This window comes from Mobula hypostoma, chromosome 11 (assembly GCF_963921235.1).
Source record: "Mobula hypostoma chromosome 11, sMobHyp1.1, whole genome shotgun sequence".
In the NCBI taxonomy this organism is placed as follows: domain Eukaryota; kingdom Metazoa; phylum Chordata; class Chondrichthyes; order Myliobatiformes; family Myliobatidae; genus Mobula; species Mobula hypostoma.
The window spans coordinates 42,291,147-42,401,691 of NC_086107.1; the positions used below are offsets into that span (position 1 = coordinate 42,291,147).

The following is a 110,545-nucleotide window of genomic DNA, read 5'->3' on the forward strand; positions in this document are numbered from 1 at the left end:
TGATCTGACCTATTTGAGACTCCAAATCCAGAGCAGCGTAGTTGCTTCTGCCACTGCCCTCTGAAATGACCGAACAAACATTCAGTTAAAAGGAAATTAGTGACATACAAAAAATGCTGGCCCAGTCAACAACGTCCTCATTCAGCAAATGAAAAAGTAATCCTATCAAAGCCATTGATATTTTCAGCAAAGGAAACATAATTGGAATATCTCCAGGTTAATGAGTTGTTCTATACGATTACAACCTGAAAATGCTTCTGAAAGTTTTTCTCTTTAAAAAGGAGCAAAGGGAGGGAATATTAAAATACCAAGCACCTGCAAGGCTGAAATAATTGAATATGTATGTATAAAATAATGACAGGGTTCTGCTCCATGACTTTGGAACTCAAATTCCAGTTAAAAGAGAAACTGATCTTCAGACAAAGTGAAAAGATTAATTGCTAAGATGTTTATTCTATTTCTTTTCATAAATTGCTATTGAAACTTAAATAGTATGCTTTTTGTTTAGTTATATAATCACATCTGAGCTGTCCTCTTATAGACTGACTAATTTCTTATTTTTGATGTACTTTTAAAAATGAAAAGACTTGCACAAATTGATCAAAAGACTTTTTAGATGAGGTTATCTGCAAACAAAGGACTTATAGAACAATTTTTTACAGATACTTCCAATTTATGAAGTTACATTTAATTATTATTAAATTTCTAACTAGACTAAAATTGTTATGTTTTTCCTACTATCACACCGCCATCGACATTGAGAAACTTTAAATTTCAGCCAAAAATCTCAATGGAACTGGAAATGCTGCTGAGCACAGGGCAAATGCAAGAATTTTAAGTTATGGTCATCAAAATATCTACAACTGAGATTCATCTAAATTTTCTGCACGTAAAATGGCGATTCATCTTAATAACCAATTATTGCTTTTCTGGTTGTGCACAAAGAAGGGGACTGAAGGGCAAGCATGTGAATTTAAATGTGCACACTTTGGGAGGGGCATATTAAGGACATATTACACAAATATGTGCTTCTAGATTATTTTGGCATTTGGAGTGGATTGTTGCATGCCTTATCTGCTCCCTTTTTCCTGCACACATGGCTGACAGGACAGGGCAGATATTGTTAAGAAGTACGCCAGTGAGTAGACTGATAATTAGGTCTGAACAACGAATACATCAACACAGGGTGTAAATTATCATTTTATGGTGCAGTTGTGGAAGAGTTGATACTGGTTTGATTCTGACACACTTTTTGAGTGAGCTAAACAAACACAAGTTCTACAAATCAGGTAAAAGCTCTGCCCTTGTTTTTTTATTATAATGTGTTGCATCATTTATATAACATGTAAAAAAAAGTTAACTCCTTAATATTTGAGATTACTATACATTTCAAAGTAACCTCAGTTACACCATTTATCCTTAATACACTGTGCAGATGGCACTGCTGTCAGAAGGTAGTTCGAGATTCAATAAATATCCATTGTATTGATTGTGGGAGGTGGGGGGGAGGGGGGGGGAAGAGGGAGGAAAAAAGCACTTTCAAACTGGATTGTTACATCTTGGCCAGAGGCAAGTTTTCATAAGTAATATGGGCATGAACAACTTTCCATCTTTTGGTAACCATATTCTTCACAACAAATACTCATGTAAAATATCTCAACTCCCAACACCAGATGAACAATGAACACATTGAGAATTTATCTTTATTATAATGGATAAACTTTAGTGTAAAACAAGAGATGTCTGCAACAAGACAAAGAAGACAATATGAAAGGATTCTACAGTCTTTTGAATTGTATAATAGAAGTTTCATTTTATGGAAAGGTCAACAAATCACAAGCTCTCTTCAGCATATTCAGCATCTATGATCTTGTATTAGATAAACTTGTAGATATTGATGGATTAAACTAACATTAATTTAAGCACACTGGTGTTTGAAAAAATTGCTATGCTTTTACTTTCTTCTGTGACAGGTTGATCTTATCACCCAAACTGAGAGCCATTCCCTGCAAGATAAATATGAACATAGTAAATTGGAAATAGTTTACTAGGTACAGATATATCAGAGTTTCATTTTAAACCTAAATGTAGCTTATGTTTTTTTAGTTACGAGAATCATACACAGGACTTTATTTTACAATTTACCTGACTCTTTGCTCGAATGCGTATGTGACCAGTCACGGGAGCATCAGGTCCAAGATGAACCGGACTTTCTATGCTAACATTTGCGAGTGCATCTTCTCCAAATATGGATCGTGCATAGAGGTTGGCAGCCATAAAACCACAGTAACCAGAAAGTGCCTGAAATTAGAAAAAATATTACAGTATCAAGCAATTAAATGTATCTAAAAAACACTCTAATGCAAGGATAATCCCTGGTCAGAAGAATAGGTTGATATGTAATTATGAAGTCTACCAAATATCCAGGAAAATTGGAGAATAAAATGGTTATAAGTAAATGTAATTTATTAAAAATACAGTATGAGATTTACACCCAAGTGGATTTCTAAACAATGCCTTTTAAATTCCAAAACGTATCAGAAAGAATCCTTAAGAAAAAATATTCCATACCAGTGCTTCCTTCATCAAATAAAGATTCCTCACTGCCATATCTGATAGAGTCCTTGACAATTAGTCCTGTTGCCTGTATAACTTCACTTCTTCAGCCTCTCCACGCCAGAATGATATTAAGATTCTCAACCTCATTTTCTGCTGCAGTCTCCATATTCACCACATTTCTGGCACCTTCACCATGAACAGATAAATTCTCCTCTCTGGACATCACTCTAACAACACTGTTCACTTTGCAAACCCAAACTCATTCCACAAGCCAAATTCCTTTGCAGGCAATGGCAATTTTTCTATCTATTATGTATAGCTCCAAAATATTACAGATGGAAGAGCAATTAATGATTTCTTCTTTTAGATTAGTGGAATGTATTCAATGTGGTCTCTAGCACATTTTGGCAACTTCACTGAAGACAGAAAAAAAAAAGCATTTATGTTACCTAACTTGCAAATTTAAAAAAAGAGTGGGATGCCTCTAGCCAAACTATTCCAGAAAAGTTGCACCACCAGCAGAAAGCCAGCTATGTAGATAATCATCCAGGTACATCCTGTTTACAAGATAATTACGGTTTAGTCCACTTATACCAATAGCAATACAACAATGACATTTACTGTTAATTGCTATTAAAATTCACTTGGGTGTCAATGCCTAGTTTGGGTTTAACCAGAACCAGGCAGTTTCAGATCGCAACAGCTTTGGTCCAAACATTCCAGAGATGTGATTACAGTTGATAAAGTTGAAGCCAAGGGGCAGAATAAAACTATTTGAGTGGCTAGAGCTATACTCTGCACAAGCCCTTGCACATCGCTACAGACATTTCTCTAAGGAGTGTTTTAAACCCAGCGACCTCCAGGTGCTGCATTAATGATATTTCTTCCATCATAAGGTTAGAAGTGGGGATGTTTATTGATTGTTGCACAATGTTTAATTACACTTGCAACTGCAAAGAATGTAACCGCATAGTTTTCACATTCAATGGCATTACATTCACCAAGTAGGTCATCTTCCCTATCCTTGAAGTTACAACTGACGAGAAACTTTGGAAAAGAGTACACTTGATGTTTCAGTCCGAGACCCTTCGGCAGGACTGACAGGGTCTTGGCCCGAAATATCAGCTGCGCTCTTTTCCATAGATGCTGCCTGGCCTGCTGAGTTCCTCCAGCATTTTGAGTGTTTTGCTTGGATTTCCAGCATCTGCAGGTTTTCTCTTGTTTGTGATGAGAAACTTGATTGGTCCAGGCATATAAATACCATGGCAACAACAGATCAGAAGTTGGGTATCTGTGGCGAGTATCTCAACTCCTGACACTTTAAGGTTTTCCCATCATTTACAAGACTGAGCCAAATGCAGAATGGAATACTCTCCACTTGGATGAGTGCATGTCCAGTGGTTCTCAAGAAGCTCAACACCACCTACACCAGCTATTCAACTTCAATAGCACCCCAGTGCCTATCTTAAGCATTCACTCACCCATTGCCAGTATAAAATGCATTGCAGTTATGTGACAACATCTCCCATGCCCACAACTTTATCATCAAGAAAGACAAAGCCTGTAGCTACATGGAAATACCAAGAGCTGCAGGCTTCCCTGCAAGTTGCACACCAGACTGACTCAGGAATACATCACTGGTCCTTCGTTATCACGGGACACAAATCTTCTAACACCCTGCCCGAAAGCATTCACAATGACAACTGTACCTCTGCAAGATGACTTCACAAGATTGCGATATGTTCAATAAATGTCCCTGACAACAATACCCAGATCTATAAAAATGAACTATCACAGACTTTTTTTTACTTAAGACAGGATGCCTTTTGGTTTAATCTTAATAACTTCTTCCCCTCTTCTCCCCCTCTGCCATCTGATTTCTAAATAGACATTAAACTCGTAACACTATCTCACTTTTTTATTTACTTTTTGCATTTTTAAATTATTTAATATGCATTAAATATACCTACTATTTAACTATTAAATATTAACTATTTAATATGCATAAATATACCTACTGTAATTTTTGTAAAAAATTTTCTATATTTATCATGTATTGCATAGTACTGCTGCTGCTGTTAATAAATTTCATGACATATGCTGGTGATATTAAACCTGATTCAAAATCATGTATATTGTAACTAATTTGGAAGCCTGATAAAGCAGCATGCAAAGCATCCCACTGCTCCCTACGCAACTCCCTTGTCCATTCGTCCCCCCCATCCCTCCCCATTGATCTCCCTCCTGGCACTTATCCGTGTACGCGAAACAAGTGCTACACATGCCCTTACACTTCCTCCCTTACCACCATTCAGGGCCCCAAACAGTCCTTCCAGGTGAGGCGACACTTCACCTGTGAGTCGACTGGGGTGATATACTGCGTCTGGTGCTCCCGATGTGGCCTTTTATATATTGGCGAGACCCGACGCAGACTGGGAGACCACTTTGCTGAACACCTACGCTCTGTCCGCCAGAGAAAGCAGGATCTCCCAGTGGCCACACATTTTAATTCCACATCTCATTCCCATTCTGACATGTCTATCCACGGCCTCGTCTACGGTAAAGATGAAGCCACACTCAGGTTGGAGGAATAACACCTTATATTCTGTCTGGGTAGCCTCCAACTTGATGGCATGAACATCGACTTCTCTAACTTCCGTTAATGCCCCACCTCCCCCTCGTACCCCATCTGTTACTTATTTTTATACACACATTCTTTCTCTCATTCTCCTTTTTCTCCCTCTGTCCCTCTGAATATACCCCTTGCCCATCCTCTGGGTTCCCCCCCTGTCTTTCTTCCCGGACCTCCGGTCCCATGATCCTCTCGTATTCTCTTTTGCCTATCACCTGTCCAGCTCTTGGCTTCATCCCTCCCCCTCCTGTCTTCTCCTATCATTTTGGATCTCCCCCTCCCCCTCCAACTTTCAAATCCCTTACTCACTCTTCCTTCCGTTAGTTCTGACGAAGGGTCTCAGCCTGAAACGTCGACTGCACCTCTTCCTAGAGATGCTGCCTGGCCTGCTGCGTTCACCAGCAACTTTTATGTCCACTGCATTTAAAATTGCTATCTCTTTGGTTCTTCATCTAAGGATTTAGATTCTCAATCTTAATTGCAGAGCTAAGTTATCCTGTACTAAGTAGCTCTACTCAGGTCTTTTGAAATGCCCATATTATATATATTAATTCCTAATTTTAACAGCTGTATAAAAGCACGAGCAGACCAGTGTTGTGGGGTTTGTATCAACCTGCTGTCATCCACAGTTACCCAACCATATAAAATAGGGGTGGGGGGGGGGGGAATGACTGTTGCAAATGACTACCAAGCACTTTCACAGCCCATATTTTAATTTATCCCTGATTCGATTGGCTCTATTCTAAACATATTCCCTACTTGTAAACACGTAATCAAGTGCTACTCATCAAAATATACAAGATGTTCAGTTTTAAGAATAAAATTATGCAAAATATATTTCAAGCTGATCTTTCCAAAATGAAATGGACTTAACACTGCCAATCACAGAAATTCACTTCACGAATCTCATAGCCATCACCCTCTCACTCACGTTTAGCAGAACCTGAATAACTGCCACTGTAACCAGTCAACACCAGCCCACCGCTCCCAACAATGACACCAGCCCAGTTATGTGCTGACAAACATCAACTAACCGTTTCTATTTCCTGCTTACTTGTGCATGTTCACATATTGCTAAAATAACAAGTCACAAACTCACTCACACAAAACGTGAAATTGTTAAATTGGACTGTAACTGTCACAGGATAAAATGCAGTGATGTTACTGATGTCAGAAAAAGATATTACACTTTTTACTAAAGCCAAAGCTGAAGGTCCATCAAATTTACAATTGGTTCAAAAACAACCTCAAATCTAGTCAGCATGTGTTTCCTTATCAAATCCACTGGGTGGCAGTGCAATACAATGCTCAGATTAAATATACACACGCACTCAATGGCCACTTTACTAGGTACACCTGTACACTTGTTTACTAATACAAATATCTAATCATCCAATCATATAGCAGTAACTCAATGCATAAAAGCATGCAGACATGGTCAAGAAGTTCAGTTGTTGCTCAGACCAAACATCAGAATGGGGAAATAATGTGATCTAAATGACTTTGACCACAGAACAATTGTTGGTGCCAGATGAGGTGGTTTGAGTATCTCAGAAATTGCTTATCCCCTGGGATTTTCACACACAACAGTCTCTGGAATTTACAGAGAATGATGCAAAAAACAAGAAATTTCAAGTGAGTGGCAGTTCTGTGGGTGAATACACCCTGTTAATGAGAGAGGTCAGAGGAGAATGACCAATCTGAATGGCGACTTGGATCCGCTCCAATTTGCCTACCAAAGCAAAAGATCTACAGCAAATGCCATCTCATTGACTCTTCACACAACTCTGGAACATCTGGACAGCAAAGGTGCATACATCAGGAGGCTCTTTATCAATTACAGCTTGACATTTAACAATATCATCCCCTCAAAACTAATCAGTGAACTCCCAGACCTGGGCCTCAATACCCACTTGAGCAAATGGATCCTGGATTTCCTCACTTGTGGACCCCATCATTTCGGATTGGCAAAAACATCTCCTTCACAATATCCATCAGCGCAGGAGCACTGCAGGGATGTGTACTTAACCCCTGCTCTACTCGCTTTACACCTATGATTGTGTGGCTAAGTACAGCTCCAACACTGTATACAAGTTTGCTGATGACACCACTGTTGTGGGCTGTATCAAAGGGGATGATGAATCAGCATACAGGAGGGAGATTGAAAATTTGGCTGAGTGGTGTAATAACAACAACCTCTCACTCAATGTCAATAAGACCAAGGAACTGATTGTGGACTTCAGGAGAGGGAAACTAGAGGTCCATGAGCCAACAGTTATGTCCTCTCAACCATCAGGCTCTTGAACAAAAGGGGATAGGTACACTCATTTAAGGACTCTTATATTGTTATTTCATGCTCCTTATTTATTGTTATTTATTTATATCTGCATTTGCAGTTTGTTTACAGTTTATAGTTCCTGATGTTTACAGTTACTGTTCTATAGATTTGCTAAGTATGCCTGCAGAAAAAGAATCTCAGGGTTGTATGTGGTGATACTCTGATAATAAATTTTACTTTGAACTTCGAGACTGGTTTGAGCTGACAGGAAAGCAACAGTAACTCAAATAACCACGTATTACAACAGTAGTGTGCAGAAGAGCATCTCTGATCGCACAACACATTGAACCTTGAAGTGAATGACTCCAACAGCAGAAGACCACAAACATACACTTAGTGGCCACTTTATTAGGTAAATGGATTTTCAAAACCGTCCATCATAACACCATTAGTTCCATCACCCAACCACCCTCAAAAATGGCAAAAAAAATTAATGCCTTTTAATTTCATTCCACAGATCTTGGTATCTAATTATTAAATTCAGTTCCCAAGTAAAGTTCCTTGGAATCCCACTGGTAAAGAGTCTCCTCATATTTTCCCTGGGTGCAGAAGGAAAAGAAATTACGTGCTAGAGGGATACTTTTCAATTGTCCACCCAACTCTCTCATAGCTCATCGAGTTTGCTCTGCCATTCCAACATGGCTGATTTATTATTTCCTCTCAAACATATTCTACTGCTTCTCCCCATAATCTTTAACACCCTTACTAATCAAAAGCATATAAATCTTGGCTTTAAATACACCCAATGACTTAGCTTCCACAGCCATTTGTGGTAATCAATACCATGGATTCAAAGTGCGAAGCAAATTTATTAGCAAAGTACATATATGTCATCATACACAACCCCGAGATTCATTTTCTTGCGGGCATACGCAATAAATCCATAATAGAATAATAACGTTAATAGAATCTTGAGGACATGCCTATCCCAGCACGCAAAGTCAGCTCTGGTGAACTGAACGGTTGAGATCTACAATGAGATCCAACGGCCAGAAGGGTGGTACAGCAATGCTCTGTGGAGAGCAAGGTGCTTTACGAGGCAACAGAAGACATCATGGTCATCCATTGCAACCAAGGAAGACCCCAGTTGTGAAGCTTTATTGTACCACTGAACTTGGACTTCTGAGGTCACGAGACTGGAACTACCCCAGTGCAACAGCTTTTCCGCTTTTAGAAAACTCTCCCACACAGATATCCTGTCAACGTCGGACATGAAGGACAACCACCAGAATCAAAGAAAGACTGCGTCGGCTTGGGCGTTCAACCAGTGGGCAAAAGACAACAAACTGTGCATATACAAAAAGAACGAAAGAATAAATAAGTAAATAACCAATAGATATCGGGAACATGAGATGAAGTGACCTTGAACGTGAGTCCACAGATTTGGGAACATTTCAGTGATGGAGTGCAATTTTCCCTTTTGGTTCAAGAGCCTGATGGTTGAGGATATTAACTATTCCTGAACCTGGTGGTGTGAGTCCTGAGGTACTTTCTTCCTGATGGCAGCGGTGTGAAGAGAGCATGGACTGGGTGGTGAAAGTCCCTGACGACGGATGCTGCTTTCTTGTGACAACGCTCTGTGTAAATGCACTCAATGGCAGGGAGGCCTATACTCGCAATGGACTGAGCCATATCCACTACTTTTTGTAAGATTTTCCATTCAAGGACATTGGTGTTTCCATACCTGGTTGTGATGCAGCCAGTCAATATACTCTCCACCACACATCTATTCCAGTTCATCAAAGTTTTAGATGTCATGCTAAATCTTCGTAGACTCCAAAGGAAATAGAGGCGCTGCTGTGCTTTCTTCGTAATTGCACTTATGTGCTGGGCTCAGGACAGGTCGCCCAAAACAGTAACACCAAGAAATTTAAAGTTGCTGACTTTCTTCACCTCTGATCCTCCAGTGAGGACTGGCTCATGGACCTCTGGTTTCCTCCTCCTGAAGTCAATGATCAGCTCCTTGGTTTTGCTGACATTGAGTAAGAGGTTGTTGTTGTGACAAGACTCGGCCAGATTTTCAACCTCCCTCCTATATGCTGATTCATCACCACCCTTTATCAGCTTATGACAGTGATATTGCCAGCAAACTTGAATACGGCACTGCAATTGTCCTTAACCATACAGAGTAAAGCGAGTACAGCAAGGGCTTAGCACACAGCCTTGTTGTGTACTTGTGCTGATGGAGAATGTGCAGGAAATGTTGCCAATCCATACTGACTGGGGGCTGCAAGTGGGATAATCGAGGGTCCAATTGCACAAGGAGGTATTGAGTTCAAGGTCTTGAAGCTTACTGATTATTTTTGAGGGGATGATGGTATTGAATGTCAAGCTGTAGTCCATAAAGAGCATCCTGATGTGTACATCTTTGCTGTTCAGACGTTCCAGGGTTGAGTGAAGAGCCAGTCAGGTGCCATTTGTTGTGGACCTCTTGCACACAGGTAGGAAAATTGGAGTGGATCCAAGTTGCTTCTCATGTAGGAGTTGATGTGTCATCAACCACCTCTCAAAACACTTTGTAACTATGTTGTCTACTGCTACCGGACAATAGTCATTGAGACAGGTTACAATGTTCATCTTGAGCACTGGTATAATTAAAGCATGTTTGAACCAGGTGGGTCTTTCAGACTACCGAAGTGAGAGGTTAAGATCTCAATGAACGCTCCAGCCAGTTGATCAGCTCAGGTCTTCAGTACTTGGCCAGTTATCCCATCTGGGCAGGATGTTTTTCAGGGGTTTGCCCTCCTAAAGGCTGCTCACACGTCAGAGAGACATTGGGGACTGTGGGAAATCATGATGCTTGCTCCATGTTTTGACAATCAAAGTAGGCATAGAAGGCATTGAGCTCATCTGGAAGCAAAGCCCTGTTGTTGCCCATGTTGCTTGATTTTACTTTATAAGAAGTGGTAACATTCAAGGCCTGCCACAACTGTCCTTCATTGATTCAAGTTTAGTCTGGAAATGCCACTTCACCTGTGAGATAGCTTTCCAGAGATCGTACCTGGACCTCTTGTAACTTTCTCAGTCACCAGATTTGAATTCCTCTAACCTGGCCCTCAACAGATTGTGGATCTCACGGCTCATCTGGGGCTTGAGTTGGGATATACTCTGAATGATTTTGTGGGGATACCCTCATCCACAACTGTTTTAATAAAGTCTCTGACAACTATGGTGTATTCATTCAGATTTATAGTTGAGGGCTTGAATACGGCCCAGTCCACTGATTTGAAGCAATCGCATAGCCGCCCTTTTGCCTCCCACTGACCACCTCTTTGTTGTCCTAATCTCTGGAACTTTCCTCTTTAGCCTCTGCCAGTATGCAGATAGAAAGACAGCCAAGTGATCAGATTTCCCAAAATGCAGTTTGGGCATGGAACGGTGGGCATTCCTTATCCTGGCCTAACAGTGGTCTAGCGTGTTGGGACCTCTGGTGCTACAGGTTATATGCTGATGGAAATTGGGCAGATATTGTTTCAAACAAATCTGGTTAATGTCCCTGACTATAATGTGAAATGCACCTGGATGGAGTGTTTCTTGTTTGGAGACAGCATCATGCAGCATCTCAAACGCCTATTTGTAGTCAGCCGCAGATAGTAGGTAAACTCCAATGAGAATTACGGATGAGAACTCTCTAGTTAAATGGAATGGAGGCATTTTATCTTTCTGTCTTCAAGGCTGGGGAGCATAAGTTCGACAATACCGCCACATTGGAGCACCAATAAGAGTTTATCATGATACACACAACTCCACCTTTTGTTTTTCCCGAATCAGCAGCTCGGTCCATCCTGTGAATTGAGAAGCCTTCAGGTCTGATCACCGTACTGTATCTTGTATGCTGGGAGTAAGCCAGGTCTCAGCTGAACATAAAGCACTGCAAACTTTCATTTCCCTTTGATACAGCAATCTTGCCCTCGGGTCCTTCATTTTGTTCTCCAGCAACTACACATTTGAAAAGGGGGTCTCATTCCTCTGTGTTTCAGCCTGGCTTGCAGGTACCCCCCCACCCTCACTCCTAGCCACAGTGATGAACCTTTGTCTGGTTAAAGGGTACCATATCTGCTCGCTTGAGAGTAAAGTCCACAGAATTTTTCTGAAGATCTTGAAATCTGTAGTTCATTAAGTTGATTTAAAAGTACATTAGCCTGCAGAAGGTCACTGTGGTTCACCAGCACCATCTTGCATCTCATCACCAGCTCTGACTAAAGATATTCCTTCTCATCTCTGTTCTAAAGGGATGTCTTTTTATTCTGATACTGTGCTCTTTGGTCCTGGACCCCACACTACTGGAATCATCCTCTCCACACCCACTCTATCCATGCCTTCCAATATATCGTATATTTCAATGAGATCAACAAATCTTTGATCTAGTGACCAACTTCCCCAATTGTCCAATCACCTTCCTTCCAGCCTTCAGAGTGAAATTATTCCCCATCTTTCATTTCCACCTCTAATGGTTGCATTTATGTGGATTGGTAGATGGGTGGCACGGTAGCAAAGTTGTTCAATTCTGGGTTCAATTCCACAGCTGTCTGTAAGGGGTTTGTGCGTTCTCCCCGTAACTGCATGAGTTTCCTCCAGGTGTTCCTGCTTCCTGCCACATTCCAAAGACATGCGGGTTAATCGGTCACATGAGTGGAATTAGGCAGTGTGGGATCTTTGTGCCAGGAAGGCCTGTTACCGTGTTATATCTCGAAAATACCAAATTTGGACCAGCATGAAGTGAATATTGCGTTTAGGCTTTGTATATGAGAAATGGGACCAATTGCAATGAATTGGCCTAGATAATGCAGGCTAATTCTGGAAGTCCCAAACTGAGTCAATGACAATCACTCATTTGATTACATAGATAGAAATGTCCATATGGCTTTGATCCAGGTTGAGCATTACGGTACCAAGATTTCCCAACATATAAATATTGCAGGATTGGACCAAAGAGATTACTTAAAGAAGAATGCACCAGGCAGACAGACAGTTCCTCTACAAAAGCAGAGCACCACTGTAAGTTTCTACAATGAAGCATTCCACCAACACTAGAACAATTATTAAATACAACTCTTTTGGTGGTACCAATTAATATCATATGTTTGGGTTAGTCTCTGTATCTGGATTGGCTAAATAAAAATGAGGCAACCCAACCAGCAAAATTTTCGTCTGTTGTAACACATACAGTAAATAGAACAAATAACATTGCTTATCCAGGGGAAGTTCTTGATACCAGAATAACTGCCTTCCAACAAAAGAATATGAAATGAATCCTGACTTAATGAACATGAACAAAAAACATGTTGACTGAAAGAATTAGACATGCAAATTACAGAATTCAATTTCACTGTAACCAAGAAACAATATGCTCACTGTTATTCACAGCTTGACCTTTGAAGTAACATACATAAAAATTGTTGGTGAACGCAGCAGGCCAGGCAGTATCTATAGGAAGAGGTCTGACGAAGGGTCTCGGCCCGAAACGTCGACTGTACCTCTTCCTATTGATGCTGCCTGGCCTGCTGCGTTCACCAGCAATTTTTATGTGTGTTGCTTGAAATTCCAGCATCTGCAGATTTCCTTGTGTTGATCTTTGAAGTGTTCCTTTAGTGTTTTAATATGTTGTGCCTCAGATGACCATCCTGAATGCAGTATTCAAGAGCCAGGATGTTGAGAAAACTATAAAGTCCAATTAAAAGTTAATTCATGTCTACTGCTCTACTCATCAAGTTTAATCTTATTCATGCTGAAATTTGAAACAAAACTCTGTTAGGGGAAACACAAGAGATTCTGCAGATGCTGGAAATCCAAAGCAACACACACAAAATGCTGGAGGAACTCAGCAGGCCAGGCAGCATCTATGGAAATGAAAAAACAGTAGACATTCTGGGCCGTGAGCCTTCATCAGGACTGGAAAGGAATAAGAAGATGGGGGCACGGGAGGAGGAATGAAGTAAGAAGCTGGGAGTTGATAGGTGGAAAACATAAAGAGCTGAAGAAGGTATCTGATAGGAAAAGAGAATGGACCATGGGGGAAAGGGGGGGAGGGGCTCTAGGGAGAAGTGATAGACAGGTGGGGAGACGAGTTGAGGGAATTGAAGAGGAGACTGGGGAGGGGACATAATTACTAGAGAATGGAGGAGCAACAATTCATATTCCATCTGGATAGCCTCCAACCTCACAGTGGGTTCATTGTGGTAGAAGAGGAGGTCATGAACAATCTGTTGGAATGGGAATGGAGATTGGAATTAAAACGGTTCACCACCAGGAAATGCTACTTTTTGCAGATGGAGCGCCAGATATAGATGCACAGGTGAAGTGTTGTCTCACCCGGAAGGATTGTTTGCGGCCCTCAATGGAGGTAAACAGGCAGGTGCAGCACTTTGGCTGCCTGCAGGGACAAGTGCAGGAGGGAGGTTATTGGGGAGGGACAATGGACAAGGGAATCACAGAGGGAGTGATCCCTGTGGAAAGTGGAAATTGGATAGGGTGAAAGGAGGTAAAGATGCATTTGGCAGTAGCAGACATCCCACCTCTCCCTGAAGTTCCAGGAGTCTCCCGCATATTAATAGTGGCTCCCTGATGCCCGCAAATTATATACAATGTCCCGGAAATTGAATTTCTTGAGAGCCAGCGTGAGAGAACGCGCAAGAGAGCGAGCGGAAGAGCAAGAAAGCAAGCGCAAGAGAGAGTGAGAGCAAGAAAGCAAGCACGAGAGCGTGCAAGTGAGAGCAACCACAAGAGCGAGAAAGCGCGAGTGAGAGTGACCACGAGAGACAGCGCATGTGAGAGTGAGAAAGCAAGCGCGAGGGAGAGCACTAGCAGCGAGAGCAAGAGCGAGAAAGCAAGCGCAAGAGAGCGCGCGCACGCGAGTGAGAAAGCAAGCGCAAGAGAGAGAGTGCCAGCAAGCAAGCGCAAGCAGCGAGAGCAAGTGCGAGAAAGCAAGCGTTGAGAGCGAGAGAGAGAACGAGAGCAAGCGCGAGTGAGAGCGACCACGAGCGAGAGAGCGCGCGCGATAGAGAGAGGGCGAGAGCAAGAGCGAGAGAGTTCCAAAAAAAGTCAGACTGGTAGTGTTCCAAAAAAAATTAAAACGTACGTCACCCAGACTATCCTAAAGTGTACCTCTGCCTAATAGGGGTCAAAAATAATGACAGTGTTGCTCGCTGCACTGTTTGCAACAGTGACTTTTCTATTGCCCGTGGTGGGTTAAGACTGTACAAGACATGTTGAGGTGAGTTTAACAGGTGTCATTCGTTCATTAGCATAGCTAATGTTATTTAAACTAGCTGGCTAGCTGCTAAGGCGCTACTCTATTGCAGACATCCCACCTCTCCCGGAAGTCTCCCGCAAATTGATGGTGCTCCCTCCCTGAAATCAGATTTTGCAGGTGGGATGTCTGTGGTAGGGATCCTGTTGAAGATGGTGGAAGATGCTGGATGAGGAGGGTCATAGGGTGGCAAGTGAGGACAAGAGGAATTTTATCTGTTAGGGCAGCCAGAAGATGATGTGAGGGCAGATGCTTGTGAAATGGAGGAGATGCAGGTGGGGGCAGTATCAATGGTGGTGAAAGGGAAACACTTTTCTTTGAAGGAGGAGGACACCTTTGATGTCCTGGAAAAGAAAGCCACATTCTGGGAACAAGTAAGAGAAAATCTGTAGATACTGGAAATCAAAGCAACACACACAAAATGCTGAAGGAACTCAGTAGGACAGGCAGCATCTATGGAAAAGAGTAAACAGTCGATGTTTCGGCCGAAACCCTTCATTAGGACAGATCCGCCAGGGACAAAGGAACTGAGAAAAGGGAAATTTTTACAGGAGACAGTTCAACCCACTGTGTTCCTCCAGCATTCAGTTTGTTTTTCCAATATTTATTAGCTTTGTTAATTCCTGTTAAGGATAGGTGATTAAACTATTTACGAATTTAGCTACTTTCTTGACTTGAAAGCCTTTGTACTTCATGTGTTGCTTAATTTTTCCTTCCTTCTGAAGAATTTCACACCCTCCATTTTGATAAAATAACCTTTCACCATTGCTTTTTACCTTCCTTCACAACCAGTTTTATTATTACTTCAGCAATTTTGCTAACACTTTATCAAAACTCTCTTGAAAATGCAATGCCTAATTTATGAAGTATAAATATTAAAACAAGAAAATTCAAATCAGATATTTGCTCAAATTAACAGAATTGTGCTCATGAATCAACTGCAATGAACTGGTAAAATTGGGCATGGACAGATAAAAATACTGCATGGCAAAACGAACAAGGAAGAACTCTGACTTTCTAAAAAGCAAAAAAACAAATCACACTACAGTTGCAACTCAAACATCTATGTAGTACGTACCTTCTCTGGAGTCAAACACTTCATGTTGGTAGATTTAAGAATGTGCTGCAAATATTCATTTAGGTCAGTAATGTTCGTATTAACTGTAACCTTGAAACAAAAAAACAAAAATTAGGGATCATCCACTCAGTTATCCAAGAAAAGTCATTTTAACCTATGCAAGTTAAAGTACACGGAGTCCACGGAAGTAAGGCAAAGCAGTATCGAGTTCACGGACCCTATACAGATTACAGAGGAGAAGTTTGCTGTCTTGAGGCAAATTAGGGTAGATAAATCCTAAAGGCCTGACAAGGTGTTCCTTCAGAACCTGTGGGAGGCAAGTGCAGAAATTGCAGGCATACTAGCAGAGATATTTAAATCATCCATAGCAAAAGGTGAGGTACCGAAGGATTGGAGGATAGCTAATGTTGTTCTGCTGGTTAAGAAATACTCCAAAAATAAACCACCAATGAGCCTGACATCAGAAGTGGGAAAGTTATTGGATGGAATTCTTAGGGACCGGATATATGAGTATTTAGATAGACATGGACTGATTAGGGCTAGTCAGCATGGCTTTGTGCATGTTAGGTCATGTCTAACCAATCTTATAAGTTTTTTGAGGAAGTTATCAGGAAAGTTGACGAAGGCAAGGCAGTGGATGTTATCTACATGGATTTCAGCAAGGACTTTGACAATGCCCGCATGGGAGATTGGTCAAGAAGTTTCAGTCATTCGGCATTTAAAATGAGGTAGGAAAATGGATTAGATATTGGCTTTGTGGGAGAAGCCAGAGAGCAGTAGTAGGTGGTTAGTTCTCTGACTGGAGGCCTGTGACTAGTGTGTGCATAGGATTGGTGCTGGGTCCATTCTTGTTTGTCATCTACAGCAATGATCTGGATGATAATGTGGTTAATTAGATCAGCAATAGTGAGGTTATAGTGGACAATGAGGAAGACTATCAGAACTTATAGCAGGATCTCAACCAGCTAGAAAAATGGGCTGAAAAATGGCAGATCGAATTTAATGCAGACAAGTGCGAGATGTTGCACTTCAGTAGGACCAACCAGGGTAGGTCTTACACAGTGAACGGTAGGGCAATGATGAGTGCTGTACAACAAAGGGAACTGGAAACATAGGTCCATAATTCATTGAAAGTACCGTCACAGGTAGATAGGGTCATTAAGAAAGCTTCTGGCACATTGGCCTTGATAAATCAAAGTACTGAATACAGGAGATGAGATGGTATGTTTAAATTGTATAAGACGTTGGTGGGGCCTGATTTGGAGTATGGTGTGCAGTTTTGGTCACCCACCTACAGGAAAGATGTAAATAAGTTTGAAATAGTACAGAGAAAATTTACAAGGATGTTGCCAAGAATGGAGGTCCTGAGTTATAAAGAAAAATTGAATAGTTTAGGACTTTATTTCTTAGAATGTAGAAGATTGAGGAAAGATTTCATTGAAGTATACAGAATTATGAGGGGTATAGATAGGGCAAGCAGGCTTTTTCCACTAAGGTTGGGTGGGACTACAACTAAAGATTATAGGTGAAGGGTGAAAAGTAAAAAGTTTAAGGGGAACATGAGAGGAAACGTCTTCACTCAGAGGGTTGAGAGAGTGGTGCAATGCGAGCTTGCTTTCAACGTTTAAGAGAAGCTTGAATAGGTACATGAATGGTAGGGGTACGGAGAGCAATGGTCCAGTACAGGTCGATGGGAGTAAGGAGTAGTACAGCATGGACAAGATGGGCTAAAGGGCCTGTTTCTATACTGTACTTTTCTGTGCCTATGTCTCAATGTTTCCTTACCTTGTTTTCCCATTCAAATTCTGCCCACATCTGACGAAACTCGGCATCGGAGCACAATGCAGGCTGAATATAGTCCATGATGTCAATGTGAATGTCACTCAGTACTACACAATTTCGGTCACTTGCTGCCCCAGATATATCATAAACTGGAAGCACAGATAACAAACAGAATTCAGTCAAGTAGCTCAATTCTTGAAATGGAAAAAAAATATTTCCTATCGGCATCATAGAGTAAAGGGGCCTACTATGAAGCACCAATTTCAATACAGGTGTCGCCCGCTTTTCGAACGTTCGCGTTACGAAACCTGTTACGTAAGACCTACATTAGTACCCTGTTTTCGCTAACAGGTGTTTTCACTGTTATAAAAAAATCAGCGCATGAAAAAAATCAGCGTGTGATAAAAGGCAGCGCACGCCCCGAGCAGCCACTCTCCCCGGGATTCAGAACTGCAATCTCGCAGGCATTGCTTAAACACGTGCCTGTGAGCAGCCGTTTGCAAGATGAGTTCTGAGGTACTGGAAAAGCCTGAAAGAGCTCGTAAGGGTGTTACACTTAGCATAAAACTAGACATAATTAAGCGTTTTGATCGTGGTGAACTAAGTAAGGACAACGTGACTTTGGCTTGTGGAAGCTGACCAAGATGATGTTGAAGAGGTTTTGGCATCCCATGACCAAGAGCTGATAGATGAAGAGCTGATGCAATTGGAAGAGGAAAGGATAACAATCGAAACCAAATGCAGTAGCGAACTGAACGTGAAGCAACTGCGTGAGATTTTCGCTGCAATGATAAAGTACGACTTTAATTTTGAAAGGGTACGTAGGTTTTGGGGATATTTGCAAGATGGTTTGAGTGCTTACAAAGAAGTGTATGATAGAAAGATATGCGAGGCTCAGCAGTCAAGCAAGCCTTCCACATCAGCCACAGCAGACGACGAACCTCGAGCTTCGACATCTAGGTGGGCAGTCATAGGAGGAGATGAGCTGCCTGCCCTAATGGAAACAGATGACACCCCAGTGTCCCACCACCCCAACCCGCAGGCCGTGGACAGATACTGATTTGCGGAGAATGCAGCGGTAGCTGGGAGGCACACAGCACATCTTTAAGAAAAAAGCCGAAATAAACCTGCTAATTAATTAGGTGCCACCTGACACATAAAGGTCAGCCCAGATCAGAGGCGATGCAGTCGGCAATCGCTTCTGATCTGGGCCGACAATTACGTGTCAGGCGGCACCTAATTAATTAGCATGTTTATTTCGGCTTTTTTCTTAAAGATGTGCTGTGTGCTTTCCGGCTACCGCTGCATGCTTCGCGAATCAGTATCGGTTGCTGCCCGGAGGGTGGGGACCACTGCACCACCCCAGCCTGCAACAACTCAGTCTAACATACCATCATCAATGTGCTCTGCGCTGTCTTCCCAATTCCGGTAAGTGATACTACACTGTACATACATTATTTCTACTTTATATAGGCTGTGCATTTTTACGTGTTATTTGGTATGATTTGGCAGCTTCACAGCTGAAAGGTTACTGGAGAGAGTGTTTTTGCCAACAGCGCTTGCTTGAGATTTTCTGCTGAGAGCGCTTGCATGAGATTTTCGCTTCGGAGAACTGTGCCGGCTATGATTGCGGAAAAGTAATTCTACTTTATATAGGCTGTGTATTTATCATATCATTCCTGCTTTTACTATATGTTAGTTATTTTAGGTGTTATATGTTATTTGGCATGATTTGGTAGGTTATTTTTGGGTCTGCGAACGCTCACAAAATTTTCCCATATAAATAAATGGTAATTGCTTCTTCGCTTTACGACATTTTGGCTTACGAACGGTTTCACAGGAACACTCTACCTTCGGATGGCGGGGGAAACCTGTACATGGTTATCAGCTCTCTGCAGATCAAACCTTACTGACAAACTAGGGGCATTTCACAGTAGCTTCTTAACATGCTAAACCATTCTTCTTAGGCATGTGGGGGGAAACTTGTGAATCCTCCTTGTGGACTGCGTTAATTACTGATGGACCACAAGCTGATGTCAACAGTGACCTGACATTGTCCGTCACCAAATGCAAAAAGCTGTCTCCTTTGATCACAATTTGAATCTCTCAATTCTTTTCCAAGTACTAAAATAAGTGTTAAAGGGAATCTAACAAATCATCTGTCAACAAGACAGGAAGCAAAAAATGCACTGTTATTTCCCAGTACATTTCTTCAGATAATAACACACTAATTGTTCCGATTAAAGAAAAATCCTTCTCACCTATATTACCAAAAATGATGCCATTTTCTGTTGAAGCTACTTTGACATTCGCCTTGATATTAGCAAAATCGTGAGGAGCAAGGGTCAGGGGTGAAGGCTTCTCGACAAGCTTAAGATCACCTAGCAAAAAAAAACAAGCAGAATCCATATCACAAACACAAGAAATTCCGCAGCTGCTGGAAATCCAGAGCAGCTCAAAATGCTAGAGGAACTCATCAGAGCAGACATCTATGGAAATGAGTACAGTGCCTATAAAAGGTATTCACCCTCTTGAAAGTTTTCATGTTTTATTGTTTTTGCAACATTGAATCACAGTGGCTTTAATTTGGCTTTTTTTTTTGGACACTGATCAACAGAAAAAAAAGACTCCTTTGTGTCAAAGTGAAAACAGATCTCTACAAAGTGATCTAAATTAATTACAAATATAAAGCATAAAATAATGATTGCATAAATATTCACCCCCTTTAATATGACACACCAAATCACCATGGGTACAGCCAGTTGGTTTTAGAATTAGTTAAATGGAGATCTATTTTTGGAGACCTGTGTGTAGTCAAGGTGTTTCAATTGATTGTAGTAAAAATACACCTGAGTCTGGAAGGTTCAACTGCTGGTGAGTCAATATCCTGGCAAAAACTACACCATGAAGACAAAAGAACACTCCAAGCAACTCTGTGAAAAGGTTATTGAAAAGCACAAGTCAGGAGATAGATACAAGAAAGTTTCCAAATCACTGAATATCCTTTGGAATACAATCATCAAGAAATGGAAAGAATATAGCACAGCTGTAAATCTGCCTAGAGCAGGTCATCCTCAAAAACTGAGTGACCGTGCAAGAAGGGGACAAGTGAGGGAGGCCACCAAGAGACCTATGACCACTCTGAGAGTTACAAGTTTAGTGGCTGAGATGGGAGAGACTGCACGTACAACAACTGTTGCCTGGGTGCTTCACCAGTCGCAGCTTTACTGGAGAATGGCAAAGAGAAAGCCACTGTTGAAAATTACGTACATGAAATCTCTGCTACAGTTTGCCAGAACGCTTGTGGGAGACTCTGAAGTCAGCTGGAAAAATGTTCTATGGTCTGATGAAACCAAAATGAGCTTCTTGGCCACCAGACCAATGCCAAGTTTGGTGTAAGCCAAACACTGCACAGCAAAGACACACCATCCTTACCGTGAAGCATGGTTTTGGCTGCATCATGCTGTAGGGATGCTTCACTACAGCAGGTCCTGAAAGGCTTGTGAAGGTAGAGGGAAAATAAATGCAACAAAATACAGGGAAATCCTGGAGGAAAACCTGGTGCAGTTTGCAAGAGAACTGTGACTTGGGAGATTTCTTTTCCAGCAAGACAATGACCCCAAGAACAACGCCAAAGCTGCACTTAAAAGCAACAAAGTTAATACCCTGGAGTGGACAAATCAGAGTCCAGACCGCAATCCAAATGAGAATGTGTGGCTGGACTTGAAAAGGGCTGTTCACTCATGATCCCCATGCAAGCTGACAGAGCTTGAGCCGTTTTGTAAAGAAGAATGGGGAATAACTACAGCATCCAGATGTGCAAAGCTGATAGAGACCTATCCAAACAGACTCAAGACTATAATTGCTGCCAAAGGTGCATCTACTAAATACTGACATTAAGGGGGTGAATACTCGGTGCAATCAATTATTTTGTGGTTTATATTTGTAATTTAGATCACTTTGTACAGATCTGTTTTCACTTTAAACAAAAGTCTTTTTCTGTTGATCAATGTCACAAAAGCCAAATTAAATCCACTGTGATTCAATATTGTAAAACAATAAAACATGAAAACTTCCGGGGGGGGGCGGTGAATACTTTTTATAAGCATTGTAAACAGTCAATGTTTTGAACTGAAATCCTTCATCAAGTCTTGAAAGCGGAAGATGCTACAACAGAAAGGTAGGGTAAGGAAAAGGAGGACAAGCTAGGCGATAGGTGAATCCAACTGGATGAGGAAGGTAGGATTGAAGTAAGAAGCTGGGAGGTGATACGTGGAAAAAGAAAAGGGCTGGAGAAGAAGAAATCTGATAGGATAGGAGAGTGGACCATGAAAGAAAAGGAAGGAGGGCACCAGGAGCAGGTAATGTAAAGGTGAGGAGAAGAAACCTGAATGGGGAATAAAAGAGGGAATGGGAAAGGGAAAATAAACCACCTGAAGTTGGAGAAATCGATATTCATGCCATCAGGTTGGAGGTCACCTAGTTGGAATATGAGGTGTTGCTCCCCCACCCTGAGAGTGGCCTCATCATGCAAAAGAGGAAGCTATGGAACAACATGTTGGAACAGGAATGGGGACAGGAATTAAAATGTTGGCCACCAGGAAATACCGCTTTTTGCAGACTGAGTGCAGGTGCTTGACAAATTTCCGTCGGGTCTCACCAATGGAAAAGAGGCCACATCGGGAGCACCAGATACAGTAGGCGACCAACAGATTTGCAGGTGAAATGTTGCCTCACCTAAGTGCTGTTTATATCCATATCTCTACCAATTGTCTTTCTTTCTAAGGCTGTCGTTCATGCAGCAGAGTATCTAAGAAAGTTAGGTTACAAACTGCTTTTCAAACCAAAATAAAAACTTGCGTAAATGTTAAAACCTACCCAATGTAGCTAGCTCCAGAGTGCAGTTCTGAAGTGTGTCACTTGTTTGATTGACCACAAGTACATCAAGTACAATGTCATACTGATTAACATGTACGTATGCTTCTGCGTATACCGGATCCGAGAAACCAGTCAACTGTGTAACCTATAAATTAAAAATAATTAACCCAGTATTCCTTTAGGGTTGGAAACACTCAGTGAGCACTCAAGAAAGTTAATTGCTCAGTTAAATTTGGTTGGATGCTTAAATCCAGTTGTGTGCAGTGTCAAAACAAAGAGGTCACAGGCAGTTACGTAAGCAACTCAACATTATGACTGTTGTCCAAATATAAGGCCTCTCTTGACACAAATTTTTACAGATTATTTATGTGATGGCATAATGTCTATAAATGAAAAGGAAAATCTAAATTTAATGTAAGAAGTGACAAGAACAGTATCACTTGCTATTAATTTGTGCATATATGTCACACAAACTTCAGGCAATTCAGAGTACAAGAACAAAATAGAATTTCAAGATTCAGCACTCCATCAGTAACTCAAAAATGTCACGACAACGCATCACCAACTGCACAAGTTGATACGTTTAGGGCATTGTCAGAAAATTACATTAAATATTCCCTCAATATTACTAACTACATCACAAAGCATCTGCAGAGACATAGTTGTGACTGATGATTGCATTTATGTATTTCATCTTCTTGTTCTGTTCTAACATCTCAGTAAATACAAATTACATTCCTTAATGTTTTTAATTGAAAACAAGATTTTTATACCTTTTCCCCCAACACAACCTAAATTTATATTTCTTTCTAGAAGTTATATGAGATTGTATTCAACAACTAAAATGTTTCCTTCTCAGTCCTTGTATTGCACCACAGTAAGTCGTCCAGGCAACTCCAACTGCAGATTTGATTGCAGTTTCGAGCACAAACGACAATATAGGTTCAGGTGTACTGGTGCACTACCAGCTGCGGGCTTCCCTCCAAAGGGCACGCAATCCGACTTTTGACTCTTCTGCTGTTCCATTATTGCTGTTGGGTCTAAATCCTACAACCCCCTTCCCAACAAGACTGTGGGAGTATCTTCACCTGAAGAACTGCAGCAGTTTAAGTTGGTGCCACAGCAGAGCATTGGTCTTACCAGCGATGGATAAATAAATAAATGGGGCCAGGCATAACCTCTTGCAAGGACAACAGGCATCTTCTAGTTAAAAATAATCAATCAAGCATTTTCATTGTACCTTACTGAGCTTGGAGGCCAGGGGGTCAGAAGCTTCTTTTCGTTGTGTGTTACCCATTGCAGCTAATAAGCTGAGCTGAAACTGATCTTCTTTAGAAGTCATTTCATTCTTGGCCATCAGCTGCACGAAGGAAATGGGATCATCTGCCTGCACAATTACATTTCTCTTTTCTGACTGTTTCTAATTGGCGCAAAAGAAAAAGGAAGGAAATCATCAGAAGACATTTAAATATACTTCATCAGTAGTGAAGTTATCCACAGCATCAAGTTCCAACACACAAGATACCCTCCTAGTCAACTGGATTCAGTCTGAAAATTAAGAGTTTAATAACTATAACTATGAATATATTAATAATAACCTGCTCTTACCACCTTTTGTTGCACTGAAACATCTCAGAGCACTTGACCAGGAACATTTCATTTTTTAAATGCTAATTTCCACTACGGATCAGCATGTTTCAATTTAGATGCAAGTTCTTTTTTCAGAACTCTACAGGAAAAGCAATGTAATTTGAATTTTAGCTTTTAATTTACATTTAGAGTTTTAAGATTAACATCAATTTACTAGCATGTATATTTTCCCTGCAAGGGATCACCACATTATGGAGGGGTTGTACCGCTCCATATACGGCTACTTTCACAATTTTCTGTAACACAAAGTCACATTTTCTGCATATGGGTCAATAAATGCAAGTTGAAAATAATCTTGTATAAATTTAATATAAATTCTGTAAGAGCAAAATCTATTCTGCATCTCAAATTTCTAAGTAGTGACTTGTGATTTCTGAAAGAGTGAATTTCTGTAATTTAAAGAGCGTAATGGAGGGGTTCCTAATAAAAACAGAACTCTTAGAGAATAGTGACCTAAATCAATAGCACTGTACTTTCTTTCATTTCAAAATCACTCAAGTGATTAAGCAGAAGAAAATCCAGAAATGTTATGAATCCTCCGTGAAAACTTTACCTTCTGAGAAAGTTTCTCTTCCTCCAGTTTGGCTGACAGCATTTGAGAGAGTGATTTTCTGCATTCTTTATTGAAAATATCACTCATCAGTGGGGAACACTCTGCAAGAACTTTGAGGCAGAGCGAGATGCGGTCCACATCGTCATCAGTGATTGGTTTCTTTGGGAGTGATGATTTACCGAGGTGCAAAATGGTAGCCATAATGAGCATAGACTCTGCAACAAAGCTCTTAAAAAAAGATGAAAATTATTTAAGACTCAAGAAACAGAAGTAGGAACAGGCCATATCATTCAATATCATGGCTAAATTTCTACATCGGCTACACCTTCTTGATCTATTTTCACATTTCTCTATGCCCATGGTAGCCAATTATTTGTCAATTTCACCTGAATATACTTCACCAAGCATCCACAATCCTTTGTGGTAAGTAAATTTCAGTGAAGCAATCTTTCATTCCTCATTTTCAAATGGTCAACCATTAGTTCTCAGCTCTTCACCTTATGCAAACATTTCAAGCCCTCTGAAGAATTGAAGTCCTAATGTAATTACCTTTTCCCTTTCAAAATCCACAAATTGTTGGCTCATTCATCTCGATGTCTTTTCACTGCAGCCTACTATTGCTTGGTATCCATCAGATGAATCTTTGCTGCACCCATCTCAAAGTACTAAAACCAAACTTTGTACTCCAGGTCCAGTGTCACCATAACTCCATATAAATGAAATCAGATTTTCTGGGACTGGAACCTCAAACACCACTTGATGTTCAAAGATAGCTAAATACGTCAAATATTCTTCCAGTCAAGCTGAAGATACATGCTAAAGAAAAGATCTATTCAGTTGAAGCAATCTACTCTAGCGCAGTAAACAGGTGAGTTACCCAACAACGTGGAAAATAAGCCAGGTAAATTCTATCCATAATAACGCAGTACAAACCCAATGTTACTCATTACAGTCTCATAAGTCTAATTTTAATGATCAGAAAAATACTTCAGCAGTCTTGACATCATTGATAAACACCATTAAGCACCACCTTAGCAACTACCTACTTCTCAATGCTCAGTTTGGGTGTTAGTATGGCCACTGATCTACAGGCCATATTACAGCTTCACTCCTCAAATCTATTGGTGAAATTACAGTGAATGCAGCACCAGTTCTTTTTTCCAATATGTCTGCTTTATCCACTGCTACTTTGTTCATTCACTTTCTCCACCCTTCTTCCAGAACTTTGAAACTGCATACTTCAAATACGAATCCCTGCAGATGTCTAATGTTTACCAAAAACCTGACAATTAACACATATTTTGCTGATAATATTCAACACAGATAAATATCTTTTAACATCGTGGCTTTTAAAAAAAAGTTTTTCAGGTTTAAATACTTGCAGCTTATAGAGACAGTGGAAATTAGTTTCCCATTTTCTGTTGAATTTTCAAAAGAATCCTGATTATTACTTACATTTTGCTTCTTTTTATCTTGCACAAGTGCCATATAACGTAAAGCTATCTTGGTCAATGTAGTTGCAAGGGCACCAGCCACGAAGAAATCCCCATCCAGCAGGAATCCACGTAGAGGTGGTCTTAAAAAATTCATACATATTTATTTAAAATTAATGTATCCCAATAAATAAAGAATAATGTGGAAGTAATCATTTATTACGGCATATAGCAATGCCCAATTAAATAAAAAACAAATACTTCAGAACTAAATATTTACTGCTCTTCCACGTAAGATAGCATGAAAACATATTAAAAGACTAAAATGTACATGCAGACTAACATTAAAAAAATGAAGATGAGTCCATTGAATAAATGTATGCAATATAAGCCATTCAGTTGGGAAAAAAAATACATAAAAGCAACTTCGTTTGACCAATAATTCCTCAATGCTTAAGAATATACTTGTTCCCAAATTGCCAAGATGAAGATCTTTATGTAAACAGTATGTTTGAAACCCTGGATCAATCAGTAAAATTATGCAAACACAATCAAGTCCTTACATGTTTTCAAATGAATTGTACATTGTTATTTCCATCTTCAGTACCTCCTCCACCAAGAAATTTAATTCACTGTGCTCAATAAATAAATTTAGATATTCTGCACTGTTTCAAAATTAGTATGGGAGGAAGAGTGACCTTTGAATCCAAAAGCAAAACTTCCACAAATGTGACAGATAAACTGCAGAATACAGATGCTCATATTTCTAGATTGTCTGGATCCAAATCTTCAAATTACTATTTTAATGGATGGGAGGCTGCCAGTGTCCGATTCAATTTCTGAAATGAGTATTTAACTTTGTCCTTTTAATATGATGGCAGTTATACACATCTTAGAAAATATTTAATTTTACCTGTCTTCATCCTTTTTGGAAGGCCTTGCACTAAGAGCACTCTGAGTTGCATAGGTTCCCATCTCCGTCACAAGTTTTTGTGTGGGAACCACTTGAATGTCATCGTCCATTTTCAGCTCACCAGCTTCCTTCTTTATCTCAGAATCAACAATTGGAATCTAAAGCAGTCAGAAAAATACAAATAAATTGGTTTATGGTATCAAGTGCCGATATGTATTTGCATGATACTTCTATAAAGCATTTCTGCATAATGTTTGTTTTTAAAGAAAGGAAATCACAATTAGAATCACATTTTCAGTTTAACTGAAAAAAAATTCCTTCAAGATTCTTCAGAATCAGGTTTATTATCACTGGCATGAGTTATGAAATTTGTTAACCTAGCAGCAACAGTACAATGTAATAAATGATAATATAGAAAGAAAAAAAGAGTGAATCCATTACTCTGTGTGTGTGTGTGTGTGTGTGTGTGTGTGTGTGTGAGTGTGTGTGTGTGTATGTATAACATGCCCCACTTCTCATTTTAATGGGTAATGGGGGTAGTTAATAATGGACGTCCTGTGCAGTAGCCGCCATCTCTCCCCATACCAGACAGTGATGCAGCCTGTCAAAATGCTCTCCACCATATATCTATAGAAGTTTCCAAGTGTTTTAGTTGACAAACCAAATCCCTTCAAACATCTAATGAAATATAGCCGCTGGCTTGCCTTCTTTTTAGCTGCATTGATATGTTGGGACCAGGTTAAATCTTCAGAGATCTTCACACCCAGGAACTTGAAATTGCTCACTCTCTCTACTTCTGATCCCTCTATGAGGATTGGTTTGGTTCCCTCGTCTTACCCTTTCTGAAGTCCACAATCAGCTCTTTCATCTTACTGACATTGAGTGCAAGGTTGTTACTCTGACACCCCTCTCATCTCCATCTGAGATTCTATCAACAATGGTTGTATCATCAGCAAATTTATAAATGGTACTTAAGCCATACCTAGCCACACAATCATGGGTATACAAAGTAAGCACACACCCGAGGTGCACCAGCGTTTATCATCTGCAAGGAGGAGATATTATCACCAATCCGCATGGATTGTGGTCTTCCAGTTAGGAAGTCGAGGATCCAATTGCAGAGGCCCAGGCTTTGCAGCTTATCATTAGGATTGTGGGAATGATGGTGTTAAAAACTGAGCTACAGTCAACAAACAGCATCCTGACATAGGTGTTTGTATGTCCAGGTGATCTAAGGCCATGTGAAAAGCCACTGAGGATGCGTCTGCCAGAGACATCAGGTGACTTTGTTCAATGCTGTCTTCTCCCTTGCACACAAGAATAAAATTGCTATCTGAATTAACAATTATGAATACAAATAGCTTTTTGCAACATTATAGTTTCAGATGCTTCTGTTGATTTTTGTTTGTTTTCATTTCTGACCAGTTACTACTTAATTCAAAGATTGGGCTTAGTTCAGGAAGTCAGTTCTACAATGAATTTAGATTTTACCAGTAGAAGGGAAAATCGTGAATGCCTTGTATTCTTTTTGTGAATGTCTTGGTACCTTCCTTATAACGGGACTGGAGCATGGCATTCCAGATAAGAGAGAAAGCATTGAGTTTTCCCCACATACCTCACCTAATGATCGACGAACTTCAGTCATTACACTCTGAATGTCCTCCTTAGAGCTGCAATATTCACCCAAAATCCAAAGAGCTCCCCTGTATATCCTGCAGCAAAAACAAAGAAAAATCCAATGAAAAATCAAAACTGAAATAAAGATGCTGGAAAAATGATATAAAAAACATTGGAAACACTTAGCAGTTCAGTCAGCACATGGAATAACAGACAGAACTAAGATTTAAGGCCAGTTGGAACCAGATATAAGATAAACTGAGAACTACAAAACGGTGCTTCTCTTTCTGGTATGTCTAATCAACTTCTGGGATGTTTACTTTGTTATGAATGTTCTTTTCCAACAACAAAATCAGGAGGATACTTCCAGATTTAAAATATCAGTTGCTGAACAGTGGACTGAACCAAATTTAGTTACTCAGTCAAAAATTAACTGAAATCAGAGCGCACTTGGCACAACAATGGATCATGAAAAGATCAAAAGGCCTGAAAATGACTTCAGAGTCTCTTCTTCACAGAAAAATTCAAAGTTTATTTGAACTTGTTCATTGGTTACAGTAATTGTCAGTTTCTGCTTTTTATGTCCAATTTTTTAAACAAGTGAATTTGCTGTGGATTATAATCATTTCATTCGCTTGCTAAGGAATGTTTGTGAAGATTAAAGAAAAGCAATCTGGTTCTTAACTCCACAAGAGACAACAGATACTGCAAACTAGAGGAACAATCTGCTGGAGGAACTCACTTGACTTGCTAAATTTCTCCAGCAGAATGTTTATTGCTACAATGCCTGTGTTACTGGATCTACATTTCACACTCCACTTGTAATATCCACATCACAACCATCCAAAACAAACTTCTTTGAAACCTGAATGAAGAGCATTACACAAAAGCAAATATACAGTATGTCCTCTCAACAAATAATTTTGGACAAATTAAGACAGGATTTTCAACTAAGCATCCAAATGGCAATTGAACACGATTCATCTACAACTAAAAGTTTTGTTTAAAACAAGTTAAATCACACAATCAAATAATTAATTCAAGTCTGGTCTTACAAGAAGTACTTGAGGTGTAAACTAAAAGTTACACCTTTGCTCAGCCATAGTTTAAGCAGCTCACAAATAAATACTGTATGAATACAAGTTAAATTTTACAAAATTGAGCAAAATAACATTTTATTTCACAGATAGCTTCTAATGCAAGAACAACTTTACTTACTTGACAGATTTGATGGCATGGAATACCTCCAACATTTTCTCCACAATAACTGGACGAAGGCCTTCAAATCTCTGAATGGCTTCTCGCACAAACTCAAGAACATCAGCAGCAGCTGCCTCATTGGTATCACTAAGGAATTCCATCAGCTACGGTAAAATCAAGTTGGGAAAGTACATATTATCAGAGCAGCAAAATAAATTACTCTGCAACTTCCTGGTGCATCATTTAATATAGCTTGAAACATCCATTAGTTGTGAGGGTGTTAAAACAGAGAGCATCGTTTTGTGAGATATTTGTATCATCAGTAGGATGTTGACATATTCCCTTTGTCTTTCAGTTCTTTGCACCTGAACAGCAGAACCCAAAAGGGTCAGGAACATTCAAGATCTACAACCGAAACAACATTACTTGATTACACCCATCAATATAGTTTGAAACTCTTTAGTTTGTAGCCAATATATTGAAACAGAAGATGATATTTTCCCAGAATTTTTAATTATTGTAACAAAATGTGAAATATGTACTTGCACAGACCCTACGATGATCCTTACCTAAAAAAATTGTAAAACTGCTGCTTCTTGTTAAACAACTTCACAGTAGGAATGCCTCCATATAAATACATGTACTATGTGAAGTGCACTTGAGCTAAAATTCTGTTCTCATACTATCTACTCTCTAAAGCGACTGAACACAATTCTTGGATGGTGTTCGGAGAGCAGATCTTGGTGTGATGGTGTAGAAGCAATTTTGGACTTAAGAAGACAAAGGCAATTATGAGCTACACCCTGTCCTTGACATAGACCCAACTGATCACACAGCATAATGGACAGAGAATAAACTTAGGCTTGCCTTTGAGGCTTACAAGCAATGTCCTTGCCTCCAAACATTCCGTGGCCAAGTCCAACTGAGAACACAAGTACAACTGAACACTTTTGGCCAGAGTAATATAAGTTACTAAGGGTATCCTGCAGAAGAGATTTTTAGGAAATGAATAACTTATGCTCACATACCACTGGGATAACATTTCCAGCCATGTCAGGAAAACGGACACTGCATGAATGTAACGTCCTGACTAGAAGCTGTCGGTATTTGTCGGTGTCTTCATGTTCTGACACATTATTTGTTTTGATGACTTCCTTCTTTAGAACTATGACAAGCTGCAGAGAACAAACATGCACTGAATTTGTCAAAAATGAATCTTTGACATTTGAAGTTGACAATAAGTGAAATGACTCAAAAGTTCAAAGTTTGTACCTCTTCAACGTTACGAGAAGAAACTAAATCTAGCGCCAGCTGCAGTGTTTTCTTGCGTACCTCCAGGTCTGTGGAGGTCAGAACTCGCAGGACATCCATCACCAGATCCTGAAAAGATTTTTTTTAAACTTACTCAATTAGCATGGGAAATGAAATTACTTTATCTTAGTTTTAAAATTTCCATGAATAGATCAATTGGGAAACAATTTCATAACAATAAGTTCATTGACATTGGTTTGTTATGAATTGTTCACAGTATTTGAAGCAATAAAGAAGCATAATGGTCTCAATTCAGCCGAAGCACTAGGCTTATTACCTGCAGCACCCTCTCATGTGTGGGATGCTCTCGTAGTTCAATCAAGCGATCAAGAACTATCAGTTTCACATTGTTGTCACTCTCTTTGATAATCAAATCAATGTAGCACTGAGCAGCAGCCTAGAAAAAGGTATACCAAATTCACAATAAATTATAAAATGTCAAAAAGAATTTTCCTCAGAACTGTCAACCACGCAAGCATTTTTATCACACTGGCAGAAAATTGAGAGGCGAAGGATGAAAAAAAATTGTTTGGAATTTTGTATTGGAGATTGGGAAGAGTTAACTGCCTGGTTGTCTCTCCAATAAACAGAAAAATGCATTTTGGCTTGCATACAACAATCTATTCTTCGTAATAGAATGTGAAAATACACTATATTTTTAAAAATAAGACCAATCCATTCTGTGAATAATGATTGGAGAAATTTAAGTTCAACTTTTACAAATGCAGCCAGAATTTAAAAGCCTTCCTTGAAATGCTTTCTTTATAGACATGCACAAGGCCACTTCTTCACCTCTACATTTCAGAGTAAAATAGCATATTTTGGAAGAAAATCTGATTCATTCAACATAGATTAACATGATACTTTCTTTAGTTGACACCTATACTTTCAATCATTTTGCCAAAGCTTTTATGACTTTTCAGTGAATGTACCATAAAATTCAGTACCTTGATAGCAGTTGGGGCACTTGAGAGGGTAACTAAAGTACCAGCAGCTTCGTACTTCACTGCAGGGCTTGAGGACTGGAGTAAGTTGTAGATGCAGCGAATGAAACGGGCTCTCTCTGTGGGATTGGCATGGCATACCTAAAACAGCAATAACAATTTAACTTTTATGTACTGAACACTGCAGCTCGGCCTTTATTGAGGAAAGCCTGTTATCCATACCCTGCATGCACTCCCCCAAATGGACTCAGCTAATCCTGATAGCCCACAAGTTAATGGACAAGCCCTGGGTGGTTCACAGGTTTCAAACCTGGATAACTTTCCTAGGTTACATTCCTTTGTCGTGGAGATATTTTGAAAGCATTAAAATCAAGCAAAGCACTTTAAATTTTTTCAATTTAAGAGTTCACCAAAACATTAAACAAACAGGCTAACTGATTTAAATGGTGATCACTAGTGAGAGGACAAAGCTAAATCTTACTCTTAAGTAACGGGACAGGACAAGTTACCGAGGTAACAGTGGGGGAGCACTTTGGGATATGTGACCGGGGTTCAAATTATTTTAAACTAGTTATGGAAGGGGACAGAAATGAGCCACAGGTTCAAGTGCTAAATTGGGACAAGACAATTTTTGATGGTATGAGGCAGGAACTTGCAAAGGTGAATCTAAAACTTTTTAAAAGTGAGATAATGAGCGCTCAAGATTTGCATATTCCTGTTAGAGTGAAGGGCAACATCGGCAAGAATAGAAAAACCTAGATAATGAGAAATACTGAACTCCTGGCCAGGAAAAAGGAGACAGCATGAGTCAGGTACAGGCAATTGTGATCAAGAGAACCTCTGGACTATAGAGGATGCAACAGTGTACTGAAGAAAGATATCATAAGGCAAAATGAGCCACAAGATAATTTTGGCAATGATCGAGGAAAATCCAAATCAGATTTTACGCAATTTAAGGAAAAGAGAAATCAGAGAGGATATGGTCCATCAAAAACCAAAGAGGACTATTTTCTGTGGAGCCCCAGGAGATGGGCAAGATCATTCATGAATATTTATCCTTAATGAATACTTCTCCTGTTTTTACCATGAAGAAAGACATGAAGACTTCAGCACTAGAAAAATTCAAAGGGGAAATTTTGAGGATAGCCTATACTACAGTAGAGCTGCTGCTAGATAATTTAAAAGACATAAAGGTACACTAACCTCCAGGGCCTGACTGGGAGGTGGCTTGATAAGAAATTACGGGAGCCCTAGCTGAGATATTCGCATCATCATTAGATATGGGTGAGGAGAGCAAATGTGATGCCATTATCTAAGAAGGATGGTAAGGAAAAACACGGGATCTACAGACCAGCAAGTCTGATATCCGTGGTAGGAAAGATACTGGAGAGGAATCTTGAGGGGTCAGATATAAATACACCCGATGAATAGGGCCTGTCAGCATGGCTTCACATTTTACAAACGTGATTGAATTTTTTGGTGATGTGACCAAGAAAGTCAATGAGGGCAGGCACATGACGTGGTTTCTATGGATGTCAGTAAGACCTTAAATAAGTTTCCACAGGGTAGGCTGCTCTAGAAGGTTAGATTGCATGGAATCTCGGGAGAGCTGGCTTATCCAATACACAGTTAGCTTTATGGCAGAAAGTAGGCGGTAATGGAGGAAGGTTGTTCCTCGGACTGAAAGCCCAGGGACTAGTGGTATGTCTCAGAGGTCAGTGCTGGGCCCATTATTGTTTGTCAACTATATCAATGATTTGGATAAGAATATACAAGGCATGGTAAATAAATTTGCAGGTGACACTATGTTGTACAGTGGACAATGAAGGTGGTTATCAAAACTTACTGGAGTATGTTGATCAGCTAAGTGGGCAAAAGACTGGCAAATGGAGTTGAATTTGGGTAAGTTTGAGATGTTGCAATTTGGAAGTTCAAATCTGAATGGATTTCACTGTGAACAACAGAGCCCTGGGGAGTGTTACAGAACAGTGGGACCTTGAAATATAATTATATTATTCCCAGGAAGTGGAGTCACAGGTAAACAGGGTGGTGGGTAGTAAAGGCAGCATTGGGAACACTGACTTTCATGAGTCAGGGCACTGAGTATAACAGTTGGGAGATCATAGTGTAGTTGTACAGGGTATTGGTAAGGTTACACTTGGAACACTGCATTTAGATTTGGTCACCCTGCTATAAGAAAAGTGCTATTAAACTGGAAAGAGTGTAGAAATGATTCACAAGAATATTGCTGGAACTGAAGGGAGTGAATGACATGGACAAGCTAGAAATTTATTCCTTAGAGCACAGTAAACTGAGAGATGATTTTACAGAGGTATATTAAATCATGAGAGGCATAGTTAGGGTGAATACACTCAATCTTTATTCCAGGTTTGTTGAATGAAGAACTAGAATACATAGATTTGAGGTGAGAGATGAAAGATTTAAAATGAACTTGAGGAGGGACACACACACACACACTCACACTTTTGTGGAATGAACTGCCAGAGAAAGTGGTTAAGGCCGCTACAATAACAACTTACAACAATTTTAAAGTAATAGTTGTATAGGTAAAAGGACTGGAAAAATTTAGAAGGTTAAAGGGCCAAACACTGGCAAGTACAACTAGTTTGGATGGGGATGGGGTACCTTGCTCAGCAAAAACTGGTGTGCCAAAAGGTCTGTTTCCATACTGTGTGACTCTACAGACTCCAAGCGAGCAGTCATAAATCTGCCAGTAAAACTCAACAAGCAAGATAGGAACCTCTGCATTTGCACTCAACTCCCAAAACTTGCCAGCATTCCTGAGAGACTGAACAGTTGTCACTCCCTTTTATTTCAAGGACGATTTGTTTGCATATTCTTCAATTCCAAGCAAAAATAAGTCAGATTTTCCTTATTCATACAATGTTTGATTATTTACCTTGTAAATCAACTCAACTATAACCAGTTGCAGAATGTCTCCAAAAGTATGAACCTGATCAATGCAAGTACTCAGGTAATCCAGAGCTCGGTCCTAAGAAAACATTACAAAATTATATTAAAAATTATTTATAGAATTCCAGTAGCTAAATCTAGATCTGATAACACTACAGCAATGGCTTGCAGATTCCTTACACATAAAACAAATGTTTTTTGAATTTGTCTGTTAAATATTCAAAATCTCTATTTCTTGCAATTTTATAACACATTCACTATCTTTGTATCGAAAAAATATGACTAAATGCAGTTTCAGAGCAAGGTATCCAAATTAAATGTTAAAATATCAAAAATTTTCATGTTTAGATGCACCTTGCCCCATAAATATACATCACCATTTAATCACATTCCTAACCATTTAGCAATATTCTTTCCCAGCTCGGGGAATCCGGGTTCAGAGTTCAATTCTGGCACCATTTGTAGGGAGTCTCTATATGCTCTCCCTGTGGAGTATGTGGGTGCTCCCCACGTGCTCTGGTTTCCTCCCACAGTCCAAAGACGTCCTGGGTAGGTTAAATGGTTATGGTAAATTGTCCCATGATTAGGTTAGGGTTAATTGGGATTGTCGAAATTGCTGGGACGGCGTGGCTTTGAAGGGCCAGAAGGGCCTACTCCACGCTGTGTCACTAAATAAAATAAAACTAACTGTGTACATATGGAGCTTTCACTGACTTAATAATTTTTGACCATAATTTGTCAAAGACACAAATATTTCACCTGATCAGCATGGATAAGCATCATGAAAGCATTCCGTTTACAACTGGCATCTTTTTCATTCACCAAGAAATCATGAATCAACTCAGGAGCGTCAGGAATAAGGTTTTCAAAGTTCCTGCAAGAAAAAAAACAAAATGACATCCAACTTTGAAATGCTATGAAAACCTAGCTTTTACCTTTCCAATTTCTTTTCCCACAAAAAATTACATGTGAGCCAACATTTTGTGAAACTTGCTTAACTAAAAAAAATGAAATGAACTGATCCCACAAGGAAAAAAAAAGTTCCCAATTTTGTAAACTATCCTGGTGAATCTTTTCTACACCTTCTCTAGCTTTATCACTTTATCACTTTAGCTCCGAACCACACACGTTCTAAGTGAAATGTGCCTCAAATCTTGTATTCAATGCCCCAACCAATGAAAGCAATCACGCTCATCACCTTGTCTGTCTATCTCATTGCTCTCAGGGAACTTATGTACATGTATCCCTAAGCCTCTGTGTTTCTCAATACTCTCCAGAGCCCTGCCGTTCACTGTACATCCCTGCCCTGGTTTAACTTATCAAAATGCACTCTTGATTTAAATTCCCTCAGCCATTCCTTTCACCACTTTTGCAAGCGATCTTGATCCTGTGGTAACCGTAGACAACCTTCACTGTCCACCACACCGCAAATATGACAATCATGCCGCATTAATTCTCAGCTAGATCATTAATATATACTCAGTGGCCCCTTTACTAGGTACCTCCTGTATCTGTTCAGGAGGTTCGTGGTCTTTTGCTGTTGTAGCCCATCCACCTCAAGGTTCAACATGTTGTACATTCAGTGATGTCCTTCTGCACACCACTGTTGTAACACGCAGTTATTGGAGTTACAGTGCCTATAGAAAGTATTCATCCCCCTTGGAAGCTTTCATGTTGTATTGTTTTACAACATTGAATCAGTGGATTTAATTTGGCTTTTTTGATTCTGATCAACAGAAAAGGCTCTTTTGTACCAAAGTGAAAACAAAAATAAACCAAAAAATAATTACGTAAGTATTTGCCCCTTCAAGTTAATATTTAGTAGATGCATCTTTGGCAACTACTACAGCTAGTCTTGAGTCTGTATGGATAGGTCTCTAACAGCTTTCCACATCTGGACATTGCAATATTCCCTTTTCTTCTTTACAGAATTGCTCAAGCTCTGTAAGATTGCATGGGGATCGTGAGTGAACAGCCCTTCGCAAGTCCAGCCACAAATTGTACCAATTGGATTAAGATCTGGACTCTGACTTAGCCATTCCAGGAAATTAACTTTGTTGTTTTTAAGCCATTCCTTAATAAAAACATTAAGCTTTGGCTTTATGTTTGGGTCATTGTCTTGCTAGAAAACAAATCTCCAAACCTTCTACAAGTTCTCTTGCAGACTGCATCAGGGTTTCCTCCAGGTTTCCCCTGTATTTTGCTGCATTCATTTTGCCCTCTACCTTCACAAACGTTGCAGGACCTGCAGCAGTGAAACATCCCCACAGCATGATGCAGCCACCATCATGCTTCACAGTGGGAAAGGTGTGTTTTTGATGATGTGCAGTGTTTGGCTTACTTCTGATGGCCAAAAGCTCAATTTTGGTTTCATCAGACCATAGAAATTTCTTCCAGCTGACTTCAGTCTCCCACATGCCTTCTGGCAAACTCTAGCCGAGATTTCATGTGAGATTTTTTTTCAACAGTGGCTTTCTCTTTGCCACTCTCCCATAAAGCTGTGACTGGTGAAGCACCCGGACCACAGTTGTTGTATGCAGTCTCTCCCGTCGCAGCCACTGAAGCTTGTAACTCCACCAGAGTTGTCATAGATTTGTTGGTGGCCTCCTTCCCACTCTTCTTGCACGATCTCTCAGTTTTTGAGGACGGCCTGGTCTACGCAGATTTACAGCTGTGTCATATTCCTGCCGAAGGATTTCGGCCCAAAACCTTGACTGTACTTTCTTCCATAGATGCTGTCTGGCCTACTGAGTTCCTCCAGCATTTTGTGTGTGTTGCCCATATTCTTTCCATTTCCTGATGATTGATTTAACTGTACTCCAAGGAACATTTAGCAACTTGGAAATTTTCTTGTATCCATCTCCTGACTTCTGCTTTTCAATAATCTTTTTGTGGAGTTGCTTGGCGTGTTCTTTTGTTTTTATGGTACAGTTTTTGCCAGGATACCGACTCATCAGCATTTGGACCTTCCAGATACAGGTGTGTTTTTACTACAATCAATTGAAACACGGGTCTCCAAAAATAGATCTCCATTTAAATAATTATGAACAACTGGCTGCACCAGCGATGATTTGGTGTGTCAAATTAAAGGAGGTGAATACTTATGTAAAACGATGAAACATGAAAACTTCCAAGGGGGTGAATACTTTTTATAGGCACTGCACTGTCCTCTTCCTGTCAACTTGAAGCAATCAAGCCATTCTCCTTTGACCTCTCTTATTAACAAGGCATTTTCGCCTACAGAACCATGGCTCGCTGGATGTTTTTTGTTTCTCTGTAAATTGTAGAGGCTGTTTTGCATGCAAACCATAGGAGATCAGCAGTTTCGGTCACTTACATCACATTTCTTTCCCATTCTGATGTTTGGTATGAACAGCAACTGAATCTGCTGACCATGTCTGCATGCTTTTATGTACTGAGTTGCTGCCGCAGCATTGGCTAATTAGATACAGTGGATTCCAGTTTATTGGGCCACGAGTTACTCGAGGCAGCCACTTATTTGGGTCAACTCTTAAAGAACAAAAAATAATTGAGAAAATAGTCAGGATTACATTCACTTACTTGGAAAACCGTGCCACTTAATTGGGACAGGAGACTTTTGCTGAACAGTTTCTAATTAGTGTCGGATGTTGGACACTACACCATGCGAAGAGCGAACATTTTTAAATAACATCAGTTGCGTGTGCCTGTATTACCCAAGTGGGCTGAAAGATGCTGATTCAAAAAGCAGAGATCTTTGAGATAATTTTGACTTTAAAAATTTCCAGACCCTTGACAAGATGCCACGAAAAAGATTTGACACTAGCCGAGAAAATACCGTACTAGATCAAATTAAAAGCCATCTGCCTGCCACCGCTCATCATCAATTGGCAGAGGTAACTGGAGTGCTACAATTGCCAATAGCACGCCTGATATATCAACAAGATAAACTGTGAGAAGAATGGGCATTATACGAGGGAAAACAGAGAACATCCCAAAAACGAGAGCGTGAAAGTAAGGATCTAGATGTTGAAGAGGACCTTAATCAATGGTTTCCCATTGAAACTGGATAAGGTGTGTGTGTTACTGGACTGATTTAAAATCTGAGGAGCTATCTAAGACAGGGGTACCCAACCTTTTTTGCACCGCGGACCGGCCGACCAGGGGCAGGGGGGGGACGTGGGGGTGGTGTTCAAGTAGGCTTGCCAACTTTCTCACTCCCAAATAAGGGACAAAAGTAGCAGTCAAATACCGGACACTTGTGTTTACCCCAAGAAAGACTACCATGACCATGAAGCCTTGCACAGTTACCTGTGTGCGCATGCGTGTACGTGCCGATTTTTTTTCTACAAATCAGTTTTGGCTTAATCTTCCCAATTCTGTTAAGTGAAACTACACTGTACATACATTATTTCTACTTTATATAGGCTGTGTATTTATCATATCATTCCTGCTTTTACTATATGTTAGTGTTATTTTAGGTTTTATGTGTTATTTGGTATGATTTGGTAGGTTATTTCAAGTTCAACCGTTTTCTAGCACTTCAAGCCGCCGTGCTCAGCAATTCCCCAATTTAACCTTACCCGAATCACAGGGCAATTTAAAATCACCAATTAACCTGCCAACCAATACGGTCTTTGAACTGTGGGACGAGGAAACCTATGCAGTCATAAGGAGAACATACGAACTCCTTACAGTCAGCAATGGAAATTGTTTATTTACCCATCAATCAAAAGAACACGACAACGTACACCAGATGAATTCCTCCGTCGATAACTTTTCAGAACTAAAACACAGTTCTAAAATACTGCAGTTTTGCTAGCGTTCTATTTTTTGTGTATTTCATTTAAACACATAATTTGCTACGCTGTCAGATGGCAATTTGTCTTTTTTGTTTTACTTTTCCATGAAACTTCAGCTAATTGGGGAAGCCACTTAATTGGTCCAGATGTGTCCCAATTAACTGGAATCCATGTATTTGCATAACGAGAAAGTGTACAAGTGATTCTAATAAAGTAGCCACTGAGTGTAAATTGATGATAAACAGCAGAGGACCCAGCACTAACACCTGCAGCACACCACGTGTCATAGGTCTTCAGTCCAGAAAAACAACCCTGCTAAAAAAAAAACGTACTACCCTCTAACTCTGTCCACCAAGCCAACTTTGTATTCTATTAGTTTACCCTGGATATTATGTCATCTACCTTTCTGGTACAGCCTACCACAGGGAACTTCATCAAAGGCCTTGGTCTATAAATAAATTGAATTTCAACACATCCTAATGAATAGTTTAAGCTAACTAACCAGCAAATTTAATACACCAGTACCTTCTATTTCACTATGCGTTGTAAATATACACTGTGATATATATAACCAGAAGAAAAAATTCTCCGTTTATCAAATCACAAGAAATCGTAAATTAAGACAAGGTAGCACAACTTTAGCCGAAGTTGTTCAAGAAACCCGATAACCAAATCCTGACCAAAGTGACATCACATGCGCAAACGCAAACACGAGGAATTCTGCAGATGCTGGAAAGTCAAGCAACACACATCAAAGTTGCTGGTGAACGCAGCAGGCCAGGCAGCATCTCTAGGAAGAGGTACAGTCGATGTTTCGGGCCGAGACCCTTCGCCAGGACTAACTGAAGGAACAGCTAGTAAGAGATTTGAAAGCAGAGGGGGGAGGGGGAGATCCAAAATGATAGGAGAAGACAGGAGGGGGAGGGATAGAGCCAGGAGCCGGACAGGTGATTAGCAAAGGGAATATGAGAGGATCATGGGACAGGAGGCCCAGGGAGGAAAAGGGGGAGGGGGGAAAAAAACCCAGAGGATGGGCAAGGGGTATAGTGAGAGGGACAGAGGGAGAAAAAGGAGAGAGAGAGAGAAAGGATGTGTGTATATAAATAATGGATGGGGTACGAGGGGGAGGTGGGGCATTAGCGGAAGTTAGAGAAGTCAATGTTCATGCCATCAGGTTGGAGGCTACCCAGACGGAATCCCCCCTCCCCCTTGTCTTTCTTCCCGGACCTCCTGTCCCATGATTCTCTCATATCCCTTTTGCCAATCACCTGTCCAGCTCTTGGCTCCATCCCTCCCCCTCCTGTCTTCTCCTATCATTTCAGATCTCCCCCTCCCCCTTCCGCTTTCAAATCTCTTACTAGCTCTTCCTTCAGTTAGTCCTGACGAAGGGTCTCGGCCCGAAACGTCGACTGTACCTCTTCCTAGAGATGCTGCCTGGCCTGCTGCGTTCACCAGCAACTTTGATGTGTGTCACATGCACAAACAATCAGATCCTCAGTTCAACAGCTGTCACCAAATTGCCTCTCCTCATGCTGTATTATTTTACCTGTATATGGTGTAGATGGCCAACACAGCATTTCTGCGTACATAACTGTGTCGATGGTCCAGGCAGGCACGTATGGCTGGCATCAGTGGCTCTAAAAGCTCTGGTTCTTTCAATTTGCACAAAAATCGCAGAGTGGACCCTCGAATAAACTCATTTGGGTGTTGAAGGTCCTAATGAATTTTAAACAACATCTTATTAGTACTACTATTAGACGCTCAATAACATTGGCACTTATTCAGTAAATAGAGCTATGGGGTCTTTAGCTTCCACAAAGCTATTATTTGTCACCCAAGGTGAGTAAATCAGCATAAAAGAATAAGAAACTTCAAACAAAAATTACATTCTGAACAAATCAATACTCACTTAAAGCCATCCCACATCCCAAGTCAAATTAATTGCTATGACAAATTTCTGCTAATCGCTTACCTTCAAAGAAAAATTTTGTTTTAAAGAATTTTTTTAAGCAACAGGAAACATACAAGTTTTATTTTATTTTTAAGAAAAGCGATTAAGAGACATTACAACACATTCTAAATCATAACCACTCATTGCTTAACAAGCTCCCCATTTTGATTTGAGTCTGGATTTCTTAGTTGTTCAATGTGAGTGGGTGTTGCTACCTAGGACTGATTACTGTTGATGGAATTTCTCTTTAATCGTATCATTAGAGATTAAAATTAGATGGATCAGCTATTGGCTAAAAACTTCTACAATCTAATTTTTGAATGTGTTTCCAGAACTGCCATCTTTCTACCCTTGAAAATGACAAATAACATTTTCAATGTGCAATTTTAAAATCAGATCAAAAACAAATTCAAAGATTTCAAGAAACTAACAAATATACTATTTCAAGTATTTTACAAATATCATTACCAAAGACCTGTTCACCAAGTGTCCACAACAAAGAACTTTCATGAAAACTGCAGATCCTGGCAAATACTATTTTCTGATGAAATGCTGTTTTAGTCCAAAATTTCAAACTGATCTTTTAATAAATCTTCCATTTCAAAATTCAGTCTTTGTTATTTTAAAGCAAACTAAAAGAAAACAATATTTTAGCAACAACATTCACTAATGCTACTATTTCAGCAACTCATTTTGAATTGTTAGATAACAAGAATAATCTGGAAACAAAACTCCACCCAAATAAAATTAATCACATTCCTTCAAACTCTTCCATTTTCAAACGTGCTTTTGAAAGATCAAAGATGACAGTTGTTTTCCCACATAGTGCAAAGGAAAGGTCTTGCAACAGCTGCCAAACTATTTTAATGCATTCTCACCTTTTTCTAATATTTCTTAGAGATGAAGTTTTAATGAAAAAAACAACTTATGATACAGTAAAACTGGTGCCTTTGACAGTATACTATTCAAATTTGTATATTTCAATTGTTACACTGAAAACAGAAACATTCATTTACCTTTCTGTAGGCATCACACACAAGTATCATCTCCTGCAACAACTTGCCATCGGCAGTGGTCTTAGGAACAATCTCCCAAAAGACAAGCAGCAGTTTTTTGATTGTGTGATCTTGTAATGGTAACACAAACCGAATGATTGTCATGAGGAGCCCTGGGAGTTTCTCGCCATTCAAAATCATGATGATCACTTTCTTCAAGGCATCAGTTTTAGTCTTCACATCTCCCTTTTCTAGGTTGGTGGGACAAGTGATAGAAAAGATGTAGGGTTAGGTTAAATAAAAAGCCTGAAAGACTATTTAGTTTCATAAATCTCTGCAATGTAGGTGACCATTCACTTCATCATGCCTGTACCACATCTTCCAAAGAACTTTGCATATACTGCTTCCTATGTTCCCACAGTAGATCTCCATTTTTCACAAAGTGCTTTTCCATTCAATCAGCACATTCTAGCTCATAACAATTCACTGTTCCAAGTATCTACCCATATTGATTCTGGTCCAAATTCACCGCCCATCTCTAACTAACCCAATTAAAGAAGCAAGTATTTTTGTTGGACAGTTAAAATCCAATGGTTGTGGTCGCATACAGGCTACATATGGTAAACATGGGAGCTGTCTTTACCAAGTAAGATGGATTTTATGACAATGCTGTCTGTAATCCATTATCAGGTTCTTAATTTCAGACTAATTTAATTAACTGAATTTAAAATTCTCGAGGCAACAAGCTGATATTTAAACTACCTTGACTTGGATATGTAAAAGTAACTTACCCATTAAACAATCATAAATCTACTATAAAATTCAAAGTCTGTATACAGCTCGATAATTTTGGTGAACTAAACAACAGGTTATGCTCAGTTCTTCTGTAAGTCAAGATCCCAATAAACTAAGCTTCAGACTTAGAAACAGAAGAAACATAGAAAACCTACAGCACAATACAGGTCCACAATGCTATGCCAAACATGTAGTTACTTTAGAAATTACCTAGGGTTAGCCATAGCCCTCTATTTTTCTAAGCTCCATGTACCTATCCAGGACTCTCTTAAAAGACTCTATCGTATCCACCTCCACCACCGTCACCGGCCTTCCATGAAAATCCAGTTATGCAAGATACCAAGACATCATACAAGCTAGACATAAACTTAATCCCAGGCATTAGCAAATCAAGTACTTTAATACACCTTGAATTAATATGAACTTATCCTGAGTCACAGTGAAGCACAAGACTGCTCAGTCATCCCAGAAACTCATATGGTTCATTCATGTTATTTGGGTAAAGAAATTTGCTATCACTCCGCTCTGACTTTTATCTGATTCCACACCACAAATATGGTTGCCACAACATCAACACTAAATGAATTAATAAATACAATTTAAACTGTTGAAATTGACACTGCCATAAAATATAAGCTTGATTTAATATGCAAAATACTGATTTCCAGCTGCCCCACATGATGAATAAATATATACAGCTGAACTACTTATATTTTTCTTGCTGTACTCACCAGAAAGATTTCCAGGATCCTTTTGTTTGTACAATTAGAATATTTGCCTTAAATAAATATTTCATAAATTTTAGAATACCCAGATGGTCCCTTTATCCAACCACCAATTCATTATAGTAATAAGGTCTTTCAACTTCTGAAGTTGAATTTCTTATTACTGCCTAATTCTGGTGGTTGGAGAAAGGGGAATTTCCTGGTTTGGCATCACCTATAGATCAATATAAAAACAGAATCCACTTTCCTACCACCTATTAGAAGGCTTTCTAGTCAGAATGGAGCATTTGCTTGTTTCTCTTATGGAAAAGATCCAAGAAAATAGGTGCTTCTACCATTGCTGATAATACTAAGCAAATACTTACCCAAGTCTACTTTCAGATTAATTTCATTTGGAGGCTCAGAGTCCAATGAGACATTGATGAGTGTATAGCAGACATTTTCTGCAGCTGTCATGTTGGTAGCGTTTGGAAACTATCCCAAAAATGTAGGCAATCTATGGATGGAAAATAAACAAATACTATTAACCAGTTCTCAGAGAACAGATAAAAACAAGTCCATAAACTCACTACCTCAGTAAAACTTCTTCAATCCAGCACAGTTAGAATTTTAGTAGTGCCAGACCAGTAGATTTCCCAGACATTATTATTTTAATGGTGCATCACATATTTAATTCACTTTTTTAAAAAATTGTTACACAGTCAAATGATATATTTTCCAGTCAATCCCAAGTTTAAGGGAAGAACAGGAAACAGAACCAGAAACATTTTATAGGAGTGCAGCAAAAAAAAACAAGCAAGTTTAAAGACAGCACAGAAAATAGAATCCTGATGATTGGGGAGTGTGGGATACAGGGCCCCAGTGAGGGTTTCAGATGTCAGCTGGGGAATAATAGGCAACCAATGGTGCCTTTTATGCTGAATAAAATAGGAGAGCTGTTGAAGAATGGCAAGATCATCCATGTTTAAGTCTGAGGAAAACAAAGAGAAATATAATGCAATGGTCACAAATCACTCGGTTTTTACACCTTACAATTGAACTCCACCAGTTCAATGAGATTAGGCACATTTTAGAACAAAGACAAAGACAAAAATTGAACACGACGAAAGAGAGATGCTCATTTAAATACTCTGTGAAACAGAGGCCAAAACCATTCCAAATTCTGCCTGGTTGAGAAACTTTAGCAAGATGGAGAATTCCACAGTATGCCAATTATACTCTTTTCCAGAGATGCTACCTGGCCTTGCTCGGAGTTCCAGCATCTGCAGATTTTCTCGTTTGTGACCAAAGACATACAGGTTAGTAGGTTAATTGGTCACACAGGTATAATTCGTGATAGGTGCTCACTGGGCCAGAAGGGCTTGTTACTTGAAATAAAATAAATAAATTTCCCAACACAACCTATCAAATGTGATCTGTCGCATAGCAAGCAAGGTTCACTGGACACCACAAGAGCATACATTAAAGGAATGCTCAATGTATGCCCAGTAATAACTGGCAAATGTTACAAATCCAAAGGATCTGCAAATGGTAAGTGAACTTTGTGGTGCCACGAGAGCCTTAACATTCATTTTAAAGAGGCCCAGTTCAGCGTTTCAGATGAAAAACATTCCCAACAAGGTAACATGCATTGGGTTTGAACCCGCACCCTTTCATTTACTGTAGATAATTCATAATGTAGCATTCAAAGTTACAAAGCTTCTGGATTTCTGAGCATGAGGTTCTAGAAAAAATTACTGCTTTTGAAGTTTATATGTTTCTTTCTGTGGATAAATGCAGCTGCTCAACAGTATTATGAAAAAAAAGGCATAAACACCTATATATATATTTATTTGTGATTGGAGCTGAACAATGACAGCAGCATGCTGAAAAGTCTATGCCATGAAATTTAGACTTTCCCCATACATACTTAAATCCCTCATCTGAAGCATTTACGTTATTCTGCAGTTATAATTTATAAAAAGCTATCTATTCCAACACAAAAATTCCCCACTATCAAACAGCCTGAACTTTCTCCAGTTCTGCAGCATTACAAGCAGAAATAAGGTCATTTGTATTGATTCTGCATTTTCTAATTTCCATTCCCTCCAGTTTCCTCATGCTTACAATGGAAGTTTGAATGATTCATTAGCAGTGACCAGCTAATAACTATGTCCCTTTTATCATTCTCCTTTGTACTACTAACAGAAAGATGAATACAAAATAGATTAACATTTAAGCACATCTTGGAGGTGATGGGTAGATGGTGGCGCAACGCAGCTCGTAATGGCCACTCCGGTGGTGATGTCTGTTATTTGTCAAGTAGGGTGCCGTGCACAATCCTGATTTGATGGAGACGGACGTGAGAGCACGGAGGAACATCTGGTGAAACTTCTGAAATGCCTGCTTCACTGCTGCTGTTACTGTGTCGTCCAGAATCTCCAGAGAAGGCCCCAGGTCCTTGGCTTTGCTTATTGCTCGGTGGCCGGGGCAGGGTCAAAGCGCTCGGCAGAGGTTGGTGCTCGGAGAGGCTGTGTCGGAGGCTCGAAGTTTTCGGACGGACTCAGAGTCGGCTGCGGTCGGGTGCTTCCAATGGTGCTGCATCGGCGAGTTGGCGGCGCTTGGAGGTTCATGGCGCGGAGAGTTCCTCCCTTCTGCCACCTGCGTGAGATGATGAGTCTATCGGGACTTTGAGACTTTATTTTTACGGTGCCCATGGTCTGCTCTTTATCAAATTACGGTATTGCTTTGCACTGTTGTAACTATATGTTATAATTATGTGGGTTTGTCCGTTTTAGTCTTGGTTTGTCCTGTGTTTTCTTGTGATATTATTCTGGAGGAAAGTTGTATCATTTTTTAATGCATGCATTTCTAAATGACAATAAACGAAAACTGAAACAGAACTGAACTGATATCCTGACTGCACAGAAACATCAAATTCCTGAAGAATTATGAAACTCATTAAATTCTCATAATTTCTCAAACATGCTGAACAAAAACTCAATGGGGGGGGTGGGGTAAGAGCCAAGCAAAATTTGAAATGGGAATTGAAAAAAATATTATCTAGGTCAGTAATTATTCTCCGTGATAAAAGATTCCAATGAAAGTCTTAAAGTATTTCTCTTGCTAAATGCTGCCTGATCTGCTATGCATATGTTGCAAAATTTCTCCCCCACCCTTCTTCATCTAATCAATACTAAAACCAAATTTTAAAAATGAAATCTATCGTCATCTTCAGAACCTTTGACCAAGCTCTATTTCGAATCACATCCCATAAAAGTGATATAATCTTGTACGTACAACTATTTCACTCCAATTTGATCTATAACATGCACTGATCTAGCATTTACAACTGTTGAAACAGAAGTAATGTGAACAAGCTCAAATCAGCTAAATGGGATTTTAACATGACACAAATTATGTATCATAACACTCTGCCACAAAGCCATCAAGCAGAAACTTTTGAGCAACATTCAAGTCACAATACATTTTAGACAACCATAGTTGCTACTTCCTTGAATCCCTGCAGTTCTTCTGGTAATGTTGGGTAGAGCGCTCCAAAATTTGAAGGCAAATACAAAGAAGCACCAGAGGAGATTTTCTCAGTCAGGGTGAAGTGTGGCTTGGAGGGGAACCTGCAAGTGATGGTATCTCTGTGTAGCCACTGCTCATGCCTAGGTGGAAAGAGGTTCTGGAGTGTGGGAATAACTGCAGTGAATCTTGCAGATGGCATGCACAACAGCCATAATTCACTGGTTGGAAAACAACTTAATATTTTGAATAACACATATAAAATGCCGGAGAAACATCGGCTGTTTATTTCTCGCCGTAGTTGCTGCCTGATCTGCTGAATTCCTCCAGAATTTTGTGTTTACTGCTCCAGATTTCCATCTTCTGCAGAATCCCATATTTCCCGTAATATTTTTGACTTCTACTGAGTACCAATCAAATAGGCTGCTTTATTCTAGACAGTGTCGAGTTCCTTTGTTCATGCTGCACTCATCCAGGCAAATGAAACATATTCTATGATACAGCTAGGCTGTGCTTTGGAAATGGTGTCAGGATAATACACAATTCTCCCGCTGATGGAGTTGTAACCCCTGGTACGCTCCTGTAGTGTTTGTGTATGGCTGGTCGACCTAAGCTTCTGGTCATTGGTCATCCCCAAATACTGATGGTAGGTGACTGGACAATGTAAAGCCATCAAGTCTCAAGAGGAGCTGGCTACGTTCCCTGTTCTGAAGATGGCCACTAACTGGCAATTTTGAATTTGTTACTGTTACTTTCTAGTTACCAGCCAATGCCAGAATGCTGCTTAGGTCTTGCTGCATGCGGGCAACAGCTAGGTCATTTTTGGAAAAAAACTGCAAATGTAATCAATAATTGTGCAAACATCCACCTCTGACCTTGTGATGAGAGGAAGATCACTGATGAAGCAACTGAAGATGGATGGCCTAGGACATTGCAGATAGAACTGCAATAATGTACTGGGGTTGATAGACCTGCAATAATCACAACTATTGACTCTAGTCATTGGAATTCTTTCTCTGTTGAGCTGAGTTTTACCAGGGTGCCCTGATGCCACACATGGTAAAAAAAAAAGATGGATTATTTTAAATTAAAGAAAGGGTATTTTAAAGTTAAGGTGTCATTTGATCCAATGGAATTCAGCAAGCACAAGATTAATGATTTAACAGGACATGCTGCGAGCCACAATATGGCAGAAGAGTGTTGTATCAGCTCAAGTTAATGCTGAGTACAAGTCAAGAAGTTAAACGGGACCATCACAATTACAATCTATCCAGTGGTAACCGGGGTACAGGGAATGGCTTTATAGAAATGCAAGTGGACAAGTTTGATAATTAAGTTGAGGATTTCAAAACTCATTTTGGGGTCAGAAACAATAAAATCTAATTTAGCCTTGGAAATGTTAGGGAGCAGATTGGCAAGGTTGAAATACAAGAGATTCTACTGATGCTGGAAATCCAGAGCAACACACACAAAATGCTGGAGGAATGCAGCACAATTAATTTGTTCTTCCCAATAGTTACAACATATCCTCAACTCAACATCCAGTTCAGACCAACAGGTCTCCGCTCTATAGTCATATGCCTCACTAATGCTCCCTTTAACACATTTTCACCCTATATCCTGGTAAGGGGTATATCCTGGTAGGGGGTAAGTCACTCACCCCCTAACTTCTGAACATCTCACATCATTTCCAAGAAATACAAGGTATTAAGTAAAAGACTCATCAACATGGCAAAATTGGGGCAGCTCTAACAGCATTCAAGAAACTCAATGTAATTCTGAAAAAGGTGATTAGCTTGACTGGAACCTATCAGCTATTCAATCGACCATCAACATATTGCGGCTATAGCAACCCACCACGGTCACTTCAATAGCACCTCTTCCCCATGAACACAACCAACTGAAATGGTCAAAACTGCAACCTGCTGGTCATAAATAGGACAGAAAGGGATCAAACTCAAGCAGTGTTTAATGGATTTAGAAAGGAAGGTCAGACAGATAAATAAAGAACAAAATGAATTCAGGACAAAGGCAAGGGCACTCATGAAAAGAAAACTGGTTCCAATGAACTCAAGGAAAGGTTCAAAGTTAAAAGTACATTTATTATCAATGCATGTATACATTACACAACCTCAAGATTCGTCTTCTTCCAGGCAGCCACAAAACAAGAAAACCGAAAGAACCCATAAAAAGGTACTGACAAATACCCAATGTGCAGAAAGAGAAAACAAAAATGATTCATGTGAACAATAAAAGTAAGCAAATAGCATTTAGAACGAAAGTGAGTCCAGAGACATGATGCCTGGAGCATTCAGAGCAGGACAACAGCATCAGCCTCAGTTCAGCACGTAGCGCAAAAAACATCGCAGAGCCCACAGACACCAAGTCCGGAGCATGCCAAAGCCTCAGCGCAACGAGGAGCAGAGTAAACACTGCAGAGCAGCAACCAGAACCGGCCCAACCCTCATCCCCGGTCCCGACACCCTGCCTTTTCAATCCATCTGGCCAAATTATCCAATCACCGGGTCGTTCCTCGCTCTAGAACCCAGGCCCTATCGCTTTGATATACTCTGGGCCTGGATCACGTCTCGGCCCTTAGCCAACCTTTCTGAATCAGCCTGGCACTTAGATCAATCAAAAAGTGTTATTAATAAAGTATTTAGCTGTATTTCTTGTTTTAACTGCCAGTATGTTGTCGGTCGCCTTCAGCAACACCATCTTAAACCAGAGGGACAAGAAACAGATGAATTCAGATACAAATCCTTGGTACAAAAAATTTATTAATTCATAACATCAGTTCACAGCATACAAGCAAAATAAAGCATATTAGACAATGCATTTAAATACACAGTGGGAAATGCAAAACAAATCCAAAATTTGTCTATATGCGACACAATATTAAAACAGCCATTAGCCATTTGTTGTAACTATGGGGGAAAAAATCTGCAGATTCTGGAAATCCAAGCAACACATGCAAAATGCTGGAGGAACTCAGCAGGCCAGGTAGCATCTGCGGAAAAAGGTACAGTCGACATTTCGGGCGGAATCCCTTCGCAAGACTCATTATTGATTAGCCACTTGTGGCTCATCTCATGGACTTCAGCACAACCTTGATGAAATACAGAAGTCTAGAATGACTTGGGTGTCAGATGCCAAGCCATTGTCAGCACATCTGATCCCACTCCAGCACTGGACGTGCTATTAAGCCTGCTGTTAGATGATTAACACACTAGAGAGATGGGCCCAAGTCACTCTGTGACAGATTATTTACATTTGTGCCAAGATTTGTCAACAAATTAAAATATCCTGAACATTTCAATGTGGTCATCATTTCCATGAAGGAGATCATGCAGTTCTGTTTGAATCATTTTACTTCATTTATGCTAATTTGCTAAATCTCAATCTATTATTTTAATACTTGAATAGTTTTAGAACATAGAATAGTACAGCACAGTACAGACCCTTCGGCCCACAATGTTGTGCCGACCCTCAAACTCTGCCTCCCATATAAGCCCCCACCTTAGATTCCTCCATATACCTGTCTAGTAGTCTCTTAAACTTCACTAGTGTATCTGCCTCCACCACTGACTCAGGCAGTGCATTCCACGCACCAACCACTCTCTGAGTAAAAAACCTTCCTCTAATATCCCCCTTGAACTTCCCACCCCTTACCTTAAAGCCATGTCCTCTTGTATTGAACAGTGGTGCCCTGGGGAAGAGGTGCTGGCTATCCACTCTATCTATTCCTCTTATTATCTTGTACACCTCTATCATGTCTCCTCTCATCCTCCTTCTCTCCAAAGAGTAAAGCCCTAGCTCCCTTAATCTCTGATCATAATGCATACTTTCTAAACCAGGCAGCATCCTGGTAAATCTCCTCTGTACCCTTTCCAATGCTTCCACATCCTTCCTAATCTCTTACATCACAGAGCCCTGGAGTACAGCAAGCTGTCACAAATCAGTGGGAAATATCAACAGATCTACAACTGGAGCCTCAGCAGCACACTGCACAAGGATCACAGTATTTGCCTCTTGCAGGTAACTTTGCCTTTCAGAGAATCATGATTTGATTCTTTATACCCAGGAAAGCTGAGTGCAGAACTGGTAAAAAACATAGAGAAGTCTGGGCAGTAAACTGGGTTAAGTATGATCTGATCCACATACACAGTGAACAGAGCTTAAGTGGAAAAGTCCCTGCGTCTCCTTCAGCTCAGTAATAAATTTGTCCAACTAGTGCAAAGGAGAACGGAAAATAATGAAGAACAAAAAGAAACAAGAAAAAACAAGCCAGAGACATAATCAAAATTGCAATGGTTGGATTTGATCATAACTTGAATCACCAAGCCACAAAGGAGTTATCCAGTGAAAAGAATCATTGATGCTAACCAATTTTATTATGGCAAACACAGAACATTTAGAAGTAAACTAAAGAAATATTAAAAAACAGATCTGCGACTCAACAAAAACAAGTCTTCAGCAGAACGAATTCTACCCCCCCCCCCATATAAATAAGAACTCATGGCCTCCTTTGAAGAAAACGGCACTTTCACTAAATGAACGATAGGCTGGCAAACTACCTTCAAGTTTTAAGTTTGCTAGAAGTGTTCTTCTATTCCACGATTCATCTCTGACAGCAGCTTGGGGTCGCCAATTTAATGCTTGCTACTTCTTAGGGCAAGGGACGATGGTTTACAACACAAAATTTACTAGGTCTGCAAAGCCACATAAAAGCAATAACAAATAAAGATCTTCGGGTGTGGGTGGGGCTTATTTACTCCGGTCAACAACTCCTCCCTATAACAACACAGAAGAACCCTAGACCCTTTAATGTGCACCCCAGCTCCGGAGAGCACCTTTAACACCGAGAGTAGGCCGCGGCTCCGAAAGCTCCACCCGCCACTTTGGGTCAGGCTCGCAGACGCCAACAGCCACTGCCGCTGAGGTGCGCAGGGACAACCACCGGAGGCCGCGCGATTACTGCACCTACTGTCAAGACGAGGGAGGAGGACAGAGTCACTCGGAACCGGTCTCCCGATCGTCCGCGACTGGTACTCAATCCCCCGCCGTGTCCGGACCCACTTGCCACCTCCTCCGGCTGACGTGGAACTGCTACCTCAACAAGGACGGCGGCCGAGCAGACGCACGAACGCAACGCGTTGTTACCGGCCACGTCGCAGTTCGTTCTTCAAGAACTTCCTCAGAACCGACAGGAGTGTCAATCACTGCAATTCGAAAATTACACAACCTTAATGGTGTAACTTTTAAAACTCAGATGCATATTGATTCACTTTTTCGGATTATTTCTGTCATTCAATGCAGTAGTGATAGGGGATTCGATCGAGGAGCAGGGAGGAGTTTCTATCAAAGTGTAAGAGACGCTCGGGTGTATGTTGTCCTCCAGGTACCAGGGTCAAAGATTGGAATCACAGCATTCTGAAGGGGGAGGGTGAACAGCCGGAAGTCGTGCCACAGTATTGGTACCAGCAACGTGGATAGGAAAAGGGATGAGGTCCTGAAAAGAGAATATAAAGAGTTAGGTTGAAAGCTGAAAAGCAGGACCTCCAGAGTAGTAAACTCTGGTTTACTGCCTGTGCCAGTTGCCAATGAGGGTAAAAATGGGATGATTTGGAAGATGAATGTGTGGCTGAGGAACTGACGCGGGGGGAAGGTTTCAGATTTGTGGATTATTGTGATCTCCTCTGAGGGAGGTATGACCTATAACAAAAAAGGACGGATTACTCTTGAACTCGGTGGGGGGGAGGGGCAATATCCCTCCTGGCAGGTTTGCTAAAGCTGTTGGGGAAGGGTTTAAACTAATCTGGTAGTGGGGTAGGAGCTGGAGTTAAAAGGCTGAGGAAGGGGCAGTTGGTATACAAGTAAGTGCAGTGTGTAATGAGACCGTGAGGGAGGGCAGGCAGATGATATGGCAAAATTGGAGTCAGTGAGATGAGTTGAAGTGTATCATAGGAGCAGAATCAACAAGTGTGATAATACAGGACTGAAGGTGTTATATTTGAATGCACACAGTTTACAGAATGAAGTAGATGATCCTGTAGCACCATTAGAGAATGGCAGGTGTGCTGTTGTGGGCATCACTGAGTCATGTCTTTAAAAAAAAGACCATAGTTGGGAGCTGAACACCTTGTATTGAAAAACAGGCAGATGGGGTTGGGTGGCTCTGTTAGTAAAAAATGAAATGAAATCCTTAAGATCCTATATCACATAGGATCGGAAGGTGTATAATCTTTGTGGGTAGAGTTAAGAAACTGCAAGGATAAAAAGACCTTGATGGGAATTTTGTACAAGCCTCTAAACGGTAGCCAGGATCTGGGGTACAACTTACAATGGGAGATAGTAAAGGCACATAAAAAGGGCAATGTTATGATAGTCATTGCAGATTTCAACTACCAGGTAGCTTGGGAAAATCCGGCTGGTGCTGGATCCCAAGAGAGAGAATTTGTAGAATGTCAGCAAGATGGTTTTTTAGAGCAGTTTGAGGTTGAGCCCACTAGGGAAAAGGCAATTCTGGAGTGCAATGAACCAAATTTGATTAGGGAGCTTAAGGTAAAGGGACCGTTAGGAGTCAATGATCAGAATATGATAGAATTCACTTTGTTTGAAAGGGAGGAGCTGAAATGAGATATATCTGTATTGCAGTGGAATCAAGGAAATTACAGAGACATGAGAGTGGAGTGGGACAAGGTTGATTGGAGGGGGATACTAGCAAGGATGGTGGTAGAGCATCAATGGCTGGAGTTTCTGGGAGCAATTCAGAAACCAGAGGATGATGCATTCTAAAGAAGATCTGGTATTCTAAAGAGAGGAAGAGGCAACTGTGGCTGACAAAGTCAAAGACAGCATAAAAGCAAGAGAGAGGGCATATAATCGAGGCACAACTGCGCAAGCACATAGATGTCAGTGAATTAGACCAACAGGAAGGATTTAAAAGAAGCCAGTTTTTTATTAGAGTCTTTGGAGTACAACGGCACTGAAACTGGCCCTTCAGCCCTTCTAGTCAATGCTGAACTGTTTTTTGTTATCAATGCCTATTTTCATCTGTGTGAGTATGCGGCCAAGTGGTTAAGGCATTGGACTAGCGACCTGAAGGTCGTGAGTTCGAGCCCCAGCTGAGGCAACGTGTGTTGTGTCCTTGAGCAAGGTATTTAATCACACATTGCTCTGCGACGACACCGGTGCCAAGCTGTATGGGTCCTAATGCCCTTCCCTTAGACAACATTGGTGTCATGGAGAGGGGAGACTTGCAGCATGGGCAACTGCTGGTCTTCCATACAACCTTGCGCCCTGGAGAGTGAAGACTTTCCAGGTGCAGATCCATGGTCTCGCAAGACTAATGGATGCCTTTACTTTCACCATCTGCACTGTAGCCTTCATACACCTCCCATCCATGTCCTCACACAAATTCCTCTTTAGTGTCGAATTCGAACCCACATCCACCACTTCCGCTGGCAGCTCTTTCCATACTCTGACCAAGTTCTGAGTGAAGAATTCCCCTTCAGGTTCCCCTAAAATATTTCACCTTTCACTCTTAATTGTCCAATGGGGAGAATGAAGACAGGGAGGAGAGGGAAGGCAATAAGGGGAGGGGGTTGCCGAGTGAGGAGAGGGAAACAGAGGGTGTGTTTATACTTACTATCTTTCAAAAAAAAGTAATTGTTTGAACGTACTTGCTGCAAACTGGAATGCGTGTCTGGAATATCTGTACATTCTCTACCAAATTGTTGATAGAGATGACAGATAGCAATGTTAAAAGTTAAAAGTAAATTTTATTAGAGTACATATATGTCACCACATATAACCCTGAGATTTTTCCTCAGAGGTTTGATGAGGTACGACTGTGCAAGCGCGTGGACATCAGCGAGTTAGACTGGCAGGAAGGATTTAAAAGAAGTCAGCTTTATAGAGCGGGTGATAGAGTAGAGGGAGACAGAGTAGGAGGGCTTTGGTTCAATGGGGCTTTGGCGATAACGGGTCGAGGCGAAGTAAGCTACTTGTGAGGAATAGGAAGTATGTCTGTGAGGCCGGTGTTCTGTACTGGGTGACAGATGTGTCAAGCTGAAGCTCCTTAGGGACTGTGTTAGGGAACTGGAGATGCAGCTCGATGACCATCGTCTGGTTGGGGAGAGTGAGGAGGTGATAGAGAGAAGCTATAGGCAAGTAGTCACACCTGGGCCTCGAGAGACAGATAAGTGCGTAACAGTCAGAAGAGGGAAGGCAAGAGTCGGATATTAGAGAGTGCCCCTGTGGCTGACCCCCTTAACAATAAGTACTCCTGTTTGAGTACTGTTGAGGGGGTCGACCTACCTGGGGGAGCAACAGTGGCCGTGCCTCTGGCATTTTGGAGATAATGATCACAATTCTATCTCCTTTACCACAGCATTGGAGAGAGATAGGAACAGACAAGTTAGGAAAGCGTTTAATTGGAGTAAGGGGAAATATGAAGCAATCAGGCAGGAACTTGGAAGTATAAATTAGGAACAGATGTTCTCAGAAATATATGGCAGAAATGTGGCAAATGTTCAGGGGATATTTGTGTGACATTCTGCATAGTACATTCCAATGAGACGGAAAGGGTGGTAGGGTACAGAAACCGTGGTGTACAAAGGCTGTGAAATTCTAGTCAAGAAGAAAAGAAAGCTTACAAAAGATTGAAAAAGCTAGGTAATGATAGGGATCTAGAAAATTATAATGCTAGCAGGAAGGAGCTTAAGAATGAAATTTGGAGAGCCAGAAGGGGCTATGAGAAGGCCTTGGAGGACAGGATAAAGGAAACCCCCAAGCAATTCTACAAGTATGTGAAGAGCAAGAGGATAAGACGTTAGAGAATAGGACCAATCAAGTCTGACAGTGGAAAAGTGTGCATGGAACCAGCGGAGATAGCAGAGGTACTTAATGAATACTTTGCTTCAGTATTCACTATGGAAAAGGACCTTGGCGATTGTAGGAATGACTTACAGTAGACTGAAAAGCTTGAGCATATAGACATTAAGAAAGAGAATGTGCGGGAGCTTTTGGAAAACATCAAGTTGGATGAGTCACTGGGAGCAGATGAGATATACCCCAGTCTACCGGGGGAGGTGAGGAAGGAGATTGCTGAGCCTCTGGCAATGATCTTTGCATCATCAATGGGGACAGGAGAGATTCCAGAGTATTGGAGGTTTGTAGATGTTGTTCCTTTATTCAATAAAGAGAGTAGAGATAGCCCAGGAAATTATAGACCAGTGAGTCTTACTTCAGTGGTTGGTAATTTGTTTGAGAAGATCCTGAGGGGCAGGATTTATGAACATTTGGAGAGGCATAATATGATCAGGAATAGTCAGCATGGCTTTGTCAAAGGCAGGTCATGCCTTACGAGCCTGACTGAATTTTTTGAGGATGTAACTAAACATATTGATGAAGGTAGAGCAGTAGATGTAGTGTATATGGATTTCAGCAAGGCATTTGATAAGGTTCCCCATGTAAGGCTTATTGAGAGAGTAAGGAGGCATGGGATCCAAGGGGACCTTACAACCACAGAAGGCAAAGAGTGGTTGTAGACAGGTCATATTCTGCATGGAGGTCAGTGACCAGTGGTGTGCCTCAGGGATCTGTTCTGGGAATCCTTCTGTTTGTGAATTTTATAAGTGACCTGGATGAGGAAATGGAGGGATGGGTTAGTAAACACAAGGAATTCTGCAGATGCTGGGAATTCAAGCAACACACATCAAAGTTGCTGGTGAACGCAGCAGGCCAGGCAGCATCTCTAGGAAGAGGTACAGTCGACGGATGGGTTAGTAAATTTGCTGATGGCACAAAGGTTAGGAGTGTTGTGGATAGTGTGGAGGGCTGTCAGGGGTTATAGCGGGACATCGATCGGATGCAAAACTGGGCTGAGAAGTGGCAGATGGAGTTCAACCGAGATAAGCGTGAGGTAGGTCAAATTTTGGTAGGTCAAATATGATGACAGAATATAGTTTTCATGGTAAGACTCTTGGCAATGTGGAGGATCAGAGGGATCTTGGGGTCCAAGTCCATAGGACACTCAAAGCTGCTGCACAGGTTGACTGTGTAGTTAAGAAGGCATACAGTGCATTGGCCTTCATCAACCGTGGGACTGAGTTTAAGAGCTGAGAAGTAATGTTACAGCTATATAGGACCCTGGTCAGACCCCACTTGGGATACTGTGCTCAGTTCTGGTCACCTCACTACAGGAAGGATGTGGAAACTCTAGAAAGGGTGCAAAGGAGATTTACAAGGATGTTGCCTGTATTGGGGAGCATGCCCTATGAGAATAGGTTGAGGGAACTTGGCCTTTTCCTCTTGGAGTGATGGAGGCTGAGAGGTGACCTGATAGAGGTGTATAAGATGTTGAGAGGCATTGATCGTGTGGATAGTCAGAGGCTTTCTCGCAGGGCTGAAATGGCTAGCACGAGAGCGCATAGTTTTGAGGTGCTTGGAAGTAGGTACAGAGGAGATGTCAGGGATAAGTTTTTTTTTATTACACAGAGTGGTGAGTGTGTGGAATGGGCTGCCAGCGACGGTGGTGAAGGCGGATACGATAGGCTCTTTTAAGAGACTCCTGGACAGGTACATGGAGCTTAGAAAATGGGTAACCCTAGGTAATTTCTAAAGTAAGTTCATGTTCGGCACAGCATTGTAGGTCAAAGGGCCTGTATTGTGCTGTAGGTTTTCTATGTTTCTATAATGTAGCAAAATTTGTTGTGAAGTTAGAGGATACGAAGCTTTTAAAAACCAACAGAAGGTAACTAAGGAGAGAAAAGATGAAATATGAGGACAAGATGGCCAATAATATCAAAAAGGATACCAAATATATAAAGATATATCAAGGGTTAAAGAGAAGCTGGAGTGGATATTGTACTGCAGGAAAATGATACTGGAGAGGTAGAAATGGGAAAATTTTTAATGAATTTCTAGATTGGAGCAAAAAAAAAACCCACCAAAGAAAAGGAGATTTATACAGTGCAAAACCAACATGTCTGATGTACAATTGATAACAGTAAAGAAAAATAAAATCACATAAAGTTGGTTTCCACCCCACCCTCCCACTACACACTCCTTGATCTCTCAAGAATCACTAGATCGTGCAATGGTTCCTGAGGACTGAAAAATTGCAAATGTCACTCCACTCTTTAAGAAGACACAAGAAAGGAGATTATAGGGCAGTTAATTTCAGTTGTTGGAAGATGTTGGAGTCCAGTATTAAGGATGAGATTTCAGAGTCCAAAGTCAGCATGGTTTCCGTCAGGGAAAATCTTGCCTGACAATTCTGTTAGAATTCTTTTTTAAAAAATAACAAGCAGGATAGACAAAGGAGTGTCAGTGGATGTTGTTTATTTAGATTTTCAGAAGGCCTTTGACAAGGTGCTGCACATGAGGCTCCTTAACAAGCTATCACAGGAAAGATACTAGCATTGATAGAAGAATCAATTTCTGCTTTAGATATACCCAATGACCTGGCCTCCACAGCCATCTGTGGGTACTAGCATTGATAGAAGAATGGCTGACTGGAAAGAGGCAAGAAGTGAGAATAAATGGTACCTTTTCTGGTTGGCTGCCAGTGGCTAATGGAGTTGCTGTTAGGACCACTTATTTTCACATTATATGTCAATGATATTGATGGCTTTGTGGCTAAGCTTTTGGATGGTATGGAGATAAGTGGAAGGGCAGATCGTGTTGCAGAAGCATTAAGTCTGCAGAAGGATTTGTGCTGATTAGGAGAATGGGCAAAGAAGTGGCAGATGGAATATAGTGCAGGGAATTGTATGGTCAGGCACTTAATTAGAAGGAATTTTGTACATTTTCTAAATGGGGAGAAAATTCAGAAATCAGAGGTGCAAAGAAACTTGAGTATCCTCAAACAACAACAAACAACAGGAAGGGTCTCGGCCTGAAACGTCGACTGCACCTCTTCCTAGAGATGCTGCCTGGCCTGCTGCGTTCACCAGCAACTTTGATGTGTGTTGCTTGAGTATCCTCATGCAGGATTGCCTAAGGTTTGGGTTGGTGGTAAGGGAGGCAAATGCAATGTAAGCATTTATTTCAAGAGGACAAGAATATAAAAGCAAGGATGTAATGTTGAGGCTTTGTAAGGCATTGGTCAGAGCATACAGAGTATTGTGAGCCGTTTTAGAGCCCTTATCTAAGAAAAGGTGTGCTGGCATTGGAGAGGTTCCAGAGGAAATTCGCGAGAATGACTCTGGAAATGAAGGGATTTATTCTGAGTATTTGATAGCTCTGGGTCCATACTCACTGGAGTTTAAAACAGTGATGAAGGATCTCATTGAAGCTATTGAATATTGAAAGGCCTGGATAGAGTAGATGTGGAGAGAATGTTTTGTACAGCGGGGATGTCTAGGACTTGAGGGCAGAGCCTCAGAATAGAGTGACGTCCGTTTAGAACAGAAAGGGGAAGGAATTCCTTTAGCCAGAGAGTGGTGAATCTGTGGAATTCATTGCCACAGATGGCTGTGGAGGCCGAGTCATTGGGTATGTCTAAAGCAGAAACTGATAAGTTCTTGGTTAGCCAGGGTGTTAAAGATTACAGGGAGATGACAGATAAATGGGGTTGAGAGGGTTGGTAAATCAGCCATGATGGAATGGTGGAGGAGAATTAATGGGCTGTAGGGTTTAATTCTGCTCCTATCTCTTATGTAGAATATTGACTAACTGGGAGGAGACAAAGAATGGGAATAAAGGGAGCCTTATTTGGATGGCTGCTGGTGACTAGTAGTGTTCTGCAGGGGACCATGATGGGACTGCTTCTTTTCACATTGTATGTCAATGATTTCGATGATTGATTGATGGTTTGTGGCCAAGTTTACAGATGATACGAAGAGAGGTTGTGGGTCAGGTAGTCTTGGAGAAGCAGGGAGTCTGCAGAAGGACAGATTAGGAGAAGAAGCAAACATGTGGCAGTTGGAATATAGCGTAGGGATGTGTATGGACATACACTTTGGTAGAAGGAATAAAGGTGTAAACTATTTTCTAAATGGAGCAAATCAAAACAGGAGGTGCAAAGGGATTTGGGAGTCCTTGTGCAGAATTCTCTAAAGGTTAACTTGCAGGTTGAGTTGGTTGTTAGGAAGGAAAGTGCAAAGATAGCATTCATTTCAAGAGGACTAGAAAAGAAAACTAAGGATATAATGCTGAGGCTTTATAAGGGACTGATCAGACTGTACTAAGAGTATTATAAGAAGTTTTGGTCCCCTTACCTTGGAAAAACTGTGCTGACATTGCAGAGGGTCCAGAGCAGGGGCACAAGAATGACTTTGGGAATGAAACGATGAACATATGAGGAACATTTGATGGCTCTGGGCCTGTACTCACTGGAGTTTATTAGAATGAGGGAAGATCTCATTGAACCATAATGAACATTGAAAGGTGTTAATAGAGTGGATATGGGAGGATGTTTCTGTCATGGGGAAGTCGAGGACCAAACTGTAGTCTCAGAATAGAGAATGGAAGATAGCAGAATCAGGATCAAAATCAGGTTTAATATCACTTGCATATGTCATGAAATGTGTTGTTTTGGAGCAGCTGAACATTGCTATACATAATAATAAAACTATAAATTACAGTAAGAAGTACAGCTAAAAAAATTAAATTAAATAAATAGAGCAAAAAGAAAGGAAAAAATATTGAGTTAGTGTCCATGGGTCCACTGTCCATTCAGAAATCTGATGGTGGATAGGAAGAAGCTGTTCCTGAAACATTCAGTGTGGGTCTTTTGTATCCTACACTTCCTCCTTGATGGCAGCAAATGAGAAGAGGGCACATCCGGGTGATGGGAATCCTTAATGATAGATGCCGCCTTTTTGGGGCATCACATTTTGAAGGTGTCCTCGATGCTGGGGAGGCTTGTGCCCGTGATGGAACTGGCTGAGTTTACAACTTCCTGCAGCTTTTTCCAGTCCTGTGCAGTGGCTTCTCCATACCAGATGATGATGCAAGAAGTTAGAATGTTTTCCACAATACACCTGTAGAAATTTGCGAGTGTCTTCAGTGACATACCAAGTCTCCTCATACTCCTAATGAAATATAAACATTGTTGTGCCTTCTTTGTAATCGCACCAAAATGTTGGGCCCAGGATATATCTTCAGAGATGTTGACACACAGCAGCTTGAAACCACTCACCCTTTTCACTGCTGATCCCTCGATGAGGACTGGTGTGTCATCCTCAACATCCACTTCCTGAATACCACAATCAATTCCTTGATTTTACTGATGTTGAGAGCATAGTTGTTGTGCAACCAGCTAATCTATCTCACTCCTATACACCTCCTCGTCACCATCTTAAATTCTACCAACAATAGTTCTGTCTTCAGCAAATGTATAGATGGAATTTGAGCTATGCCTGGCTATATAGCCGTGGGTGAAGAGGGAGTAGAGCAGCGGGCTAAGCACGCCAGTGTTGATTGTCAGAGAGATGTTAATTCTGATCCACACACTGTGGTCTCCTGGTGTAGAAGTCAATGATCCAAATGCAGAGGGAGGTACAGAGGCTCAGATTTTGGAGCTTGTTGATTAGAACTGTCATAATGCACTCTGCAGGGTAGCATTACTTGTATGCATTCACCATTAATTTTTAATCTGAAGGCCACAGACAGGTGCCTCTTTATCAAAAATTAATTGCATTTTAATGAAATTTTCACTTTTTCAGCCAAAGCAGCTCTATCATCATTAAAGTACAAGTATGCATACTTACACTTTCCATCAAGGTTGAAATCTAAATTGTAATATTTAGTGCTAACATTGGATACTACTCCCACTATTGAATAATCATTACTTATTAACAAGGCTGAATATTCCACACTTCTACAAGCTTATATTCCCAATAGACTTTTAGTGATGGAATATACATCATATAACTCCTTTGTACAATCATATTTTAGTGTGCCATTTATATAAATACACTGCACTACTCCTCCCTTTAAAATAAATTTAACCACTTTTCATTTTCATTGAACTTATTGCTTCTATATATCATACAAATGTATTAATAATACAGATATGTACAATTAAACAAACTTTAGACCTATCTTACCATGTGCTTCATGAAGTCATCTAGATATTCAGTGAATCTAATTCCTTTTTCACTTCCATGTTCAGGAAAAACTTCGAAACTTGCCTAAACAAGTACAGTCAACGGACATGTTCTGAAGCCATGCTATCTTCTGCTGTTTGAATCAATGTTGCTCTGGAGGTATTGGTCTCACTATTGACCCTGGGGGAGCCCAATGACAATTCCAAATAGCAATTTTCTGTTTCTCCGCATCTATTTTGTGAAGAAGATCCACAACTTGGACACAATCATTGGCCTGAAATCTTACCTCTTTGAAACTTGATGAGGTGGCAAGTATGACAATGTTAGTATCTAGTTTGGTTTTAGTAAGTTTAACCTTGCTTGCTGTTGATTTTCATGAGATAACAAGCTCAAGTTCAAGTTTTATTATCAGTCAACTATACAGGAATTTAGCCAAATGAAACATTTGTCCTCCAGGCCAAGGTGCAAAACACATGACCAATAGCACATAACACATAGCACAAATAGCACAGTGGTTGTGATTAAAGAAAAAACATACAGTCACAAAGAAAAAGAACTCCTCCATCATGTACCCCAGAGTACAATGTGGAGAAGATCAACATTTTGAGTGAAAATTTTCAAGTAATACTTCTAATTAAAAGATTACAATCCTTTTTGTATATTCTTCATTAGAACATCTTTGATTATTCTTACAGACTGTTCACCCCAAGGATGCCACCAGGTGATAGGGCTTATTTGATTCGTTTCACTGCCACAATAAAATTGATTCCTTGCAAAAATTATTTCCTGTGGCAAACCATGTGTAGCAGCCATACTCCTGTTTCTTATCTGTATTGTATTCTGTGTTGTACATTTATTATGGTAGTTAGTGGGGGTGTGGTAAAAGCGAACAGTTTAGTTACGTATTCATGCTTTCAGTCAGTTAGAGTTTGAAAACATAGAAAACCTACAGCACAATACAGGCCCTTCGGCCCACAATGCAGTACTGAACATGTACTTACTTAGAAATTACCTAGGGTTACCCATAGCCCTCTATTTTTCTAAGCTCCATGTACCTATCCAGGAGTCTCTTAAAAGACCCTATTGTATCTGCCTCCACCACCATCGCCGGCAGCCCATTTCACGCAGTCACCACTCTGCATAAAAAAACTTACCCCTGACATCTCCTTTGTACCTACTTCCAAGCATCTTAAAACTTTGCCCTCTCGTGTTAGCCATTTCAGAACTGATAAAAATCCTCTGACTATCCACACGATCAATGCCTCTCATCATCTTATACACCTCTATCAGGTCACCTCTCATCCTCCATCGCTCCAAGGAAAAAGGCCGAGTTCACTCAACCTATCCTCATAAGGCATGCTCCCCAATACAGGCAAAATCCTTGTAAATCTCCTCTGCACCCTTTCTATAGCTTCCACTTTCTATAGCTTGGTGAGAGTCAGTCAGAGTTAGAGAAAATCAGGTAAGATTTTTTTTCATTGACAGCTTAGTTAAACTTACCATTGCTTAACCTTGCTTAAAATAATTTAATTATGTTTAACCATGTTGAAGAAAGCTTCAGTATGTTTAATCTGTTAAAACTGTTTAAAAATAACACAGGGGCAAGCAGAGTGGCCATTGTGTGAGTGGGCCAGTGTTCATTCCTCACCTGCCAGGGTACAGTTGGTGCAGTGAGAATGGCTCCAGGGCAGTGTTTTGTTCTGTGTGTGAGATGTGGGAATGTGAGATGAGGTCTCCCAGATAACCACATTTGTACCAGGTGCTCCGAACTGCTGCTCCTCAGAGAATGTATTAAGGAACTGGAGCTGCAGCTCGATGACCTTTGGCTCATCTGGGATACTGAGGAATTGATAGATAGGAGCTACAAGGAAGTAGTCACCTCCAGGTTGCAGGAGGCAGGTAACTGGGTGACTGTCAGGAGAAGGAAAGGTAATGGGCAGCCAGTGCAGTGTACCCCTGTGGCCAATCTCCTCAATAATAAGTATAACACTTTGGATACTGTTGAGGAGGAAGACCTATCAGGAGGGAGTCGCAGTGACCGGGTCTCTGGCACTGTGGCTCAGAATTGAATCGAGGTGAAGAGGGCTGCAGTAGTGATCATAGATTCCATTGTTAGAGGAATAGAGAGGAGATACTGTGGGCATCCAGATGGTATCTTGCCTCCCAGCTGCCAGGGTCAGGGATGTCTCGGATCGGGTCCAAGACATTCCAAAGGGGGAGGATGAGCAGCCAGAAGTCTTGACACATATTGACACCAATGACGTTGGTAGGAAAGGTGAGGGGATCCTGAAGGGAGATTTTAGGGATTTAGGTAGAACGCTGAAAAGCAGGACCCCCAGGGTAGTAATCTCTGCGCCACGCACCAGTGAGAGTAAGAATAGGATAACTTGGCGGTTGAGTGTGTGGCTGAGGAACTGGTGCAGGGAGCAGGGCTTCCAATTTCTGGATATTTGTGATCTCTTCTGGGGAATTTAGAGATTAGCATGGATGACACTGTGGGCATGACTGAATCGTGGCCAAAAGAAGATAGTAGCTGGGAGCTTAACATCCAAGGATACACATTGTATTGAAAGAATAGGCAGGTAGGCTGAGGGGGTGGGGTGGCTCTGTTGGTAAAAAATGAAATCATTAGAGAGGTGATACAGGACTGGAAGATGTAGAATGCTTGTGGGTAGAGCTAAGAAAGTGCAAGGGTGAAAAGACACTAATAGGAGTTACGGTATATACAGGCCTCCGAACTGTAGTAAAGATGTGGTCTACAAATTACACCAGGAGATGGAAAATGCAGATCAAAAGGGCAATGTTATGATAGTCATGGGGGATTTCAATATGCAGGTCTTCTTCTTCATGTGCCTTGTGCGTTACATGCTTGGGCGATCATGGCTTTCCACATCGAACGATCCCACGCAGCGTCAATGATATCTCGCACACTTAGATCCGTTAGTTCTTGCACAGTGTCCATATATTTTCTTCTTTGCCTTCCTCCTCCGCGTTTCCCAGGCATACGGCTTTGTAATGTAAGGCATTCTATTTCTCCCTTTCTGATGACATGGCCCAGGAATTTAAGTTTCCTCTCATTTAATGTTCTCATTAAAGATCTTTTTGTATGGGCACGTTGGAGTACTGTCTCATTAGTTACCCTATCTCTATATGATATTTTCAGCATTCTTCTAAGAAACCACATTTCTGTTGCTTCTAAGTTTCTTTGGAGTTCTGATGTTATAGTCCATGTTTCGGAAGCATACAGCAAGATTGACCAGATGTAACATTTTAGTAGCCTAAGCCTTGTTATAGAAATGTGTCTATTGGTAAAAATCGGTTTTAGCTTTTGGAAGTTGGTTTTGGTAATTGCAATTCTTCTTTTTATTTCTACTTTACTTCCAGCATCTTGTGATACAAAGCTACCAAGGTAATTAAAGCTGGTCTTTTGTTCAGTCTTTTGTTACCAATGTACAATTGGCAGTTGGGAGTATCCTGCTGTTTTGATATTACCGTACATTTGTTTTTTTACAGTTAACGGTTAGACCAAAATCTGCACTTGCTTGTATTACTTTGTCTAGGAGGATTTGTAGGCCTTCTGCAGCACTTGCTATTAGGGTGGTATCGTCTGCATATCTTATATTGTTGATGTTAACACCTCCAATTTTTATCCCATCTAGGTCTTCTATTTCTCTGAGAATCATTTCACTGTAGATATTAAACAATTCCGGTGAGGCAACGCATCCCTGTCTAACTCCTCTTTGAATTTTAGTCCAACTGCTGAGATTATCATCAATTTTTACTGCCGCCGTTTGGTTCCAATATAAATTTTGAAGCAGTTGTTGGTCCCTTCCGTCAATGTTTAGTTTAGCGAGAATTTGAAATAATTTTTCATTTTGCACTTTGTCGAATGCTTTAGTGAAATCAATAAAACATAAAAAGACATCATCTTGATATTCAATTGCCCTTTCTGAAAGCATTCGTATATGAAAATTGCATTCCTAGTTCCTCTATCCTCAATAAACCCATATTGTAGTTTAGAAGTTTCTGTGCTTAACTTGTTTTTAATTCGACTCAGAACAACTCTCAACAAAATCTTTATTATGTGACTCATAAGACTGATTGTTCTATAATTTTCGCAGTCAATAGTTCCAGGAATTTTTGGCAGCGTTATAAATACTGATTTCAAGAGATCGTTAGGCAATACACCAGACTCATATATGCCATTAAACAGTTCAAAAAGAATATCTATGTCCGGATCTTCTGGAGCTTGTATCATTTCCACTGAAATGTCATCAGGTCCAGTGGCTTTATCATGCTTCATGCTTTTCATTGCTTTAGTTATTTCTTCTTTAAGTGGGCCAGAATTAGGGTGTTTAATATCTGGGGGCTCCCCTCTATTATCCTCAAACAGCTGCTCTATATACTTAATCCACCTCTCACATACTTTATCTGGACCTGTTAGTATGGATCTGTCTGCTGATCTTATGCATCCTGTAGAGGAGGTTTTCTTAATTTCAGTAATTTCCTTAATTTTCTTGTGCATTTCTTTGCTGTTGTTAATATAGCCTTCTACTTCATTGCATTTTTGATTCAGCCATTCTTCCTTTGTAATATTGCACAGTTGTCTGGTCTGTCTGTCTAGCTCTCTGTATTGCACTTCATTATTCTTCACTAACCTTCTTTGTTCCATCAGACCTAGAATTTCTTGATTTATCCACCCCTTGTTGGTGTGTTTGGATTTCTTGTACTGGGATTATCTCCTCTGCAGATATGCAGGTAGACTGGGAAAATCTGATTGGTGCTGGATCCCAGGAGAGGGAATTTGTAGAATGCCTATGAGATGCATTTTAGAGCAGCTCATGGTTGAGCCCACTAGGGAATAAGCTATTCTGGACTTGAGTGTTGTGCAATGAACTGGAATTGATTAGAGCGCTTAAGGTAAAGGAAGCCTGGCGGGAAAGCGATCATAATATACACCCTGAAATTTGAGAAGGAGAAGCCAAAGTCTGATGTATCCATATTACAATAGAGTAAAGTGAATTAGAGAGGCATGAGAGGAGCTGGCCAGAACTGATTGGAAGGGAACACTAGCGGGGGTGACAGCACAACAGTAATGGCTGGAATTTCTGGGAGCAATTCAGAAGCTCAGGATAGATACATCCCAAAGAAGTATTCTAAAGGCAGGATGATGCAACTCTGGCTTACAAGAGAAGTCAAAGCCAACATTAAAGCCAAAGAGAGCATATATAATAAAGTAGAAACTTAGTGGGAATTTAGAGGATTAGGAAGCTTTTACCAACAGAAGGCAACTTAAAGTCATAAAGGAAAAGATGGAATACGAAGGTAAGTTAGCCAACAATATTAAACTGCATACCAAAAGTTTATTCAGAAATATAAAGTGTAAAAGAGAGGTGAGAGTAGATATCAGACTGCTAGAAAATGACACTGGAGAGGAAATAATGGGGGACAGGGACCTGGCAGATGAACTGAATACGTATTTTGCATCAATCTTCAATGTGGCAGAGACTAACAGTATGCTGGAAGTTCGAGAGTGTCAGGGGGCAGAAGTATGATGAAGTTGCTAGTACTAGAGAGAAGGTGTTTGGGAAACTGAAAGGTCTGAAGATAGGTAAGTCACCTGGACCAGATGGTCTACGCCTCAGAGATTGTGGAGGCATTAGTAATGATTTTTCAAGAATCAATGGTTTCTGGCATGGTTCTGGGGACTGGAAAATTGTATACTGTATGTCATTCCACTCATCAAGAAGGGAGAGAGGCAGAAGAAAGGAAATTATAGGCCAGTTAGTCTAATCTCAGTAGTTGGGTAGATGTTGGAGTCAATTGTTAAGGATGTGGTTTCAGGGTACTTGGAGCCAGACAATAAAATAAGCCATTGTCAGCATAGCTTCCTCAAAGAAAAATCTTGCCGGAAAAGTCTGTTGGAATTCTTTGAAGAAATCACCAGCAGGACAGACAAAAGAGAATAGGTGGATATTGTGTACTTGGATTTGCAGAAGGCCTTTAACAAGGTGCCACACATAAGGCTGCTTAACAAGTTAAGAGTTCATGGTATTATAGGTAAGATACTAGCATAGATAGGTCATTGGCTGATTGGCAAGAGGCAAAGCGTGGGAATAAAGGGCGCCTTTTCCGGTTGACTGCCGGTGACCAGTGGTGGTCCACGGAGGTCTGTGTTGGAACTGCTGCTTTTTAAACTTCTTTAGCCAGAGAGTGGTGAATCTGTGGAATTTGTTTCCACACATTGTTGCCAGTGGGTATATTTAAGGTAGAGGTTGATTCATTGGGGCATGAAGGGATATGGGGAGAAGGCAGGAGATTGGGGCAGAGATGGAAATGGATCAGCCATGATGAAATGGCAGAGCAGACTCGATGGGCCAAATGGCCTAACTCTGCTCCTATAACTTACGGTCTTATAACTATACTTTGTTTAATCTTTCCTCATAATTTGTTTAATCCTTACCATAATTTAACCTTTGGATTACTGGTATTATTCAATTATAACTAATATGCATTTCCTCAAGGCCAACATATCTTTCCTCAATGGTTTTCTCAGAACTACTGACAGACCTCTCAGCTTTGACATCCATCCTGTTGTTCTCCAGTCTACTAGATATAAAGGCCAGCATTCCCATAGCTACATAAATTATTTTCTGCACCTTGATTGTTTCTAACACTCCATACGTGTACAGTATACCTTCATGACTCTTTGGATCTGAACTGCTTGCTTTACATCATTTTGGATATAACCTGTTTTACAGTTTTATTAAACAGTAAAACGGACCTGAAGGATCACTGGGGACCCGAGTCACCCCAACCACAAACTGTTCCATCTGCTACCATCTGGGAAATGGTACTGCAGTATAAATGCCAGGACAACAGGCTTTGGGACAGCTTCTTCCACCAGGCCATCAGACTATTCAATGGTATGCTGACTCAACTGTATTTCTATGTTATATTGACTGTCCTATTGTACATACTATTTATCATAAATTACTATAAATTGCACATTTAGATGGAGACGTAATGTAAAGATTTTTACTCCTGATGTATGTGAAGGATGTAAGTAATAAAGTCAATTCAATTCAAAATGGATATATTTTAAGATATTAATACTGAAATCCATTTTCAATATTTTTGCCCAATTCATCAAAATGTTGATATCACTTATATTTCCATCTAAATGTTTACAATGTCAGATATCTTTCTTTCATTGTGCAAGTAGAACGCATGATTTCCTTTTTCAAGTAATCTTTATTTACATATACAGTGAACAGTTAGTGTCACAGCACACATCTATGTAGTATAGCTCAGGTCACATTCCTCACAATCTTGTTCGTGTCCATTACCCTTTCTCACTCTCCTCTGCTACTCAGTCAAATAGCTTTCCACGTACTACATTGCCTTTACTGCAAAACCTTCGCATTTAGATAATAGAGGGGAATATATTGTTCAAGGAATGTGTACATCAGAGGCAAAGCCAGCATTTATTGTTAATCTTTAACTGCCCATTTCATGAGGCAATAAAGAGTCTACCACTCTTTACGAATCATATATAAATTAAAACAAGGAAGGATGCTGCTTTACTTTCCTTGGAGAATATTAAAGTTCAAAGTAAATGTTATCATCAAAGTACATATTGTTCATCATATACTGTGGTGTACTGTATTGTGGGGTATATAGGTTGTCTGAGGAGAGGTAGTACCTCTGGTGAAGCGGTTTGTTGTGCCCATTCTGGGGAGTTCATTCACCCTTGGTCCCCACCGGACACTCAGCTCTCAACTCTAGCTCCAAGTAGTCGCTTGCATGCGACAGCGGCCACACCCTGGTATACCACTTTGACAAGCAGGCGAAACCAGGTGATGGTAGGCCGGCAGCCTCATAACCCGGTGAGACAGGGACTTGCCTGTTCTAGCATCTGAAGGCAGGTCCGGATCACTGGGCGGATGAGATCTACTGTGAGATCCAACAGCCAAGAAGGCAGTTCTGAAACACTTTGATGAGGGCAAAGGACACGACAAGGCACAGAAAACATCATCCACTGCAACCAAGGAAGACCCCAGTTTGTATCACTTGTTCGTACCTCTGGACCTAGACCTCTGAGGTTGAGAGAGTGGAACTGCCCCAGTGCAGTGGCTTTTCTACTTTAAAAACTCTCCCACACGGGTTTCCTGTCATCATCAGACATGATGGACAACCACCACATTGTTGTATCGTACATTTACTTAAGTATTTAAATTTAAACTTTTATTTTGCATTTTGGACTCACATAACAGATCAATAGTTTAGACTTTTGGATGAGATCCCACACCTTTAGATAACCAAGTGCTGCCATACTCCTGTTATTTACCTTCTGGATGTCTACATCAATAACCTCCACAGACATTCTCCTTTTCTAGAAAAGTTAACATACTTTACAAACACATGCCAACCCTCTGATAAACAGAATAATCTCTGTGTTCTGCCACTCTGTCTGCACGTAATGACTAAAATTTCCTCAAATTTCTGTTTTATAGTTCCTCACATTTTCCCTTACAATAGGGACAGTGTCCATTCAGCCCATCATTAGTGCAAACCTATCAATTCTATTCCCACACCTATTTCTCCTTTGTTTCGCATTTGCCCACACCCTTCTAATTCTGCCACCCAGGGCAAGTCATTTCTGCTAATTAACCACTCAATGAACATGTCCTTGGGATGCATACAGAAACCAATGATTCTGGAGGGACCCACATCATCATCATGAAAATATGCTAACTCCACTCAGAGAGTACTGAAGGTGAGAATCAAGACCATGATACTGTATCTATTCGGCAACTAAACAACCTGCCACATCATTGTACCTTCTTGTCAGTTAGAATAAGTGATACGTAGTCATTAATTTTTCTGTTCTTGTGTTTCTCGAATAGCACTTACTTGTCTAATTTTCTAACCGAAAGTAAATGCTTTGAATCAAGGTTATTGAGAAGATTACAGCCATATTATGCCTGCTGCATCTCCAACAGTGCCCTTCGGTCAGCTGCAGAGCAGCAATGCCAAGCAAGAAACAACATCTTCTTGTAAATCTCCTTGCTAACCTTTGATTTGAATAATACTGGAAGCACACCATGTGCTTAACCAGTCATCTTCAATTGTCTCTTCCCCAGCCCTGACTCCCTCTGCTGGTTTATTGCAGGTAGCTCAGAGTTATCCAAAAACGAGCAAGCAAAACCAATTGTATTTCAATCACGATCTATTACACTGCGCACTCTAGGATTAAACTTCCCTGAACAAAATTGTAGAGTTTACAGCTACTCAGAAATTCTGAATATAACATTCACCAGCTCCTGGACTGATATATCCTGTTCAACCTCTGTAAAAGTTCAGAGAATTATACTGCAAAATTACAGAATAGTTTCTAACGAAGCACACAGATGTATCAATTTACAGAACCAGAGAATTATACTGCAAAATTACAGAATAGTTTCTAACAAAGCACACAGATGTGTCAATTTACAGAACCAGTTACTCACAAAACATATAGATATATCAACCTAAAGTCAAGTTTCTTTGGTGCCTTTCTTTGCCATAAAGGGATATTAACTTGGGAGTAACAGATGCCAGTGAGGCTGGAAAGTTGTCAGCAAGTAAAAAAGGTACTGCTGTTGTCCCACAGACAGGAACAAAGTTATCCCTGTCTCTGTCTTGATCCAGAAGCAAACTGCGATGCTGGAACTAGTGTAATGAAAGGTGAACAGATCTATTTTCTACTTGAACTGTGTAATACAAAAGATCTCTTATACTTGATAATCAAGCAGAAATTCACATTGTTTAGGATGTCTCAAAGCCTAGACCATTATCACCTTCTATCCAAGAGAGAGTAATTGAACAAATCTGTTAATCTTAACATGAGCTCTCAATTGTTGCACTTCCCTGAACAAAATTACTTCAGGAAAATAAGGGAGGACAAATCAGGATGTTTTGCTCAGGCTTTCCCGAGGGACTGAAGTGCACACTCAACCACACCATTTGTTTCAAAGTTCAAAGTTCAAAGTAAATATGTCATCACATAAACCCTAGAATTCTTTTTCCTGTGCGCATACTCAGCAAATCTATAAAACAGAAACTATAACAGGATCAGTGAAATATCAAGTAGAGCATAGAAGGCAACAAACTGCAAATGCAAATATAAATAAATAGTAATAAATAACAAGAGCATGAAATTACAAGATAAAGAGTCCTTAAAGTGTGATCATTGGTCATGGGAACATAGATGAGTGTAGTTATCCTCTTTTGTTTAAGAACCTGATGGTTGAGGGGTGGTACCTGTTCTTGAACCTGGCGGTGTGAGTCCTGAGGCTCTTGTACCTTCTACCTGATGGCTTTTGTAGGATTTTCTATTCAAAGTCATTGGTGTTCCCATATCAGGATGTGATGCAGCCAGTCTATACTCTCCACTACACATATATCAAAGTTTGTCAAAGTGTTTGATGTCATGATGAATCTCTGCAGACTCCTGAAAAAGTAGGGGTGCTGTCGTGCTTTCTTTGCAATTTGTATGATGGGTCCAGGACAGGTCCTCTGAGATAGTAACACCATAGGAATTTAAAGTTATTGACCTTCTCCAACTCTGATCCTCCAATGAGGATTGGCTCATGGACCTCTGGTTTCCCTCTTCTAAAGTCTACAACCAGTTCCTTGATTTTGCTGACAGTGAGTGAGAGGTTATTGTTATTACACCATTCAACCAAATTTGCAATCTCCCTTCTGTATGTTGATTCATCACCACTTTTGATATGGCCTAATTCTGCTCCTGTGTCTTATAGTCTTATGGCACAGATATTTTATAAATGTTGATGCAGTCCTGGCCAACAGAATGAAACTGGCAAAATGCCCTCATCTATATATAGACCTTAGATGGCAGTTGAATGCAGACATCCCACCTCTCCCCGGAGTTCCGGGAGTCTCCCACATATTTATAGCAGCTCCCTGATGCCCGCCAATTATATACAATATCCCGGAAATTGATTTTTTAGAGAGGGAGAGGGAGAGGGAAAAAAAGAGAGAAGAAAACGAATGAATCCTGCTTGATCTCTCTTAGTGCTAAGTAGACCTATCAGTTTTCTCTGTGGGTGGGCTTTACAGGTGACCTCTCTCTCTCTTCCATATTCCATCAGTTCAGTTACTGCCATCTGTAATGACGCTGAAATCATCCAGACAACTGTTGGTGATGAAGCACAAAAGCCTGGCGAAGACATTCCCAAGGCTGGCGGTGACAACCTGACTACGCGAGGCTGTCCTATACAGGTGGGGCGTGTTGCCGTCTTAAAGGGGATTAGAATGGGGTCTAAATTGGAGCGAAATTCCAAAATCATCCACTAAGACATCTTTAAAAACGCGCTCGCAACAAGCAAATTCTTCAGGGTTATTTTCCTGAAACACTTCCACTTCGAAGCCCGCGATGGGCTGGGGTTAAGCGTAGCTGTTTTCAGAAAAAAAAATGATTTTAATAAATGCCCGGCTCCCACCGAGGTCTCGTCATTAGGACAGCGAACTGTTTACCTGTGCTGCGCACTTTATGTGCATTTTGAATTACACTTTATTAAATAATATGGTAATATATTGTTTTATGTGGTGTGCATGATATATGTATTGTGGCTGCATCGTGGTCCGGACAGAAGTTGTTTCATTTGTGGACAATCAGCCAGATGACGATAAACTTGAACTTGAAGATACAGACCTTCTAAATCCCTCATTTAAAATCCCCCATTTCAATGTAAAAAAGTAAGTTCTGATCCCGACTATTGCAGGCAGTGTGTGTGTGTGTGTGTGAGAGAGAGGGAGAGAGACTACGGACGTATACGCGATCGGATGTTGTCCGAATGGACGTTAAACGGCCCACACCTGTGATAAGGATACACCTTATGCTTTTATTTCTTTAAGGGACCACAACATATTAGGGAGGCTAAGCGCAAGGAAGGCTACTCAAGTACTTTACAGTTCTTTTCAGCAGAAAACCAAAGTCTGACAGAGAAGGTCACTAGAGCTGAGATGTACTTTACATCTTTCATCGATGAGCATAACCTGCCATTCCAGGTGTGTAAGCACACAGGCAAGCTGTGCAGGAAAATGTTTCCTGATTCAGAAATAGCAAAAAACTATGCCTGCTCATCAACCAAGACAGCAGCTATTGTGAACATGGCACATGAAGACAGAATTCAGAAGTCAGCTGTCTCATAAAACACTTGTGAATCTGATGTCTTGCAAAATTAACAAATTCATTGACACAGACTGCTATAAAGTTTAGACTTCCGTTTGAGACCTCCCTGAAATGAGTTTTTGCAGGGTGGGAAGTCTGTGAATGCGTAGCTGAGGAGTTGGTGCAGGGGGCAGGGTTTTAGATGTTTGGATCATTGGGATCTCTTCTGGGGAAGGTGGGACCTGTACAGTCCTGACGAAGGGTCTTGGCCTGAAACGTCAACTGTACCTCTTCCTAGAGATGCTGCCTGGCCTGTTGCGTTCACCAGCAACTTTGATGTGTGTTGCCTTTACAGATTGGATGGGTTTCACCTGAACTCAAGGGGGAACAATATCCTTGCAGGTAGGTTTGCTAGCATGGTTTGGGAGGGTTTAAACTAATTTGCAAGGGGGATGGGACCCGGAGCGATAGAGCAGTGGAAGAAGTGCATGGAGTAAAGCCAGATCTAACATATAAAGAGGCTTTGAGGAAAGAGAAGCAGAATAAAGGGTGTAAAGCTAGTAAGGTAGAAGGGCTAAAGTGTGTGTACTTCAATGCAAGAAGCATCAATAACAAAGGTGATGAGCTGAGAGCTTGGATACATACAATCCAGGATGGTTTGTTGCCTCCCAGGTGCCAGGGTCAAGGATGTCTCTGATCGATTGCATGACATTCTGAAGTGGGAGAGTGACCAGCCAGATGTCGTGGTGCACATCAGTACCAATGACATAGCAAGGAAGAGTGAAGAGGTCCTGGACAGTGAGTATAGAGAGCTTGGTAGGAAGTTGAAAAGCAGGACCTCAAGGGTGGTAATCTCAGGATTGGAACCTGTGCTAGGTGCCAGTGAGGGTAGGAATAGGATGCTCTGGAGGAGGAACAAGTGGCTGAGGAACTGGTGTAGGGGGCAGGGTTTCAGATTTTAGGATCATTGGGACCTCTTCTGGGGCAGGTGGGACCTGTACAAGAGAGACGGGTTACACTTGAACCACAGGGGGACCAATATCCTTTCAGGGAGGTTTGTTAGTGCTAATGGGGAGGCTTTAAACTAGATTTGCAGGGGGATGGGAACCAGAGTGCCAGAGCTGACAGTGTGGCTGGGGTGAGAATAAATGATGTTGAAAGTTTAAGCAAATCCGCTGATAGAAAGGTTGTGAGTGGTGGTAAAAATCTTCTGAGGTGTATATATTTCAATGCTAGGAGTATTGCGGGGAAGGCGGATGAGTTGAGGGCGTGGATTGACACGTGGAATTATGATGTTGTAGCAATTAGTGAAACTTGGCTACAGGAGGGGCAGGACTGGCAGCTTAATATTCCAGGGTTCCGATGTTTCAGATGTGGTCGAGGCAGAGGAATGAAAGGTGGGGGAGTAGCATTGCTTGTTAGGGAAAATATTACAGCAGTGCTCAGGCAGGACAGATTAGAGGGCTTGTCTACTGAGTCCTTATGGGTGGAGCTGAGAAACAGGAAAGGTATGGCCACATTAGTGGGATTGTATTACAGACCACCCAATAGTCAACGAGACTTGGAAGAGCAAATCTGCAGAGAGATAGCAGGCAACTGCAGGAAACATAAAGTTGTGGTGGTAGGGGATTTTAATTTTCCATACATTGATTGGGACTCCCATACTGTTAGGGGTCTAGATGGTTTAGAGTTTGTAAAATGTGTTCAGGAAAGTTTTCTAAATCAGTATATAGAGGGACCAACTAGAGGGGATGCAATATTGGATCTCCTGTTAGGAAACAAATTAGGGCAAGTGACAGAAGTCTGTGTAGGGGAGCACTTTGGTTCCAGTGATCATAACACCATTAGTTTCAATTTGATCATGGACAATGATAGATCTGGTCCTAGGGTTGAGTTTCTGAACTGGAAGAAGGCCAAATTTGAAGAAATGAGAAAGGATCTAAAAAGCATGGATTGGGACAGGTTGTTCTCTGGCAAAGATGTGATTGGTAGGTGGGAAGCCTTCAAAGGGGAAATTTTGAGAGTGCAGAGTTTGTATGTTCCTGTCAGGATTAAAGGCAAATTGAATAGGAATAAGGAACCTTGGTTCTCAAGGGATATTGCAACTCTGATAAAGAAGAAGAGGGAGTTGTATGAAATGTATAGGAAACAGGGGGTAAATCAGGTGCTTGAGGAGTATAAGAAGTGCAAGAAAATACTTAAGAAAGAAATCAGGCAAAAGAAGACTTGAGGTTGTCTTGGCAGTCAAAGTGAAGGATAATCCAAAGAGCTTTTACAGTATATTAAGAGCAAAAGGATTGTAAGGGATAAAATTGGTCCTCTTGAAGATCAGAGTGGTCGGCTTTCTGTGGAACCAAAGGAAATGGGGGAGATCTTAAATAGGTTTTTTGCGTCTGTATTTACTAAGGAAGCTGGCATGAAATCTATGGAATTGAGGGAATCAAGTAGTGAGACCATGGAAACTGTACAGATTGAAAAGGAGGAGGTGCTTGCTGTCTTTTTAAAGTGAAAATTAAAGTGGATAAATCCCCGGGACCTGACAGAGTGTTCCCTCAGACCTTGAAGGAGACTAGTGTTGAAATTGCGGGGGCCCTGGCAGAAATATTTAAAATGTCGCTGTCTACGGGTGAAGTGCCGGAGGATTGGAGAGTGGCTCATGTTATTCCGTTGTTTAAAAAAGGATTGAAAAGTAATCCGGGAAATTATAGGCCGGTGAGTTTAACGTCAGTCGTAGGTAAGTTATTGGAGGGAGTACTAAGAGGCAGAATCTACAAGCATTTGGATAGACAGGGGCTTATTAGGGAGAGTCAACATGGCTTTGTGCGTGGTAGGTCATGTTTGACCAATCTGTTGGAGTTTTTCGAGGAGGTTACCAGGAAAGTGGATGAAGGGAAGGCAGTGGATATTGTCTACATGGACTTCAGTAAGGCCTTTGACAAGGTCCCGCATGGGAGGTTAGTTAGGAAAATTCAGTCGCTAGGTATACATGGAGAGGTGGTAAATTGGATTAGACATTGGCTCAATGGAAGAAGCCAGAGAGTGGTGGTAGAGAATTGCTTCTCTGAGTGGAGGCCTGTGAGTAGTGGTGTGCCACAGGGATCAGTGCTGGGTCCATTGTTATTTGTCATCTATATCAATGATCTTGATGATAATGTGGTAAATAGGATCAGCAAGTTTGCTGATGATACAAAGATTGGAGGTGTAGTAGACAGTGAGGAAGGTTTTCAGAGCCTGCAGAGGGCCTTGGACCAGCTGGAAAAATGGGCTGAAAAATGGCAGATGGAGTTTAATATTGCCAAGTGTGAGGTATTGCATGTTGGAAGGACAAACCAACGTAGAACATACAGGATTAAAGGGAAGGCACTGAGGAGTGCAGTGGAACAGAGGGATCTGGGAATACAGATACAAAATTCCCTAAAAGTGTCGTCACAGATAGATAGGGTTGTAAAGAGAGCTTTTGGTACATTGGCCTTTATTAATCAAAGTATTGAGTATAAGAGCTGGAATGTTATGATGAGGTTGTACAAGGCATTGGTGAGGCCGAATCTGGAGTATTGTGTTCAGTTTTGGTCACCAAATTACAGGAAGGATATAAATAAGGTTGAAAGAGTGCAGAGAAGGTTTACAAGGATGTTGCCGGGACTTGAGAAACTCAGTTACAGAGAAAGGTTGAATAGGTTAGGACTTTATTCCCTGGAGCGTAGAAGAATGAGTGGAGATTTGATAGAGGTATATAAAATTATGATGGATATAGATAGAGTGAATGCAAGCAGGCTTTTTCCACTGAGGCAAGGGGAGAAAAAAACCAGAGGACATGGGTTAAGGGTGAGGGGGGAAAAGTTTAAAGGGAACATTAGGGGGGGCTTTTTCACGCAGAGAGTGGTGGGAGTATGGAATGAGCTGCCAGACGAGGTGGTAAATGCAGGTTCTTTTTTAACATTTAAGAATAAATTGGACAGATACATGGATGGGAGGTGTATGGAGGGATATGGTCTGTGTGCAGGTCAGTGGGACTAGGCAGAAAATAGTTCGGCACAGCCAAGAAGGGCCAAAGGGCCTGTTTCTGTACTGTAGTTTCTATGGTTCTATGGTTCTATGGAATTATGATGTAGTGGCCATTACAGAGGCTTGGTTGGCACCAGGGCAGGAATGGATTCTCAATATTCCTGGATTTCAGTGCTTTAAAAGGGATAGAGAGGCAGGGAAGGGGAGGAGGGGTGGCATTACTGGTCAGGGATACTATTACAGCTACAGAAAGGGTGGGTAATGTAGCAGGATCCTCTTTTGAGTCAGTATGGGTGGAAGTCAGGAACAGGAAGGGAGCAGTTACCCTATTGAGGGTATTCTATAGGCCCCCTGGTAGCAGCAGAGATACTAAGGAGCAGATTGGGAGGCAGATTTTGGAGAGGTGCAAAAATAACAGGGTTGTTATCATGGGTGACTTTAACTTCCCTAATATTGATTGGCACCTGATTAGTTCCAATGGTTTAGACGGGGCAGAGTTTGTTAAGTGTGGCCAGGACGGATTCCTGTCACAGTATGTTGACAGGCCGACTAGGGGGAAATGCCATATTAGATCTAGTATTAGGTAATGAACCGTGTCAGGTCACAAATCGCTCAGTGGGTGAGCATCTGGGGGACAGTGACCACCACTCCCTGGCCTTTAGCATTATCATGGAAAAGGATAGAATCAGAAAGGACAGGAAAATTTTTAATTGGGGAAGAGCAAATTATGAGGCTATAAGACTAGAACTTGCGGGTGTGAATTGGGATGATGTTTTTGCAGGGAAATGTACTATGGACATGTGGTCGATGTTTAGGGATCTCTTGCAGGATGTTAGGGATAAATTTGTCCCAGTGAGGAAGATAAAGAATGGTAGGGTGAAGGAACCATGGGTGACAAGTGAAGTGGAAAATCTAGTCAGGTGGAAGAATGCAGCATACATGAGGATTAGGAAGTAAGGATCAGATGGGTCTATTGAGGAATATAGGGTAGCAAGAAAGGAGCTTAAGAAAGGGCTGAGGAGAGCAAGAAGGGGGCACGAGAAGGCCTAGGTGAGTAGGGTAAAGGAAAACCCCAAGGCATTCTTCAATTATGTGAAGAACAAAAGGATGACAGGAGTGAAGGTAGGACCGATTAGAGATAAAGGTGAGAAGATGTGTCTGGAGGCTGTGCAAGTGAGCGAGGTCCTCAATGAATACTTCTCTTCGGTATTCACCAATGAGAGGGAACTTGATGACGGTGAGGACAATATGACTGAGGTTGATGTTCAGGAGCATGTTGATATTAAGGGAGAGGAGGTGTTGGAGTTGTTAAAATACATTAGGATGGATAAGTCTCCAGGGCCTGACGGAATATTCCCCAGGCTGCTCCATGAGGCGAGGGAAGAGATTGCTGAGCCTCTGGCTATGATCTTTATGTCCTCATTGTCCACAGGAATGGTACCGGAGGATTGGAGGGAGGTGAATGTTGTCCCCTTGTTCAAAAAGGTAGTAGGGATAGTCTGGGTAATTATAGACCAGTGAGCCTTACGTCTGTGGTGGGAAAGCTGTTCAGAAAGATTCTTAGAGATAGGATCTATGGGCATTTAGAGAATCATGGTCAGATCAGGGACAGTCAGCATGGCTTTGTGAAGGGCAGATCATGTCTAACAAGCCTGATAGAGCTCTTTGAGGAGGTGACCAGGCATACAGATGAGGGTAGTTCAGTGAATGTGATCTACATGGATTTTAGTAAGGCATTTGACAAGGTTCCACACTAGTCTTATTCAGAAAGTCAGAAGGCATGGGATCCTGGGAAGTTTGGCCAGGTGGATACAGAATTGGCTTGCCTGCAGAAAGCAGAGGGTCATGGTGGAGGGAGTACATTCTGATTGGAGGGTTGTGACTAGTGGTGTCCCACAAGAATCTGTTCTGGGACCTCTACTTTTCGTAATTTTTATTAACGACCTGGATGTGAGGGTAGAAGGGTGGATTGGCAAGTTTGCAGACAACACAAAGGTTGGTGGTGTTGTGGATAGTGTAGAGGATTGTTGAAGATTGTAGAAAGACATTGATAGGATGCAGAAGTGGGATGAGAAGTGACAGATGGAGTTGAACCTGGAGAAGTGTGAGGTGGTACACTTTGGAAGGACAAACTCCAAGGCAGAGAACCAAGTAAATGGCAGGATACTTGGTAGTGTGGAGGAGCAGAGGGATCTGGGGGTACACGTCCACAGATCCCTGAAAGTTGCCTCACAGGTGGATAGGGTAGTTAGGAAAGCTTATGGGGTGTTAGCTTTCATAAGTCAAGGGATAGAGTTTAAGAGTCGCAAGGTAATGATGCAGCTCTATAAAACTCCAGTTAGTCCACACTTGGAATACGGTGTCCAGTTCTGGTCACCTCATTATAGAAAGGATGTGGAAGCATTGGAAAGGGTACAGAGGAGATTTACCAGGATTTTGCCTCGTTTAGAGGGCACTACTGCTCAATACAAGAAGACATTGCTTTAGGGTAAGGGGTGGGAAGTTCAAGGGGGATATTAGAGGAAGGTTTTTTACTCAGAGACTAGGTGGTGTGTGGAATGCACTGCCTGAGTCAGTGGTGGAGGCAGATATACTAGTGAAATTTAAGAGACTACTAGAAAGGTATATGGAGAAATGTAATGTGGGGGGTTTATATGAGAGGCAGGGTTTAAGGGTCAGCACAACATTGTGGGCTGAAGGGCCTGTACTGTGTCTATGTTCTATAATAAATGCCAGGGTGATATTCGTGTAGATTATCCCATGACTATTTGATGAAAATTGCAGAAACTATGGCTCTGCAACCCTGCATAATATTGCGGGTCCCTTTGCTCAAGCAAGAAACATTATATTATGTTTCTCAGGACTAGTTAGTCATGGATTATATCCATTATATTTTAGAGACGAGATCTTGTATTGTTTCTGCAGGATGATTGCAAGTAGCTCCCCAAAATGCAAATGAAACGCTTCCACCCTGCTTGACCTTTGCAAGGTCCTGACAACTCAGTTTGATAGTTGGGCATTTAAAACATCAAGCCTCACTGTTCAGTGCTGCACAGGTTAGATTCAATAATGCTGCCTTTGATTCAATGATGGTCGAAAGTGAACACGGCAGAGTTTTTGACCACACTGATATTTGTGAAATTACATAGTGCTTCTTCAGCAGTTTCACCATAATTTTCTCATTTGTTTTCAGGGCACAGTAGCATAGTGGTTAGTGTAATGCCATCACAGGGCTAGTGACCTGGGTTCAATTCCACCACTGTCTATAAGAACTTTGCACATTCCCCTTGTGTCTGCAGGGATTTTGCCAAGGTGCCCTGATACCCTCCACATTCCAAAGACTTATGGGTTAGGGTTCATATGCTGTGGATATACTATGTTGGTGTCAGATGTATGGTGACACTTGCGGCTACATCAGCATACCCTCGGACTGGTGGTGTTAACGCAAATGACACATTTCATTTTATGTTTCTGTGTTTCAATATGCACATGATACATAAAGCTAATCTTCTTTTCAAAAGCAGTTAGGTATTCAATCCATTAAGGTAATGCGTATCAGATGATTGCACTAACTCTATAGAGGAATGAATTAGTGTCAGGTCTCAGAGGGGCGTCTGAATCACAGTGAGTTAATCAGCTACTGTTCTAAAATCAGTGCTTGTATTGCTGAAATGTATCTTCATTCTCTGGAAGCAAATTCCATTTTGCTTCTAGCTGAAGCAAGATTGACACGATGGCAATGAAATATTCACAATAATTCAATAAATCAAAGGATTTTGTGAGCTGTGCCACCTTGACTGATACAGGTGACAGCATTCATTGTGCTCTGAGTCAGTTGCATGCCTTGCTCATCGGTTTAATAGCCTAGGTATTGCAATGATCTTGGCAGGAACATGTCTTTAGCGTATTTCGCCCCAATTCCAGATCACGACAAGCTGGACATCACTTCTCCAGGTTTGATAGATGCTCTGTTATTGTAAGTCCTGGGATCATGAAGCCACCCATGAAAGACGTGGTATAGTTTGACAATGCAAAATCTGGTGCATGATGTGTTGGTGCTGTTAGTCTAGACAATGACATCAGTACAGTTCTTTGTGGGTGTTAATGCCGAAGAAGACATTTAATTCTGGATCTAGCTCCAGCTGCTGGCATGCAGTAAAAAAACCCGGTTAAATTATAAATATTCCACTTGTTAAGGTAACAAATAAATCCTTTGCAATGGATAAAAGATGTTTTTAATTTTTACGCTGAAATTTACGCTGACCTCATTGTTGATGCACAGCTTCATTGCCATGTTTTGCTTTGCAGAAGGTGCTGCCCAGTCATTCCTTTCCTCTCCACTCCATGTCTCTAAAAATAATCTAGTTCACACTCAACTGTGGCAGATGGGAGTGGCTGCTGCATTCAAGTGAATCTTAGCTTTGATTTTTTTTTTCTTCCTACATTTGCCTTGAAGATAGAAGATTGTACATCCAACATGAGGTGCATGTTGTGGAACACTTTTTGCTTTGCTTTGAGAGCTGAAGATTTTTCAAAGTTCAATTACATCTTTTCCATCCTGTTGTAGCCATATAATACAGGGCTCTTTCCCTTCTCTTCCACCTACTACCACCACCATGTAACTACTACCACTGTACTTCAGTAGAAATTGAATCTCTCCTAAACAGGAATTCTGTCTCCTACAACTGAAGAAAATTACAGTACAGTATATACTTTATTTATGTGCACTGCCACAAGTTACACAAATGTCACTGATTCCAGCTGCAAAGTCACTGTTTTTTTGCATGCTTTATCTGGAGATAAATTTTGTCTCTACTCCTTATTTTGATTTCTCTAGTTTAATGTCTCATTATATGTTTTTCAACTGTTTTTATAAGTAGAGTATTTTTGCACTTTTGCATATCATCTGCAATTGACCTACTTTTCCACCTTGTGACACTTCCTTAATAAAAACTACATGAAGGTTGTTGATGGCATCTACCACAACAGTGGGTGATGGTTTGTGGTAAGTGATATCGCAGATTTTAAAAAAGCATATGTTCTTTGCAATTTAATTCCTACAGATGTGAGACTTCTCAAAATTTGGTTACACAAAAGCAATTAGTGTTTTGCCTCACATAGAACAGTCATTGAGTATTTGAAGACCAAGTCAGTCCCCATTGCAGCTCTTTTCAGATTGCAACATCAGCCAACATGGGTAAATAGAAGCAGTTCTCACCACAAAATTACATTGAAATGTCTGGCATGCTCCTGCAATATTGATATCTTCATAGATGATGACTTCCAAAATCTGTTTGTCTTTGGTCTCTGAAAGGAAGCCTATCACAAATGCCAGTGGTCGCAAAATAATTCAACAAGAAAATCTGTAGATGTTGGAAATCCAAAGCATCACACACAAAATGCTGGAGGAACTCAGCAAGCCAGGCAGCATCCATGCAAAAGAGTAAACATTCAATGTTTTGGGCCGAGACCCTTCAGCAGGACTGGAAAGAAAGAGGAGAAGTCAGAGCAAGAAGGTGGAGGGAGGAGAAGAAGAGGTACAAGGTGGCAGGTGATAGGTGAAACCGGGAGAGGGGGAAAGGGTGAAGTAAAAAGCTGGGAAATTGATTGGTGAAAGAGATAAAGGGCTGGAGAAGGGATGGGAGGGGATAGAAGACCATGGAAGAAAGGGAAGGAGGAGGAGCACCAGGGCAGTTGAAGTGGTTGAGTTAGGTACAGTAAACATGCTTAAAAGACAGCTGGACAGGTACATGGATTGAAAAGATTTAGAAGCTTATTAGTCATGTTCTGGAAGATGTGATTAGCTTGGATGGGAGCATCTTGGTCAGCATTTACCGAATGGGCCCCAAATGGCCTGTTTCTTTGTTGTGTAACTCTTATGAACTCAGAATCAGGTTTATTATCACTGGCATGTGACGTGAAATTTGTTAACTTAGCAGCAGCAGTTCAATGCAATATATAATATAGAAGAGAAAAATAGTAATAATAAATAAAATAATAATAATAAATCAATCAATTACAGTATACGTATATTGAACAGGTTTTTAAAAACGTGCAAAAAACAGAAATACTGTATATTTTAAAAAAAGTGAGATAGTGTCCAAGGGTTCAATGTCCATTTAGGAATTGGATGGCAGAGGGGAAGAAGCTGTTTCTGAATTGCTGAGTGTGTGCCTTCAGGCTTCTGTACCTCCTACCTGGTGGTAACAGTGAGAAAAGGGCATGCCCTGGGTGCTGGAGATCCTTAATAATGGACGCTACCTTTCTGAGACACTGATCTCTGAAGATGTCCTGGGTACTTTGTAGGCTAGTACCCAAGATGGAGCTAACTAAATTTACAATGCTCTGCAGCTTCTTTCAGTCCTGTGCAGTAGCCCTCTACCCCATACCAGACAATGATGCAGTCTGTCAGAATGTTCTCTGCGGTAAATCTATAGAAGTTTTTGAGTGTATTTGTTGACATGCCAAATCTCTTCAAACTCCTAATGAAGTATAGCCGCTGTCTTGCCTTCTTTATAACTACAGTACACCAATATGTTGGGACCAGTTTAGATCCTCAGAGATCCTGACACCTAGGAACTTGAAGCTGCTCACTCTCTCCACTTCTGATCCATCTGTGGGGATTGTTATGTGTTCCTTCATCCTACCCTTCCTGAAGTCCACAAACAGCTCTTTCATCTTACTGACGTTGAGTGCCAGGTTGTTGCTACAGCACCACTTCACGAGTTGGCAAATCTCACTCCTGTACACCCTCATGTCACCACCTGAGATTCTACAAACTCTACGAGGTAGCATCAAACTGACAATGCAAACAACTGTCCAAGTATTTTCTGTTGACAGAATGTGAATACAAGCCAACTGGTTACACCTGAACAGTCTATTCTCAGCCATTAACATTGTAATGAATCTATTGTTTCCAGTGGTAGGAAGTGGCACTTAATCACCAATGACTAACTGACTGATGTCCACTTTAGGTTTTGCTTTTACTGCTCCGTTCCAGATCTCATCATAGCCTTGCTCCAAACATGATTCGAAGAGCTAAATTACAGAAATAAGCAAAGAGAGTCTGCCCTTGATATCCAGGTGGAATGTCATCAATGTTCACTAGTAAAACTGAGGTCAATGGACATGAAAGACAAAAACTCAAGTGGTTGGTGTCACAGAACATAGATCAGTGCAGCATCACTTGGCCCTTTGGCCGCAATGTTGTGCGACCAATTAAAAATGGCACCAGGAAGATTGTGCCTGCGATCAATGCAACCTATGGCAATGTTTTGCACAGTCCAGGAACCTACTTCATTTACTTCTTCTTTGAAATATGATTCTACTACTAAGCTGCATGCAATTGGATCCTGTGATTTACATTTTGATGGTATGTTTTCAGGCTGATTGAGTGATCTGGTGCTTTGCTGTTTCTGAGGCAGTTCTGTGAGGTTGGGAGTGGAAGGTGTGGCCTGGTTGCCTGGACTCCTTTGCATCTCTCCAATTGAAGCGTTGAACAAGGTTGAGGTTGATGAAGACAGGAGCGAAGTGCGGGCAGGTTTTCAGCTCCACCTACCTGTGTTTGACCAGTCTTCCTCTCAGCCTCACTAGTTGCTATTGGAGGAAAATGCAGGAGTCTTGAGCAACACACACAAAATGCTGGAGGAACTCAGTGGACCAGGCAGCATCCATGGGAAAAGAAAAGTCAGCGTTTCCGGCCGAAACCCTTCAGCAGGACTGGAGAAAAAGAGCTGAGGAGTAGATCTGAAAGGTGGAGGGAGGGGAGAGAGAAACGCCAGGTGATAGGTGAAACTTGGAGAGAAAGGAATGAAGCAAAGAGCTAGGAAGTTGATTGGTGAAAGAGACAGAAGGCCATGGAAGAAGAAAAAGGTGTGGGGGTAAGACCACCAGAGGGAGGCGGGTGGGACTGCATTGGCCAGTGCACAAAATAGTGGATTAAAAACATGAAAGAGGGACAAGGGGATGGGAAATGGTGAAGGGGAGAGGCATTACTGGAAGTTTGAGAAATCAATGTTCATGCCATCAGGTTAGAGGCTACCCAAACAGAATATAAGGTGTTGTTCCTCCAACCTAAGTGTGTCCTCATCACAACAGTGAAGGAAGTCATGGGTGGACATATCGGAATGGGAATGGGAAGTGGAATTGAAATGGGTAGCCCCTGGAGGATCCAGCTTGCTTTGGCGGATGGAGCGTAGATGCTTGGCAAGCGGTCTCCCAACCTACAGCAAGACTCACTGATATACAGGAGGCCACACCAGGAGCATTGGACACAGTATATGACCCCAACAACAGGAGCCTTGTGTTCCATGTTGCAAGGATTGTAGCTGTGGACTCATTTAGGGGGACTCTGAAGTTCATATTACATGCATTTCTGGATTTGTTTACTCTTTTTTTGCTGTTTTTGAGCAGTTTGATCGGGGTGGTCGGTGTGGATTGGGGTGCCTTGGTAAAGATTGGCTCTGTGGCCTGCGGTCGGCTAGCAGCACGAAGCTGAACTAAACTGAATACTTTGGGACTCCTGGTTTGATGTTTAATATTCTATGCATTATTTGCTCATTTTTTGCCTTTTGCACAATTTGTTCTTTAATCATGCTTTGGGTGTTTGTTCTCTTCTTCGAATGGGTTCCATGGTGTTTCTTTGTTTCATGGCTGCTTGCAGGAGGACAAATCTCAGTTATATCCTCTATACATATTTTGATAATAAATGTGCTTTGAATAAACCTTCTTCATGATCAATCTAACCCTTCCCTTCTACACAGCCCATAACTCTCCATTTTCCTTACATCAATGTGCCTATCGAAGGGTCCTTTAAGTATTCTTATTCTATCAGCCTCTACAACCACCCTCAGCAGTGCGTTCCAGGAACCCAGCTTCTCTGTAAAAATTCACCAGTAACATCTCCCCTAAACTTTCCTCCACTCACCTTAAATGAATGTCCTCTGCTATAGCCCATTGCTGCCCTAGGTCAAAGGTGCTGGCTGTCCACTCTATGCCTCAGGCAAAGGAATGGGATGACTGCCGCAGGATATCTCACTGCAAGAGTTCATCAGAACCATTCCTTTGGCCTAAAAATCTTCAGCTGCAATTATTTTCCTTCCATGGTCAATTCAGGGGTGGAGATATTCAAGGATAATTGCACAATATTCAATTCTATTTACACCAAAGGAAGCAGCCCATGCCTGTGTGCAGCAAGACTTGGACAACACTGAGGCATGATATGATAAGTGGCGAATAACATTTGTGACTTTAAGGTGGCAGGACTGAGCATCTCCAGCAAAAAGAGGACTTACGTGTGCTGCATTGTTCACTTCCAAAATCCCCATAGCCTTCCCATCACTTTTAAGGTACGAACTGGTAAGGATATGAAATACTCTCCACTTTTATGGATGAGTGCATTTCTAGCAGTTCTTAAGCTGCACACCATCCAGCATAAAGTATACCATTTTATTGGCAGCACATCAGCGGGCAAAAAATTAACCTCTCCGTCACCAGCACACATTAATTGTTGTGTGTATCATCCACAAAATACAGCAATCTTTCTCACCCGGCATAGTACAGTATTGCCTCCCAAAGCAAGCCAGTACCTTCTCAATTTGGAATAGCATTTCTTCTCCTTCACTATTCCTGGGTCTGAACTTCTGACTCAGCAACAAAGTGGGAGTATCTTAGTCAAAGCACTGCAGCAAGTCAAGGCAATAGATCTCCAGCTCTTAAGGAATTGACAACAAATTTTGGTGAGTGCACAAAATAGTGGATTAAAAACAAAACGTCTACTGGGTCCAACACTGCTGACATCCGCAGCAAACTCTCTGGATTTTATTAGCTTTTCTTTTGAGTTATTGTTCCCAAATTGCATTCATGTTCAATTACCCTAACAGCCTTGATAACCCAAACATCTATGTTGTGCAGATCAAATACATAACTCATTCTGTAAAACATTTTACTTCTCAGTAATTCTAAAATACCTTAAAACATGCATTTGCATTAAAGATTGAAAGAGAAGAAAATATCAAACATCCCTGCTACAATCTCTTAAAAGTGTTAAGTGGTAGCATTGTCAATCCCAGCAGCAAATTCCTGCGTAGAACAAATATTCAATTTCAGAGTTTCAAAAACAATCTGACCTATGTGTACCAGCAATCTAATTTACATCAGTTATGTCCAAATTCACTTTTCTTCTTTTAATCATTACTCTATTCATATTTAATCTGTTCTAATTAGCAGTGAAATAAAACTTAAACAAACACTTGGTTTACTTTGTTTATAAAGTTCAGCATTGAAAGCTAAAATTAAATTTCAATCCAAGCCCTATTCTACCACCAGTCATCAACAAATCCACACTGTGAAGAAATTTTATTTTGCATTCCAAGGGTTCCATTTAAAATTGTTGAGGGAACAGTACATGGTATTATGATAATACAGATTAATCTCCCATTATCTAAGGATTAATTTGATTTCTGCCCCACATTTTGTGTAAATCCACATGGTGTTTGATTTGGATTAAGGGTCTCAGCCCAAAGCATCAATTTAATTTCTGTGTGTTGATGCTGCCTGAATTTCAGAGTTCCTCCAATATATTGTTTATGTTGCTCCAGACGTCCGGGATCTGCAGTCTGTCTTGTGCCTTCTGATTCAGCTGTGCTGTCTCAGTTACATATTATCTGCATTTTAAGAGAAGTCTCAAAATCTAATTGCTGTCCCCGCTTTCATTCTGTGATAACTGCCTTACATTCAATTAAATCTCTGCAACTTCCCATACCTTATCTATTTCTCAGCAATTGGACATACATTGCTTCTTTCAACTTAAGAATGTCTTTTTAAAAATCTATTTGCTTCCAAAACTTGATTGCATGTTTAATGACTAATCAGTCTTTTCCTGGCTTGACTTTAAAAGAGGGTTAATCCATCCTTACTTTTATTTTTACACCTTTTTTGACCAATTCAGCCAATTATGCACTTTTTTTTGGAAAGGAAGCAATGGCAACGTCATATTGAGAAATGACATTGTATTGTATGCTATCTTAGAAATACCCCAAATCATTTCCTTGCAAAATGGAAGTATATACTCAACACACACTTTACAAAAACCAACTAAAAATCAATGTCACCAAGCAGGTTCACTGTTGGAATTATAAAACTAAGATTATTGACACTGCATTGGCCAAAATTTTGGAGGTGGATTAAGTCATAGAATTCCTAATAGTCTTCTCAGAGCAAACAATGTCTATATCCTCGAAAAGCAAACAACAGAGCAGAAACTACAATAATTTCAAATGGAAACAGAATAATTCATCCAAAGTAAACTGCAATGAGGATACTTAAATGTAAGTTATGTGCATAAAATCAATCTCCATCATTTATATCAGTGGGCCTCTAAGCACGAATAACAGAATCACAAAATCGTCCTCCTATGCTGTTGTAGGAAATATATCATTGAGGTAGCAAATGTTCCCATTTCCAAAATCAAAGCTGCTAAGTTAGTTATCGCTATTTAATCAAGAATGAAGATCACAATAATAGGAATTTAGTTCGTTGTGACGAGCATGCTGCTTTTAATTTTTACATTGTTTTTAATCAAGGTAAGGTTTATGACTGCAGGGTAAATGGCACCAATGTCAGCATTTGTAAATTGTGCAGATGCACTGCAAATCTTCAAAGGATAATACACCAACAAAGACTTGAAAGGAAAAGCAGTTCAATATGAACTTACAGGTCATACATCATAGAAGATGTATAGCTTTAGAACTTATTTGTCCAAAGAATACTATTCTCAAAAAACACAACCTCAATAAAATTTTATTTCAATGCAGGATTTATTACAGCCAAATCCTCAGCATACATTCAGATGTTCTTTCAGTGAAGCTAACTCGACCATGATCAGAAACAGGAAATAATACATTCCATACCCCTCCCACTCCCCCTGCTAAATACATGTCACTGAGAACTGTCCTTTTAATGTCCTTATTGAGAGCTACCAACTCAACACATACCTGCTATCTTTATGTATGGCTCAAATTTTATCTCATAATTCACAGGCTTTTTTTTAATCTGATAGTTCATTAATTATTTGGCAAACTTGAAATGTCAATTTGGCTAAAAATGTCAGTCATAACTTGGTGGGCCAACTCAAATCAGACTCGAGGAAGCAGTGTGGAATGATATTATTTTTATGATACCTGAGCTTATCTTGCACTTGCTTAGTAACATTGCAGACAAACTTGCACCATAACCCAATATAAGTGATATAAACGAGAGAATCTGCAGTTTCGGCCTGAAACGTCGACTGTACTTTTTTCCATAGATGCTGCCTGTCTGCTGAGTTCCTCCAGCATTTTGTGTATAACAGTGATATATTTGTTTGGATATCCATTATATCATTCCAGTTGTGTATCAATACTATTATTAATCTTATAAATTCTTGCAGTGCAGTGATTTCTAATCTAATGTTGCCTATAACCTTCCAGTTTAAGCTTTCACTTTTTATGTGCATTTAGGAAACATAAGCAAGTATCTGGTAGTAGGTTGATACCAATGATGGAAGCTAGAACAAGAGATAAGTAGTCACTGCACTAACATAAGATTCAACAGATTTTTAAACAGTACTTGCATAGATGAATAGGCAATATTATTTTCTCCGTGCAAGAATCCAAATTACTTCAGAATTAAAGAATTACTTAGAAGGCACGGCTATGCCTCTTCTTTCTTAAATGTTTATGCAGATTCAGCATGTCATCAAAAACTTTGACAAACTTCTATATATGCACAGCAGAGAGTATCCTGACTGGTTGTATCACACCCTAGTATGGAAACACCAATACCCAATAACAGGAAAGCCTACAAAAATACAGCCCATTGAATCACAGGAACCCCCCCCCCCTCACTATTGAGCACATCCACAAGAAAACAGAATCTATAAGCCCCAGCTTCCAGGTCACTCTCCTTTTTCATTGCTACCATTGGTAAGGAGGTATCGGAGCCTTAGGTCCCACACCATCAGGTTCAGGAACATTTATTATCTTTCAACCAACAGGGCTGTGAAGTTAGAAAGCCTAGCAACCATTCAAGGACACAACAACTCATTTTCTCAGCATTATTTACATATTATTATTAATTTTTTGTGTACTTGCACAATGTCTTCTTTTATAGATTGGTTCTCTGTCAATCTTTGTGTGTAGTTTTTCATTGATTCTATTCTATTTCTTTGTTCTACAGTGAATGCAAGAAAATGAATCTCAGGGTAATATAGAGTGACATATACACACTTTCGTAATGAATTTACTTTGAACTTTGAAGCCATGATGATAAATTATCAATTTATTTAATCACTGAAATAAACATGGGCTATGGAAAAATCCATTAAAAACATTGCCTGACTATGAAGCAATTCCCCAGAAAATATTGAAGAGAAAAGTTATTTCAGGTTTTAAGAGGAGGTAAATATAGTGCTGCAGAAGGTAACTAAGGTCCTGGGTTTGCTTTTGTTGCTTCCAGCAAAAAAAGCCCAGATAGTCCTTCAGTGTTGTAAACATTAATGGGTCTCTCCAATAAACTCCTAGTGGAAGAAATGGGTCCTGAATTACAAAAAAACACATGCTTATTCCAAAACTAGAGATGATAAACCCATCTTCTGCTGAAGAAATGATGGGTATGGTTAAAGATATAATTCAATGAAGGGGAATACTTCCATGATATGTAGTGAAATGAAGAAAGATGAAGAAATCAAAAAAACTTATTAGTGCCTGTTGAGAAGGGAAGAGATGATAGTTCCTATAAAATTCAATGAATACTTATTTTGAGATACCGCATGGGATAAGCCCTTTGAGCTGTGCCACTGAGCAACCCCCAATTTAACCATAGCCTAATCACGGAACAATTTGCAATGAGTAATTAACCTATACATTATGTCTTTGGACTGTGGGAGGAAACCAGAGCACCTGGGGATAAACCCATTCATTCTGGCGGGAGGATGTACAGACTCCTTACAGATGGTGCCAGACTTGAACTCTGAGCTCCAACACCCTAAGCCCTGATACCATTGTGCTAACCGCATGCTACCATGGCATGAATAACATGAATGAAATTCTATGAAAAGGATTGGTAGCCTTCACAGAAACCACAGCTGGGTAATTGTTTACTTCTGGTTCCTCCAGCGGGCTTATTTACCTGACAGGGCACTGAATACCTGTGCAAACCAGCTGGCAGGAGTGTTCAAGGACAACTTCAACCTCTCACTGCTGAAGTCAAATGTTCCCACCTGCTTCAAAGGGGCATGAATCATATCAATGCTCAAGAAGAGCAGGGAGGGCTGGCTCAACGAGCTGCTTCCATAGCTGCAACCTCTTGTGCCTACCTTAACTCAATATTGTCAGTCTGCAGATACTAGCTGATAATCAAAGATAAAAGCTCAACACCAAGGCCAGGTCCACCAAAATTACTCCGATCCTACTTAAAATCTACCAACTCAAAAAAAGGGCATTATTCTACTGACTCATTATTAGACATAGTTACTATCAGATGCAAAGTTTACATCTTCTCAGTTATGAAGCTTTGCAACTATGAAATATGACCTTCATGCAGTAATTGTCTAACCAAACATTTTATATTCTATACCAAAAAATAAACTTGCAACTTCCAGTAATACACAAGTTTATTAGTTTCGCAGATGGTTTATGTTGATAGGTATAAAAATCTGTATAGAAAAAAGTCAATTATAGTATTCTTTTGTCCTCATTTTATTGAAGTACAAGTTTCTGAAATGCCCTGCCAAAGCTGTGCTGTAAATAGTTACAAAGCACAAAATAGACAATAGATTAATGTTCCATTGGTTCTTCTGGTTTTTCAGATGAAGGGGCATCATCAGATGGGGCTGCCTGTAAGACATTTTTCTGATATTAATAAAGTACAAAAAGAAGTCTGCACTTCAACTAAAACTTACAAACTTGAATTCATGTCCTCAATCAGTAGAAAATATTTACAGTCATACAGTAAAGTGTTTCAAAAGCTTTTTAAAGTACTTACAATTTATATTAAATCAGTAACAATAAAATTCACCACTACATATTAAAGTAAAAATAATCACTTTGGGATCAAATCAGTTACATATCAACACAGAGATTTGAGGAGTCAATAATTTGTTCAAATATAAAAAAATCAAAAATTTTTGAGCTGATAAAGTATGATACAATGTTGCTGATTGATCAGGCAGGCTGCTTTATTGATAGGACCAAAGGTTCTTAACCATTTTAAGAAATTTGTGTAAACTTAAGTCAGGAAATAGAGTAGTCTTAGTTGCCTAACAAACTTTCAGTGGTGGCATGCGGTGCAATTTTAGCTAAAGTCCAGAAATTTTCTCTGCAAAATATTTATTATCTAAAATTCTACTCAACAGGAGTCTCTGGTGTATCATCTTAATAAAGGGGACCTTTTGATTTAAAATATACAGAAATTGCAAGTAGTCTAATATATTTTTTGACTTGCGGTTTGTGACAGAGGTACGCTTGTGCAAATATCTGACACTGACTGACCATAGACAGTCCTTCCAGGCGAGGCGACACTTCACCCGTGAATCTGTCGGGGTTATATATTGTGTCTGGTACTCCCGGTGTGGCCTCCTGTATATTGCTGAGACCCAACATAGATTGGGAGACTGCTTTGTAGAGCATTTACGCTCCTTCTGCCAGAAGAAGCGGGATCTCCCAGTGGCCACCCATTATAATTCCACTTTCCATTCCAATATGTCTATGCATGACCTCTTCTACTGTCATGATGAGGCTACACTTTGGTTGGAGGAACAACACCTTATATTCTGTCTGGGGAGCCTCCAACCTGATGGCATGAAAATTGATTTCTCGAATTTCTGGTAATGCCCCCCCCCCCACTCTCCTTCACCATTTCCCCAACCCCCTTTCCCTCTTTCACCTCATCTTGTTACCAGCCCATCGCCTCCCTCTGGTGCTCTTCCCCCCTTTTCTTTCTTCCATGGCCTTCTGTCTCTTTCACCAATCAACTTCCCAGCTGTTTACCCCAACCCTCCCCTTTAGGTTTCAACTATCACCTTGTGTTTCTCTCTCCACTCCCCTCACCTTTCATTTTTCCCTCCAGTCCTGCCAAAGGGTCTCGGCACAAAACGCCGACTGTACTCTTCCTAGATGCTGTCTGGCCTGCTGAGTTCCTTCAGCATTTTGCCTGTGTTGCTTGGATGTCCAGCATCTATAGATTTTCTCTTGTTTCAGAGCAGTTTACTATATGGTTACAAACACAGTTAGAGTGTGCAGCAATACCACTACTTTATGTGCATACCTTTCTCTGAGGCCTTTCTTCTAAGCCTTCCAAAAATGGTGCGACATCATCATCATCGTAAATAGTGAAATCAATGTCTTTACCCACAATTCCAATTGAGACATTCTGAAGGAAAATACATTTTCAAATTTAGGCAATGCTGCATGAGCTTAACATTATGCAAACTCCAAGACTAAATTAAAATTGCAGAATTTTACAATTCAATTGAGAATTAATGGATTAGCACATAACTATTTTACATTTTAGTATAAAATCAGTCCTGGAGTATAAGGCTTCTGTGTATTAAATTATATTTAATGTTCAATTAAAAAAACAAAAATATTTAATTATACTATTGGCAGATTGTATTTTGTCATGAATACTAATGTACATTTTTACAAGCAACAGCTCAGAACTTGAGGGGGAGAAAGGTGTTACTGATAAGTTAGTTTCATTCATTAGAAAGGTTTTTCCAAAGAAATAAAACATTTTTGTTTCATTGCAGTGAGAGAAAATATTAATCACTACTCTGGACAAGCCTATTGCATTTTATTTTAGTAAAATAAAATGCATAGAAGTCATGGCTTTCATTGCATCCTAATTATTAAGTCTTACTATAAATACCAACTACTCCAGTGCTTTCAGTGGAATGTAAATCCAAAGTCCCTTGTACACCATGTGGAATTGCAGGACACTCTATCACAACATGTTGTAATAAATAAAACTAATACCTTTGTAGCAAGATTCTGATCAGCAGGGAGTGTTTCCCTCAAGGCTTGCAGACCATGTTTAACCAATTCATTCAAGTCACCTTGTGATGAATAAAACAGTGAATAAAATCAGTGATGAACAAAAACACGAATAACAGAGAAAACAACAACAGATTTTTCACACTTACAGTCCTGGAATGCCTCCATGTTCCTCTCAAGGTAAGTTCGAGCAGATTGTGAACGAGCACCAATTGACATGGCCTTACAGTCAAAGTAGTTAGCAGATGGACATGTCTGGAATATGTGAGGGCCCATGTCCTTAAAGTAAAAAGTGAAGGTTGGTTTAATCAGACAACCTAAAGCAGAAAGTAGCTCCCAATGCACTGTGAAAGCTTAAGTTGTTATAATTTTATTTTATTTATATTATTTACAGAAAGCGTAGAGCAACATACATATCCTTCTGCTCAATGAACCTGCACCACCCAATTACACCCATGTGACCAATTAATCTACTAACATGAATGTCTTTGGAATGTGGCAGGAAACCCACATGATCACTGGGAGACCATACAAACTCCTTACTGACAGCAGCAGAATTAAACCTGGGTTAATGATGTTGTAATAGCGTTACGCTACACTACCATGCCACCCACACTTGATAACACATTTAAATATCCAAGTTCCTTTTCATCACAGTCAATGACAACATCAAGGCTCACACACATTGAAATCAATCATCTTGCTCTAAGTATATCATTACTCTGCTTTAATTAGATTAAAGTTAGAGCAATGATTGTAACTTACATCATAACCAGCGATAAGCAATCCCACACCATATGGTCGCCTTCCGTACCGCTGTGTAGGAATTTGAGTTTCCAAATGGTTAAAGAATTGTTCAATGTATTCCATACCAACCCAACAGTTCCTGGTAATATTTATTTGAAATTCAACTGCGCTTACCAACTACCAATGTAACAAAGAAAAGGAACATTAAGACATAATAGCAACACACATCAAAGTTGCTGGAGAACACAGCAGGCCAGGCAGCATCTCTAGGAAGAGGTACAGTAATGTTACTTTTCACTTGGAGAGGACTAGAATATATTTCGTGAAAGCAAGGATGTAATGTTGAGGCTTTATAAAGCACTGGTTAGGCCTCACTTGGAGTATTGTGAGAAGTTTTGGGTCTCTTATCTAAGAAAGGATATGCTGACGTTGGAGAGGGTTCAAAGGAGGTTCACAAAAATTATAGCAGGATTGAAAGGCTTGTCGTATGCAGAGTGTTTGATGGCTCTGGGCCTCTACTCACTGAGATTCAGAAGAATGAGGGGTGGCCTTATTGAAACTTACCGAATTCTGAAAGGCCTCAATAGGATGTGGAGAAGATGTTTCCTATGGTGAGGGTATGTAAGACCAGAGGACACAGCTTCAGGATACAGGGAGGCCCTTTTAGAATGGAAATGAGGAGAAATTTCTTTAGCCAGAGAGTGGTGAATCTGTGGAATTTGTTGCCACAGGTGGCTGTGGAGGCCAAGTCATTGGCTACGTTTGAGGCAGAGGTTGATAGATTCTTGATTAGTCAGGGCATGAAGGGATACAGGGAGAAGGCAGGAGAGTGGTGCAGAGGGAAAATGGATCAGCCATGTTGAAATGGTGGAGCAGACTTGATGGGCCAAATGTCCTAATTCTGCTCCTATATCTTAGGGTCTTATAAAACCAAATGTTTCAGTCCATTTATAGTTAAAGGATACTGCTTCCAATCAGGCCCACAAGACGTGATACTGGCAGCGGTCTGTCAAACACAAACCTTGAATCCAAACATTCCTGACGCATGAAATTGCTGCAGCAAAAGGATAAAAACATTATAAATCACAAGCACAGACCATTAATTAAAGAAATAAAGCATTACTAAAACAGTAATTTGTAACTGCTTTAAAGACAGATAGGGCAACTATTGTTTACCCCCTTGTTTTCCATTTTCACTCTACCCTAACCCTATACTCTAACTAACCTCCACTTTCTCCTTCCTGCCTAAAGCAAAAGTTGGCAACGATTTTTGAGAACAGCAAGCAATCAATCAACAATAAAACTGAAAAACTTCTATAAGCATAACATGTTAAGAGATAAAGGGTAAAAAGAAATGCAAACTTGGTCATAGTTCAATATGAATCATGTGAAAAGAACAGCTTTGATCAATTAAATAGCTTATTTCCCCTTGTCTCCATGTTCCCAAAGAAGACAATTTTCCTGGAATATGAACATATTTCACTTTTCTAATGCTGATTGACCTTGGCACATCAAAAATTACCAACAGGTGATTTAAAGAAAGAAAATACTACATGAACGAAATGCTGATAATTAATCCCTAGACAGCAATGTTAACACAATATTTTGATGACAAGTTATGTGCCATGTAACACTGTTAGGTGAAGATAAAAGCACGACCATTTATAGTCGATAATTTAATTGGAAGTTCCAAAGGAGGGTCTTCCAATTGAAATGTTATTCATTTTTCTCTACAAGTGCTGCCTGCCAGTGTTTCCAGCATTTTGATGTATTTCTAAAAATTATATAAAGTTGCAAGAAAAAGTTTCTGAACCCTCTGCAATTACTTTTTCTGTATTAATTTCTCTTAAAGTGTAGTCTGATCTTCAACTATGTCACAATAATAGACAAACACTATCTGCCTAAACTAGTAACACACAAACAATTGTACTTCTCATCAATACTGAGTACACCATTTACACATTCACAGTCTAGGGTTCAAAAAATATATGAACTTCTGGGATAGTGTCTTCTACAAAAGCTATTTGGAGTCAGGTATTCCAATCAATGAAATGAGATTAGAGGGGTGGGTCATAGAGGTGCCCACCTCTATAAAAGACTTGCAAATTCAGGTCATTATTGGAGCCTGCTCTTCTCAAGAAAGATCTATTTATGTGCACCATGTCTCAATCAAAACAACTTCCAGAGGACCTTGGAAGAATTGTAGAGGTGCATGAAGCTGGAAAAGGCTACAATAGCATTTCTAAAGACTTGAGTGTTCATTAATCCACAGTAAGAGAAATTGTCTACAAATGGAGGAAATTCAGTACTGTTACTAATCTCCCTAGGCGTGAGCATCCTGCAATGATCACACCAAGAGCACATGTGCAATGCTGAACGAGGTGAAAAAGAACCCAAGGGTACCAGCAAAAGACCCGCACAAATCTCTAGATAAAATCCCTATTCATGTGTCCATTATAAGAAAAACACGGAACAAAAATAGTATTCATGGAAGGATACCATGTAGGAAACCACTGTTCTCCAAAAACATTGCTGCACATCTCAGGTTTGCAAAAGACCACCTGGATGCTCCACAAAGCTTCTGGGACAATGTTCTGTAGAACAGATGAGACAAAATTGGCAGAAATGCACACTGCTATGTTTGGAGGAAAAAGGGCACTGCACACCTCCACCAAAACCTCATTCCATCTCATCGTAGAAGGAGCATCATGGTTTCAGGCTGATTTGCTGCCTCAGGGCCTGGACAGCTTGCAATCGTTGAAAGAACAATGAATTCAAAATTGTACCAAGATACTTTAGAGGAGAACGTCAGGGCAGCGGACCGTCACCTGAAGCTTTATGGAATTTGGATGATACAACAAGACAATGATCCAAAAGACAAGAGTACATCAACAACAGAATGGATTAAGAAGAAGAAAATTTGTGTTTTGGAATGGCCAAGTCAAAGTCCAGACCTTAACCAAACTGAGAGGGCTGTTCATGCAAGGTATCCCAGAAATATTGAACTGAAACATTTTTGTATGGAGGAATAGTCTAAAATTCCTCCCAGCCATTGTGCAAGTCTGATCAGCAGCTACAAGAAAAGTTTGGTGAAGGTATTGCTGATAAAAGAGGTTCTACCAGTTATTAAATACAAGAGTTCACATAATTTTTCAGTCTGGACGGTGAATGATTAAACAATGCATTCAATAAAGATATGACAAGTACAATTGTTTGTGTGTTATTAGTTCAGGCAGATTGAGTTTATCTATCATTGTGACATAGATGAAGATCAGAACGCATTTTATGAGTAATTAATGAAGAAAACCAAAGGGTTTACAAACATTTTCTTGCAACTGTATTTTTCCATAGAAGTTGAATTAATTGCTCTGTGCCTCATTTCAGGATGAAAGACAACTATTACAGAATTGTAATCAATGTTGTATATTTTTAATATCATGACAAAACAATGATTGCAACTCAACAAATTATGGACAGATTGACCTAATGTTCAAATACTTACCACAGCAGTCGAGCATCAGCTGTGAGACCAGCAATGGAGATGCCAATATGACTGTCAACATGGAGTACTTTTTTTTGGTGAGCAGCCAATTCTGATTGAGCTCGCTGCAAAACAAATGGTTCAAAAGGTGACTACAATGAAAAATTAGCAGAATAAGGAATTATAAACAAAAAGGATAACAAAAGGGAAAAAAATGGTGGAGAAATTCAGCAAGCTGTGTTTAGTAAGAAATGAAGTACAAGTTATGGATGCAAATATATCCTTAATCTTACAAATCCCAGTTCCCTTAAAACTTGAAAAGGTGACTTGCCCAACTAAAAAAATCCTGAGGAAGATTTGAGTTCTTGCCCTGAAATCCCACTGACTTCCATTTCTTAAAGATGGTCGTTCAAATTGTTGGTGCTTGTAAGTACACATAGGAATCCATCACAGATGATAATTATGATCATTTTAATGTAAATAACATTAAACTTTAAGAACATAGCCCAATCTTCAGTTGGGCTATGCTGCAATTGCTGTTTCACAGACTATTCAAAAGTCTTAATTTGGATCCTTAAATTTGTGCAATGGTTTGATCTGTTTTACTTGTTTCAATCTCTAAGGCAAAGATTGGTAAACTGTTCAACAGATCTTCAGTCTGAATTTCTCTATAATGACCCCTGTTGGAAAAGTGCCCAGGTGGAAACACCCCCTTTTGGCTCACTCATTAAACACAAACATTTGAATCAGGAGTGCCTGATAAACTGAATTGTAAACCAGCAAAAGAAAAGAGAGATAAATATGAAAGAGGCAACTGAAGGAAGAAAAAACATTTTAGATTAAGTGATAAGTACTAACAAAGATTTAGAATAAATTTGTTTTATTCAAACACAATGCAACTTGATTATGTTCATCATTTTAGAGTTATGTCACTAGTTTGAGTAAAGCAGGCCCTATCCAAAAAGCACAGTGCTTTAAAGTAGGTGAGGAAAGGGTAACTTGAAATTATGAGGTGGTCTTGTACATCAGAAATACTGCTACAGACTTGTTCGTCTAATTGGTGTATTTTTATGCTCTAAATATATAAGATGTAGCCGGCTGGTGGTGTAGTGGCATCAGCGCTGAACTTTGGAGCGAAGGCTCCCGAGTTTGAATCCAGCCGGCTCCCTTGCATGCTTTCCATCTGTGCTGGGTTGAGTGTCGAGCTAGCAACTCGGCCTCGTAAAAATAAGAAAGCCTGCTAAAAAAAAAACGCCGTCGTGATGGCATCCTGATGACTCCACTCGGAGTTAAGGGCTAAAAAAAATGTATAAGATTAACAACGATTGTTTAACAATAAGATTAACCTCTGATTTTTGGAAGTTTATTTACATCTATTCAAGTTGCTTGAAACAGAATGAACCTCTTTCTGAAGTAAACAATTAGCACAGAACAGTAAGGTTACTCAATACCATTATATTTCCACATTTTTACCTTTAAAGCTACTAGAACTGCATGTGTTTTTGATTTGAGCCCAACGGTTGCTGAACCTTGTTTCACTGCCTCCATGGCATATTCAATCTGATGTATACGCCCCTAAAGAAACAAAACAGTATTCAACAAAATTAGCTCAGATTACAAATTTACACCAGTATCGATTCACACTATTTTAAAATAATCTTATTTCCAGAAACGATGAGTAACCATTCAAATCCATTCAAGTTCCAAACAACTCCACATTAAAAAATGCTCCAACTTGGGTCTTTCACATCAGAAATTACATTTTCTGGCATCCAATCTTTACTCATAATTCACCTCCAGATTAATTTTGTTATTCATATTATCCTTATTTAACAATTTCTCTTGTTGTCTGGAAATTTGATACAATCCTTATCTGGTGGCAGTTTGCTCTTGTTGTTGCATTCAACCAAATTGACGCTGCATAGCTTACTAAGTGTGCCCATGGACCTATGCTAGGCCGAGTCACATTTTTCATTTATATGGCCTTATGCAACATCATCCAAATGTGTGACACCCACTCTAGCTCAATCTCACAATGCCGCCAAGCTCCACATCTGCGTTTGTGGATGAGCCACAATTTCCCACAGTGAAATGATGGGAACATGGGGAATGGAGAATTGGACGCCGGTTAAGAACTGCCTGTATTCTAATCCACAAGACGACCCATTGCTTCTTTGCTTATAGATCAACTCTGACCTCTGGATCATCAATACCCACATCACTCAATCCCACAGTGGTTCTGTGCCTTCACCACCAGGGTGATACATCACTCCAAACCCACTTAATGGCCCTCAAAAGCAATCAGGGATGGACAGCATCATGCTGCATAACCACAACATCCACATCACAGAAACAAATAATAATGTTTCAATAAAATACTTGAAGCACACATTACAAAAAGGAACGATTAGTTGAAGAGAGGTGAGCATGGAGCAAAAACAAAATGCCAAAAACCTACTGGACCAAGTAGACGATTTGTGTGCTGCAGATTCAGTATATCTTGAATATTATAGAAATTTTGAATTAATATTTCTATGTTAAAATAATAACTGATTTACACATCTGAATATAAAAAAGATCTGATCCAATTTGCCCAAATTGCAGTCTTATTTTATATTATCAACTGCATGCAATTATTTAACCTTCATTAATAAGCCACAAATATTCAGTGAAGATGTCATCCAGTATCTTTCATCATGCATTTTTTTTTAAAGAGGCAAGTCATCGGATGTTCTCTTTCAATTCAGTGAGCAGGAGCTGGGACTTTGAACTTCAGGCAAGAGTTTTTAAAGAGGCAAATCTCTGCTTATGGTCCACATCAGTAGAAATCTCATAAGGAGGAAGGGTGACAAGGTAATGCAAAGTGAGTTCAGGGAGTTGAATGCTAATTTAGAGGACATGTCCTCCAGGGTGGTGAGGCAAGAAATGAGAAAGTAATGCAAGAAGATGGTGCAGGAGGGAGGGCTGCAGTTTTTTACTTCATTGGGCTCTTTTCCAAGTAGGAACTGTACAAATGGGATAGTTTGCACCTGAACTGGAGTGGGACCAAAATCCTTGCGGGGAAGTTTGTCTGTGCTGCTCCAAGGAACTTAAGACTTGCAGTGGGGTGGCAACCAGAATGGAAGGGCAGCAGTGAAATGGCTGTGGTTAAAGTACATGTTAAGCTTACAATTAAAAACAAAAATCAAATGGTTGATGACCATAATGGGACTAATGCTCTGAGATGGCTTTTTTAAAGCAAGGACCATTGTAGGTAAGGCAGGTGAACATAGAACATGGATATTCATTTAGATTTAGGAGGTAGTAGCCATTAGTGAGACTTGGTTGTATGTGGGGCACAAATGGCAAATCAGTCTTCCGAGATTCCAATGTTTAGACGTGGCAGAAGGTGGGGTATTAAAAGGGGAGGGGTGGTGTTACTCATCAAGGAAAATATCATGGCAGTGCTCAAAAGAAATAGTTGAGGCCTTGTCTACTAAGGCATATGGGAGGAACAGAGGAATAAAAAATAATGACCACATAAATGTAACTGTATTATAAACCTGCCATAATCAGTGGTATTTAGAGCAGCAAATTTGTAGTGATGATTCAAGATTGTTTAATATAATTTCCAGTACACAAGTGTAGAGGACGACAAAATAATTGTTACTCCTGATCCAATGCAGCACAAAAAACACAGTAAGATAAAGAACATAATAAAAACAATAAATATAAATACACTTTATATACAGTCAGATACTGATTATACTCTCATGAAGTAATGCTAGACACAAGAGTGTATGTACATAAGGTGACTCTCAGGAAATGATAAAGTAGTGGTGGTGGGAGGTGTGGAGGTGATGATCATCACTGCTTGGGGAAAGGAATGTTTGCGTCTGGTGGGCCTGGATTGAATAGTATGTAGCATCCTCCCTGATGGGAGAGGGATAAACAGACTGTGAGCAGGGTGTGCGGGATCATGACACAACTGACTCTTTTCTGGCATCTCTTTGTATATATGTCCTTGACGGTGGGTAGGCCGGTGCTGGTGATGTGTTGGGCAGTTTTGACTACCCATTTTAGAGCTTTCCAGTCCACCACAGTGTAGTTTCTGCACCAACAGTCTCTACTGTGCATCCGTAGAAGGACATGAATATAGCCGTGCATTGCCCAGCTCTCTTCTGCCTCCTCAGGAAGTAGAGCATCCATGACTATGTAAAATGCGTTCTGGGACCTTGACAGGTTGTGCAAGATGTGCACTCCCAAGAGTCAGAAAGTCGGAAACTGCTCGCAGTTTCCACTGTTGCGTCACTGACAAAAAGAAAGATGTGAGTGGTATGAGTTCTCCTGAAGTCAATTGCAAGAAAAATAAGTTTGACAGTAGGTGATTTTTAACATTTAGCAAAGGACTGGATGGGATAGTTTGTAAAACATATTCAGGAAAGATTCCTGAATCAACATACAGAGATCCTAACTAGAAAAAGTGTGATACTGTATCCTTAATCAGGAAACGGTGCAGGGCTAGTGACAGGGAATATGTAGGGCAACACTGGACCTAGTGATCATAATTCCTTTACATTCAAGGTAATTATGAAGAATGACAGGACCGGTCCTTGGGTTGATATTCTAAATTGGAGAAAGGCCAATTTTGAAGGCATCATAAAGGATCTGGGAAGTGTGCATTGGGATAGGTCATTTCTGGCAATGGGATGCTCGGTAAGTTGAAGGCTTTCAAAAGCGAAATATTTAAAATACAAAATTTCTATGTTCTTCTTACAGCAAGGAACAAATAAGGTGCTTGAGGAGTATAAGAATCCAAGAGAACACTTAAGCAAGAAATCAAGGTATGAGGTTGCTCTGGCAGACAAGGTGAAGGAGAATTTCATGAGCTTCGACATATGTATTAAAAGCTGAAGGATAGCAAGGGAAAAATTGGTCCACTTGAAGATCAGCGTTGTCACCCGTGCATGGAGCCAAAAGAGATGGGGAAGATCTGAAATGGATTTCTTGCATCTGTATTTATTCAGGAGATCGACACAGAGTCCGTAGAACTGAGGCAAAACAGTAGTAAGGTCATGAACCATATCTGGATTACAGAAGAACGGGTGCTTGGTGGGTTAAGCAAATTAGGATGGATAAATTCTAAGCCTGATGAGGCCCCCCACCCCTTGAACATCGAGGGAGTCTAGTGCAGAAGTTGCAGGGCCTTGGTAGAGGTACTTAAAATGGATGAGGCACTAGAGGACTTAAGGATAGCTAATGTTGTTCAAGAAAAGAATAAGCTACGAAATGATAGGCCTGTAAGCCTGATGTCAATCATGGTAAATTATTGGATGGTATTATAAGAGACAGGATAGAGACGGCCTGATAGGATTGTCAACATGACGTTGTGCATGGTAGGTTGTTTTCCAAGGAGGTAACCAAGGTGGTTGAAGGGCGGTGTTTGTTGTCTATCTAGACTTTATGAGGCCTTTGACAAAGTCCTGCATGGGAAGCTGATTCAGAAGATCAGTTGCTTGGCATTCAGGAGGATGAAGTAGGCAAGTGGATTCTACACTGGCTGAGTGGAAAAAGCCAGAGAGTGATTGGCGGTCTGTCTTTTTGAATGGAGGCCTGTGACTAGTAGTGTGCTACAGAGATCAGTGCGGGGTCTATTGTTTATCATATGTATTAATTATTTAGATGATAATGTTGTAAACTGGATAAGCAAATTTGCAGACAACACCAAGATTGGAGGTGTAGTGGACAATGAGGATAGCTATCAAAGCTTGCATGGTTATCTTGATCATCTGGAAAAATATAGTCTTATAAATAGAAGGTGGAATTTAACACACAGACAAATAAGAGATGTTGCACTGAGGGAAAACAAACCAGGAAAACTTACACAGTGAATGGGAGAGCTCTAAGGTAAATAGTAGAACAAAGGACCTGGAAATACAGACCCTTAATGCCATGAAAGTGGCATCACAAGTTGGCAAGATAGTAAAGAGAGCTTTTGGCATATTGGTTTTCATAACCAGGGCATGAAGCACAGGAGTTGGGATGTTATGTTGAAGTTGTGTAAAATTTTGGTGAAGTCAAATTTGGTACATGGTGTGCAGTTCCGGTCACTCACCTACAGGAAAGATATCAATAAGCTTGAAAGAGTACAGAGAAAAGTTACAAGGTGTTGCCAGGACTTGAGGAGCTGAGTAATAGGTTAGGTCTTTATTCCCTGGAGTGCATGAAAATGAGGGGAGATCTTATAAAGCTATATAAAATTAGGTAGGCTTGCAAGCTTTTCCCATGAGGTTGGATGAGATCGAGAGATCTTAAGTTTAGGGTGAAAGATGAAATATTCAAGGGGAGGCTTCTTTACTCACACAGAGGTGCGACTGTACTAGAAGGGCTTGATTCTGTGCTTAGCACTGAAACTGAAGCAAGCTTTCTTCCATTATGATGTACTATGCAGAAATGTATCATTGCATCCATGTATGTAACAATTTGATTTAACTGTAAAACTAATGAAATAGAACATTGCCCTAAAGGCACATTTTCTTACCTGTGGACTCCAAACTGTGACATCATTATCATACTGATTACGGAACTGTAACAAATAGCAAAAGATTAGTATAAAATATTTTTACAATGACTAGATTAACAGTAACTATTTTTGAATAATTATTGTGTATCTAAAGATAGTTCTGCAAGCAATCACCAAATTTAATTGATATTCAAAGTTTATTTACATTTCACAATAAACATATTTTCATTCTAATTCTTAACAATTATCCACAGAATCTAATCTGAAAACTGAATGTAGCACAGTTTCTGAATTTGCTTTAGCCCAATGACAAAACAATGTTAATATGCATAAAACTATGTAACATTTAATCAAAACATACATGCCTTAAAGGAAAGCATATAATTTTGCACATGAAAACTGAAAGGCAACCCAGTTTGGATTTTCTAAAGTCTGCAGTATTGTTGCTACGTTTGTATATTTTAACTGTCTTTTCTAATGCAAGCAGAGCTCAAGTCTAACAGAACTCGAAAGCAAAGTGGTTAAATCTTACTTCATGCTCCTTTCTTAAGAGAAGCCTTAGCCACAAACCTACGCTAACTTAATAAATCTGGAGCAAAGCAAGACAGTCCTGAGGGAGGATAAAATAAGAATGTACGTGCACAAATGCATGCATAAATAAATAATTTAATTGGAGGATTATCTCTTATGTTGACAACTTACAACGTTTACTATTATTATGGCACAAAAAGACATCAAATTCCAGTGGCCACGTTACAAAAATCATGGGTCGAAGCCATTTAATCCTTCAGGCCTTGACCATTTTACAATCATGATTGATTATCCACTTCAGTAGCTTGTTCCCACCTTTGCTGCATATCAACTTTGCACATTAAAGGGATCAGTGAAGGATGGTTTGCCCTTTCCTAGAAATATATTATTAATTTACCTTGTCAGCAAGACTAAACAACAAAATTGATGTATGGCTTAAATTGACTATACTCAGCCACTAGTTAATCAAGAGAAAAACTGGAACTGACATAATTGAATTTTGAATAAGTGAAATGAGTATAATTACTGCCAAATAACCAATCAGGCCTTGAAAGATTACTTTCATAAACATGGGGGAAGTCTTCTTCAGAAGAGAATAGTGCAGTGCAGTCAAAAATTAATCCAGATTTCTCTTTCTATTTCAATCAAATCTGGTTCCACCTTTTGCAAATGTTTTCCTTCCCAATTTAAAGTTAGCAAGAATTTTTAAATGTGATTTTAAACGCTGAGTTTCTTCAGGGTCCTGTACCGCCTCCTGGATGGTAATAATGAGAAAGGGGCATGTTTAGGGTGACCGAGTGTCCTTATTGATGGATGCCGTCTTTTTTGAGACATTGCCTAAACGAAACCTATTTATTTATTTATTTAGCCTATACTGCACCTAGACCTGGAATTGGAATGCCTCATCATTCCATCGGGCCTTGTTGAACACCATAGTGCTCCTGCTTAAAACTTTACTTCAAAAGTCAAATTGTTAGATGAACTATTTATTGAACAAAATACAACTTTAATGACCAGCAAGTTTTTTTTATTTGCTTATACTAGACAATACGATCCATTGAATCAAAACGTAAAAATATATATATATAAACTTGTAACTCCACATGGAGTACAAGTTGACAGTCGCGTTGGTCTACAAAAGAAAAGATTACATTTTGAAAATGAATTCACTGGAGGTGAAACAGACATTTTAAATGTATATTACATGAGCTCCATAAGGAAACGAAATGAGAACATCTTGATTAGAGACGAGCTAGCTTTCATTTTCACATTACATTCACACTGAGTATTTGTAAGTATTTCACGGCGTTGTAAAATAAACCCCAACTAGGCAGACTTTGTTCCACGCCCCGGGTTCCGAATATAAAACAGGCGGGACGCCAACTTTCAGCGAGTTTTCAAGAACCGGTGCCGATGCCTAGGCCGTCGCCCCGGGTCGGAGGGAGAGCTGTGCGCCCTGGCACCGGCTCCCAGCCGCGGCCTAAGGAAGCCACTACAACATGACTCGGCACAAAACCGGCGCCCGAGTACAATGCAGGCCACACCGACCGGCGAAACAACACCACTCAACCCGACCAGTCATCACAGACGGTACTGCGACCACGAACTCGCTGTCCCCTCTGACTTGCAGACACACCAGAGACAACCGCCCGCTTCCTACCATTTTATCACCGCTACACCGTTTCCTTCCCGCATCAATCGGAAGATCGATAGGTTCGTCGATTGATTAATTCCGACTGAGGGCCAACCAGGAAACTGAATAGAAACGAATAATCGAACGTCTCAGTTCTCTTTCTTTCTCGGGATCTTTGGACTGGGGGAGAACTTGGTTCACTCCGCTTCTGTGTTGGCAAATGAAGTCAATGTGGAATCGACAGATTCTCTCACAGGTTGTGCAAACGGCGCCTGAATGGGCGGGTCGGTTTTTAGATGGTGTTGTGTTCCTTCTAACGTTGACACTAGGTTTCTCCAGAGTTCCCAGTGCCACCTCTGTAAGTCTCAGCGCAGTACATGCCCTTTGGCCCAGAATATTATGCCGATCTTTTAACTAACTCCAAGATAAATCTAACCCTCTCTTCCAACATAACCCTCGTTTCCCTTTCATCTATGTGCCTATCAAAGAATCTATTAAAAATCCTTAATATGTCTACCTCTACCACCACCCTTGGCAGTTCGCTCCATGCACTTACCACACATTATGTAAAAAAAAATCCTGGTAAATGTCCTCTAAAGCTTCTCCATCCTTCCAATAATCAGGCGACAGAACTAAACACAATAATTACGTGTGGTCTAACCAGAGTTTTATAGAGTATTACCCCGTGGCTCTTGAAATGACTCCCCTGACTATAAAGGCCAACGTACCATATACCTTTTTATCTTGTGTGGTAACTTTGAGGGATCTATAGAAGTGGATCCTAAGATCCTTCTGTTCCTTCTCACTGCTTTTTCCCACTCAGAAGAGGACACAGGTTTCAGGTGCTGGGGAGTAGGTACAGAGGAGATGTCAGGGGTAAGTTTTTTTACTCAGAGAGTGGTGAGTGCGTGGAATGGGCTGCCGGCAACGGTGGTGGAGGCGGATACGATAGGATCTTTTAAGAGACTTTCAGATAGGTACATGGAGCTTAGTAAAATAGAGGGCTTTAGGTAAGCCTAGTAATTTCTAAGGTAGGGGCATGTTTGGCACAACTCTGTGGGCCGAAGGGCCTGTATTGTGCTGTGCGTTTTCTATGTTTCTATGCTTTTAATCCCGCCATTAACATTAAACTTTGCCTTCACGGTTGACCTTATAAAGTGTATGAATTCACACTAATCTGGATTGAACTCCATTTGCCTGACTCTGCATGCAGTCAATGTCCGTTGGTAACCTACAACTACTTTCTACACTATGCACACCACCAACGAGCTTTGTGTCATCTGCAAACTTACTAACCCATCCTTCTACTTCCTCATCTAAGTGATTTATAAAAACTATAAAGGGCAGGAGTCCCAGAACAGATCCCAGCAGAACACCTCTAGTCACTGACCTCCAGGCAGGATATGTTCCATCTACTACCACCATCTCCTTTTGTGGGCAAGCCTATTTCAAATCCAAACAACAATGTTTTGCCTGGATCTCAGGTTTGACTTTCTGAATGAAACTACCACTGAGAAATGTTTGATTAGACATTGGCTCAATGGAAGA

General features: G+C 40.4%; 3 protein-coding genes across 5 annotated transcripts; 1 reads left to right on the forward strand and 2 right to left on the reverse strand.

Annotated features, from left to right (window-relative positions):
- Nucleotides 1–1,267: 1,267 nt before the first annotated feature.
- copb1 (COPI coat complex subunit beta 1) lies at nucleotides 1,268–52,968 on the reverse strand. Of its 2 annotated transcripts, none has more exons than XM_063061898.1 (22): nucleotides 52,816–52,968; nucleotides 44,684–44,814; nucleotides 42,820–43,049; nucleotides 41,399–41,568; nucleotides 35,831–35,945; nucleotides 35,058–35,150; nucleotides 32,141–32,278; nucleotides 31,471–31,590; nucleotides 31,155–31,262; nucleotides 30,911–31,057; nucleotides 29,901–30,046; nucleotides 28,681–28,777; nucleotides 27,066–27,223; nucleotides 26,175–26,295; nucleotides 24,720–24,947; nucleotides 23,757–23,936; nucleotides 22,517–22,661; nucleotides 19,900–20,019; nucleotides 17,642–17,787; nucleotides 15,857–15,946; nucleotides 2,146–2,301; nucleotides 1,268–2,006 (listed from the first exon to the last, which is right to left on the reverse strand). In XM_063061898.1, exons 2-22 carry the CDS (start codon nucleotides 44,772–44,774, stop codon nucleotides 1,947–1,949), a joined length of 2,859 nt encoding a protein of 952 aa, XP_062917968.1. In that variant the 5' UTR covers nucleotides 44,775–44,814; nucleotides 52,816–52,968; the 3' UTR covers nucleotides 1,268–1,946. The 2 variants fall into 2 exon arrangements, with proteins under 2 accessions (XP_062917968.1, XP_062917969.1); XM_063061899.1 differs by having other exon boundaries at nucleotides 52,812–52,943.
- LOC134354204 (uncharacterized) lies at nucleotides 49,938–63,068 on the forward strand. Its single transcript, XM_063063096.1, has 3 exons — nucleotides 49,938–50,021; nucleotides 52,669–53,196; nucleotides 62,956–63,068. Exons 1-3 carry the CDS (start codon nucleotides 49,938–49,940, stop codon nucleotides 63,004–63,006), a joined length of 663 nt encoding a protein of 220 aa, XP_062919166.1. The 3' UTR covers nucleotides 63,007–63,068.
- A 30,724-nt stretch (nucleotides 63,069–93,792) lies between these two features.
- psma1 (proteasome 20S subunit alpha 1) lies at nucleotides 93,793–109,163 on the reverse strand. 2 transcript variants are annotated; one of them, XM_063061902.1, is made up of 10 exons: nucleotides 109,025–109,163; nucleotides 106,852–106,896; nucleotides 101,805–101,906; nucleotides 100,353–100,456; nucleotides 97,816–97,904; nucleotides 96,869–96,939; nucleotides 96,253–96,382; nucleotides 96,086–96,165; nucleotides 95,376–95,480; nucleotides 93,793–93,946 (listed from the first exon to the last, which is right to left on the reverse strand). In XM_063061902.1, exons 1-10 carry the CDS (start codon nucleotides 109,025–109,027, stop codon nucleotides 93,887–93,889), a joined length of 789 nt encoding a protein of 262 aa, XP_062917972.1. In that variant the 5' UTR covers nucleotides 109,028–109,163; the 3' UTR covers nucleotides 93,793–93,886. The 2 variants fall into 2 exon arrangements, with proteins under 2 accessions (XP_062917972.1, XP_062917973.1); XM_063061903.1 differs by lacking the exon at nucleotides 109,025–109,163 and adding an exon at nucleotides 108,551–108,572.
- Between the last annotated feature and the right edge of the window lie 1,382 nt (nucleotides 109,164–110,545).

Bases quoted from the DNA above. Each gene is read 5' to 3' on its own strand.
- LOC134354204 (XM_063063096.1), top strand. From the start codon at position 49,938: ATGCATGTATACATTACACAACCTCAAGATTCGTCTTCTTCCAGGCAG. The intron at 50,022-52,668 runs GTACTGACAAAT...TGTGCACCCCAG, and splicing joins CCGAAAGAACCCATAAAAAG to CTCCGGAGAGCACCTTTAAC. The intron at 53,197-62,955 runs GTAAGAGACGCT...TTCCATGTTCAG, and splicing joins GGAGGAGTTTCTATCAAAGT to GAAAAACTTCGAAACTTGCC.
- psma1 (XM_063061902.1), bottom strand. The intron at 97,905-100,352 runs GTAAGTATTTGA...CTTTTGCTGCAG, and splicing joins GCTGATGCTCGACTGCTGTG to CAATTTCATGCGTCAGGAAT. The intron at 96,940-97,815 runs GTATCCTTTAAC...TTAACCATTTGG, and splicing joins TGTGGGCCTGATTGGAAGCA to AAACTCAAATTCCTACACAG.
- copb1 (XM_063061898.1), bottom strand. From the start codon at position 44,774: ATGACAGCTGCAGAAAATGTCTGCTATACACTCATCAATGTCTCATTG. The intron at 35,151-35,830 runs GTGAAATATTTG...ATGTTTTCTTAG, and splicing joins TGCTTATCCATGCTGATCAG to GACCGAGCTCTGGATTACCT. The intron at 20,020-22,516 runs GTAGGTTTTAAC...TTTTTTTGCTAG, and splicing joins TCTGGAGCTAGCTACATTGG to GTGATCTTAAGCTTGTCGAG.